At 40.3% G+C, this 114,736-nt stretch overlaps 1 protein-coding gene and 1 non-coding gene across 12 annotated transcripts; both read right to left on the bottom strand.

Moving 5' to 3' along the window:
- Positions 1 to 27,836: 27,836 nt before the first annotated feature.
- On the bottom strand, positions 27,837 to 93,349 carry N4bp2 (NEDD4 binding protein 2). 11 transcript variants are annotated; one of them, XM_048363935.1, is made up of 20 exons: positions 92,976 to 93,349; positions 86,293 to 86,344; positions 83,416 to 83,518; positions 75,941 to 76,292; positions 69,480 to 70,629; positions 68,510 to 68,634; positions 66,921 to 67,009; positions 63,141 to 63,217; positions 57,508 to 57,663; positions 51,927 to 54,286; positions 51,034 to 51,119; positions 50,463 to 50,508; positions 48,913 to 49,103; positions 45,730 to 45,848; positions 42,726 to 42,864; positions 40,038 to 40,226; positions 38,567 to 38,735; positions 33,495 to 33,618; positions 31,592 to 31,664; positions 27,837 to 28,631 (listed from the first exon to the last, which is right to left on the bottom strand). In XM_048363935.1, exons 4-19 carry the CDS (start codon positions 76,167 to 76,169, stop codon positions 31,619 to 31,621), a joined length of 5,295 nt encoding a protein of 1,764 aa, XP_048219892.1. In that variant the 5' UTR covers positions 76,170 to 76,292; positions 83,416 to 83,518; positions 86,293 to 86,344; positions 92,976 to 93,349; the 3' UTR covers positions 27,837 to 28,631; positions 31,592 to 31,618. The 11 variants fall into 11 exon arrangements, with proteins under 11 accessions (XP_048219892.1, XP_048219894.1, XP_048219895.1 ...); XM_048363937.1 differs by lacking the exons at positions 27,837 to 28,631; positions 86,293 to 86,344 and adding an exon at positions 78,345 to 78,424 and having other exon boundaries at positions 92,976 to 93,110; XM_048363938.1 differs by lacking the exons at positions 27,837 to 28,631; positions 83,416 to 83,518; positions 86,293 to 86,344 and adding an exon at positions 78,345 to 78,424 and having other exon boundaries at positions 92,976 to 93,078.
- On the bottom strand, positions 82,812 to 83,014 carry LOC125365082. Its single transcript, XR_007213635.1, has one exon. It is a non-coding gene; the product is annotated as a small nucleolar RNA SNORA73 family (small nucleolar RNA).
- Positions 93,350 to 114,736: the final 21,387 nt, after the last annotated feature.

The following is a 114,736-nucleotide window of genomic DNA, read 5'->3' on the forward strand; positions in this document are numbered from 1 at the left end:
TTTTCTAAAACAGATGGTGAAATTGTTGTTTTGTTGTTGTAAGTTCATCGAGCAAGTCTACCTAAGTTCTCTCTATAAACTCTTGTCGTTTCTTGATGGGTAACATGCTTTTGCATAATAACCATTGACTTTAGAGCAGTTATTCTCACAAGAAAGTCAGTGAACCAGAGCCGAACCCAACAAAACCATCCTCCTGTCACTCAGACCAGACAGGGTCACATGTACATGGGCACAACCAGACACACACCCAGCTCTCACATGGACTTCCCAAGTGAGGGATTCCAGAAGTTTCTGCATTAAATCTACTAGAAAGCTTTACCTTTTGATAGAACTCAAGAGCTGGACAAGGTATTCTGGGCTATCAAGCCACTCCATCTTTTTCTGGAACAATAAAGAAGTATTTAGAAGTAAGACAGTAGGGTGTGGGGAGGAGGGGTTCTGGGAAATTAATTCAGTGTCTGAACTAAAAAAAAAAAGAGGTAGTGGGAAGTGCTTGATGACTATTAGAAGAAAACATGTTTATGACAAGTGCAGTCAACGATTGCAAGATTGGGCTTTAAGCTAAACCCACTGTTTTCTTCTTATTATTATTTCATATCGTTGCTGTGCATTTTTCAATCATTGAGAAGAAAAGGAATGAGTTTTCTCAGTTCTCCTAGGTGATTACTTTCTGTTTAAATTGCATTCAAAATTTCAGGATTAATCAGAAACAAGTAGATATGCTCTTTAATCTTTTGCCATATAAAATATGCCACACTAAAAAACCAAATATTTACATTGGCGTCCATATTAAAATACTAATTTTTAAATGCTTATTAAAAAAACAGTTTTACAATGTTGAGCAGAACTTGCTCTATGGTATTTATTATTTCAAATGTAGAATTTTTTTGGTCTGGTAATTCCTGACTTTAAATTAATATTGTAGATTTAAAAGACTAGAATAGCTTTTAAAATATTTTGAAAGGATGATATTAACATTACTATGCTTTGACTTGAAATGTTTGTCTTTTAGATTCAATTTATTTTATTTTATGTATTTATGTCTGTGTTGATTTAGGTGCCAGTACTGGAGTTTGAACTCACAACCTGGGTGTTGTCCCTGAACTTTTTTTGCTCAAAGCTAGCACTCTACCATTTGAGCAAGTTTCACTTTCAGCTTTCTTTGTTGTTGTTATTTTGGTAGTTAATTGGTGATAAGTATCTCATGGACTTTGCTGCCTTTGAACTACAATCTTCAGATCTCTGAGTACCTAGTACAACAGCATAAGCCACCAGCTTCCAGATGTAAATTCAATTTAAAAAGTACTTTTATGTTAGCTGGGCACCAGTGGCTCACATCAGTAATCCTAGCTACTCCGAAGGCTGAGATCTGAGGATCACGGTTCAAAGCCAGCCAAGGCAGCAAAGTCAGAGACTCTTTATCTCCAAAAAAAAGTAGAAGTATGGATGTGGCTCAAGTGGTAGAACACTATCCTTGAGCAAAAGCAACACAAGGCTAGCACCCAGGCCCTGAGTTCAAGACCCAGTACACACACACACACACACACACACACACACACACACAAATTACTTTTATGTAACATTGATTAGAATGTTATAAATATGTATAAAAGTATAGGAAGGAAAGTCCTCTCTGTATAACTAATGCAAGTTAATAAAAATGCTTAACATTACTTTTATAATGAACAATTATTACTTTTATAAGTATTTCCCTATTTGATCACCATGAGGAAAAACATTGTTATCCCTGTCTTCATTTCATAAGTAAGAAAGCAGAAACTCAGAGGGCTTAAGCAAATCCCATGAAGCCGCACAGCCAGTGAGAAAGTCTGCATCAATTTGTTCCTACATCATGTTCGTTCCCCCTCAAAAAAATTGATTTTTCCAAATTAATTCTCTCTAGCACAAGATATAGACATTGAATAGAGAAAAGTAATACAAAACAGTAGAGAAAAATCTGCTTTTTTAGAAGAGTCACAGACTTAGTGGTCTAAAGGCAAAATTATAAAACTAAACATGCTGAAGAGTAAACCCCAAATTTTTATGTCAAAAATTTTTATTTCAACCTATATGTCTGAAACTCTAAGAATGATTATACCAACTAGTAATAGGAGACGGCCTGTATATGTGAAACTATAGAGGGCTTTTTTTTTCGTATCTTCCTTACCTCATCAATTTTTTTTGTAAGATACACATATTTGATTGGCAGAAAAGTAAACATTATAACATGCTTTTAATTAAGTGCTATTGACATGTAGTTTTCTGTGATTCTCTAATGTATTTGGTTTCACTTCAGTTTTTTGGTTAGCTGGGAATTTTTTATTTAAAAAAAAAAGGCAGATGTGGTTTCAATGTTTAAAAAAAAAAGTAATGTGTAATCATCACAGTGCTATTTGGAGAATCTCTCTCTCCATTTGGGCTGACATAACATACAGGAAGGTTTTGAGATTTTTTTTTTCACCCAAAAAATCCATTTCTGTGGTTTTCACAGTCTCTGCAATAAGTCAATGTTTTATATAGATGACTACTACCTGCCTATACTCATGTCCTTCCTTCTTTCTAGAAGAACTTTCACTTTGAGATGGACACAGTGTCCTCTCCTAGGGGTGTCATGTCGTCCAGTCACTGGGAATAGAAAAGAAACTTCCACGTCTTGGCTTCCCAGCTCCCCTTGCAGCTATGAGTGACCACACAGCCCTGTTCCAGTCAGTGTAGCATTGGAGGGGGATCAGGGAGAGTAGACCCAGAAATCCTGCTTTCTCTTCATGTTTTGCATGCTATGCACAAGTGCAATGCTCTGAGAGCCACAGCTGCCACCTTAAGAGGCAAGAAAGCTACAGAGAGACAGTGGCAAAGGTTCAACCACCTTGTAAGTTGGCTATATTAGCCAAGTCATCATTATTTTCCTAATATTTAAAACAGAGTGTCTACTAATGCTGTAATAACAAAAACCTGAAGGCTGGACACTGTCACTCATACTTATAACCCCAGCTACTCAGGAATTGGAGATCAGGAGGATTGTGGTTGGAGGCCAATCTGGGCAAAAGGCTTCTGAGATATCATCTAAATCAACAAGCCAGGAAAATTGGTGCATGGGTGTGATCCCAGCTTTATAGAAGGCCATAGGGAGGAAGATTTCAGTCAGGGAAGCCTGGGGTGAGGGGAGAATGGAGAGGATGAGACCTTATCTGAAAAATAACAAAAGCACAAACAATCATGGGATGGGGCATGGTTCAAGTGGTAGAGTCCTTGCTTAGAAAGCCTAAGAGCCTGAATTTAAATCCTAGGACAGGGTGAGGGAGGTGGGGGTGAGGGAGGTGGGGGTGGGGAGTCAAGCCAAGCATTGGTGGCTCGTGCCTATAATCCTAGCTATTCAGGAAGCTGAGATCTAAGGATCATAGTTCAAAGCCAAGACAGCAGAAAAAGTCCATGAGACTCTTATCTCCAATTTACTACCAAAAAAAAGCTGGACAAGAAACTGTGCTCAAGTGGTAGAGTGGTAGCCTTGAGAAAAATTAACAACAACAACAACAAAACTTAGAGACAGCACCCAGGTCTTGAGTTCAAGCCCCAGGACTGCAACAACAACAAAAGCCAAAACAACCTGAAGCTAAAGCTGTCAACATAAAGGATCTTAGCTACTACCCAACCTATGTAGTCAATAGGGTAGAATGATATATAGAAACAGTTTGTAAATTATTTTACTGGGACATTATTCAGACATTTAAAATATATTTAGGGAAAGTAAGGGGAGGCACAGAAATGGAGGAACAAAGGGGGAACAAATGCAGCAGTGGTACTCATTAGACATGAGGGTGAAAATGAGCTATACAACCTATGGGTTGGGGTGGGAGAGAAAAACTGGGAGAAAGCAAGGCTTCGAAGGGGTGACATGGTTCCAAAAGAAATGTACTCATTACCTGACTTATGTAACTGTAACCCCTCTGTACATAACCTTTACAATAACAATAAAAAATAAAAATTAAATAAAATGTATCTGGGAAGATCATATAGCCATACGCTCATGATGTAAGTTCATAGGAACAACAAGTCAAGAGACAGCATCATGGCTCTGACTTCAAGCCCCAGCCTGAATTAAACCAACCATTACCCCTTGTGTGCTATTCAAAAAGCTGCAAGAAGTTGGGAAAGTTGTTTGTTGTTGTTGTTGTTGTTTTACCACAAAAGAAACGATGCATGTTTGAGAAGATAAGTATGTGGAATGCAATGTATGCTTGTATGGAAACATTACATCATCCTCCATGATTGTGTAGACATTGTATATCTTATATCTCCATTGAAAATACCTGTTCACAAGATAGAAAGCATGGCTTGTCTGTGGCAGAGATTGTGGGTTTCCCACAGAACTTCGTTTTCTTTTTGGCCAGTCCTGGGCTTTGGACTCAGGGCCTGAGCACTGTCCCTGGCTTGTTTTTGCTCAAGGCTAGCACTCTGCCAATTGAGCCACAGCGCCACTTCTGGCCATTTTCTGTATATGTGGTGCTGGGGAATTGAACCTAGGACCCTCCTGTATACGAGGCGAGCACTCTTGCCACTAGGCCATATCCCCAGCCCACAGAACTTCGTTTTTAACCAAGTTCATGGTAGCTTTGGCTTCCTTTCACCTGGATGCAGTTCTGGCTAGATATAAGCTACAACCAGCAATTCCCAGGAATGTCTCTAATGAGGACAGGCGCTCCCTTTCTCTGAGCAGCTGACTCAGATGATGAAGGCTTTGAGCTGCACTTGGAGGAACAAAGAAGAAGAAAACTAAGTCCCTGGATACACATGTTGCCGCCATCTTAGCCCTGGCGCACCTACCTCTGAGTCTTGGTTCTCAGTCACATGGAAGAGAAGAGAGAAGTCAACTTTCTTCTTGCACACACAGTTGTGTGTGACAGTTGTGTCCCACACACAACTTAACCCAATTCTACTTCATACAAGATGGTTGAGTAGCAAAAATGATTTGTTTGGGTTTCTTTTTTCAATTTATATTCCAAATCTCAGTTCCGTTTTTATTCTATTTTTCTTTAAGTACTTGCACAAAGGTATTGACATTTGACAAAGCAGTTTGTGATCATTTTTCATATTCTCACCCATCTCTCAAAAAAAAAAGTTTTAAGAAGTTACTAGCTGAAGAAATGACTTGAAAGAAAGGCTTGAGCTAATTGCAAAGGGTAAAAAGAACATAAAAGAAGGCAACAACGAAGGCTAGGGGCATCATCCAAAACTAGTGGAAGAGTGGGAAATGAAAGCAAAGATTTGGCCAAGTAATTTTTTTTTTTGGCCAGTCCTGGGCCTTAGACTCAGGGCCTGAGCACTGTCCCTGGCTTCCTTTTGCTCAAGGCTAGCACTCTGCCACTTGAGCCACAGCGCCACTTCTGGCCGTTTTCTGTATATGTGTTGCTGGGGAATCAAACCCAGGGCCTCATGTATACGAGGCAAGCTCTCTTGCCACTAGGCCATATCCCCAGCCCTGGCCAAGTAATTTTAAGAATAAAAATGGCTACTATGAGCCAGGCACTGGTGGCTCACCCCTGTAATCCTACCTACTCAGGAGGCTGAGATCTGAGGATCACAATTCATATAAACCTAAGAGATTCTTACCTCCAACTAACTAGTCCAAAGCCGGAAATGAAGGCTCGGGTGGCAGAATGCCATTGCTCACACGTAGGAGTCCAGAAATGGACTGTAGCAGGAGAACAGAGGCTCCTCAGAGGAGAATAGGGCTCCCATGTGCAAGGAGAGGCCTGTACTGAGGATAGCACCCAGGCCCTGGGTTCAATACCAGGACTTTTTTTTTTTAAGACAAAAAAAGAAAATAAATAAGGTTAAATAAGGCTAGCTGTAGGGTTGGGAGTATGGCCCAAATGGTACAACACTTGTCCAGTATGTGTGAGGATCTAAGTTCAATTCCTGGTACATCTATATTTCATTTATATACACAGAAGAATGGACAAGTCAATAACCAAAGTATTTGTTGTTGTATTTTATTTTATTTTATTATTTTTTTTGGCCAGTCCTGGGGCTTGGACTCAGGGCCTGAGCACTGTCCCTGGCTTCTTCCCGCTCAAGGCTAGCACTCTGCTACTTGAGCCACAGCGCCACTTCTGGCCATTTTCTGTATATGTGGTGCTGGGGAATCGAACCCAGGGCCTCATGTATATGAAGCAGGCACTCTTGCCACTAGGCCATATCCCCAGCCCCTTGTTGTTGTATTTTAGTGTTTTCCTCACAAGCAGTATTACTTGTATAGTCAGAAATAAGTCAAGAAAAATTTATGGTTAGGTCTCAATTCTGTACCTTCCATTTCTTGTACTCCTTTCTAGAAAAGGAAAGGAAGAAATGTGAAAAGGAAAAGGAGGTGAGAAGGGAGAATGAGAGAGAAGGTGGATTTTCCAGAAATGCACCTGGGCTGGGTCCCAGGAGGGACAGTATGCAAATTGTTTACGGTCCTGCCCCAGGCTCTGCTGCAGACCACATGGTGAGAGCAGAGCTAACCAGTCTACTCTCACTGCTACATAGCTGGAAACAGCAGCTTGTTTTCAGACTCTAGCCATAGCTTTGAACATCCTGGGTGTCCTCTCCTTGCCTAGAGCACAGTTTACTACCTTTTCTCTCAGATGCTCTGAGCCATGAACCTTTCCAGCCGTCTCCTCCTAGCTATATCTCACGTGTAGTAATTATCATAAAGCAATCATGAAACAGCAATGGCATCCTCTTGGGGTTTTTTTGCTTTTGTGTAAAATGCTGAAGGCAAGGCTTGTGTTCACACAACACCTACCATGGCAGAGATCTCACTAAGAATTCTCATACAGACCTGTTAGCATTGCAGGTGTTTTCCAGAAAGTTCCTGGGGTCAGGGTAGTCAATTGACTATTGCAACTTGAAGTTTCCATTTTGCTCACACTTGGGGTTCCAGAGTTGGTTGTGGTGGGAGAACAAAGGTCCCCTAAACCAGCCCCTTGGAGGAGACCAGGAGCCTGGTGTGCAAGGGGTGTCCTCTACTGGTGATGAGCTTGGAATGAAGATCTTCCTTCACTATGGTAGAGGGTAGGGATAGGGAGTAAATTGTCAACATCAAGGTATGTACCTGAATCCAGTGTCAGCGATCACTGCCGGATTAGGGTGATTTTTTTTTTAATTGGTAGATTCCATATAAACATTTGCTTATTCCATCAACAAATGTTAATACTAGTTGAGCTTGGCACATGCCCAATATCAGGAAATTAAGATATATGATCACTCAGGAAGGTTGCAGTGAAATGGCTTCTCACAGATAGAAACTCACATTGCTGAATGGCATTGGTCCAACCTCACCGTGTTTGATTGCTGGGACCGCTGGGACCAAGTGCCAAGGCTTGGTGACTTACATCAGTCTTTTTGGCTGAAATCCAAAATCACATTGCCAGCAGAGTTCCAAACTTCAAGGGCTGGGAGAGAAGAATGTGTCTGGGACTCTCTGTTAGGCTGTGTGGCCATCTCCCAAGGCCTCATCATATCATCTTCCCTCTGTCCATTTTTCTTTTCTTTTTTTTGTCAGTCATGAGGCTCAAATTCAGGCCCTGTGCACTGTCACTGAGCTTTTGTGACCAAAGCTAATGCTCTACCACTTGAGCCACAGTTCTACTTCCAGTTTTTTGGTGGTTAATTAGAGATAAGAGTCTCATGGACTTTCTTGTCCAGGCCAGCTTTGAACCAGCATCTCAGATCTCAGCCTCCTGAGTAGCTAGAATTACAGGTGTCAGCCATTGGCATCTGGCTCTGTCCATTTTTCTCCTTTTTATAGAGACACTAGTCACACTGGACTAGGGCTCAATAGCCTTCAATAAAGACCTTACTTCTAACTCAGATCCCATTCTGAATTTAGCATAGCATTCTGGATTTAACTTAGGACCTAACATCCATTCACACCTTAGGGGCCAATCCAAAGCCCAGTGTCATTGGCTAACATTAAACCATTTCCTGGCCATGTTGTGTGGATTACTCTCAACATAGTTCCTATGGGCAAAGGCAGGAGGGTCAAGGCCAACAGCAGCAGAGGAGACACAGATGGCACTCTTGTCCTTCAAACGGGCTTGATAGTCTCACAGTGCTCACTCCTGTTTTCCACAAGAATAATCCATGAAAATGCTGAGCTCAATGATGGAGCCATTTGTCACAGACTGATTAAAAAGGATACCCAGTCCTTTAAACAACCCAACCACATGTCCACTCTAATGGCTCACCTAAACTCCCCAGAAGTAAAAAAATCATTCACCAGGACACAAAATCAAATACGCCAGTCTGCTTTCTCTAAAATATCAGAACAGAATTCTCAAGTTGCCAAGTAGGAAATCTCCCTAATCATTATCTCAAGAACATACTTTAGGTCTCAATTTCAAGCCCACAACTAGGAAGCTGAAGTAGAAAAGATTTCATTAACCAAAATACATTTGCACGGTCTTCAATGGCTCCTGACACATGAACTCAATCTTTCAAGTTATTGTATAACATAATATCACTATTAAATAATAAATGATCTCATTTGGTAGCATCTGAACCAGAAAGATACAGCTGAACAAACAGTCAACAGGTTCCAATTAGAGCACAAAATCAGAAGATATCGATGAGTGAATGCTTTGTCCTTCCTAGAATCTACCTCGTTTTTTTACTGGTTTCATTTTCTGTTGTAATCCTTTAAAATCTGGTGCCCTTTAAGAGCACTTAAATGAGGGTGGCCAGTGTATATAGTTAGTAGGCAAAACACACTCAGAAAAAAATAGAGGGGAGTGATGAGGGCAGGTTATTGTCAAGAATCCAATAATCCAGTTGCTAAAAAGAATACCAAAATAAAGCTAATAAAGCTACCTTGAATACTTCTTAAAGGCATTGATAAATACTCTGAACCTGATCCCCACCCCCACACACAAAATGAACCAAACTAAGAAACCATAAAGCATTACCAGCACTTAGGGAAAGTGTTCATGAGCTAATTTCTGACCTCTTATGGTCAAGCTGTAATACGGTCCTCAAATACATCACAATTCTTAATTATTGCTGCCACTAGGAGAACCTCAATTTTTTTTTTGCCAGTCCTGGGGCTTGAACTCAGGGCCTGAGCACTGTCCCTGAGCTTCTTTTTTCTCAAGGCTAGCACTCTGCCATTATGTGGTGCTGAGGAATCAAACCCAGGGCTTCATGTATAGGAGGCAAGCACTCTACCATTAGGCCATATTCCGAGCCTCGAGAACCTCAATCTATGGAGTATTACACGGAAAATAATCATCCACAATCCCAGAGATACTTATTCTCTTTGGCCCTCCAGAGTTCCATAGATGTTATAAGTCCTTTAACTTCTGTGTCCAAATTTCTCTTTTTTACAGGGACACTGGTCATGCTGGATTAGGGTTCAAATAAATGGCCCTCAATAAAAAAAAAAAAAGCCTTACCTTGAGGTTTGTCCACTCAAGCCTCGTGCAATTAAGTCTGACTCAAGAACCCCAAAGTAGTAAGCCTTCAGTTACTGTTCAGACTCTCTTTTGCTAATCTCTGTAGAATGTTAGTGATAAGGAGAACACCCCAAAGCAGCAAGCAAGTTGTGCATAATTGGCCCCATAGAAGTGCAACTGTGCAACTTAATCACACATAACTGATAGACTATATTAGTACATCAAGAAGAATGGAGCCGGGCTGGGGATATGGCCTAGTGGCAAGAGTGCCTGCCTCGGATACACGAGGCCCTAGGTTCGATTCCCCAGCACCACATATACAGAAAACGGCCAGAAGCGGCGCTGTGGCTCAAGTGGCAGAGTGCTAGCCTTGAGCGGGAAGAAGCCAGGGACAGTGCTCAGGCCCTGAGTCCAAGGCCCAGGACTGGCAAAAAAAAAAAAAAAAGAAAAGAATGGAGCCAGTGGCTCACACCTAATCCTAGCTACTCAGATGTCTGACATCAGAAGATCTGGGTTTGAAGCTAACCCCAACAGAAAAGTCTGTGAGACTCTTATCTTCAGTTAACCACCCACAAGCCAGATGTGGAGTTGTGGCTCAAGTGGTACCAGCCTTGAATGAAAAAGCTAAAGGACAGCACCCAGCCCTGAGTTGAAGTCCAAGTGCCCTGAGCTCAATTCCAAGTCCAGCACAAAAGAAAGAGGAAGAGGAGAAGAAGTGAGAGGAGGTAACATTTATATCTCAGAAAGTAATCATTCACTGTTGTTTACTTACAACCTGGAAACAATTGTACTGCGATCATCTGAACCCTATCCTGAGTAACTAGGTTTACAAGAATGAGCCACCAGCACCCAGCGATTACTTGTTGGGTTTTTTGTTTGTTGTCAGTCATGGGACTTGAACTCTGGGCCTGGGCGCAGTACCTGAGCTCTTCTGCTCAAGGCCAGTGCTCTACCACTTGAGCCACAGCACTACTTCCTGGTTCCTGTGGTCAACTGGAGATAAGAATCTCACAGACTTTCTTGCTTGGGCTGGCTTGAAACCTCAATCCTCACATCTCAGCCTCCTGAGTAGCCAAGATTACAAATGTGAGCCACCAGAGCCTAGCTGTTTGTTTTTTGTTTTTGTTTTTTTTTGTTGTTGTTGTTTTGTTTTGTTTTGTATGGCTTTCTATCTGTTTATATAATCACAACTATTTGGAGAGACAAAATAAATACCGTTTTCAGATTTTTTGTTTTGCTTGCTTAACAATATATCATGAATTGTCCTCTAAGTTAACTGATAGGAATCTGTAGCACATTGTCTTATCCAAAAGAAATTGCACAATGTGCTGCTCCCCATGCTTTTCTAGAACCTGTCACACTCCCATAAAAATGTGCAGTTTTTTCTCTCCTTCTTGAACTGTCCTGACAAATAGAAAATGGCAGAAGCAATGTTGTGTGGCTAGGTTAACAAAGAGAATGCTCTCCTCTTGTTATGCCCAAGTCAGGAGATGACCACCAAGAAAACCACCGAGAACCAGATGTTCCGAAATGTAAAAGCAAGGCTTTATTCAGGCGAGCTGCAGCTCGGGCCTCGTCCTACACTCCAACACAGCAGAGGTTAGGAGGAAGGCCCCGAGCTGAACTTTCACAGGGCTTATAAAGGCAAAAAACCACAAAGTTACAGCAATCAGGTGTTCAAGCAAGATTAGGATACGGGTACAAATCTGATTGGCTCAGGGCTAGAGACATTCTGGGGCGGTTAGAGTTAAGCATTCCCAGGCAGTTAGAGTTAAGCAGGGAGTTTCCTGACCGGCTGGGCCCTAATAAGCTTGTTCTGCTAGCCGGGATAATTGGTGGCCTGGGTTACTCATAGTTTAAACAGTCAACAAAATGGCTACTGCCTCAAAAATGGGGTTTACTTCAACTCTACACTCTCAGACACTACATTGAGGGGATCCCAGCTACATTGGGACCCATTAGTAGAAGTTCTAATAGATGGCTTAGGGTTAGATCTTGAATCACAGCTAAACTGCCATATATGTGAATGAAGGGGCCTTCAGGTGGTTCCAGAACCTACCATGGAGTCCTGCTCAGTTGTTGTTGTTGTTGTTTTTAATCATCTAATGAGACTTCAGACAATGAAGAAGAGACAAACCACCTCCATTGTCTGATAGTTTCTGTTGTCCTTGACCATATTCCTAATACTCCAGAGCCCATGAGTGTAATAAAATTTTGTTTTATGCCACTAAGTAATGGGGACATAGATAGCTGGAACAGGATTAGCTCATGCTTTCTAATGGCTGCATAATATTTCACAGTATGGCTGTAATATGGAGGTCAGATCTGGCCATCACCATCACTGGCTGTAGAGGGGTGTCAGATTAACTCCGTCTCAGATTAGTTAAAGAGAGCAGAAGCGGACTCCCTCTTCACTAAGATCTCCTACACCCTATCCAGGGACGTTCCCCTTCACTGTGATAAGATTGTGTAAACTGCTTGACCACCTGAGTAGTGGAACGTTCAAGGTTAAACCTGTGCCCTCCCATGAGTAGGCAAATCCGCCTACATCATGTGAGCCTTGCCAAGTCTAACTAAAATGATAGGTTGGTTCAAACAGTTGCTATGAAGCAGATTGTAACCTCAATGGCCACCTGCATGTGGCAGGCTTGATCATGTGGTGTTTGCCTTTATAACCCGACCCCAGAGCGTGGCCCGGGGCGCGTGGTCCCAGCTCCCGAGTCTGGGCTGTGGCCCTGGCCAGCCAGCCTCCTTTGTATGGTTGCGGTCCCAGCTCCCAAGTCTGGGCCGTGACCCAGGCCGGTCAGTATACTTTTTGCTTCCCCAATGAATCCATCTTTTGTTTTGTTTGTTTTTGTTGCCAGTCCTGGGGTGTGGACTCAGGGCCTGAGCACTGTCCTGACTTCCTTTTGCTCAAGGCTAGCACTCTACCTCTTGAGCCACAGCGCCGCTTCTGGCTTTTTTCTATATATGTGGTGCTGAGGAATCGAACCCAGGGCTTCATGTATACGAGGCGAGCACTTTACCACTAGGCCATATTCCCAGCCCTATGAATCCATCTTTTTACTTGAGTCTCTGAGTGGTGGACTCTTGGAGGGATGGGGGATTTCCACCCCCCTCCCCGCCTTGGATCCCATTACATTGTGGTCCCCTCCCATGGGGGGATCCCATTACAATGGCAACAATACAGCCTAGCATTCATTTGGCTTCCAGTTCCTCCCACTACACACCTTACTGCATACACAAAATATATCCCGATGAGACTTTTGTTTTATTTCCATGGGAATTAGGTAGAATTTCTAAGTTAAATGTATATTTTAGGGCGTGTTTTTTTTGTTTTTGTTTTTGTTTTTTACAAATTATTGTTTAGAACCTTCTTGTTCTTTCGGATAGGAGAAGATGGATGATCTATTCTTTCTGACTCTCTTTCACTGTAACTGGTATGAAGGTGATCTGATGTCTGGGCAGTTTTTAGTTCCCTTTGTGAGTAACTTTCTGCCTCTAAATCTACAAGATGTTTCTCTTTAACACCAAGACTCAAGATTTGGAGATTCTGTCAGGACTGGTTGAGATGTGGCCTTTCATCAATCCTGCACTTAATGATTGCTTTGACCTGCAAATGGAAGACTGTTCAGCTAAACCAGGCTTCACATGGAAAACCCTGTTATTCATGTTAGAATTAATTAGCATACCAATTCAAGATGATTAAAGGTCGTTGAGTACCTTTCCTGAAAATGTGGATCATCACAGATGCTAGTTCAATGACCTGACATTTGGCACTTGAAAGCAATCTGAAGTACAATAAAACAAAACACATATAATTTACCCTGATCAGATCATTACACAGTGGTGCATTTTTTAAATATCACACTGTACTCCATAAACATGTACTATTTACTATGTGCCAATTTAAAAATCACAATGTATACATTAAATAATTCACTGTAGTATCAACTGTGGTATTTTTCAGTGTGTGTGTGTGTGTGTGTGTGTGTGTGTGTGTGTGTGGTATATACTTTGGAAAAGGAATACACAATTGGAGAAAAACTGCTCAATGAAAATAAAATATATTTTATATTTAATACTCCCCAAGGTCTTCCCCAAGATACCCTGATGTTCCATTTTTTATAAAAGCTTTCAGAAATTCAAGCTAGGCACTGGTGGCTCATGTGTGTAACCCTAGTTATTCAGGAGGCTGAGAGCTGAGGATCATAGTTCAAAGCCAGCCCAGGGCAGGAAAGTCGGTAAGACTCATCTCCAACTAATCACCAGGAAACTGGAAGTGGCAATGTGGCTCAAAAAGTGGTAGATTCCACAGCAAAGAGAAACTAAAGGAATATGTGAACAAAAAACCTTCACTACAGAGAATTCTAAGAGGAGAACGTCACCCAACAGAAAACAGACAGGACCTCTAGACAGAAACTACAATAGCCAAAACCCAGAAGGAAAAATAGCCCAATAAACACAAGAAAGAAAGGAAAGAAGCAAAACACAGCTTAACAGGAAAATGAAAGGGAACAAACCACACCAATCCATAGTAACTATAAATATCAATGGACTGAACTCTCCGAGAAAAAGGAAAAGATTGGCAGAGTGGATTCACAAACAAATCATATCTATCTGTTGTCTTCAAGAGACCCATCTTACAGCAAAGGACAAAAACAGCCTCCGAATGAAAGGACAGAGCATGAAAGGACAGATCTTCCAAGCAAACACACCTACCAAAATGGCAGGGGTAGCCATCCTGATTTCAGACAAGCTAGACTTCTCATTAAAATCAGTTCAAAAAGAAAAAGAAGGACACTACATATTAATACAGGGAAGAACCCAGGAAGAAGACATCACCATGATAAATTTATACTCACCGAACAAAAGAGGCCCTAAATATGTCAAACAAATTCTTTCAGAACTACAGAACAAGATAGACCCAAGTACGATCATAGTGGGAGATTTTAATACTTCACTCTCTCCAAGAGACAGATCCAACACACAGAGGATTAGGAAGGCAGCCAAAGACCTAAGTAATACCATATCCCACATGGATCTGATAGATCTGTACAGAGTATTTCACCCTACAGAAACTCAACACACGTTCTTCTCAGTAGCCCATGGAACCTACTCCAAAATAGATCATATCATAGGCCACACAAAGAGCCTCAGTCAATACAAGAGTATCGGCATTATCCCATGTATTCTATTTGATCACAGTGGAATCAAGCTAGCCCTCAATAACAAGGGATACTACAGAAACTACACAAATACTTGGAGGGTAAACTCCTCACTGCTATCTAAGATTTGGGTCACAGAGCAAATTAAGGATGAAGTTAATGAGCTCATAAACCACAATGACAATGAAAATGCATCACAAAGAAACCTATGGGATACAGCAAAGGCAATGCTGAGGGGCAAAATCATTGCCCTCAGTGCACACATTAAAAAAAATGGAATCAGGGCTGGGGATATGGCCTAGTGCTTGCCTCGTATACATGAGGCCCTGGATTTGATTCCTCAGCACCACATATACAGAAAATGGCCAGAAGTGGCGCTGTGGCTCAAGTGGCAGAGTGCTAGCCTTGAGCAAAAAAGAAGCCAGGGACAGTGCTCAGGCCCTGAGTTCACGGCTTAGGACTGGCCAAAAAAAAAAAAAAAATGGAATCAGATCAGGTGACTAACCTCACGATGCAGTTAGACTAGGAGGAGAGAGATCACAAAGATTAAAGAAGAGATAAATCTGATTGAGAATAAAAATACCATTCAACAAATAAATAAAACTAAAAGCTGGTTCTTTGAGAAAATAAATAAAATTGACAGACCCCTTGCAAGACTTAGAGAAAAAAAAAAAAGAAGGGAAGAGATTCATATCCGTAAGATCAGGGACTCCACTGGAAAAATTACAACAAATACACAGTATATTCAAACAATTATAAGAAACTATTTCCAGAACCTTTACTCACTAAACAACGAAAATTTTACAGAGATGGATCAATTCTTAGAGAAGTATAAACTGAATCAAGAAGAAATAAATCAATTAAATAAACCAATAACCTACAGCGAGATACAGGATGTAATCAAGAGCTTTCCAACAAAGAAAAGCCCAGGCCCGATGGATTCACCAATGAATTCTATAAAACCTTCAGTGAGGAGCTAATACCAATACTCCTCAAACTCTTCCGCAAAATAGAAACAGAGGGAGAAATCCCAAACTCATTCTATGGAGCTAATATCATACTCATCCCCAAACCAGGCAAAGACCCAACAAAAAAAGAGAATTACAGACCAATATCACTAATGAACACAGATGCAAAGTTCCTCAACAAAATATTAGCCAACAGGATCCAGAAACTGATCAAAGGGCTGGGAATATGGCCTAGTGGCAAGAGTGCTTGTCTAGCATGCATGAAGCCCTGGGTGCGATTCCTCAGCACCACATATACAGAAACTGGTCAGAAGTGGCGCTGTGGCTCAAGTGGTAGAGTGCTAGCCTTGAGCAAAATGAAGCCAGGGACAGTGCTCAGGCCCTGAATTCAAGACTGGCAAAAAAAAAAAAAAAAACTGATCAAAAAAATTATACATCACAATCAAGTAGGCTTCATCCCCCACATGCAAGGCTGATTCAACATCTGCAAATCAATAAACATAATTCTCCACATTAACAGAGTGAAGACCAAGAACCATATCATCATCTCAGCCGATGCCCAAAAAGCCTTTGACAAAATACAACACCCATACATGTTAAAAAGCCCTGGAAAGAATAGAAATAGAGGGAACATTCTTTAAAACAATAAAAGCGGGCTGGGGATATAGCCTAGTGGCAAGAGTGCCTGCCTCGGATACACGAGGCCCTAGGTTCGATTCCCCAGCACCACATATACAGAAAACGGCCAGAAGCGGCGCTGTGGCTCAAGTGGCAGAGTGCTAGCCTTGAGCGGGAAGAAGCCAGGGACAGTGCTCAGGCCCTGAGTCCAAGGCCCAGGACTGGCCAAAAAAAAAAAAATTTAAATTAAAAATTAAAACAATAAAAGCCATATATAACAGACCAACTGCTAATGTCATATTAAATGGGGAGAAACTAAAACCATTTCCCCTAAAATCAGGAACAAGACAAGGATGCCCACTCTCCCCACTTCTATTTAATATAGTGCTGGAATCCCTAGTCATAGCAATAAGGCAAGAAGAAGAGGACATCAAAGGGATCCACATTGGTAAAGAAGAAATCAAACTATCCCTATTCGCAGATGACATGATCTTATATCTGAAGGACCCCAAAAACTCAGTCCCCAAACTCCTGGAACTAATAAACCATTTTTTCAAAGTAGCAGGATACAAAATCAAACCACAAAAATCAGCAGCTTTTCTGTATACCAGCAATATACAAGCAGAAAAGGAAATTATGGAAATTATACCATTTGCAATAGCTAAAAAAGAATAAATTACCTAGGGATTAAACTAACTAAAGATGTGAATGACCTATTTAATGAGAACTATAAAAATCTAAAAAGAGAAATCAAAGAGGAAACCAGGAGATGGAAAGACCTCCCATGCTCATGGGTAGGCAGAATCAATATAGTGAAAATGGCCATACTGCCCAAAATGTTACACAAATTCAACGCAATCCCCATCAAAATCCCAGCTACATTCTTCACTGAAATAGAGAAAACAACCCATAAATTCTTATGGAACAGCAAAAGACCTAGAATAACCAAAGTAATTCTAGGCAAAAGAAGCAGCACAGGAGGAAGCACAATACCAGACTTCAAGCTCTATTACAGAGCCATCATAACAAAAACAGCCTGGTACTGGCATAAAAACAGACCTGAATACCAATGGAATAGAAATGAATCCACATACTTACAGTCAGCTGATATTGGACAAAGGAACTAAAGACATACAATGGAATAAACATAGCCTATTCAACTACTGGTGCTGGGAAAACTGGGCAGCCATATATAGAAAACTCCAAGTAGACCCTAGCCTATCACCATGCACTAAGATCAACTAAAAATGGATTAAGGACCTCAAAATCAGACCTGAAACTACTGAAGGACAGAGTAGGAGAGACACTAGAACTTATAGGCACAGGTAGGAACTTCCTGAACAGAGACCCAGGAGCACAATAGATAGGGGAGAGACTTGACAAATGGAACTACTACAAAATAAAAAATTTCTGCACAGCTCAAAACATAGCCACTGAACTAGAACGACAGCCAACCATATGGGAAAGGATTTTCACCAGCACGGCAACAGACAAAGGCCTAATACCCATCATCTACAGAGAACTCAAACAACTAACCCCCTCCAAACTCAGTAAACCAATTATTAAATGGGCAAAGGAGCTAAAGAGAGACTTCACAGGAGAAGAAATAAAAATGGCAAAGAAACATATGAGGAAATGTTCAACATCCCTGGCAGTAAAGGAAATGCAAATAAAAACAACCCTGAGATACCACCTCACTCCAGTTAGAATGGCCTGTACTCTGAACTCAGGCAACAACAAATGCTGGAGGGGGTGCGGGGAAAGAGGAACCCTTCTCCATTGTTGGTGGGAGTGCAAATTAGTACAACCACTTTGGAGAACAGTATGGAGGTTTCTCAAAAAGCTCAATATAGACCTACCCTATGACCCAGCCATACCACTCCTAGGCATCTATCCTGAACAACAGGTCCCAAGATATCAAAAAGACATCTGCACTTCCCTGTTTATCGCTGCACAATTCACAATAGCCAAAATATGGAAACAACCCAGGTGCCCCACTAAAGATGAATGGATACAAAAAATGTGGTACCTGTACACAATGGAATACTACACAGCAATTAGAAATGATAAAATATTGGTATTCACAGGGAAATGGTCAGAGCTTGAACAAATAATGTTGAGCGAGACAAGCCTAGAACACAGAGAACAAAGGGGCATGGTCTCCTTGATATATGACTGTTGGAGGTGAGGGAAACAGTAGAGAACAGGTCTGCAAAATAACAAACTTTTTTTCAAATGGTATTTCCACATGTTTGGGTCAGCGACTTTACATTATGTATCTAAAACCAAACAACTACTAAACAAACATAAAAAGGTCTAGGATAGACCTATCAGTGAATCACAACAGTTCAACAGCTATGTACACATGATTATATAAGATGAGGATAAGCAAAAACAACTCCAAGAGAAGGACACAGGAGGATTCTATTGTCGTTAAGTTTAATGTTCTAGGTGAATTTTCTTTGGCGTACCCTACATGGTTACTGTATATGATTTTGGTACACTGTTGTATATATGCCTACCTGAATTAGGGAAGGGAAAAAAATGAGGGTGTAACAGATATGACAAGAAATGTACTCACTACCTTTGTAACTGTACAACACCTTGTCAACAAAATTTAACTTAAAAAAATTAAAGAAGAGGTATGTGGGGGGGGGGAGGGTAGAATGCTAGCCTTTAGCTTAGGGACAGTGCCCAGGCCCTGAGTTCAAGCACCGCAACCAAAAAAAAAAAATCTTCCAGAACTTCTTCATGTGTAACAGCAACAAAAATTAGTAGAGGAGGAATATGCATAGCTTCCTTCCTCCTACTATTAACAAAGATTCATTTGTACCCAGATCATTTTCTGCCCTCTATTTCCCTTTCATTGGCTTATTATGTAAATTGGATAAATGGGAAGTTTGGAGTTGAAAGTAAAACCAAAAGTTCGATATGGGAGATTTGTATCTGAATGGCCCAAAGCTATTCTCTACTCAGTGGATCAATGGAAAGCAATAGGGAAAGTAATTAATGAGGCTATGTACTGGCATACATGTCAGAGTTGGGTGAAGGGGGCAAGGCAACAACTATGGAGAATAAGGCCTTGAGGCATCTACAAGATATGAGAAGGGGAGACAGGAAAAAATACATGGGCAAGGAAGACTTTTAAGAAGTGTTCTGGAGCTGGGAATGTGGCTTAGTGGTAGAGTGCTTGCCTACCATGCATAAAGCCCTGGGTTCGATTGCTCAGTACCACATAAACAGAAAAGGCCAGAAGTGGCATTCTGGCCCAAGTGGTAGAGTACTAGCCTTGATCAAAAGATGCTCAGGGACAGTGCCCAGGCCCTGAATTCAAGCCCAGGACTGGCATAAAAAAAAAAGAAAGAAGTGTTCTTACAAGTTATGTCTATGCAATTTGTGTTATATAAAACACAAGGCAAAGCCAAGCACCAGTAAATCACACTTGAAGACCCTAGCTACTCAGGAGACTGAGATCTGAGAATTGTGGTTCAAAGCCAGCCCAGACAGCAAAGTCTGTGAGACTCATATCTCTACAAGGCACAAAGCACCTTGAAGAATATGAATAAATATTAAAGCTAGTTCACTGTCTTCTGAACTAGACACTGCATGATGCTGAGTCACCAACAACCCAGAATTGATTCTACTCACTTCTGGGGCATGTTTATCCTTGGTGTACATACAGAAATACAGCACTTTGGAAGAGATGTCCTGTAGATTAAATGGTATAGCTACATAGAACATTGTGGGGAAGCTTTTGCACCTGCTTCTTTATCCTTTAAAAATAAATATTTGAACCTGGCTGCCAATGACTTATGCCAGTAATCCTAGCTACTCAGGAGGGTGAGATCTGAAGATCACAGTTCAAATCCAGGCCAGGTAGGAATGTCTATGAGACTCTTATCTCCAATCAATTACCAAATAATCTGAAGTGGAGCTGTGTCTCAAGTAGTAGCACTAACCTTGAACACAAAAGTTCAGGAACAGCATCAAAGCTCTGAGTTCAAGCCCCAGGACCATCACCCTCCCCCCAAAAAACACAAAAAACACTGAGCATTGAGGCCAACTATTATTGGTTCACACACATAAAACCCCATCTGTTTGAAGACTGAGATCAGAAAGATTTCGTTCAAAACTAATTTAGACAAAGGGGTAAGAAGATTCCATCCTAACCAACAGGCAAGCCTGGTGGTCCACACCAGGAGTAAAAATAGGAGGATTAAGGTCTAAACCAGCCTAGACAAAAACTCAAGTCCCACCTTCACAACTCATCACTGTTTCCCTAGTCTATCAGTGCACCCATGGATTCCACTTACTCCTTATCCACCCTGTATTCCACTCAACCATTTCAACCTTATGCATTGCCCAAATTCTCCCTCCCTCCCCTTGCCATACTTGTAGTCAGTCACCAACACTGATTAAATCCACTGAGGTCTCTACTTCTTCTGACTTCCAAAACTGCTGGAGAAATGTCACTTGATTCAGCAAAGGCATGCAGACCTCCATCTAAAAGCTGGCTCTGCTACTTATCAGCTGGGGAAAATAATGGTCTCTCAGAACATGTTTCCTATTCTGGAAAATATAATTTTAAAAAAACTTAACCAAAAGCAGCTTACTATCTTGCAATGAAAAAGAAAATAAAAAGTTGCTAAAGATCACTTTGGAGTTGCTTCTAGAATTCAATGATATCATGGAAAATTCTTTGCTATCTGTTCTTAACCATCCATCGTAGGATTTCAGCTCAGATCTTCCTGAACATGACTGCAATTCCAGGCATCAGAAATCCTCACAAAGTACAGCTGGAGATGAGTGCTTTTCACTATGTGCCTCTCTATAATAATGAGGAAAACTTTCCCCAGAGCCATCTTATTAGAATTCTCTTATGCATAGTTCTACATCCATCCTTTAACCAATCAATGGCTATGAGAAATGGGATTGCATGGTTAGCTTGGTGACCAATCATAATTCACCCTGTAACTTTGAACCTTGAGATGGGTCCATTCCTACACATACTGTCACCAGCTGGTGACCTGAATCAACCCCAGATGGGGAAGTGATCTCCCAGATGATTGTGATGTCATAGTGTCACACACTTAAGCAAATTATCTCAGAGGAACAGCCCCTACAAAGACTTTACCCTGGGGCTGGGGATATGGCCTACTGGCAAGAGTGCCTGCCTCATATACATGAGGCCCTGGGTTCGATTCCCCAGCACCACATAAACAGAAAATGGCCGGAAGTGGTGCTGTGGCTCAAGTGGCAGAGTGCTAGCCTTGAGCAAAAAGAAGCCAGGGACAGTGCTCAGGCCCTGAGTCCAAGGCCCAGGACTGGCCAAAAAAAAAAAAAAAAAAAAAAAAAAAAGACTTTACCCTTTCCTATTCAAGGTAACTTACCTTGACTTCTACCCCAACTGTGGTTTGTAGGTCTCAATCATAAGACATCTACCCTTTTAAGATGATGTGTAGTAGTAATGGGGGAAACTGAGTCACAAGTTAAGCTGCTTGACTATACTCAGACTAATTCTTGAAAAGGAGTTGTGAATATACACACAGGAAGTTGGTTTTTTTTATTAAACCATTGGATAATTTGAAGTGACAGTGCTTCTATATAGAAAACTTGAGGTGTTTTGTCCCGTCCCCTGCCCCCCAGCCCCGCTGGTCCTGGGGCTTGAACTCAGGGCCTGGGTGCTGTCTCTGAGTCACTTTGTGCTTGGGCTAGCACTCTACCACTTTGAGTCACAGATCCACTTCCAGCTTTCTGTTAGTTAATTGGAAATGAGAGTCTCACAGCCTTTCCTGCCTAGGCTGGATTCAAACCACGATCCTCAGACCTTCAGATCTCAGCCTCGAGTCACTAGGATTACAGGTGTGAGCCACCAGCGCCCAGCTTGGAGGAGTTCCTGTTATCAACTAAAGAGTGTTTGTTCATTACAATGAATTTCTTTTTCCAAAAACAGAAAAGCTTTTCAATGTAGTTCTGTGTTTATGTATTCCAATTCTGGTTTCAACCCACTAATTACTGAACAGTGACCATAAAATGGTTTCCTTTCCCGACCCCCAAAGATGCCTGTTAGGCAGGTGTATCTCCACATACCCCAGTTGGCAGGCAAGACTTGTGACAAATGTCAACCTGCTAACCCATAATCCTTTCTTTTTAAATAGAGATTTGCTAGCCAAGCACCAGTGGGCTCATGCTTGTAATCCTAGTGACTCAGGAGGCTGAGAACAAGGACAGAGCCCAGGCCCAGAGTTCAAGCCCCAAGAACAGCACATATAACAACACTAGGGAAGGGAAAGCAAAATGAGGGAGAATGTAACAAATAAAACAAGAAATATACTCACTACCTTATTATGGAACTGTACCCCCTCTGTACATCACCTTGTCAACAAAATTTTTAGAACAACAACAGTAATAGAGGTTTACTATATTGTTCAGACTGGTCTACAACTCCTTGACTCGAGTAATCTTCCCATCTTAACCTCCCAAGTAACTGGGAGTAAAAGGGCCATAACATCACATCCAGCCAATTTATTTCTAGCACATCGGTGTAATGAACATAGACATTTACCACTCATTCTCCAGCTCTTGTTCTCACAAGACTTTCTGTACTGCATTCCCCACATCCCTCTTGAAGACAACTCTCCAGGAAGTGTCCAGCTCTGGGAAGCAGAAAGTAAGCGGAAGGCCTCCTAACTGCTGCTACAGCTCCTTCCAACGGCCGGCAGTCGATGAAAGGGGACCTGCAATGCTTCCTTCCCTAGGCATCTTGAGAAAGTTGTGCTCATGGTACCATAGTGGCCTCCTAGTTTCTCCCTCTAAGTTATGGCAGGAGCAGCTACTCTGCAAGTTAATTCTGGTGCTCTAGATCTGGTTTTCAGAATCTAGAGTTGGGTCTCTGGCTCTTCCACCTACTTTATCAATCTCAATTTGGCACTTTCTCCTCACACATACTAAGCAGTGTTCCACCATCCTACCACATCCCCAGCACATTTTCCTTATTTTATTTTGGCAGCACTGAGATTTGAACTCGGGGCTTTGTGCTTGCTGGGTACAGTGGGGAGTCACACATTCAGCCCTTTTCTGCACTGGTTATTTTTGGAATCAGGTGTTGCTTTTTGCCTTAGCACATGCTTAGACTAGATCCCACCTTTTTATGGAACAAATGACAGCGGCAAGTATATGCCACTGTGTCCGGTAACTGTGTCAAGAAGGTCTCATGAACTTCAGTGTCCAGGCTGGCCCTAAATAGCAATCCTTCTTTCTCAGTTTTCCAAGTAGCTAGGATTACCTACAATAGATGAGTGGATCCCCAAAATGTAGTGCCTGCACACAATGGAATTTCACACAACCATTAAAAAGAATATATTGTGTCATGGCAGGGAAATGGCTAGACCTAGAACAAATCATGTTAAGATAAGCCAAGCTCAGAAAGGCCAACGACACGTTTTCTCTCATATGTAGAAGCTAGATCCAAAATAAACTGGACATGGTAAATTATACAGCACTAGGCATTCCCACACAGTGAAGCCATAGGAGGATACTCTTAGGAGAGGAACACAAGGGCACAATGCTCTTAGGATGCTCTCCTCATATAAAATATTTATCAAAATGAACTCATTGGTTCTCCTTCTTTTGAAGTAAATGCCCATCAGGTCATTTTCACCAAGTAATTTTTTAAAATTAAAATATAACCACACACCACTGCTATAAACAAGTTCTTTAATCTATTCATCCAGTTCATATTCACATTGTCAGTTGCCTTTTATTGTCATATAGCTTTATGTGTTCTGCAGAAGTGGTACCCAAACACAATCCACAAATGCAAGTGCTTGACATTTCTGAAGTCTTCGTGTATAAAGTTCTCCCTTCATCTGTGTAGTCTTATTTTCTTTGCAAATTGGTTTTGTAGAAATCTTGTTCTTGCCCAGTCGGCATTCCAATGATGGTGACAATCTGTCCTTCAGTTTTCTGCATTTCCTATAAACTGGCTGCTGGATCTAAGGCATGATCACACTTAATCCTCCAAGGTGAAAGGATGTTGTCTCGCCTCTGCCAAGAACCTAAGTGGCATAACTACGCTGGGAACTGGACTCATAACTTGAAAGTTTGCTGGTTTTGTTCTCTACGCTGGGTGCTGTGAGGACTGTTACTATGTGAATGCCAGGCCTGGTTTAAATTTCTGCTCCAAGCTAGGCAGCATTCCCAGCAGCGTTCTCGGACTGGAAGGAGGGTCAAAATTTGATTTACCCTACTCCCCACACGGTGCAGCTCCTTAGGATGTTTAGGTGATGGGGTGCCCCTTTAATTCATCTCCAAGTCTTCTATCCCACCCCTGGCTCCATGAGTCAGGGATCACATTTCTTTTAAAAAATTTTTGTTATTACAAAGGCGATGTACAGAGAGGGTTTACAGCTACATAGGTGCATTTCTAAGCACTTCTGCTTACACTCTTGCTGACTGCCCCTAACTTACAAACTAGACAATGTTTTGAGGGAGTTAATATTTTCACACAGAATTTTTAGTCTTCCAGCTCTCCAGGGTGGGTCGCTCTGAGTATGCAATTATGAAACATGCATACATGCACATATATTATATAGGGCAGGCTAATGTAGCGATATCAGAAACATGTTTTGATTTATAAATTTCCTTCTAAAGCACCCATTGTCAGGACACGTCATTTAGTTTCTTTCCTAAGTAAGGCTAGAACAAGACTGCGATCCTCCCTACAGCTCTTCCCACGCTGTGGGCATGACTTGTCCCAAATGTCTTAGATACCATTAATGCTGTTTATCTTTAGAAGGCACCCAAAATTTCACAAGTGACAGCAACATTCTAGAACCTCATTTCTACAGAACTTCATTTCTAATTTTGTTATGCATTGTTATAACAAAACACACCCTACACACTTAAAGTCAAAATTGAAAATCAAAGGCTATTTATTATTATAATTTATTTATTTATTTATTGGCCAGTCCTGGGCCTTGGACTCAGGGCCTGCGCACTGTCCCTGGCTTCCTTTTGCTCAAGGCTAGCACTCTGCCACTTGAGCCACAGCGCCACTTCTGGCCGTTTTCTGTATATGTGGTGCTGGGGAATTGAACCCAGGGCCTCATGTATACAAGGCAAGCGCTCTTGCCACTAGGCCATATCCCCAGCCCCTCAAAGGCTATTTAATACATATTTTCATCATTTTATTTACCTGATGCTTTCCATGTGCAGGAAAGGGAGCCTACTCTGCACTATTTTGAGATTCATAATAAGTGACCACTTCATTACCCCATTCCTTCACCTCGTCCACCCCCTGCAGCTACTCCTGTATATGGCCAGAAAGAACCTCATGAGAGGGCCACATCCTCTGTCACTCCTCTGCCCCCAAAAGTAGTCACTCCTTACAATAGGAATTGGTTTATATTTTCAAACTTAAATGCAAGGATTTCTTAGTTATTAAAACCAAATAATCTGTGAACAAATTGAAGAAGTTGAGACCACTATGAGGAGTATCCAGAACTATAAAAGATATTTAGTATGTGCACAAAGTTCAAGTGTTGAATCTCTTTCCCAGAGAGAGACATTGTGTCGGGCATTGGGGGCTCAGGCCTGTAATCCTAGCTACTGAGGAAGCTGAGATCTGAGGATCACAGCTCGAAGCCAACACAGGCAGGAAAGTCTGTAAGATTCCTGTCTCCAACTAACCACCAAAAAAGCCAGAAACAGAGGTGTGGCTCAAATGGGAGAGAAGTAGCCTTGAGCACAAAAGATCAGGGACAGCACCCAGGCCCTGAGTTTAAGCCCCAGTGCCAGCACACACACACACCTACACACACAAAGACATTTTAAGTATTTCAAACAGGAGAGCAACATACAGACTCACCACTTCTAACTCATACAACTGTTTTCCTTTCTATTAGTAGTACTATATGGATATTGTTAACAACCATGGAAGGAATTCATCAAGAATTAATTTTCACAGCACAATAAAAAAATGACATGGCAGGAACTAATACCCATTCTCTTCCCTCCAAAAGAACACCCAAAACTTGGCTGAGCAGAGCACAATCTGAAACCATCTGAGCCTCCCTTGCAGCTAGATGTAATTGTATGACTAAATTCTGGCTAACAGGCTGTAAATAGAAGTGTCCTATGCAGCTTAAGACTGCTGACACCAGCTCTTTTGCTCCTTTTTTCTTTGTCCTTCCTTCCACAGAATAAATACCCTAGCCCACAAAAATGAGGACCACACTATGGTAAAACAGAGTAGTAAACTAAAATGGACTCTAGATCCACAAAAACTTTATAAAAAAGAGCACTCGTATCAGTCCTTGACTCTTTCTATCTGAGATTTAGTTAATATTGAAAGAGAAATAAGGGCTGGGAATATGGCCTAGTGGTAGAGTGCTTGACTCGTATGTATGAAGCCTTAGGTTTGAATCCTCAGCACCACATATATAGAAAAAAAGCCAGAAGTGGCACTGTGGCTCAAGTGGTAGAGTGCTAACCTTGAGCAAAAAAAAAGCCAGGGACAGTGCTCAGGCCCCAAGTTCAAGCCCCAGGACTGGCAGGTAGAGAGAGGTGGGGGGAAAGAGAGAGAGAGAGAGGACAGAGAGAGAGAGAGAGAGACAGAAAGAGAGAAATAAACCTTTCTCTTGTCATTAGTATTTGGGTTTTATCTTTGGATAAAGGAAGTAGTCAGTTTTATAAATGGCAGATTTTCATAGACATACATTATGTAGCCACATCTCTCAGGAGGGGCTATCACTCCTTAAGGAAGTATTCTCTCTCTCATGAAAGGGGCAGTTTCTCTGGAAGTAGGAGTCAGAGAACCTAGGTCAGAACTATGGTTCTGTCACTTACTCAGAAACCAATGAACCCTGTGTCTTTATCCATTAAATAGGGACAGCACCATCTATGAAATAGGATTCTCTTGAGATTTAAAAGTTAACACATGTGTGAAAGTGTTCCAGAGTATAAATTGTTACACATGTAATAGTGAGACTAATTATAAATTACTTCTGGATAGAAATTGTCTCATAATGAATCCTGGGTAGTAGGTAGTCAATAAATATTTCTTGAATAAATACTTTCAGTCCTTGGTAATTGAGTAAATAAAACTTTTTTCAACAGAATTAAATTGAAGGTCCTTGAAGTTATTCAACATACTGTTTGTGTCCCTAATAATACAACTCTTTATTTTGATGTCAGTCAAAAGATAGAGGAATGTGAAGAGAGGAGCCTTAACTAATCCACTGATCTGGTTCGCTGAGGACCACTATCTGTGAAAGTACCAATCAACCAGAAAAGCCAGGTAGTATAGCTTTGAAGCCCTGCACTCAGGAGGCTGAGACAGTAGGATCAACTTCAAGGCCTGCCTAGACTACATAGTGAGATCCTGTCTCACAAAATCAAAGTAAAACAAAAAAACACAAATAGAGTAGAATAAACGCTGTGGTACAGAAATGAAAAGTTTTGTTTTTGTTTTTAGAAATGAAAAGTTTTATGACCCCTTTCCCTTGAAATTACAAAGTTATAAGCAAAAATATTATTTAATATTTAAGCCACAAAACTTACATCAAACGAAGGACTTCCTCACACTGGACTGTGGCTAAAGTAGTTTATTAAATTAAGTATGTAATTTGCAAATGGTCTCATAAGAAAAGTGAAAAGCAAACTTATAAACTGTTTTAATAAAAAGTACAGAGTTAACAGCAAAATTACAATTTCTTTATAGTACAAATAAAACATTTTGTTTCTGATACACTGTGAAAATGTTACAATATATTCTCCAACTAACAGCTGCAATGTTGTACTTGAATGAAAAGTCTCATGGTTAATTCTATAGTTTATTAACAACACATTCATCATTTGGACCATAAAAGTCAATTACTGAACTTTAAGGAACATAATAAACTTTGTTGTGGGACAACATGAAGTTCTAAATGGCTCTTCAACACATAGGTATGTTCTACTAGCCTTGTCTCTCCAATTCAAGAGGCATTAAGTAATACTGTAAACTTCAATTACATTTAAAAAAGAAGCACCATTAACAAATATTCTACAGAAACTTATTTTACTTTTAAACCACACTGGTTTGGGCCACACAAACATTTAAATCTGTTTTCTTTACATGTAAATAAAAATAAGCAATATTTAACCACTAGACAGAAACATTATCAAACTTCACCTCATTGCGCAATGGGAAAGCACTTAGAGAAAGCACTTGGAAAAAAACAGCACACATTATTTTTGTTTGTATACATTTTCTTAATTGAGAGCAGTTAAAACATTGTCAGAGCAATTTCCTGAGTTTCAAAAGTTTCCAATTTCCAGCTCAGAAATAACTAATTTTGTCATTATACATGTCTTCTTTCTAAGCATACAAAACACTTGAACTTTAAAAGAAAAAGACTAAAACAAAAGACAGGAAACCATCCAAAGAATTGTGAGCTTTTCTTCTAAAAAAAAATGTTATAACACACTAAACACGTTAGATATGAGTCACAATTTTATTCTATGTACTATATTTAAAGGCCATAGAATTGCAAACAGCATAGAAGTACTAATAAACACAAGAAACTTCCAACAGGACAAGAACGCAGAGATCTGTGAACAGCTGATAAATGTCAGAGGGCTGGCTTCCATTTTGCACAGGCACAGGAGGCGGGCTGACTGGAAACACACTGGGTGTGCATGGTCCACCGCACAGCCTGCTGCTTCCCACACTCATTCTTTCCCTTTGGTGGATGCTAAGTGGGTATAACTGTTACTAAAATATTCTCAACTACACACACTGTTGTATTTTAAATATGTTTTAAAATACTAATCAACTGAGTCATAGATTTGAATAAGCAGGCCAATACATAAGAACTCGGACAATCTCCAAACTATCTTTTATCTTTGACATACAAGATATAGAAATCAACAAAATGGAAAGTTTTGATAATCCCTACACTATCTTTACCTCTGACATAAAGGATTTAGAAATAGACAAGTGGGGGAAGGGATTATGAATTTTCCTTTCTCAATTATATGTTGCTTAAACACACTAGATAGGACAGGAGACAGTTTAAAGAAATATATATATATATATGCTCAAACTTCACTTGTATATTTTTAAATAATAATTAAGAAATATTAAGCTAAGTATGGTGGCCTGTCAGGAGGCTGAGGTACAAGGACTGTAGTTCAAGGTCAGCCTGGCCTATAAAATGAGAATGTATCATTAAAAAACAAAACAATAACAAAAACTTCCTTATTTATAAAACTAAGGCATAAAATTAATGTTGAAACAGTATAAAACTGACCTTCTTTCATTTGATTTGATCACAGAACACCACACTACTTCTTTTGACTGTTTCCAAATTAGTCATAATTAGGGCTGGGGATATAGCCTAGTGGCAAGAGTGCCTGCCTCGGATACACGAGGCCCTAGGTTCGATTCCCCAGCACCACATATACAGAAAACGGCCAGACGCGGCGCTGTGGCTCAAGTGGCGGAGTGCTAGCCTTGAGCGGGAAGAAGCCAGGGACAGTGCTCAGGCCCTGAGTCCAAGGCCCAGGACTGGCCAAAAAAAAAAATAAAATAAAATATAAAAAAAAAACCAAATTAGTCATAATTAAAATAATGAAATAAGATGGGCACTGGTGGCTCACACCTGTAATCAAGAGGCTAAGACCTGAGGATTGAGGTTAGAAGCCAGTCTACACAGCTAAGTCCATAAAACTCTTATCTCTAATTCAACACCAAAAAGGCTGCAAGTGGACCTGTAGCTCAAGTGGTAGAGCCCTAGCCTTGTGCAAAAAAAACTCAAGGACAGTGCCCAGATCCTGAGTTCAAGCTCCAGGACTGGCACAAAAAAAAAAAAAAAAAAAAAGAAAATAGAAAAAAGAACTAAATATACCTAAAGGTGATTTTTTAAAACCCGATGAGAAAATATATAATAAAAAATGAGCATGCATCTGCATACCCTGCAATACTAAATTCTAGGGCTTAGTGTTCTCATCTCTTAATTCATACTAATCTATACATAACAATAGTTTTATGTCATTAACAATTATAACTTTGTTGTAAGTTATTGAAAAAATGCTTTATTTTTAATGTATGTAACACTTCTAAGCATTAAAGTGTTTATACTGGTATTTTAAAACAAATTATTACAAACAATGTGGACATTAATTCAGCATGTCACTAATCATTTCTAAATAATAAAACATTTTTGTGGAAATAAAATTCACTAATAAAGCTCTCCTTTTAAAAGCATGCATCCATAGTACATAAAAGCCTGGTTTTGAGTTTATTTTCATTAAAATGTTTACTCTTTTGGGAAACTAGACAATATTTCAGGATTCTTTCAATACCGTTCAGTCCTATCATTCCTGATCCAAATAATTTTTGTTTTTTAAAAAACTCACTATTTGTTTATATATGGTGAAAATATTCTATATATTCAAAGCAAAATTTAACCATTCTGAGAAAATTATACTTCATTCCATTAAACTTATGTAAAGGTAATTATCATGCTAACCAAACATCAGAAGTTAATGAAGCTTTTCTTTCAGAATGTTGGCTCTTTTTCAATGATGATTCATTTTATGATTATACTGAAAATGTTTTCTGATTTTTGTTTTAATAGGATGTTGACTTAATCCAGCTTAGAAATTATGTGTGTAAAATGTAAAATTTAGCGCTGTCTGATATGCCACTTATAAGACAGTTTTTTAGAAAAAGTTCTATCAGGAAGCAACATGCAGCAGAGAACGAGGCAGTTCTCCTTTTCTGAAAACATTTCTACCTATGGAAGAAGTAAGACTGCAAGATAATCTCAGACCCAACTTTCCTCACAAAAAATACACACAGAGACCAGAACAGAGCTAAGAGACCACGATCACACACAAAGCAGAAGGAAGTGCATCAGAATGTCTTCCTTTCTCCAAAATATGACAAAGTAAACAGTGTATGCTTGGCCTGGAAAGTTTAAAAAGTATTCAAGTGTTTTTGTTAAATCCCTTTCTTCCTTACTACTACTGCTTTTTTAATGTCAGCCTTGGAAGGTGTGGACCAGGCATGTGACCCTAAAACATCGCAAACCATGTTAGCCCTCACAGAAACCTTTACTAGTATTAAATGTGGAACAATTAATACAAATTTAGTATTTTCTCTATGAATAAGAACAAGCGTACTTCATATTTTAAAACTGTAGCTGATAATTTTCTTAGACATTTTGTGATCAATAAAAATTCTCTTTATTTAGTGTCTAACAAGTAACATTTGGCAATTGATTCAGTAAAAAATTAAACTTCTCTTGAATTTTGAAAAACATTTCTGTTTTATAACTGGACATTATCCTTAGTAAGACACACGTTTAGAGCAGAATTGACTCAATTACTGCAAATAAGACTACTATAACCTACAAACCTTCATACTTCTAAGTCAAGAACGTTTTTACTTTAGCATGACTTTCAAGCACCCTGGTTTTATTTCAGAGAACCTGCAGAAATGAGAGAAGAGATATTTTAAAGATAAAATTTCCAAGCGATATAAGAAATACATCTTGTAATCAATTCAAATTGTCTATACTTAAAATGACATTTACCATCAATGTTCCTTTGTTAATATCCAAGACCAATATCTGTTTATGCTCCTTTTAATCTATTGTCAATATGCATATAGTTTAAGACTCAGTGTTACTCCTAAGTCATTAATTGACACAAGTTATAATTTTAAAAAACCTCTCAACTCTAAATTTGACCTTTCTAAGAATGTACTGTACAGATAAGTTTGACTGCATTACATTTCTGTGCATCAAGAAAACACCAAGGGGGCTGGGGATATGGCCTAGTGGCAAGAGTACCTGCCTCATATACATGAGGCCCTGGGTTCGATTCCCCAGCACCACATATACAGAAAATGGCCAGAAGTGGCGCTGTGGCTCAAGTGGCAGAGTGCTAGCCTTGAGCAAAAAGAAGTCAGGGACAGTGCTCAGGCCCTGAGTCCAAGGCCCAGGACTGGCCAAAAAAAAAAAAAGAAAACACCAAGGGGGGCTGGGGATATGGCCTAGTGGCAAGAGTGCTTGCCTCGTATACATGAGGCCCTGGGTTCGATTCCTCAGCACCACATACACAGAAAATGGCCAGAAGTGGCGCTGTGGCTCAAGTGGCAGAGTGCTAGCCTTGAGCAAAAAAGAAGCCAGGGACAGTGCTCAGGCCCCTGAGTTCACGGCCTAGGACTGGCCAAAAAAAAAGAAAAGAAAAGAAAACACCAAGGGGCTGGAAATATGGCCTAGTGGCAAGAGTGCTTGTCTTGTATATATGAAGCCCTGGGTTCGATTCCCCAGCACCACAGATATAGAAAGCGGCCAGAAGTGGCACTGTGACTGAAGTGGCACAGTGCTAGCCTTGAGCAAAAAGGGACAGTGCTCAGGCCCTGAGTCCAAGATCCAGGACTGGCAAAAAAAAAAAAAAAAAAAAACAAGAAGAAACCTTCAATACAGTGATAAATTCATGTGGCCATGCAAGGCATGCAAATCCCTCAGTGTAAAAATTTAAATAACATTAGTCACTAAAATAGATCACCAATCTCATCATAATAAAGTTTTCATCTATTCCTTTTGCAAGAATAACTCTGAAACTCTCCCCTTCATGCTCAGAATTAATGCTAACTACTGTTTTCTTTAATGTAATCATGAAACATTTCCTTACATGGCATAAACCCAACATGTTATGCTAACTGAAATTTGAAGGCTTAAGCATTCATATCTTCAGGGACTCTATCTAGTGAACCTTTAACCCCAGAATTTTCCTTGTCACTTTCTATTATTAAATAATGATCACAATGGAAAAGGACATTATTGTATGTCTGTCAGCAGACATTGTTAATGGTATTTAACTTATAAAGACATATAAAACTCACCTAACTGGAGCACTTCTGCTCAAGTTTAAATAATAATCTAAATTACATCTGCACTTAAGCAGAAGTCTCAATTCCATCAAGACCTCATTAATACATTTTTCTTTCAAAACTAGCAAATATTTAACTATCAAATATGTAATGTACTTTCTTAATTGCATATTTAATTTTGTTAGAATTTTAAAGTTATGAAACCATTTTATTAATTATTAACAATGTACATTTTCTTTCCTATCTCACTAGGAAACAAATCTAGCAAAACAAGTTATATTTTAAGCATTAATCTGTGACTGAAATCAGATGGTTCAATTTAGTCAACTAAAATAGTTAACAAATCGTTTTAATCCTACTGTTACTGTTTACTTAATTGTATCAAATGGCAACTGACATTAGACACCAGAAACATACTCACCTAAAACTATGGCTTGTGAGGTATTTAATGACAGCTGGTTTGATGCGAGCAACTCCTCCCTGGCTGTGGTTTCCTCTCCCCGTGATCACAGAAAGGTAGGGCTTACCACCGTTCTGCTTAAATTCTGTCCACAACAGGAATTGGAACAACTAAAGTCATTTCTTACATTCTCAACAGAAAACAGACCTTAAGTGCATTGTACTTATAAACTGATTTGTTGAATTGAAACCCCTTTGTATAAGTACTTGATAACAATTTTTTAAACACCTTAACTACTCACACACACACACATTAAATAGTTTTCATGGTGACTCAGGGATCAGTTACCTATTTCTTATTATTGGCTATGTAGTGGCTACACAGTGGGCCAGGTGTGGTATGCATGCCTGTCATCCTAGCTATGAGGGAGGTAGAGGCTGGAGGATCTCAGCAGAGGCTAGCTCTGGACAAAAAGCACAAGACTGTCTCCTGGAAAAGAACTCAAAGTAAAAGGCTCAATCAAGTGTGATTTCAGTGTCAAGAGTGTCTGCCCCACCAAGCACAAGGACTAATGATACAAAACAACAACAAAAAAATAGCCCTCTAGTAATTAATCTATTCATCTAAAGTCAGATAGAACTAGGTAGTGGCTCACACCTGTAATCCCAGAGCTAGGGGGACTAAGCTACAAGTATTGGAAATTTGAGACAGTAATGGTCTTATATAAGACCCTGTCTGAACAAACAAACAGACTTAACTGGGCCTTCTCTTGTGAGAAGGGAGATTTCATGCACCATAAGGCATTTTCTATAAAATGATCATTACAATAACAATTTTTTTCCTTTTTTTTTTTTTTTTTTTGGCGGACCTGGGCCTTGAAATCAAGGTTTGGGCTCTGTCCCTGAGCCTCTTTAAGCTCAAGGCCAGAGCTCTATCACATGAGCCACAGCGCCACTTCAGGCTTTTTCGGTTTATGGGGTACTGAGGAATCCAACCCAGGGATTCATGCATGCTAGGCAAGTGCTCTACTGCTGAGTCACATTCCCAGCCCTACAATAACAATCTTATTCATACCTAACAATTACTATACACACAGTCACTACTTCAAATGACTTGTATTTGTTAACTACAAATCTTCATAATACCCCTATTAATTAAATACCCAGAAGCTTGCTAGCTTTAGTCTGAAACACAGCTCTGCTACTCAATGGCTGTGTAACTATGGACGAATTTCTTAGCCTGAGAGATTGCAGCTCCTGCTTTGGATAGGACATTGGAAAAGCAAGTACATACATCTAGAAGTTAAGAAGAGCAGCAAGAGAGTAACAACAAGAAAAAAAACTGCCAAAAATAAAAAGCTGTTCTAATGAATTTAACATTTATTCCTCATTCATTAACAAGTGTGTGCTAATGTTATTTGATGATATTAGAGTTTGAACTGAGAGCCTCACACTTGCTCAGCTGGAGTTCTAGTTAATAAGCTGTGCCTCTAGCTTTGCTTTATTTGCTAGTTATTTTGGAGGTGGACTCTAGAGAACTTTTCTTTCTAGGCTGGCTTTGAACCACAAACCTCTGGAACTCACCTAAAATAACAGGTGTCACCTACCTGAAGGAACATCAACAACAACAATTAAAAAAAAAAAAAACCAGCAAGTTCAAGGCCAGTCTGGGCTATATAACAGGACTCTCTCAAAACAAACATACAAGCCAGGCACTAGTGGCACATGCCTGTCATCCTAGCTACTCAGGGGGCTGAGATCTGAGGATCATGGTTCAAAGCCAGCCTGGGAAGGAAAGTCCATGAGACTCTTATTCCCAATTAACCACCAGAAAACTAGAAGTGGTGCTGTGGCTCAAGTGGTAGAGCGCTAGCTTTCAGCTGAAAAGGTCAGAGACAATGCCCAGGGCCAGAATTCAAGCCCCATGACTGACCAAAAACAAATAAGCAAAAAACAACAACAAAAAACCCACAAACCAAAATCCCTTAAATCTATGACTCAAGTACAATGCCATTCACCCCCATCACTCCTTCACTGTGTCTTCTTTCCACCCCGAGTCTAGAACACCATTTACTCCACCTTCTAAGAGTTTGATTAGCTGTTCTGAGACTTGTTGAATAGATTTGTGTGTATGCTCACGATTATAGGCTATTCCTGCTGTTTATCATCATTGAAGGAACTGATTAAGCACATTCCAGACTCTTTATTATTTCAACTACAATGTTTAGTGTCTATCTCAAAAAGCTCTTTAAAAACCACATTATCATACCACCTTATTATGCAACTAACACTAGATCCTTAATATCATTAGTTTGTAAAAATGTCCCCAATTATCTAACAAAAAGAAAAGGTTTACACAGAAGTTTGTTTGAATCAAGGTTTTAAAAAAATCATTGTGTTGAGCTGATGAATTTCTTAGGTAGCTTTTAATTTATAAGTTTTTAATTTGTTGTTTGTTTATGTGGTACTGAGGAATCAAACCGAGGGCTTCATGCATAAGAGGCAAGCCATATTCCTAACTTAAGTTTTTAATTTGAAAGTCCCTCTGGAAAAGAACATCTGAATATTTCTTTGTAATTTATTAGAAAAAACAAGGTCATTTATCCTAGACTTTCAGTCTGGCTTTTGTCAGATATATCCCTATGGTGTGGCTTAACGTGTTCTTCGGTCCCCTGTGAACGTCCATTGTATAACAGTCAGGCCTACAGGCTTGGAAGTAATAACACTTCGTAGGTAGTAGTATGGATTTCAATTAAAAGGAACATAAAGGAAAAATGGGTCTAGTCTTCTATTCATTCCCAATTTTGACGATTTGCTTTATATTATGACTAGAAACTTCAGTACAGAGCCGCAGTTTCCCCTAAAAACATTCCTATTCAACAATACTACCACCTGGTGGTAACTGGCAACAACTACAGGCTACCATGGGGGGCAGCACATACAAGATAGGCTTTGGCTTCCAGAAAACATTAGCACCTTGGATCTGAATGTTATCTTAGGCAGGTTATTTAAAGAGTTTAAGATAAAATTCCCACAGCATAATGCTCCACATTTTAAAAATGTACAGTTCAGTGGGTTTTAGCATATTTACAATGTTATTCAACCAATAATACTAATTCCATAACACACACTCATGTCAAAAAGAAATTCTAAGCTGGTGCTGGTGGCTCACACCTGTAATCCTTGCTATTCAGAAGCCTGAGTTCTAAGGATCAAAGTTCAAAGCCAGCTGAGGAAGAAATGTCTCTGAGACTATTATCTCCAATTAACCAGCAAGAAGCCAGCAATGGAGGTCTGGCTAAAGTTACAGAGTACCAGTCTTGAAAGAAAAAGCCAAGCAAGAGCACAAGGTCTTGAGTTCAAGTCCCACTACCAGCACAAAGAAAAAGAAAGAAGAAAGGAGAAAGAATAAGGAAGAAGAAGAAAACAATCGAATTATATTGTTTTCAAGAAAACATGTAACTGGAGATCTTTATTGTTAAGTAACATAAGCCAAGCTCAAAAAGTCAAACATTATGTTTTCACTCCTATGTGGAGTCTAGACCTAAAAGATGATAACTTAATACCAATAAAGGGAGGGGTAAAAGAGGGCACTAGATGAGTGAAGAGTATCAAAGTAGTCACATATCTATTTATGAAGATAACATAATGAAACCCACCAAATACTGTTGGAAAAGGTAGAGAAAGAAAAGGGGAAATATAACAGGGAGTATGAATCTGCTCCAAGTATATGTATGCAAGTATACAATAATCACAACAAAACATGTATGACTCATGTATGCTAAGAAAAAAAAAGAAAGGGAAAGAAGGAAAAAAGGTTTAGGGAGAAATACAAAAGAAATGCAACAAGAAACAGAGATGATAAAATGTCATTACTAATTATTTGAAGCTCCTGGCACGTATTTATTATTCTGGAGCCTGTTCAATTTTTTTTTTTTTTGGCCAGTCCTGGGCCTTGGACTCAGGGCCTGAGACTGTCCCTGGCTTCTCTTTGCTCAAGGCTAGCACTCTGCCACTTGAGCCACAGCGCCACTTCTGGCCATTTTCTGTATATGTGGTGCTGGGGAATCGAACCTAGGGCCTCATGTATACGAGGCAAGCACTCTTGCCACTAGGCCATATCCCCAGCCCCCTGTTCAACATTGTAGAATGTTTCATAATAGATTATTTTCAGCCTTATATATCAATTCTACTTAATTGTAAGTGATATTTACTAAATTGATAAACCTATATAAAGTATAATATAAAACAGTCAAAGATCTACAGAAATCAACCAAACCAATGAAGCTATCAGTGACAGCTCAGCCACGAGGTAAACAGCAGGAGACTGGCATCTCACAATAAAACGCAAAGGAAGACAAAGTCAAGTCAAATATTTACTAAGACTGAAAGGAGAGGATTTCTAGTGTTAAGAATTTGAGGTAACTAAAAAGAATTGAACTTCCCTAGGAAGTACTATCATGTGATGATGAAAAGAAATAAGATGCCAACCCAATGAGACACAGTGTATGTGAAATGCATGACTTCCTCAGAAGCCCTGGGAAGAGGCAGAATATATAAGGCAGATGGGGGCCTTTCCTATTGACCCACAAAGACAAGACAGAAATAAAGAGAAAAAAGGAACACTGCCACACTAAGGACGCTTAGAAATCCAACCTTTTGTGTCAATTTTCAAAAACTCTATCACCTTGCTTGTGCATTTTATTAAACATCTATTGAGCAAAGAAACATTCAGCTGGGCATGGTGTTACATGTCTGTAATCCCAGCACTTTGGAGGCTGAGGCAAGAGGATTGGGAATTCAAAGTTAACCTTGGCTATATCACAAGACTACCTCAAAAAAAAAAAAAAAGCAGAGATATATAATACTCACAAAAAGTCCAATTTATAACCCTCAGAAGATTCTCAGATTACACAGTACCTTCTCCTTAATACAGCAAAGGAAGACAAACAAAGCAAAGAAGAAAACATTAGTGGTGGTATGAAGAATGACTACTGTAAATGTCTACAGATGGCACCGATAGCCTCAGACCCTCCTGATTTTGCAAGCATAACAACGCTGCAAATAGAAAGCACGTCACCAGCACAGTCCTACCTTCAGTCTTCCGCTGTAAAACTGTCGTCAAGTGTTCTATGGCTTCATCCACATGCAGCCCATGGAGGTCTAAAACATTTTGTGGCAGCAGCGAGGCATTGACTTTCTCAAAGATCTCCACAGCAGCAAGGTGATTAGCTTCTCTCATCTTCTGCTCATGAAGACTACCCTTTAACCATAAACAAAGCACCAGGGACACTTTTCACACTTGCTCTTAGATGATCCACACACGAATCGTACCCTCAACGCAAAAGGAAGAACATTATATCTAAAATCTGAATGCAGTAAGGCAAAAGATAAGAATGCACCAACACTGAGATGAGTTTTGGTGAATAGTGTAGTTCTGAAAGTACTGAGCCACTGTTCCACATTAGTTTCTGAACCAAAAATCATAAAAGGAAACTAAACTGAACACTACCTATGTCAAGAAAGAAGCCACTGGCTTATGGCTGGATGAACAAGGTGGACCCTTTCAGCATCTCCCAGTGACTTCCTCGGCCACCGAAGGGCTTTAAAGGCCACACTAGTGGGAGACATTTGTCTGATGAAGCTCAACAAAGTAAGCCATGTGGAACCACCAACATAAACAGTAAATCAAGGAAGTTTCTTACCTTCTCATGAAAAATGAGCACAAGTAGCAATTTTGTTTCCCTGAAAAATATCAAGGTTATTTTTGTTGTCCAACTATAAAATCAATCAAGTAGCTGGGTACGGCATCTCATGTCTACAATCTTAGCTACACAGAAGGCTGAGAGATCTGAGGATCATGGTTCAAAGCCAGCCCAGGAAGGAAAGCCTATAGGACTCTTATCTCCAATTAGCCATCAAAAGGCTGAAAGTGGAGCTGTGGTTCAATAGAGCACTAGTCTTAAGCACAAAAGCCCAGGGACAGTGTGTAGGCCTGAGTTTGAGCCCCAGTACCAACACAAAAGAAAAAAAGATATTACTAAATTTTCAAGCGTGACAAAAAATAATGCAACATCTATAATTCCACAGTAAGACAACCATTTTGCTTTTCTTTTTCCAGAAAACTTGTATAAGTGCTACTGAATGACAGAATGTATTTTTATATATCTAAATGTCTTCTTTATTCTTTTATTGTTATTACAAAGGTGATGTACAGACGGGTTGCCGTTACATAAGTCAGGTAATGAGTACATTTCTTTTTGGACAATGTCACCCCTTCCCTTGCTCTCTCCCAGTTTTTCCCTCCCATCCACACCCACAAATTATGTAGTTCATTTTCCACATAGTGTCCAGTGAGACAGAACGTAATTTTAAAAGAAAATGTGGACTGCAAGAAAAACTAGCAATCCATGCAAAGCATCAATGCAAAACAGCAGGCACTAAGCACTCAAAGGCGATGGAATCCCCACAATAGTCAATTACTGCATAGGGCCAGTGGCACTGCTTCAGGATGAGTGGGAGATCATGGCCTACGGACAAGTCAGACAAAGGGTTCTGCACTTACCTGCTGGGCATAGAAGGTAGCAACATTTTTCTTCCCCATGCGGTAAGCTTCCTTGGCCTTGCTGTAGCATTCTGTCCTCTTCTGCTGGTGTAGGAAGGCCTCAGCCCGGTAGTCATCATACTCCGGGTACTCAAAGTCCTGGAAAGATGGCTCGCCCGGGGTATCTTCAGTCTCCTTTGACTTCTTTCCCTGTAAAATGTTATACAATAAGTAATACCCACAGAAAGTTTGAAAACTTACATGCCTGATCTGCAGAAAGTGCTTATAAAAATTGAGCTCTCACATGTTTCATCTTTTGTTTTCCTCAAAATAGAGCCTGTCAAGCTACAAGCCAAGCAATAATGAACTATATTCACCTCATTGTGTCATTAATTTTCATGTGTCTTTAACTATGCTAACCTGAGAAGATATTAAGGTATTCACTAAAATTACCCAAATGGAATTAGGTTACAAAATCAAGCAAAAGGATAGACTATAAAATAGTCAAGACTAAGACTCTAACCCCAGCTACTTGGATGTGGTGATCAGGAAGATCATGGTTTGAAACCAATGTATTAATAAAACAGAATTTTAAACATTCATTCCTTGAAAATAAACAAACCAGAGGCAGCACCACTGGCTCACGCCTGTAATCCTAACTACTCGGGAGGCTAAGATCTGAGGATCATGGTTTGAAGCCAGCCAGAGCAGGAAAGTTTGTGAGACTTATCTCCAATAAACTACTTTTAAAAGCTGGAAGTGGCATTGTGGCTGAAGTGGTAAAGCAGTAGTACTGATCACAAAGAGGTTCAGGGACAGCACCCAGGCCATGAGTTCAAGTCCTAGGACCAACGAAACAAAGGAAGGGGAGGGAAGGGGAGGGGAGAAAGAAGGGAGGGAGGGAGGGAGGGAGGGGAGAAGAGGGAGGGAGGGAGGGAGGGAGGGAGGGAGGGAGGGAGGGAGGGAATGAATAGACAAACCAAAATGTTACTGGCACCATGATTTACATGGTAAATTTACCTAGTTTCTTAGTGTCCTAGGATAGCAGAAAAAATTCTGCTCACAAATCCTTAATGAGTTTTATCAAATCTTTGTGACATATGCCCATATTTTGTAAAAGCAGGACTAAGAATAATCTCCAAAATAACTTTAAAGTTTATGTTTTGGCCAAGGATGGCGTAATTTAGAGATGCTTCTTCTTGGATTACATTTGCCAATCACCTCCCACTGTGAGCAAGCACATCTAGTCCCCAGAACCTCCCCCGCTCCAGGATGAATCCCAGGCACAGCATGTGATCAGGACAGAGAAGAAGTCATCTTGCTTCCCTGTTGGGCCTCAGATCATCATGTAGACTCCTTGCAACCCACAATATATTGTCCATTCAATACCATGTTTCCAGATAACTAAAAGCTCAGTATCATCACTTGGCTCCTGCTCCAAGCACAGCACTAGTCAGTCACCTGTCAAACTATCCAAATCCTCTACAGAAACTAAGTGATGGTGAAAAATACAAAGGGAAAGGGCCAGGATGGTAGTATATGGCTAGGCTATAATCACAGCACTAGGGAGGGTGAGAACCAAGGATGTAAGAGTTCAAGGGCAGCCTGAGCTACAGAAAAACCCTGTCTAAAAAACAAAGAGAGAGAAAAAAGAAAGGAAGAGAGGGAGGGAAAACATATTTTATTCCTAAGTAGTCTTACAAAAGAAGAATAGTCAGGAACCAGTGGTTCACACCTATAATCTGAGGTAGTCAGGAGGCTGAGATCTGAGAATCATAGTTCAAAGCCAGCCCATGCAGAGAATCTTTGAGACTATTTCTAATCAAACAGCAAAAAGCCAGAACTGGAGGCATGGCTTAAGGGGTAAAGCTACCAGACATGAGTAAAAAGGCAGAGTGAGAGGCCCAGAATTCAAGTGTCATTCAAGTACTCGCATAAAAAGTAACTAATTAACCAATTTATTAAAATAAAAAATTTTGTAAAAGCCTAATGCTGATAAAATACACTCAATTATATTTCTATGCACAGCTACAGTAAACAATGCAAAATTAAAATTAAGAAAATAATTTCAATGTAAAATGCTGCAATCACTTTGGAAAATAATTTGACACTTTCTCAAAATATTCTCAAAATATTTCTACCTATATATTTAGACTTCAAGACCATATGGGGAAAAAACACATAGCAGGATCAGGGCTGGGAATATGGCCTAGTGGTAAAGTGCTCGCCTCTTATACATGAAGCCCTGGGTTCGATTCCTCAGCACTACATATATAGAAAAAGCCAGAAGTGGCACAAGTGGTAGAGTGCTAGCCTTGAGCAAAAAGAAGCCAGGGACAGTGCTCAGGCCCTGAGTTCAAGCCCCATGACTGGCATAAAAGCAAAACAAGCAACAATAAATAAATAAACAAACATATAGCAATATAAATAAATAAATCACATTACTATTCAATTAGCCTTCATACTTAGTATATTACACTGCAGAGTCTACACAGAAGTTGCAGAAATTGAATATTTGTCATGTATGCTGACATTAAAATCATAATCAGCTATAAAACCATTACTTGGAGTGCAAAAGATAATCTAAACCAAACATAATAATGGTCATTCAATTTCCAACCTAATCAAAGCAATCATTAAATTACATTCCTTGAACTACTTGTATTTTTATTTACAATTTATTGAAGCAGGAAAACAACTAACTCCTACCTTTTTCTCTTTCGACTTCTGTGCAGGGTGAGAAGTAGCATTCTCATTTTGGTGACCAAACTCTTGAGCTACCACTGTTTTCACAGGGTCTCCTTCAAGAACACAGTTTAGAAACTGCACTGTGTGTTCTAATGAATAGCTGCACAAAGTTGAAGTACAAATACAATGTCAATAAGTGAAAACAAAAGATATATAGAGACATTAGCAAAAGTAATCATCAAACAGAATTTAGAAAACTAGCTTACTTTAAGTCTTCCACTTGATATTAAATGCTCATTGTGTATCTCACGGATTCAAGAATGTTCTGAGTGTAAATAATAACAGGCTTTCCAAAACTAATTTTGTTAAGTAAATACAGAGCTGGGAGTTGTGGTGCATGCCCCAAACCCCAGCACTTGGGAGACTAAAGCAGTACCAGCCTGTACTACAAAGTGAGACTCATCTCAAAAGAAGGAAGGAAGGATGGATGGCAGAGAGAAGGGAATGGGAAAAGACTAATCAATGGGTATTAAGTTAGTTAGATATGAGGAAGAAAGCTATCCCATATAAGTGCCCATGTATGGGGGCCTGTGCCTGTAATCTCAGTACTCAGAAGGCTGAGGCAGTGAGGCAAGAGGATAACAGACAGGTATCAAACCAGTCTGGGCTTAGTGAGACCTGGTTTAAAAACAAGCAAAAGTATACATTATTCAAAGAAAAGCATGTCTAATACATCAAACACACTATTCAGCTGGGCAGGGTGGTACAGACTTTGACAGCCTGAGACAAGAGGATCTCAAGTTCTAGGCCAGCCTGGTCTACACAGCAACTTCCAGGCCAGCAAAGGCTAGAAAGCAAGTCCATATGTCAAAAAAAAAGCAATATTTAAAACAATATGGTGGCAAATCAGGACCCCCCACAAAAGTTATTTTTATATTAGTGAATTAATCTTGATAATCACTTAGAAAAATAATGAAGGGAAACCTATAACTTCACTTTAAGTCTCTACTTCATGTACACATATCAAAAAATGCTAGATCTATTTGCAATTTGTACTTATGAAAGAAAGTAGGTGCTGGTGGCTCATGCCTATAATACTAGCTACTCAGGAGGTTGAGATTTGAGGGTCCTGGTTTGAAACCAAGCCGGGTAGGAAAGGCCCTGAGACTCTTATCACCAGTTAACCACAAAAAAGCCAGAAGTGTAACTATTGCTCAAGTGTTAGTGTTAGCCCTGAGCACAAAAATTCAGAGACCACTAGTGCCCAGCTCCTGAGTTCAAGCCCCAGGACCTGCACAGAAAGGAAAGAAGGAAAGAAGGAAAGAAGAAAGGAAGGAAGGAAGGAAGGAAGGAAGGAAGGAAGGAAGGATGGGAGGGAGGAAGGGAGGGAGAAAGAAAAAGAAGAGAGGAGAAAGAAGAGGAAGAAAGAGGAGGAGGAAGAGGAAGAAGGAGGAGGAGGAAGGAAGAAAAAGGAGGAAGAGGAGGGAAGAGGAGGAGAAGGAGGAGGTTATAATATTGGGATAATACAAAATAAGACTAAAACTAAAGACATAAAACTCAAAAGCAATGAGGACAAGATTGTTTAATAAAACACATGAAAAACACATTAAAATATGTATGAAAATGAAGCAGTGGTGCTCACTGGATACTATGTTGAAAATGAACTGTACAACTTGTGGATGGGATGAGAGGGAAAACTGGGACAGAGAGAGGGAAGGGGTGACAATGACCAAAAAGAAATGTACTCTGCTCGACTTATGTAACTATAACCCCTCTGTACAACATCTTTATAACAATTAAGCAATCAAATATATGTATGTGTGAAGCCGGGTACTGGTCGCTCACGCCTGTAATACTAGTAAACTACTCAGGAGGCTGAGATCTGAATATCATGTTCAAAGCTAGCCCAGGCAGGAAAGTCCAGGAGACTCTTATCTCCAATTGACCATCAGAACTGGAAGTGACATTCAAAGTGGTAGAGCACTAGCCCTGAGCAAAAAAAAGAGCTCAAGGACAGTGCCTAGGACCAGAGTTCAAGCCCACAACTGACCAAAAATAAATAAATAAATAAATAGATAGATAGATAGATAAAATTTTATATATATATATATATATATATATATATATATATATGGATTGAGGGATGGTGTGGCTCCTATGGCACAAGTGACATAGCACCTGACTAGCAAGTGCAAATTAAATCCCCAATACCACCACCAAAAAAAAGAAAGAAAAAAAAAAAGCAATCAATGTGAATATACCAAGTAAGAGATCAGCATCATAGCAGGAAAATAACTGCAATTTATCTTAACAAAGACACAAAGACTACTATGCATGATATCCAAAGATCCCTCAAATCTAGGAAGAGAGAGAACCAAAAGAAAAATTGGTAAAAATGAACAAATGATAGGGGAAACAAAATTAAAGCTTAACATTTATCAGAAAAACAAAAAATTTAAATAAAATAGTTTTCTCATCAGACTGGTAAAAAAATTAATTTCTAATATCCAGGGAGGTTACACTCTCCATGCATATACTAGAAAGAGATTTATTAAAGGAAATCTTGCACTATTAAAGTTTTCATATATAAACCAGCTATTGAGCTTTTAGTGATGGTCCTAGATCGTATTCATCCATGTACCAAGCATGTTCACGTTATTATGACTGCCAATCTTTCTAACAGTTTTAAAGTCCACAAAAAGAGGAGAGTTTAAATAAATCATGGTACTTTCCTACTATTTTAGAAAAAAAATAAGACCAGATCACTATATATAGATAGGCAAAGAAACTACAAAATCAGTACATAAAAAGCAACTTTTTAAATAAAACACATACATGAAAATCAAGCACACATATACACATTGGCACATATATGAAACATTAAAAAGAATTATGAGTTGTCAGAAACTGCTCACTTTCTGTATTATGTATATCACATTATGTTTATCAGAAAAATATCTTGGCATGTCCCACCAGCTATATCAGAATAGAAACTACAGTCAATCCTTCCACTTCCAGCACTCACTTGTGATCCTTGAAAATGTCCACTAGGAAATTTTGGTTAATGGCTGGAAATATTTTAAAGAGCTGCTTCTCCTTTAGCTTAGTGGCACAATCCTTTTCAAACATAAGTGTCTCCCTTTTCTACAACAAAAACATAAAAAGCACCTTTAACATGAAACATAAAACAATGCTGAACAAAAGCTGGTTATTTTGTTGCAAAAAGACTAACATTTTATAAGACATTACAGATTCTTCACTAGTTAAAAGGCTGAAGTTAGTAGTATAAGTATTTGTGTACTACTTATATCCATGTTTTGCCAAGTATACAGAGCTGCTCATAAATGTACACCTATGCACAATCACACATATACACACGTGCGTGTGTGTATATAAACATATACACACATACCTACATACAACTAATACATCTGATCACAATATGTAAAAAGAACAGAAGATAAATATCTATAGATCGTCTGCATACTGCATAAGAACACTGTGGTTAACGAGAGGCACACATAAAATGCACCGTACATGTGTAGCAGGCTGTACTATCTAGGATTATCAAAGTACTGTGTCATCCTCACACAACAAAATTGCCTAACAAGGCATTTGTTAGAACACTACTCATGCCACAAAATCCTGTACATTTGCCAAAAGTGGACCACAAATTTAGTTCTGAGTCCCTCAGTGAACAAAGCAAAGGAGAAACAAAGGTTTTCAGTGTCCATAAAATAAAAACAAACCAGTGGCTCAGGAAAAGTACTGAGATCTGAGAGAAACGTCTCCCACGGCCCTCATGAAATAGCCACTCTATGCTGCTACAAACATCATCAAAAACACATTCTCAACAGGCAGAACCCACAATGTAAAAAGAAGGTGCAAATTCAGGTGGATAGGAAATCTTAGAATGCATCGTTTTTTAAGTTGTTTTAAATTTTCTTAATTGTACAAAGAAGTTTTAATTCAATGTGTCAATTATTTTATGAGTTTCTTCACAGATAAATTTAGTCTAAAATAACTGTCAGAATTCTTCTTTTTCACAATCGTTCTTGAAAACCTCCACACCAGTTAGGAATGGTGACGCAAATTTGTAATCCTAGAACTTAGCAGGCTAAACAGTCATGTGCCAGGGCTCACACATGTAACCATAGATACTCAGAAGGCTGAGATCTGAGGGTCGAAGCCATCCCAGACAGGAAATCTGTGACATTCTTATCTCCAGTAAACCAGCAAAAAACTGAAAGTAGAGCTGTGGCTCAAGTGGTAGAGCACTAGCCTTGAACAAGAAAAGCTCAGGGAGAGCGCCTAGGCTCTGAGTTCAAGGCTCAGGACCAGCATGACCTTATAATTTTGCAATTAATTATACTACTCACGCACTATATGTAAGTTTGTTTCATATTATTTGCTTAAAAAGATATACAAGGTGTATTTTTCCATTGAGTACAAAGACTGAAGAGAAAACATCAAGTAATTTTCTTTCCAGCACCCTGAGGAATCTGAGGGTGGCAGGCACAGTTGTGCCAGATGGCATGCAGTACTGGTAGGAAGCTCTCCCCAGAGCTGTGGGGTCTGGGCTCCCAGCAAAAGCACAGCCTCCCCAGTCTGCCTTACACAAGGTCCCTGAGGCTGCACTTCAGAGCCCAGATCACGTAGCTAGACAACATGGCCTATAGAAGTATGGTGAGGTGTTGCACTCAAGCTCACTGGTGGAGATCATATCCACTGTACCATTTTCTGAACCAATCTGAGCTCTAGTGATAAGAGAACACAAAGAAATGTTGCTGGAGTCCATAAAACATGACTTTGGTTCTTCCCACAAGCTTAAGGAGAATATAAACCTGTGTCTGTTAGAATCCAAGGCTTAGGTTAGGGTTAGCTTGGCCTCAATAAGAAGCAAAAGATGGCTGCCACGGGGCTGGGGATATGGCCTAGTGGCAAGAGTGCCTGCCTCGGATACACGAGGCCCTAGGTTCGATTCCCCAGCACCACATATACAGAAAACGGCCAGAACCAGCGCTGTGGCTCAAGCGGCAGAGTGCTAGCCTTGAGCAGGAAGAAGCCAGGGACAGTGCTCAGGCCCTGAGTCCAAGGCCCAGGACTGGCAAAAAAAAAAAAAAAAAAAAAAAAAACAAAAGATGGCTGCCATGCCTGGCATGGGTGGCTCACGCCTGTAATCCTAGCTACTCAGGAGGCTGAGGTTTGAGGATTATAGTTCCAAGCCCAAGCATGAGCCATGGGAACCTAGTCTGTTTTGATTTAATTTGATTCCTTTAATTCTGTCAGAATTTAAAAGAAAACAAGAAAAAAAAGGTTTACAAAGAAATGGAAAATAAATCAAATTCACTTATGGCTTAAAATAATTATATGTTGAAATAAGAAACAAAAGTAAGCCAGGCTCATGCCTATAACCCTAGCTACTCAGGAGGCTACGATCTGAGGATCGTGGTTTAAAGCCAACTGGGGCAGGAAGTCCATGAGACTCTTTTCTCCAACTAACCACCAGAAAACCAGAAGTGGCACAGTGGTTCAAAGTGGTAGAGCAATAGCCTTGAGCAAAAAAGAACTCAGGACCAGTATCCAGGCCCTGAATTCAAGCCCGATGACGAATAAAAAATAAAAAAGAAAGAAAAGTAAATAAAGCTCAAAGTAAGGTTTCTATTTGAACTTTAATTGGAAAGTTAAAAAAGGAAGACTATGGGCTGGGATGTAGCTCAGTGGCAAAGCGCTTGCCTAGCAAGTGCAACGTCCTGGGTTCAATCCCCAGTACCAAACAAGAAAAGACAAAAAATTAAAAAAGAAAAGAAAGACTATTTCCTTTTAAATTCAAATTCTTAAATTTCTGAAATTTTCTCCAAAAATTGCTTCAGAGATGGGTATATACTTATAACAAAATAGATACTTAGCAGTAACTTATGTACGAAATTATAGTTAAATAAAGATCCTTTCATTTTTTTCTAGAAGTAAAAAATTAAAGGTAAATGTAAAAAGTAAAGAATTTTGCAGATTAATTGCAAAATGAAACCTAGAAGCAAAATCCCCAGCTTCAGATATTAAAAACATTTTTCAGTGTTGACATTAACTTCAACCAGTTTAAATCTGAAGTCCAGACTAGAAAACAAAGAAGTAATAAAAATCACCAAGTAAACAACACACAATCAGCTAGAGTCAGAGACAAGAGTTTAATTATCTTAGTAACTCATACCAAATCATGCTTTTCTTGTAAAGCGATTTCTTCTGACATTATTTCTCGGAGTGAGACTTTTTTAGTTTGAGTATTCCAATGATCCAGTAAGGGTAGCGTTTCAGGGACTGCTAAAGTTTTCAGTAATTTTTTTCCAGTTCTCTGAGATGATTTTTGTTCAGGACTTTCAGTATGTCCAACCACAGCAGGATCTACAAGAGCAATATAAACATTGTCACATCATCATTAATTAATGTACAAATTAAACATTATTCACTGTTACATCTACTGTACAGAGGTAAAAGAAATACAACTTTTTAACTTCCATTTGCAAATGCAACTCTGAAATTTCAATACACTTACATAACTGTACACAAGAAATGATGTATAGGGGCTGGGGATATGGCCTAGTGGCAAAGAGTGCTTGCCTTGTATACATGAAGCCCTGGGTTCAATTCCCCAGCACCACATATACAGAAAATGGCCAGAAGTGGCGCTGTGGCTCAAGTGGCAGAGTGCTAGCCTTGAGCAAAAAGAAGCCAGGGACAGTGCTCAGGCCCTGAGTCCAAGGCCCAGGACTGGCAAAAAAAAAAAAAAAAAAGAAATGATGTATAAATATAGCCAGTATTTCAAATAAGCAATGATATAGATATAAGTATAAATCAACTGAAAGCTTCCTATTTTTTATATCAAATAGATATAAAAATGGCATCATGTATTTAGGGCTGGGGATATAGCCTAGTGGCAAGGGTGCCTGCCTCGGATACATGAGGCCCTAGGTTCGATTCCCCAGCACCACATATACAGAAAACGGCCAGAAGCGGCGCTGTGGCTCAAGTGGCAGAGTGCTAGCCTTGAGCAGGAAGAAGCCAGGGACAGTGCTCAGGCCCTGAGTCCAAGGCCCAGGACTGGCCAAAAAAAAAAAAAAATGGCATCATGTATTTAGGACACTGGTAGACAGAGAAGTTATAGCCAGTGGAAACAAGCCATTAGTACCCTTCTGCTCTCCTTTGTCTGCTCTGTCTGGCTATTCCAAAGACTAACGAGGCCAGTATTTTAGTAAATCTATTACTCACTGGAGGCACACAAATACTGAGTAAGTGACATTTAAAATAAGGAATTAAGCCAGTGGCTTACCCTTGTAATCCTGTAGTCCATAAACCTATGGCTTACACCTGTAATCAGGAAGCCTCAATCTGAGGATTGAGCTTCAAAGTCAGTCAGGGAAGACAAACCCAAAAGAATATTATCACCAATTAACCAGCAAAACCTGGAAGTGGAGGTGTGGTTCAAGCAGTATCAGCCTTGAGTGGAAAGCCTAGCAAGAGTGCAAGGCCCTGAGTTCAAGCCCCAGTACACACACACGTACACACACGTGTACACACACACACACACACACACACACACCCTAAAGGTGTGGTTCCAGTGGAAAGTTTCAATCATGAATTAAAAAAAGCTGAGCAAGAACATAAGGCCTGAACAAACACACACACACACACACACACACACACACGGACACACTAAGTTCTGACATCAAGACATTATGTTACTAGTAAAAAGATATGCTTTACCTTGCACAAACTTGCCACAAGATACCTCCTCTTGTCTTTGTCGCTCCTAAACAAATATGTAAAGCAGGAGATGGCAAAGGAGGGGATGACGGTAAACAGGTTACAAGGATGCACTGTTTTACTGTACATTATTGTTTCTTTTTGTATAAATATAAGCTAGTCTTACTAAATCTAAGTAAAACAGTAAAATTAGATAAATGAAGTTATAAAGCAGTGCTACATTTATATTTGTGTATTTTTCTACTTATAGAGCTCTTGTGCTGGATTTTTTTAAATTTATTTGAAATTTAATCAGTATTACAGTCTTTTGGAGAATAAAAAACTTACTACTTTTTCCTTAAAAATCAAATATATCATCACATTGAGATTCATGACTAATTATATAACTTGAACTATCTAGAACTATCTCAAATACTGAAAAGAGAAAAACAACTGATAATCTGTGAGAATTGGTAAATGAGCATTCACTCTCAAGTCAAAACTCAGAACTCTTTCATAATGACCTGGTGGATTTTACTACAAATAAAGGTGACAAAGCAAAGGGGCTCTTCATATAAAGAAGCCTACCAACCATTACAGATTCTTTCCATTTCTCATGAATCACTTTAGCCAGATTGAGATCTATATGAACCACACAATCCTCAACTGTTAGAGACCCTTGTGAAGGGGAGAAAAAGAAAAGAAAAGATAATCATTACTCATTATACTTTTACAGAAAATATAGTCAACTAGCATACATATAAAAGTAGTCTGTGTTATTAATTACTAGCTTACATTTCTAATTACTAAACCTCTTGGACTATTTCTGTATTATATTCCATTGTTATCATACTTCTTGGTATAATATACAAAATTTCATAATAAATCTATTGAAGTTATTCATTACCCTTAGTCTCAATACATTTCATAGATTCATTTTCATTGATTAAGATTTTTCAGAAAGCATATTCTGAAAAGTTAATTCTTCCCTTACATATATCTGCCTGACATGTATCAGAGGACTAAAAGATTATATGTGCAAGTAAAAATGAGGCAAATAAAAAAATCAGTATATACAAGATGGATACAAGTCTCTATATAAAATATTTCTTCAAATTACTTTTAAAATCCTCTGCCAGGTACTGGTGGCTCACGCCTGTGATCCTAGCTAATCAGGAGGTTGAGATCTGAGGACCACGGCTCAAAGCCCAGGCAAGAAAGTCCATGAGAGTCTTATCTCCAATTAACCACCCCAAAAAAACTAGAAGTGAATCTGTGGTTCAACTGGTAGAGCACAAAAGTCAGGCCAGATCCTGAGTTCAAGCCCAAGGACAGGCACAAAAAAAAAATCCTCTAAAAATATTTTTTGTGAAATCCCCCAACACTATTACGTTTCAATTAATGTATGAAATGTTATTGAAACAGAAACCTCTGTGTTCTATTCAACCAAAAAACAAACATATAGGTAATTTACTTTTTCCTTACCTGAATCAATACCAACTGGGCCAAATAGTTCATTGAGTTGAAAAGCCAGTTCAGGGGGTAAAGCCAATTCCAAACAGTCAATGGTCAAAGATTTGGCTGTCACTGGCATGGGATTCAATATGTCACTTTTGTTTTCGTCACTAACTCCAGCTGTCATAGTTCCTGCCACTAAAACTTTCTCCATTTCCTGCTCATCTTCATTCAAAACTTCCTCTGTGCTTGCAAATTTGACACAATCTTTTGGAAGATTTTCATTTTTCTTCATTTCCAAAGAGTCAGTAACATAAACTTCATCATTTAATTCAAGATCAGTTGTACCTGTTATAGAGTTTACGATATCTGCCAAGTTTAAAGAATACATACTGTCTCCAGACCCCGTGGCCACTGTATTATTCTGGATTTCATTCATATCTTTAGGGGCAGTGGACTTTGGAGTGGCTGGAAGAGACTGCTTAAAGCTATATAAACCTGGAAGTCCTGCCTGACTATTAGGAAGCACCCCATTACTTCTCTTCCTATCTACAGCATTAGGAAATATGCTTGCTAGGAAGCCAGAGTTCTCAGGAGTTATAGCTCCTGCTGGCTCTGAGTTTCCATTTTCTGCATCACAGGTGGTCTGGGGGTTAGGTTTAGGGATACCAATTACTGGACTAAACTCTGGCACAGAAGAATTAGAGTCTTCTAAAGTTCCTCTTTGGCTAATAATCTCCTTCAAATTCAAACCCAGAGAAAAAGGCCCAACTTGTGATTCTTCATATGATTTTTGGAAATTCTCAGATTCGGTATCCTCACATAATTTCGTTTCAGAATCCAACAAAAGGCTGGTGGCCCAAATAATATCTTTATTACACCTCTCATACAAGTCTTTCAGGGCTTCTAATGAAACAGAGCCAAATAGTTTACAAAGAATATTCAGATTTTCAGATTCATCAGCACTGGTAAGCTCACTTTCTTCAACGAATGTACTTTTATCATACATTACCCTATAGGGAATTGCTTCTTGAACATTTGATTTTGTGTTAATATTGAAAGTTTTTGGTTTAAAGCCATCTAATCTTCCTGCTAATACTCGGACCGAATCTGAAACACTGACTTTATTCTTCTCTATTTTCCACAAGAGAGCAAAATCATGTGGTTCAGTCTGAGTAGACACGCCTACTTCTATTCCAGGGACTCTTTTAGGCATTGCCCCTAGAAATTCAGCTGAAGTCTGTGGTCCTACTGCTCTAGGAATAGTTGCTGCGGCACTGGTAAAAGTAAGAGGCAGTGTGTGCTGCCCCTGGATCTTTTTACTTAGACAAGATTGATTGTCATGGGCCACTTCACTGGGTAGCATTTCAGAACTTTGTAGAGCAGGACTACCCAATGTTTTCAGTTCTTCAGGGCTTGTTTCCCAACAAGCCTCACGTGTTCTGTATAAGGATATTTCATTCATATTGTCATTAGTTCCAAATTCTAGGATAGGTTCACTTAAACCAGCCTTTGATATTCTTGATCTGGGCTCTCTTTGAGCTAAAGAAACAGATGAAGGCCAGTCGCTCACAATACCAAATGAGTTGTTTTCAGTATTTGTGTAAGAATCATATTGACAGCTATTGAGAAATTCTGAGGGATCATCACACTGGGACTTCCTGCTGTCCTCTACAATTTCCTGTGGAGATCCTTGTTGGATATGATCTGCATTCATACACACATTGGTATCTAATACTCTGTGTGACTGAGGGCGATTATACTTTTTGTCAGTCTGTATAGATGAGGCTTTTTCAGTTTTCCGATTCCTTTTTGTCCTCTGACCAATTGTCTTATCAATAGGCCAGTCACCAACAAAATTTGATAGCTCATGTTTTGGAAGCTTTTCCGAAGCTGGTTTGTTTTTTTGTTTCCCATTGGGTTTTTTCTTTACTGTTGTTCTTTCTTCTAATATCTCACTAGGTGAAGGTTTTTCATTTTGAACAGGTACAGTATTTGCAAAATCAGTGTCTTCTTGACTATTTTCCCCACAGCAAATACTCAGTGATACTCTATCTAGAGGACTATGTGCATCAGTTTTAGCTTTTTCAGATTTCAGTTCTACTTGTTCTTCTTCACTTTTGTCTGTTGCTTGAATTTTGCTTTCAGAGTTAGGAAAATACATATGTGAGGCTTCCTGGATGAAAGCAGTCTGAGTGATATGATTCATACCACTTATTTCTTTTCTGCCTTTGTTTACATCTGCATTAGGGAGATATGTAATATTCTCAGGTAACACATTTTCTTTGGCCACTTCAAGATTATCCTCTACAGTTAATTCTAAGTGTTTCAAAGATGAGGATAAAACATTTTCTTCTTTTTCAGAGGTAACATCTTCATTGTCTCTTGGGCTGTAAGATGTTTTTAAAAGTTATAAGGAAGTCTTTTATTATTTTCATTAATATTATGTTTAAAGAAGCAGCACTCAACTGCAAGATAGCAATTGTTCTAATTTTTTTTCTTTTTTTTTCCTGTTTTTTGTCAGTCATGGGGCTTGAACTCTGGGCCTGGGCACTATCCCTGAGCTCCTCAGCTCAAGGCTAGCGCTCTACTATTTGGGCCACAGTGCCACTTCTAGCTTTCTGGTGGTTAATTGGAAATAACGAATCTCACAGACTTTCCTGCCTGGGCTGGCTTTGAACCGTGGTCCTCAAATCTCAGCCTCCTGAGTAGCTAGGATTACAAGCATGAGCTACCAGTGCCTAGCTTGTTCTAAAACTTTCTAAATAACAATAAAATTATAAAAGGCAGAACCAGTATAATAGATTACATACCTGTAATCTAGGAGAGAGGTTTGTGAATTCCAAGCTAGTTTAGGCTACATAGCAAGTTTGAGGCTAGACTGGGCTTCATAAAGAAATCTTATTTAAAATAAAAACCACTTTTTGATCATAAAAGCTGGGCTGGAAATATAGCTCAGTGGCCAAGCACAGTGGTAGAGCATTTGTCTAGCATGTGTAAGATCCTGAATTCAATCCCCAATAATACTGGGGGGAAAAAAAAAGAAAGGACAGAAACTAATCTCCATCTTTCCCTAAGAAACTATAAACATCCCATTGTCGTAATTCAACACCTAGCATGATGTTTGGCATACACAAAGCAAACTGTTTTTGAACAGTAACCAGGAGATTTTTCAGTTAAGGTGCTCATTCATTATGCATTAAATATTAAAGTTGAAGACTCTGCCTTCCTGGTTTCTTTAATATTTACTGAAATTAAGACTAGGTCTTGAGCTGGGGATATGGCCTAGTGGCAAGAGTGCTTGCCTCTAATACATGAAGCCCTGGGCTCAATTCCCCAGCACCACATATACAGAAAACTGCCAGAAGTGGCGCTGTGGCTCAAGTGGCAGAGTGCTAGCCTTGAGCAAAAAGAAGCCAGGGACAGTGCTCAGGCCCTGAGTCCAAGGCCCAGGACTGGCAAAAAAAAAAAAAAAAAAAAAAAAAAAGACTAGGTCTTTCTTGTATCTGTCATTTCTTACAGAGGGGCTTCAATTATAGTCACAAAAATCCTACTGAATCCAATTGAATTGGCATGCTTTAGAAAAATTAGAGAACGAAAGAGAGGATCTCCTTTAATATGTTATTTGAAGAAATGGTTTTAAACCACCTTGGGTGTTACTTTCAAATTCAGAGCACTTTAGCCTAGCAGTTTTTCCTTATTCAGATTGTCAGTTTATCTTCCTTTCCTTCTTTATTCCAGGAACTGTCAAAGTCCCAAGTCCCATGAAACCTTGCTTGCTTTTTTTTTTGTCAGTTGTGGGGCTTAAACTCAGGGCCCGGGCACTGTCCCTGAGCGTCTTTGTGCTCAAGGTTAGTACTCTGCAACTTGAGCCACAATGCTATGCTTTTTTTTGTTTGTTTTGTTTTTGCCAGCCCTGGGGCTTGGACTCAGGGCCTGAGCACTGTCCCTGGCTTCTTTTTGCTTAAGGCTGGCACTCTGCCACTTGGGCCACAGCACCACTTCTGGCCATTTTCTATATATGTGGTGCTGGGGATTCGAACCCAGGGCTTCACGTATGGGAGGCAAGCACTCTTGCCACTAGGCCATATTCCCAGCCCCACTAGCTATGGTTTTTAAGTGGTAAATTGGAGATAAAAGTCTCACAGGGACTTTTCTGCTCAGACTGGCTTCGAACTGTGATCCTTAGATCTCAGCCTCCTGAGCATCTAGGATTATAGGTATGAGCTACTGGCACCCAGCTCCCATGAAATCTTTCTAAACAACACACACCTAGCATTAAGCTTCCAATGTGCCCACGTTATTCTAGATCCTTTGAAGTGTTAATTTATATTCTTTGTAAGATCCTTATACGCAGTGTGTTATTACTGCCATTCTGGTATGAGAAACTGAATTATACAGAGATTCTGGAATTATCAAAGATTATAAACTCTGTGATTTGAATTCAGAAAACATAAATGTGAGCCAGATACAAGTGGCTCACACCTGTATTCCTAACTACACAGGAGGCTGAGATCTGAGGTCACAGTTCAAAGCCAGGCCAGGCAGGAAAGTCTGTGGGGCTCTTTTAACCACAGAAAAAAGCCAGAAGTAACACACACTGTGGCTCAAAGTAAAAGCAATAGAGTTGAGGAACAGAAGCTCAGGTACAGCGCACACACCCTGAGTTGAAGCCCCAGGATCAACACCAAACAAAAACAAAATAAAAGAGGAAGAAGAAAAAGAGGAGGAGGAAGGGGAGGAAAACAAAAATATGCCTTGAGTCCATGGTCTTAACCACTTTTCAACTCTGCCTTTCCAAAAGGCATTTGTGAATTTTCACACCCTACACCCAACTCCATTACATAGCCTCCCTATGCCTTGCCATACTACTAAACAGGCAATCCAGAACTCTATACAAAGGTACTTCTTTACACACTTCTTCAATGTTGTGTGTTCTAACTACTTATAGATCAGTACTGCTGGGGGCTGGGAATATGGCCTAGTGGCAAGAGTGCTCGCCTCCCATACATGAAGCCCTGAGTTTGATTCCCCAGCACCACATATACAGAAAATGGCCAGAAGTGGTGCTGTGGCCCAAGTGGCAGAGTGCTAGCCTTGAGCAAAGAGAAGCCAGGGACAGTGCTCAGGCCCGGAGTCCAAGCCCCAGGACTGGCAAAAAAAAAAAAAAAAAAATCAGTACTGCTGTGTTTAGGTAAGGCTCTTCATTAACTCATGCCTCCAAGTCCTAGTCCCCTAGATGGCACAACTGGGAAGTGGCAGAACTTCTGAGGAATTTTGTGACAGGAAGCTGCCAAGTAGTTTCTGGACTGCATACTTCCAAAGGGCTCTCGATTTATTTTACTCAGTAAAAGTATACTGTGGGGGCTAGGAATATGGCCTAGAGGTAGACTGCTTGCCAAGTATACATGAAGCCCTGGGTTCAGTTCCTCAGCACCACATACACAGAAAAAGCCAGAAGTGGCGCTGTGGCTCAAGTGGTAGAGTGTTAGCTTTGAGCAAAAAGAAGCTATGGACAGAACTCAGGCCCTGAGTCCAAGCCCCAGGATTGGAAAAAGAAAAAATAACGTGTTTCAAATTAAATTTGTATAAATAAGACACTTTAACCAACCTGGCGCTTCCATCTTCACAAGCATATGCACACAATTCAATCCGTTCAGTCTTCTCTGGAACTGAAGAACTCATGATTATGGGCACTGAAACAAAGCGCTGATAGTGTTCCAACATTCTTGTGATTTTTTCTTTGCTTACTCCATGAATATTACGCCTGAAAATTCCAGGGAAGAAGAGCACATAAGAAATACTGATAATTAAGTTTCAAAAAAAGAATAGAAAAATAGTACACTTCTTTTCATATTTTTCAGTGCTGGGGACTGAACTCAGGGCTTTGCGCATGCAAGGCAAGCACTCCAGCACTGAGCATTTTATCCCCAACCCCCTTAATCATACATTTTTGTGAATGTGTGTGCTAATAGTGGAACATAAACTCTGACCTTTTACTTTTTCACTCAAGGTTGGTGCTCTACCACTTGAGCCACTGCTCCACTTCTAGCTTTTTTGGTGGTTAACTGGAGCTAAGAGTCTCACAGACTTTGCTGCCCAGGATAGCTTTAAACCACAATCCTTACATCTCAGGCCCCTGAGTAGCCAGGATTATAGGCATGAGCCACCAGCACGTGGCTGCGATTTCTAATATAATATATACCATAATAGGAGCCAAACATGAAGGCACACATCAATAATCCCAGGACCCAGGAGGCTGAGGCAGTAGCATGGCAAGTTCAAAGCTAGCCTGAGCTACAGTGTGAGACTCTGTCCAAAACTCTGTGCCCCAAAATGAATACAAAAATGGGTTTACTAAGATATGATATTACATATATATATATGTGTATGTACATATACATATATAACATGTTTCGAATATATAATTTTATGGTTTTTCATTTTAGTCATGATTTCTTTTTTCTTTTCTATTTTGTTGGTCATGGGGCTTGAACTCAGGACCTAGGCACTGTCCCTGAGCTCTTCTGCTCAAGGCTAGTGCTCTACCACTTTGAGCAACAGCTCCACTTTTGGTTATTGAATGGTTAATTGGAGATGAGTCTCACAGGGACTTTTCTGCCTGGGCTGGCTTCAAACCACAATCCTGAGATCGCAGCCTCCTGAGTAGCTAAGGTTAAAGGCGTGAGCCATGGGCGCCCAGCTAGCTATGATTTCTTAATTTACTATTTCTTTAATCATCCCATATAATCCTTATCAACTTGGGAAAAGGCAGGTTCCAACAACTTTGAGAAGATGTTCTCAAGCACTGTTTAAAAAAAAAAATCCCCTAGGAACATGACTCTCATTTCAAGACATTAATTTAGCTAGTAATAAACATCCCACTACAAAGGGTTCTATTTAAACTACTATGACAGACTAGATGTCTCAAAGTGCCTTCTTGTTAAAATAAAGCTAGATCCCAAGTAAATTTTAAAAAGGATTTCATTACATTGTAAGTGCAAACTAACAACAAAAAAGAACAAATTCCTAGCATATGATGTCTGTGGACATGCAAATAGGAAGTTTATTATTTGTGCTTTCATTCATGATGGCTTATTTGTGTGATTTATTAATGGGCTTATATTTAGCTAAAACATTACACATGGGTATCCTCAGGCCTTAAATTAAGGGTGTTTTCATTTATACAGCATCTGGATTTACATCTGTTAGCAGGTCAGCTAGGGATGCTTAATCCATCCACACCTCTGTCTTAATAAAATAACTCAGTTGCAACTTTTTAACTTCAGGTGGATTCAAGACTTTGTGTCTGAATCCCAGAACTAATATTAGTGTTTGCCTCTTGGGTGAATCTGGCTTTCATATTTACCTTTCCTCGATCTCGTCTGGTTTCTGATCACAGAAGGAGCAGAGATGGAAAATATGAAAAAAGAGGTTAAGAAACATAGACACGGACGCCAGAACAAAAAAAGTCTGTATATACCTAATCCAAGTCCCAGGAAGAGAAGAGAGTGGGACAAAAGCAAATTAATGTAAAATGCTGAGTTTTCCAGAACTGATGAAAGACACTAACCCCCGATTTCAGTAGCCAAACAAATCCTAAACAAGATATTTTTAGTAAGAAATCTATAATTAGAAACACCGTACTAAAATTGTTATTCAAAGACAAAGAGATGATACTTTAAAACAGCCTGGAAGTTTTCTTTTTTTAATTTAAGCTAACCATTTACAAAGAAACTAATGATTTGATTCACAGCTGACTTAACAGTAATGGAATTGAAGCAATAATTGTTATCTTTAATAACTGAAAATAACTTGTCAATCTAGATTATATCCAGCAAAAGTACCTTAAAAGAATGAGGGCAATAAAAAGATTTTTCAAAGCCAGGTGCTGGTGACTCACACCTGTAATCCTAGCTACTTAGGAGGCTGAGATCTGAAGATGGTGGTTCAAAGTCAGCCCATGCAGAAAAGCGCTGGTGAGACTCTTATCTCCAATAAACTCAAAGAAAAAAAAAAGCCAGAAGTGGCATTGTGGCTTAAGTGGTAGAGCGCTAGTCTTAAGTACAAAGAGGCTCAAGGACAGCACCCAGGCCCTGAGTTCAAGCCCCAGGACTGGCAAAAAAATCTTTTTTCAAACTAAAATTTAAAAATAAAGAATTTAATGAACAGACTAAGAATCACTGTAAAAAAATGGTTTTTGAGGTAAACAAACAGACAAGTAGAAATTCTCAGGATAAAGTCTATGATGTAAGGAAAATAGAAGCACAAAGCAATGATTACATGAGTAAAAACCAACACTTCTTCAGATACTGGAGTAATAACTATGTAAGTTGAAAGGGAAGTATAAGTACCATAGTTAAAATGTTTTTAGTCTAAGGAAGAAGGCTAAAAAAATAGTTTAAATTTACAAGGTAAAAAGTATAATGTAGCCACTAAGAATAAACATGATGTATTTAATTCACAAATCTGAATAGAAGGAAAAATTGAACAAGAAAATTTAGATTTGACAAAACAAGTTCCAAGATCAGGCGTAGCAGTAGAAAAGAAAAAATCAAGCTACATACTTTTCTGTGCTAAAAGAACCACCACAGTAAAGGTGAAATAAATAGAACAGTAAGAAAGATGAAAAATTACACAAATAATGAAATGACCAAGATAGAATAGAATTTTCCAAACCAGCCATACTGGTTGCAAGAGATATAGCTAAACATAAGAGTGCTGAAAGGATGAAAATAAAAGTATGGGAAAAGAAATAACATTCAAATACTAACAAAAGGAAATGGATATGGTTCTATTACTATCAAACAAATTAGATTGCACAGCAAAAACTAATGCTAAAGATAAAAAGAAATCATTATGAAAGGACAAAAGGCTCAATTAGTGATATCAAAATCCTTCTACAGAACTGGCGATGTCGCTCAAGAGTAGTGCTTAAGTAGCATGTGCCAGGCTCTAGTTTTAATCCTAGTGCCTATAAACTTCAACAATTACCCTCAGAATATATAAATGAGTATAGGCAGAATAAGGAGAAACTGACAGCATAATAAGGTTATTTAAATATACAACTCACTTATCCCTCTTCCAAATATTAATGCATCAAGACCAGAAAAATAAAAAGAGCTGTAGATGTTGAGCAACAGAATTAGTAAGAATGATTAATGGATATATTACCCCCCTAAAACTATACATTCTTATCAAGCAAACATGGAATAATTATTAAGATAGAACATTAACCAGGCCATAAAGATTTTTAAAATACAAGAAAATTTGTATCAACACAATCTAACCTACTATTCAGTTAAAAGTCTATTTTTTTAAAAGACCTTTCTGCTCAGAAATTTTAAATCATAGCTGTAAATAACCCAAGCAGAAGAATGAATTTAACCATAATGCAATTTAAAAAATAAAAGCCAGGTGCCATGGGATCTGAGGACTATGGTTCAAAGTCAGCCCAGGCAGAAAAGTTCATGAGACTTTTATCTCCAAAATTTAACCACCAAAGAGCCAGGACTGGGGCGGTAGTTCAAGTGGTAGAGTGTTAGCCTTGAGCACAAAAGCTCAGGGACAGCACCAGGCCCTGAGTTCAAGCCCCAAGACCAGCAATAAATAAATAACAGCCAAGAGAAAGCATTCTATATCAAAATTTGGAGATCAGAAAAAGTAGTGGTCAGAAAAATGGATAGCATCAAGTACACATATTAAAAGATGACCCAAACAGAATAAGCAATGCAAATAGATGTCATTAAAGGCTAAGAATATAGAAAAGAGAAGTAGAAGTGAATTAAACATATTACAACTTACAATACAGACAGATCAACTAAACCAAGAGTTACTCAAAAAGGCTTATTCAAAAGAAATCTCATTTCCAGTAAGAATAAACAAGAAAGGGACATAAATCCAAATGAACTTTGTTACAATTAAAACACTAGATGCAGTCAGTTTTTATCAAATACTCAGAAATCTAAATAAGAAAGAAAAAATAGGCTGGGCACTGTAGCTCACACCTGTAGTACTAGCTACTCAGGAGGCTGAGATCTTAGGATTGTGGTTCAAAGCCAGCCCAGCAGGAAAGTCTATGAGACTGTTATCTTCTGTTAATCACAGAAAAAGCAAGAAGTGGAGCTGTGGCTCAGGAGGTAGAGTGCTAACCTTGAGCAAAAGGAGCTCAAGGACAGTGCCTAGGCCCAGAGGTAAAGCCCCAGGGCCAGCAAAAAAGAAAAAATACTTCCCCATTAATTTTATGAATCTAAAACTATGAGACCAATGTCATGCATGCAAGTCTATCTAGTAACTCTATTATTCTGATGCAAAATTCCTCAAGGAAATATTAAAAAAACAGTATTTATCAAAAAGATAACAAAAAGTAGAGACATTCCACAGCATGGATGAGCCTTGAAACATTATTCTATTTTAGGTGAAAGTTGCCAGACATAAAAGGCCAAATACTATATGCAATGTCCAGAATAGGAAACTCAATTGAGAGAGAAAACAGATTAGTAGTTAGCTGTAATTAGGAGGACTTGGGAGTAAGTAACTACTAGCAGATATATTTTGAGGAAATGGATATGTCCTGGAATTACATAGTAGCCCTGGTCACTGTAACTCTACTAGTCAGGCAGTCCTAATATACTTAGTATTAAAATTAGTTAAAATTCATAAGATGAAACTAGCTTGATCAAAATTAAGTTACCTCTATCTTCTAAGGAAATGCAGAGGGCAAAGAAAAACACATTGCATTTCTATGCTGAGTAACTCTTTTATTTAAGTCAAGCAATCAAATAAAGAAAAAAGTATCTAATCTTGAGAAGTGGAAGGGTGAAATATCTACATACTTGCTGCCTTTTCTATCTCTACCTTTACTACCTTCCAGTATTCTAAGTCACTGGACAGTTACAGGTCCTCCCAGCACTATAACCAAATCCAACAGTCTATATTCTATTTTCAGACATGGACATATTATTAAAAGAAACTTAAAAAAAAAACTATACCACTTGACCATATAAAACAATAGGAATGTTTTTTACTCAATTTTAGAAACATTAAGCTCCCAACTTCACAAAACTGGCAGGAAGCATAAATATCATATAAAATTTAAGTGATAAGGCTGAATTCTAACTACCTTTATTTCATTCATCATTTACATAGGTAAAAATAATCTAGATGGACTTCCCGTCATTGTCATGAAGCAAACAAAAAAAGAAAGCACAATGAAAAAACATGTTAAACAAGCTTGGGTTTTACCTTGCAAGTTCCTTTGGCTTGAACTTCCACCATGTGTCTGGTTCCCGGAAAAGGACCTTATATTTATGCTTCTGAGACTAAATATGAAAAAGACATTAAAACAAACATTATGAATAGTTACTTTGTGTTACTTCTAAACTCATAGCATTAAAAATGAAAGAACCAAGCCATACCTCATACTTATAATCCTAGCTATTCAGGAGGCTGAGATCTGAGGATTAGGTTCAAAGCCAACCCAGGTGATTCTTATCTACAACTAACTAGCAAAAAGAGTAGCGTGGCTCAAATGGTAAAGCACCACCCTTGCGCAGAGACAGTGCCCACACTCTGAGTTTAAGCCCCAGGACCAGCACCAAAAACAAAACAAAAAACCTCAAAAATGACTCACAGATTCTTTCATGGATGTATTAAACTGATAAACACATACAATCTCTTTGATCCAGCAATTTAGTTCCAGAAATTTAATGCTGAAAATACTAATGGAAGAACAAAAAAGGACAGATAAATCCTCATATACACCTCAAATATACATAAGCCTGCTAAGATATACAGTTTGTTACTACTTGCAATAGCAAAAGAATACAAATAAACAAAAAAGTAAAACAGATTCTGATAGAAGGTGAGGATACCAGAGGGAGGGAAGAAGGCTAAGAAAGAGAATGAATGAGGAGAAATACATATGAAGGGTAAATATTCATTCACATGTGTGAAAGTGGAACAATGAAACCTGTTAGAATTTTTCAAAAGCTAGATGCCAGTGGCTCACACCTATAATCCTAGCTACTCAGGAGGCTGAGATCTGAGGATCAAGGTTCAAAGCCAGCCCAGGCAAGAATGTCTGTGAGACTCATCTCCAATTAACCACCATAAAACCAGAAATGGCGCTGTGGCTTAAAGTGGCAGAGCATTACCCTTGAGCTAAAGAGCTCAGGGACAGCACCCAGGCCTTGAGTTCAAGCTCCATGACTGACAAAAACAAAAAAAAAATGATTTCAAAAACAAGAGTAGATCAAAAATATATGGCATACATGTATAGAAATAACATGAAAGTTATTTATTTTCTTAGATTCAGGAGATAATTTCTTTAGCAATATATTTTTTTAAAGTAAAGAAGTAAGTTTTGGCATTTGTCACTAAAAATATTTGACTGCTACCTATTAAGCGTCAGCTTTCTACTTTTTGTAAATAACATGAAGAAATAGATTACATCTTCTTTATTCTACTTCCTGACATCTCTTACTATCTTGCTTCCTAAAAAAGGGGGAAGTGATCTCCCTTTTCTATAGGAATTGCTGTATCTACATTTTTATCCTGCAACCTAGATCCCCAGCAGTGCTAGCCAAGTGTTCCACCACTGAATCACACCCGGCCTATACCTACTTTCTCATGCATAAGAAATTAGTTTGGCACTCTGATATGCAAGTCCTTTTTATTTAGGAAGAACCAAGCAAGCAAGCAATACTGGAAAGTTTGACATTTTCAATTATCATGTAAAAAACAAGAAAGAGAAACATGCTCAATGACCAAACAACATGCTCAATGACTACTGGGAAACTTCTAAAGGCAAATAACCAACTTCAAAATGATACAAGGGCCCAGTGCTGGCAGCTCACGCCTATAATCCTAGCTACTCACTAGAGGCTGAGTTCTGAGGATCACGGTTCTAAGTCAGCCTGGACAGGGAAAGTCCATGAGATTCTTTATCTCCAATTAACCACCAGAAAACCAGAAGTGAAGCTGTGACTCAAAGTGGTAGAGTGCTAGCTTTGGGCAAAACAGCTCAAGGTCAAGACAGTGCCCAGGCCCTAAATTCAAGCACCATGACCGACAAAAAAAAAAAAAAAAAGATACAAGGACAGAAGGTACCAAAAAAGGGCCACTTTGTGTGTTCAAGACATACAAAAGGTATCAACAATCACTATAGAAGCATAAATTGCATCTCTATGTTTTAGGCATGTGTTAATGATGGAGGAATAGGGCTAGGAATATGGCCTAGTGGTAGAGCGCTCGCCTCATATGCATGAAGCCCTGGGTTCGATTCCCCAGCACCACATATATAGAAAATGGCCAGAAGTGGCACTGTGGTTCAAGTGGCAGAGTGCTAGCCTTGAGCAAAAAAAAGAAGCCAGGGACAGTGCTCAGGCCCTGAGCCCAAGGCCCAGGATTGGCAAAAAAAAAAAAAAAAAAAAAAAATTAATGATGGAGGAATAATTTTAAAATACTCAGCTAAAAGAATTTCATGGGCTGGGGATATGGCCTAGTGGCAAGAGTGCTTGCCTCATATACATGAGGCCTGGGTTCAATTCCCCAGCACCACATATATAGAAAACAGCCAGAAGTGGCGCTGTGGCTCAAGTGGCAGAGTGCTAGCCTTGAGCAAAAAGAAGCCAGGGACAGTGCTCAGGCCCTGAGTCCAAGCTCCAGGACTGGCAAAAAAAAAAAGAATTTCATTAATCAACTTATATGTATTACGTAAACATATATACATTGTATAAGTCATTCCATAATTATATAAATTATTTTATGTCAAATATAATGCTATACATTTAAGAGTCACTGATAAAACAACAGTCCCACTAGAAATCATTTGTATAGCCTGGGAACTAAGAATAGTTTCTGCACATCTTTAAAAAAGGTAGGAGACCTGATCCATTAACTACTGATAAAAATAGAGTGCTTCATTCTATGAGAATTAAGCCAGGATTCCATGGGAGGAAAAGAACACCTAACTCTGCTTTTAATAAACAAATGATGGGGGGCTGGGGATATAGCCTAGTGGCAAGAGTGCCTGCCTCGGATACACGAGGCCCTAGGTTCGATTCCCCAGCAACACATATACAGAAAACGGCCAGAAGCGGCGCTGTGGCTCAAGTGGCGGAGTGCTAGCCTTGAGCGGGAAGAAGCCAGGGACAGTGCTCAGGCCCTGAGTCCAAGCCCCAGGACTGGCCAAAAAAAATAAATAAATAAAAATAAACAAATGATGGCTAACTTCTTATATCAAAGGTAATAGCATTTTTGCTGGACCAAAAAAAAAATACCCCAAAGAGGAAAAAAATAGTGACAATAATCCAGGCAAAGGAAAAAGGGATAAGTTATTAAGAGGAAATAAATATGAGGAATTGAAGATAGTTTAGTTTATGAATTCTAAATTTCTCAGCACAGCAAAAATAAGAACTTTTTTTTTGGGGGGGGGGGCAGGCTTGGGACTCAGGGCCTGAGCACTGTCCCTGGCTTCTTTTTGCTCAAGGCTAACACTCTACCACTTGATCCTTAGTGCCGCTTCCGGCTTTTTCTGTTTATGTGGTGCTGAAGAATCAAACCCAGGGCCTCATGCATGCTAGGCAAGCACTCTACTGCTAAGCCACATTCCCAGCCCCAATTAAGAACTTATAAATATGAAAAATAACGTAGGCCACCAAATTTCAGTTCTACCATGTAAAAGCAATCTTATTTGGTAGAATCAAATGCATGCACACACACACACACACACACACACACACACACACACACATACCTTTTCTTGAAAGATAGCAAAAGGCAAAGGCAATCTCAGAATTTAACATTTGAATCTCAGAATTTAAAAATGACTAAATTCAGCTTTATGGAAAAATTCAGGATCATACAAATGATCCTATTTTTCTCATTTCAATCTAAATAGAAAACACACAGAGACAGACCAAGACTCAGAGATTCTCAAATGCTTAAGGTTCACACATCATCAACAGCCCCCAACAACTCCAATTCCACTATTAGAAATTTAAGACAACCCTTGATACAAACCAGAGCAACATATGGCTTCATTTCCCATGCCTGAAGGTTTGTATTATCTATTATTATTGGAGATACTTTCTTCTCAAATGCTTCTTTTGCTATAAATTAAAAAAAGAAAATAGGCCATTTTTAATAATAAGGATTTTCTTGATAATATCTTAATAACACTAAGTGCTATCTTGTTTTTGTAATTTGACATGAGATAGTTTTACTCCCTATGTGAAATATCACTTTCTTTGTGTGTGTTCCAGTTCTGGGACTTGAACTCAGGGCCCATGGCTTGAGCAGGGCCTAGGTACTATTTCTGAGCTTTTTCAAGGCTAGCACTCTACCACTTGAGCCACAGCTCTTTTACTGGCTTTTTGATGGTTAATTTTTGGAAATAATAACCTCATAGACTTTCCTGCCCAAGATTGCTTCAAACTGTGACCCTCAGATCTCAGCCTCCTGAGTAACTAGGATTAAAGGCATGTGCCATCAGTGCCTGGTGAAAATAACCACTTCTGAAGAAATGACTATTTAAAGTACAGTTAAATGTTGAATAGTAAATACTAAATAAATACCAAAGTTATTATAATAATCTGAAAAAAAATGTGTCATTCTAGAAGCAACACAGTGTTCTATATTAAGTTCTGGAGCAGTGAGGTACTTTAGTAGAAAAATGAAAATCCATATAAATTTGGAATTTCATTAACAGTAATGTACCAATGCTAATTTCTTATTTTTGACAAAGATTCCATCGTTATAAGAGGTTAACATCAGAAAGAAATAGGTAAAATATACACAGAAGGTCTGTACTATCTTTGTAACATTTCTCTACCTAAAAACATTCCAAAATATAGTTTAGAAACAATAAAAAACAAACATAAACATACACAATATATAATAATTTAAAGTAAAAATCAAGCCTGGCACCGTTGTCTTGTGCTTATAATCCTACTTACTCAGGAGGCTGAGATCTGAGGATCCAGATTTGAAACCACAACAGGAAAGTCTATGAGACTCCTATCCCCAATTAATCAGAAAAACAAAAAACAAAAAAAAAACTAGAAGTAGAGCTGGGAGGCTAAAGTGTTAGAGTACCAATCTTAAAAAAGCTAAGGGAAAGCACATCAGTCCCAGTACTGGCAAAAACTGATTAAAATTTTTGGCAGTGTGGGCCTGAATTGAGGGCCTCGGCGCTGTCCTTGATTATTTGCTCAAGGCAATGATCTAGCACTTTGAGCCACAGCATCACTTAGTTTTCTGGAGGCTAATTGGAGATAAACAGTCTCATGGACTTTTACTATCCAAGCTGGTTTCAAACTGTGATCCTCAGATTTCAGCCTCCTTAGAAGCTAGGATTATAGGCATGAACCACCAGATCCTAGCTAAGAAGGCATTTTAATTTTCTAACTGCCTTATGAAAAAAACGACCTCACTTATCTCTTATTATATAACAGTAGAATTAATGTTAGACATTATAGTTATTTCATATGTATGATATAATCCTAGAACTAGAGAAACCACAAATCCATGAAGTTCTATCTCTCTCAAAATATAAATAAGTAAAATTTATTTCTATACTACTGTTCCCCGAATCTAATATTTATTCTTACCACGATTCTGGTTCCATTCATGTGCCTCTCCTAGGTATTTTATATCAAACTGGTACTGTCCATTTATATAAAAATAATCATCAGTACTAAGAATGACTCCACTTGGATTATCTTCTTGCAAAGTCCTGTGAGTGATAAAGGGAATTATATTTATTAAAACTCATAAGGAGGCAGACAGAGATCAAGAGAATTGCCCAAGCAACCAGTTAGTAATGCCACATTTCAAGCAACAAACTGGTATCCCAGTAGTGGGAGATACAGGTAAGAGTCTCATGGTCCTAGTACCAGGCAAAAATACAGACCCTGTCTAATAAAATAACTAAAAGCGAAAAAAAAAGGAGGATGGGATGTGAATCAAGTGAAGAAAAAGAAAACTCTGGTTCTCCCTCCCCCTTCCCCTCCCCACCTCTAGTCTACAAAAAGCTATTTCTGTTCATTTCATAGCTCACTACCTTGAAACTATCTTTAATTTCTTCTGTCTCTCAAAGATATTTTGAGGAAAGATAGCAATAAAAAACTTTTGGGGAAATAAGGTATCAGTGAGCTGTGGCTCAAGTGATAGAATGCCAGTTACAACGTCTGCAAAAATTTAGCAAAACATTTTTTTTGTATATATCAATATAAAACGTTGGGCTAACTACACATCTCTGTAAGGCAACGGTGCCAGGCTTGATTTTTACTTTAAATTATTATATATTGTGTATGTTTATGTTTGTTTTTTATTGTTTCTAAACTATATTTTGGAATGTTTTTAGGTAGAGAAATGTTACAAAGATAGTACAGACCTTCTGTGTATATTTTACCTATTTCTTTCTGATGTTAACCTCTTATAACGATGGAATCTTTGTCAAAAATAAGAAATTAGCATTGGTACATTACTGTTAATGAAATTCCAAATTTATATGGACAGACACATACCCGTTATTCAAATTCATGCATTACACATTTTAAGAACTCAAAAACCTCATACCTTGCCAGAAAAGATTTTCCTGATCCCGGAAGCCCTCTGAGAAGAACAAGAATCAGTCCAACGTAAGATGTTGTCTTCTTTCTTACAACCTGAGAAACTGGAGTCTCTTGGACCTGATAAGCACTTGTTCCCTCTGGGTTTCTCCAGACCTTAGTTGGGGAAGCATGAGGAATAACAGAGGGTGGAAAGGTGTAGTTGACAGGTCTCCAGTGTGCAGCTGTGGTCACAACAGGAGCTACAAAGCCATGCTTTCCTTGAAAGAGGTCAAAAGCAGGAATCATTGGATTCCACATTGGTGGAGGTGGAGGAGGAGGAAGCAATAAAGGGAGAGGAGTAAGAACTGGACAGTAATTCACATCTTTCCCCTTTGGTGGAAGTTCAGGATGTTTGTGAGGCTTGAAATTGAACCCTTCAGATGGTACAAAAACATCAGAGACAGAAGTAGACTTCTGATCCCCACTAGTACCTGGTAAATCAAGCCCTGGGTTCTGCACAGGAAGGGTTGAAGGAGTCTGAGGCTCATTGACTTCCAGATCTACAGAGGGTTTAGAGAGCTGCTCATCAACACATTCAGATTCTAAACCCTCTTTCTGTCTTTGATTGAAATTGCTACACCCCACAGTAAAGTCATTTGCTGGTTTTAAAGAACTACTGAGAAGAGAATCTTCTGGGTTACCTTTCAATGAATATGTGTTATCCCTTATAAAACTTTCAGACTCATTCAAAACTGAATGTGAAGTTAATGAACTTGAACTTGATGTAGAAGTAGAATTCTCAAATTTTTCACTATTTGAATCTTTATTTTGTGTAGATGGAGTCATATTACTTGAATCTGAACTTATAAATTTACTTGGGTCATTGGAACTATGGATATCTTGCAAAGGCAAAAATGAGTATGCTTGGTCATCAGAAGAATTTAATTTCTCAAAAGCATTTTGTATTAAGGAATCCAAGTCTTCAGTCAGCTGCATGTCCAAAAATGAATCCATCTTTGAATCCTCGCTCTCTTCTTCAGGAGGGTGCTTCTCCATTGTTCCAGTGCCAGCCGTGCTTGGCTGCGTCTCAGGAACAGCCAAGCTTTGTGAAGATGATTCTTCCTTCTTGGTGTCAGTGGCAGATAACTCTAACAGACAATCCATGGCATTTTCAACTGCACAACAAGAATAATAACAACAACAAAAAATATACAACATATTGAAAAAAAGCCAGCTTCAACTTTGATAAAACCCAGGAAAAAAAAATTATACTTTGCATTGAACAGAACACAGAGAAACTAATACATATTCAAGTTGTCTCCCAGAAATAAATACTTCGCTAATATACCAAAATCTGTATTAGTGAAAAATTTCAATGATAAAGACATGCAACCTTGTTCTTTCAGACAATCAATAACAAAGCATCATCAAGTGAATATTATTGGACCAATTTACTGGATAAATGTATAAATATCTGTAATTGTAGGTATTAGGGTTATATATAATGGTCCTAAATAAAGCCAGCTGATTTATTCAGCAATGACTTACCTAATCCATGTCCTTTTGAGGATTACATATTTAAGTATGTATTATCTTCATAAGTATAATACATATATTTTCCATGCTATGAATTTCACATAATTCAAAAATAGTTATGACCATATACTATATATCACATGAATTGGAATAAAAATGTATAAGACAGTCTTTACTATGCTCAGAGGCTTTTGCATTTGAATGGAGTTTTAAAACAACAGAAGATAATTACATCATGATATAAAGTACACTTTTGATAATGTCCTAATATCTACTATAGTAGTGGACAGGACAGTAAGGAAATATTCCACACAGAGTGATATGTGAACTGGCTCTTGAAGATTAAAAACAAGGCAGGAGAAAAGGAAAAGCCAAGTTTGAAAACACAAACCTGTTTAGAGTATTAAAAAAGCAGGTGTCAGAGAGTAGGCTCACAGTGCTATGCATGGTGAGGAAGAGAAGAAGATAAACCTGAGCAGGAGACTGGGTGAAATGGAGCAGGGTCCCTCCCATGTCATACTAAGAAGTAGTAATTATATTTTCTAAGGGAACTTGAAGAGAAACTTGCACCAGTCATCACATACGGGCTAGAAGCTTTATACAAAAATGAGTGATACATCATCCTAGTAAATTAGATGAAGAACATGAAGCTCAAAAAGCACAGTAACTTGACCCAAGTCATACAGATACTAAGTGACACAGCTATGACTAGGGATCCAATTCCAGTGCTGAGCTCTTCCAGTTATCATGAACACAGGAAGCTATTGGAATTTTTACACATTTCGAGCTAAGGATGTAGCTCAGTGGTAGAGTGTCTGTTTTTGCATGGGTGAGGCCCTCAGTTTGATCCCCAGCACAGCATGGTAAGGGGATTTTAAGTATTTGAAATGTTTGCATTTTGTCTTAAGAGATAAATCTGGAAATAGCACAGCACAGGAAGTATCAGCTCTGATGAAGAGTCAGAACACCAATATTTAAGTCCCTACTTGCTGGCTATGACACTTCAAACAAGTTAGTTACCAGCCCTAAGCCTAGGTTTTTCTCATTTGTAATATGGGGATAATAAAAGTACCTACCTCATAAGTTGTTGTGGGGATTAAATGAGATAATCCATGAAAAAATGCTGTGCACAAGGACTGGCACCTAGTAAGCACCCAATTAATGTTCCCTTAAGAAGAAAAACAAAGAGGGATTGGAGGGGCAAGCCTGGCAGAGAGACCAGAGATCTTAGCAATAATACAAAGGCAAGAAGCCCTAAAAACAGACAAAAAGGGAAGAAAAGAAAGCACAAATATAAGGTATTTCTATGAAAATAAAAATTGATATAATAGAAAAATTGGAAAAGATAATCTGAAAATTAAACATGGATATAATGAAAAACAGTATAAAGTAGAACTGAAAAAAAAAGATAAAAATAAACAGGTAGTTATCATACCAACAACAAAAAGTTCCTTAAGCAGACTGGTGGGAAAAAATTACAACTATAACATGAAAACAAACAAAAAAGAAACAGAACAAACACTTTACAGAAAAATATACAAATGAAAAGTAATTTATAAAAATGTTCAACAGTCTTCTTTAAAAAATACAAACTAAGAAAAAGTACAATTTTATTTTAATCTTAATTCTATACAATGCTGAAAAGGCTGTGATGAGTTAGACAATGCTGGTGGTACTACAAATTAGCATACCTCATTGGTAGGTAACCTAGTGGTATATTTCCAAGAGTTAGGAACTACCCTTCCCCTGTGAATGCAGAAAATAAAACTGTAGGAACAAGAATTGAAAGAGCCAAAAAACAGGCTCATGCCTGTTTCATATTAGCTACTCAGAGGCTGAGATCTAAGAATCACAGCTCAAAGCCAGCCTGGGCAGCAAAGTCTGACACTTTTTATCTCCAATTAACCAGTAAGAAATTAGAAATGAAGTTATGGCTCAAGTGGTAGCTAAGAGACAGCAGCCAAGTCCTGTTCAACCCCCAGTACTAACACACACACACACACACACACACACACACACACACACACACACACAAAGAAAGGAGGGGAGGGGAGGAAGGGGAGGGAGGGAGGAAAGGAGGGAGGGAGGGAGGGAGGGAGAGGAGGGAGGGAGGGAGGGAGGGAGGGAGGGAAAGAGAAAGAGAAGGCTAATTTAACAAATGTTCTTTGCCATATTCATTTCATTAAAAAATAACTTAAGATATAAATAAGTAAACCAGGATGCAACTACTCAATGGAATTAAACAACTACTAAAATACAGATTGTAGCAACACTAAAAAATGTTTAATTATATTAAACTTAAAAAGTAAACTGAGGGCTGGGGATATAGCCTAGTGGCAAGAGTGCCTGCCTCAGATACACGAGGCCCTAGGTTCGATTCCCCAGCACCACATATACAGAAAACGGCCAGAAGCGGCGCTGTGGCTCAAGTGGCAGAGTGCTAGCCTTGAGCGGGAAGAAGCCAGTGACAGTGCTCGGGCCCTGAGTCCAAGGCCCAGGACTGGCCAAAAAAAAAAAAAAAAAAAAAAGTAAACTGAGTATGCTTTACCTGAGCTGTGAAATGGTAACCCTTTGTACAACGCCTTAATAATAATATTATAGCTTTTAAAGTAAACTTAATTATATTAACTTTAAAAAGCAAAATATAAAATGTCACTCGTGGGCTGGGGATATAGCCTAGTGGCAAGAGTGCCTGCCTCGGATACACGAGGCCCTAGGTTCGATTCCCCAGCACCACATATACAGAAAAAACGGCCAGAAGCGGCGCTGTGGCTCAAGTGGCAGAGTGCTAGCCTTGAGCAAAAAGAAGCCAGGGACAGTGCTCAGGCCCTGAGTCCAAGGCCCAGGACTGGCCAAAAAAAAAAAAAAATGTCACTCGTAATACCAAGTGTTTATAAAAGAAGTCTACAGAAAATCCTGGAAAACAGAAATAATTTCTTTGTTAGGATAATACAGTTTACTTCTAATTCACTAATTAACATAGGTAGAGCTATGTTAATATATGTATAATAAACAAGCTTTACAGACACCAAAGTTAGAAAACATAGAAGTCATTTACAAAAATCTCCAGACTAATATTTCACCTCACTACACGACATAAAGTACACTGCTGAGACCTGGGTTTCTGCATGTACATCATAACAGAATAAATGAAATATGCTCACACCACAGCTACAAAGTAACCATGTATTACCAAACCCTTCCAATCTAGAAGGGTTATGTCTTATACTTATCATAGTCAATAATAATAATGAGCATCAACATTTAATTTGCTCACTCAATTTATGCAATGACTTCCTTCAGTTGGCAAATATACTGCTAAACAAAGCACTGTAAATTCTTAATAGCCCATCCTACTAAATACAGAAACGAAGAAAGACAAAAACCCTCAATCCTCACCAAGAAAAAAGTCCTTGCCAATAAGATACATACTATCATTTTTTCATTAATGCCGATAAAATACATACTATCATTTTTTTCATTAACAAATTAGAAAACAGACTCAAAAAGGACAGTAGTGGTAGGCTGGGAATGTGGCTTAGTGGTAGAGTGCTTGCCTAGCATGCCCTTGAGTTCGATTCCTCAGCACCACATAAACAGAAAAGGCCAGAAGTGGTACTGTGGCTCAAGTGGTAGAGTGCTAGCCTTGAGCAAAAGAAGCTCAGGGGGGCTGGGGATATGGCCTAGTGGCAAGAGTGCTTGCCTCGTATACATGAGGCCCTGGGTTCAATTCCTCAGCACCACATATATACAGAAAACGACCAGAAGTGGCGCTGTGGCTCAAGTGGCAGAGTGCTAGCCTTGAGCAAAAAGAAGCCAGGGACAGTGCTCAGGCCCTGAGTCCAAGCCCCAGGACTGGCCCAAAAAAAAAGAAGCTCAGGGACAGTGCCCAGGCCCAGTTCAAGCCCCAGGACTGGCAAAAATAAAAAGGATAGTGGCAGAAACAACTCAGGTTTCTTAGCTCCAGTTCCAATGTTTTGAAACCACACCATTCACTAGGCTCCTGTTTTGTTTTATTTTATTGTTTGTGTTTTCACTCTCTGTAATCTACACTGGCTTCAATTGCCTATCTTCCTGCCTCAGCCTTTGAGTGCTACAATTACCAACACCACACTCAACCTGTATCTGATCTCCATAATTCATTATAAATATATATATATATCAACTCCTACTATAAGCCATTTGTTATTTCAGAAATCATTAATACAGCAGTAAAACAAAATAAGTCTTTAATGTCTGTCTCCATAGAGCTTACATTCTAAGACATTGGTTCTCAATCAGGTAAGATTTTATGTTGTAAGAGACAAATAACAATATATAGAAACTTTTGGTTCAGACCAGGGATGCTATTTAATCATCCTATAATGCATAGCAGAGACATTCACAGCAAAGAATTACCTGGCTCCAAATGCCAATCTAGTCTACAGAAACGAAGGAAAAAAAGAAACAAACAAATTAGAGAATATAATGTCTTTACACGCATCTTGTATCTAGATGCTGTACTTTTGTGTGCCAGTTCTGGGGCTTGAACTCAGGGCCTAGGCACTGTCCCTGAGCTTTTGTGCTCAAAGCTAGGGCTCTACCACTTGAGCCACAGCTCCACTTCCAGTTTTCTGAGTGGTTTATTGGAGGTAAGAGTCTCATGGACTTTTCTGCCCAGGCTGGCTTTGAACCATGATCCTCAGATCTCTGCCTCCTGAGTAGCTAGGATTACAAGCATGAATCACTGACACTGACCTGTTGTACATTTAAGAGCAGAAATGAAAATGTTTTACTCATCTTCAAATCCTCATAATGCCAAACATAGTACCTCATCTATAGCAAGTACTAAATTAAATGATGAAAAGAGAAATTAAGAAAGTCATATGCCTCTGTTACCGTTGATCATAGCACAACACATGAAGTCTTCTTATAAGATGCAAAGGTTGTTCAAACTAAACTTTTTCTCACCTTTGAAATCACATTCAGAAAGCATCAAATATACTACATCAGGGTCCAATTCAGAAAACATCTCTGAGATACTGGTGAAGAGTTCTTCCTGAGCACTTTTTGTCTCACACATGGAAGGAAGAGTAGTGGTTGGCTTCTCATGACTAGCAACACTGGATACGACAACTTCCTTAGAGCTTGCAGTCTTCCGCAAGGGATGGCCCCCAAGATTTTTCCTTTTCCTTGGCATTATGACTTCCAAAACTAAAATGTTTCCCTTTGTTAAAAAAAAATTTAAGACTTTTTTTGTATTGAAATCATAATTCAAAGAAAATAGTATTAAAAATCTTGCAAAATCCAGCAGTAATAGCACCTAAAATAGAAAGCAAGTAAAAACACTCAGACTACATAATTATGTTTCCATTTCTAAAACTGGGATGGCACTATTATTTAACTCTAAGAAATTATCATAGCCTTTTAGACAGCAAAGACAAAAATAGCCAATTTCTCTCTCCAAAACATTCCAGTTTTGCTAGGGTTAAACATGCTATTATAAAAAAAATATATAATAACATAACGAAATTCAGAACAGTGTGTTACCATCCCCTAATCTTCCTTCCCTCTTCATGTCATTCCAAGCACACTGCTTCAATGTCATTATTTCACTTTTGAAAAATATAAAATGACACGTACATATACAAACTAGAATATCTAATACCTACATTCAAATTTCTAACAGGCATCATAAAGTTAACATGTCTAAGACTGACCTCCTGATGACCGCTACTCTCTTCCCAGTTCTTCCCAACACAATAAATATAACTCTTTCCTTCTAATTGCTCAGGTCAAAAGTCCTGGACTCATCTAATCCAGCTATTAGGTTAATTGTGCCAGTGCAATCCCCAAAATGTATTCAGAATGTGAGTATTCCTTACCATCTCCACCACTACCACCCCATATTACCCTAGATTTAGCTATTACAACTTCTTGTCAGTTTATTTAAGCAAAGTGACTCAACTAATCCATAGGTAGATGATACCACTTCTCCACTAAACTATCCATTAACTTCTCACTCACTCAGGATCAAAGCAGGAGTCCTAAAAATGACCTATACTCCAGACCCCTGTTACCTCCATATTGCCATACCCTAATCTTCCTTCCCTTCTCATGCCATTCCAAGCACATTTAGCCTACTTTGTCTTCTCCAAACATACCAGCTAGTTCCCATCTGGGAACCTTTACATCCTGGTTCTCTCTACTGAACTCCTTCTCTACCAGGTATTTACAGAAACCTTCTTATTACCTTCTCATTATTACTCAAATATTACCCATATTAGGAAGTCAGTCCAGTAAAACCTCACACCCATTTTTCCCTACTTGAATTTTCTCCATCAATTTTATCTTCTACCATGGTTTAGATTTTCTTTTTTTTTTTTTCTTTTTTTTGGGGGGGGCCAGTCCTGGGGCTTGGACTCAGGGCCTGAGCACTGTCCCTAGCTTCTTTTTGCTCAAGGCTAGTACTCTGCCACTTGAGCCACAGCGCCACTTCTGGCCGTTTTCTGTATATGTGGTGCTGGGGAATTGAACCCAGGGCCTCATGTATACAAGGCAAGCACTCTTGCCACTAGGCCATATCCCCAGTCCCGGTTTAGATTTTCTTTTTCAATTGCCAGTCCTGGGCATGAACTCAGGGCCTGTGCACTGTCCCTGAGTTTTTCTGCTCAAGGCTACCACTCTACCACTTAAGCCAGGGCTCTACTTGCAGCTTTTTGGTGCTTCATTAGAGTTAAGAGTTTCACAGACTTTCCAGCCCTGCTAGCTTCAAACCTTCATCCTTGGATCTCAGCTTCTTTAGCAGCTAGGACTACATGTGTGAGCCACTCCATGATCTATGTTTTATTTCACTATATTTACTATCCATAATCCAAAAATGTATAAGCTACACAAAGGCTGCAACTCATACAGTCTGCTTGGTTCGTTCTGTTTGGATGGGTCTAACAAACATTTCAAACTAAACATATTCAAATTTAAATGTCTGATATTTTTGCCAAAATCTGCGCTAACCACTTGGCATGAATACCATTAAAGGTAATTTCCTATCTAGTCTTTCTGTCCCCTACAGTCTATTTTCAGCATAATCAGCCAGCATAATCTTTAACTGAATCAGGGTCTATGCTAAACTCTCAAGTGATTCTCTAGACTTAGCTAAAGTTCTTAAAATGCCCTACCTCCCTGCTAGCCCTTGATACACTCTTCTCCCAGGATATTTACACTGCTAACTTCCTCACTCCTTCAAAACTCTGGTCAAATGACAAATGCAAAGAATTCTTCCCTGATTATCCAGTCAAAAGTCAAATACTCCACTCCCTATTCAGTCCCCATTTCTTGCTAGCTAGGCACTACCCATATTGCCTTCTATATTTACCTTTTAGTTAAATTTGTGTCATAGCTCTCTCCACTTTCCAGAACTGCACTGTCAATTTGGTAGCCACCAGCCACAAGTGCCTATTTAAATTTAAATTAAACAAAATATTTTGATATATTGTTTCATATGTAAGTAGAGAATTCAGAGCAAGAAAATACTAGAGACAAAAAGGACATTACATAATAATAAAGGATCAATCTACTTAGAACACATACCAAGCCTAATGTCTATGTGCCAAACAAAAGAGCTACAAAACAGGTGATTTAAAAAAAAACAAACTGATTGGTCTGAGTGGAAAAAAATCCACCATAGTTATAAATATCAGTATCACTTGTCAATAACTTAAACAAATAAACAGAAAATCCCAAGGATACAAAACTTAACACCACCAATGATTAAGGACCTAATTAACACATATGGAACACTGCACTCAACAACAGCAGAATACACATTATTTTAAAATGCCCACAGAACAACTACCAAGATAAACCAAAATCAGAACCAATACCATTAGTTCGTGCCTATAATCCTAGCTAATCAAGAGGCTGTGATCTGAGGATCTCAGTTCAAAACCAGACCAGGTAGGAAAGTCCATGAGACTCTTTTTTTTTTTTTTTTTTTCACAGTTCTGGGCCTTGGACTCAGGGCCTGAGCACTGTCCCTGGCTTCTTCCCACTCAAGGCTAGCACTCTGCCACCTGAGCCACAGCGCCCCTTCTGGCCATTTTCCATATATGTGGTGTTGGGGAATCGAACCGAGAGCTTCATGTGTAGGAGGTAAGCGCTCTTGCCACTAGGCCATATTCCCAGCCTTCCATGAGACTCTTATCTCCAACTAACCACCAAAAAGCAAGAAGTGGAGCTATGGCTTAAGTGATAGAGTGCTATCTGTCCTTGAGCAAAAAATCTCAGGGACAGCACCAAGGTCCTGAGTTCAAGCCCTAGGACCAGAAAAATTAAAATTAAAATAACCTGTTACTTAACAAACCTTAAAAAACCTTAAAAAAATAAGAGCATACAAATTATACTCTCTAACCACACAGAAACAAACTAGAAGTCAGTAACAGGTAACAGGAAAAATGTCTAAATGTTTAGCACATAAACAATGTACTTCTAAATAATACATAGATCAAAAGCAACTTTCAGTCAGGAGCTGGTGGTTCACATCTATAACTTTAGCTGAATTTGAGCTGAAATTGAGCCAGGACCTAGTGGCTCATACCTACAATCCTAGCTGAGATGAGGATTGCAGTTCAAAGCCAGCCCAGGCAGGAGAAAGTCCATGAGACTCTTATCTCCAATTAACTACTAGAAAAGCAGAAGTAATGCTGGGCCTCTACGTGGTAGAGCTCTAGCCTTGAATGAAAAATGAGGATCTATGATTAAAGCAGACTGGGAAGACAAAACTCACCATATCACCATACTGTTATCTCCAATTAAACAACAAAAAAACAGAAATTAAGGCATGATTCAAGTGGGAGAGCACTAATTCTGAGCATAAAAGAGGACCAAGAGCAGGAGGCCTTGATTTCAGTATGGACACACTAAAAAGGCCACAATAAAAAAGCCCAGTAAAAAAGAAATCTCAAGAAAAAAAATTAAGAATATACTGAATGATATAAAAATAAATCATCAAAATCGACAGAATAAGAACTGGAGGTGTGGGTCTGGGAATATGGCCTAGTGGTAAAGTATTTGCCTCGTATAAATGAAGCCCTGGGTTCAATTCCTCAGCACCAGATACATAGAAAAAAGCCAGAAGTGGTGCTGTGGCTCAAGAGGTAGAGTGCTAGCCTTGAGCAAAAAGAAGCCAGGGACAGTGCTTACACCCTGAGTTCACGCCCCAGGACTGGCAAAAACAACAACAAAAAGAACTGGAGGTGTGGCTCAAATGGTATAATAAAAGTCATCAACAAGAAGCCAAATGAGGTCCTAAGTTCAAGCCCCAACACTAGCATAAATAAAAAAAAAAAAGTTAAATGGGGCTGGGGATATGGCCTAGTGGCAAAAGTGCCTACCTCATATACATGAGGCCCTGGGTTCGATTCCCCAGCACCACATATACAGAAAATGGCCAGAAGTGGCGCTGTGGCTCAAGTGGCAGAGTGCTAGCCTTGAGCAAAAAGAAGCCAGGGACAGTGCTCAGGCCCTGAGTCCAAGCCCTGGGACTGGCCAAAAAAAAGAAAGTTAAATGAAGATGAAAAGTCAAAACAAATTACAACCAGGCACTGGTGTCTCAAGTCTGTAATCCTAGCTACACAGAAGCTAAGATCTGAGTGAGGATCACCATTCAAAGACAGCCTAGGCAGGAAAGTCTGTTAAGAGTCTTATCTCCCATCAACAACCAAAAATGCCAGAAGTAGAGCTATAGCTCTAGTGGTAGAATGCCAAGCCTTGAACAAAAAAGCCAAGGGACAGGATCCAGACTCTGAGTTCAAGTACCAGCACTAAATGAATAAACAATTTACTTCTAATAGCAATGACATGGACATAGAAATTTAAAAGCCAATCTCATTGATAATTACTGAGGGTTTATATTAATTATAAATCTAACAGAACAAGTATAAGACTTGCATACTGAAAACTAAAACGAAACTACAAAATGGGGCTGGGGATATGGCCTAGTGGCAAGAGAGCTTGCCTCGTATACATGAGGCCCTGGGTTCGATTCCCCAGCACCACATATACAGAAAACGGCCAGGAGTGGTGCTGTGGCTCAAGTGGCAGAGTGCTAGCCTTGAGCAAAAAGAAGCCAGGGACAGTGCTCAGGCCCTGAGTCCAAGGCCCAGGACTGGCCAAAAAAAAAAAGAAAGAAACTACAAAACAACTACACAAGAAACCAAAGACTGGAGCTAGGAATATGCTTTAGTGGTAGAGTAAGTGCTTGCCTACCATGCATGAAGCCCAGGGGTTTGATTCCTCAGTACAACAAACACAGAAAAAAGCTTGAAGTGGCACTGTGGCTCAAGTGGTAGAGTGCTAGCCTTGAGCAAAAAGAAGCTCAGGAACAGTGCCCAAGCCCTGAGTTCAAGCCCCAGTACTGGCAAAAATAAAATAAAGTAAAATAAATAAAACCTATTATTATTTACAGATATTGAATGCAAACACAATTCCAAGAGAATCTATAAATTACTGAATGAATCAGATAGTTTAGCAAAGTTGATGGCTTTCTTTATACAACTATAATAAAATTAAGTGTAACGGTCAGCTCTCAGGTCCTTATCTTTGTACATCCATCACAGCAGTGTTTTAACAGTCCATAAATCCTCTCCTCCTGAGAACTTTGTTTCTTGAGGACATTGCTATCCTGCAAGATTTATCTTCCAACAATGGAGTGCTCCAGAGCTGAGTATTAGGAGATTTTCTTGTTTCTGTCTCATCTACTCCTTTGGTGACACCATCCAAGTTCATGGCTTCAAATACAATCAGCATGCTAACAAGTTACTATCTCTTATTAGCACCTCTTCCCTTGTCCTGGACATTGAACCACATTGAAGTCTATCCTCCAATAGGCTTATGTATTGAAGGCTTGGTCCCCAGCGAGATAAATCATTGAGAGGTGGTTGATCATGAGGGCTCTGATCCAAGGGTAAATTTATTATTTGGAGGTGTGGAGACTAAGAAGTGGGGCCTGGTTGGAGGAAGTAGTTCACTAGGGGCATGACTTTGAATGTCTTATCTTGGCTTAAATTCATACTAGGGCTAAAGCCATGGTTAAAGCAGCAAATCACCTGTCTAGCAAGCACAAAGCCCCTGAGTTTAAACACCAGTACTGCCAAAAGGAAAGAAAGAAGAGAATGAAAAAAGAAGAGCTGATACTAATGTCTAAACATATTAAAAGAACAAAATTTTAAAAGCCTCTTTCCATAAAAATATACAGGAAATCTACAGGACCTAAACATAGCATAATCCTAGAAAACATTAGGAAATATCCTTCTCAGAAACAAATGCTACCAAGAATAAAATTCATCCTACTGTAGAGTAAGTTAGCTAAAAGATGATTTCAAGTGTACTGTATAAGGATAAGGCAAATTCTAAGCTTCATGAAGGTGTCTAAAGTGTGTCACTAAAAAAGACAGTCTTTATAGAAAATATAATCAATTATCTTAATGAATGCCATAAGAACTAATGAAATTAATAACTGACAATACCCTAAATATTTGTGGAAAAGAGAATGGCGATATTACAGGGGGAAAAAATCACTTTGAAATAGTATGCAGCAATTTAAAAAAAATAAAGTGATGTAGACTCTGAGACTGAGCTCTAAGACAAGTTGTCAAAGATACAAGGCAATTGCTGATCAATATGCAGCTTTTGTCCAAAGAATGGCAGGTGTATTTCTGTATAATCTTTCAGTATATACTACAATCCTTCCGTACTTACTGCAATATTCATCTTATTTAATTATTTTACATGCTTCCTTTTTTTTTTTGTTTTGTTTTGTTAACCTACGTTTTCTCTATTCTCTAGCTATTTTCCTACATGGTTTGTCATCTGTCAGTCACTGTCAAAGAAGACTCTTGATAAGCTGCAGGAGTATGCAGGTATACCCAAAGTCCATCTTCATGTCCAACATTATAGAAAGGGACAGTGCCTTATGGTGAAGAGCCCAATGTCCCTAACCACTTGGACAAAGCCTGTAGAGAAAGACCTCTCAGGTGTCCACACTGGAACTGACTCTGAACTTATCTACACACATTATTCTCAGCTAACCATGCTCCTTGAAACCATGGATCATGACACATATTCCAATGTAGCACTTACTATCATTCGATGTGTAAAATTGGTACACAAGTACTATTTGCAGATGGCTAACAAGAAGTAAAATACAAAAGAGCAAGAGATGAAATTTTAGGGATGGAGAAACTAAAGCACTAATTAAATGGAAAAGCCAGGCCCACACTACAGATCTCAACAGGTTTTAGAGGACCACCAGCTTTTCTACAAATTCTACTAACAAAGCCCATGATTATTTTTGTCTAGTTAGAGAATTTCCTTACTCAAATATGCAAGTGAAGCTTTAAAAACCTATATGTAAAATATTCATTACCTCTGATTGTAATAATACTTACTAGGTATCTGGCATTGATGCTATCAATGTGATTATTAATAAGATCACGGTTGATATCTGCAAACTCTATAGCTCTTCCTATTATCCAACATAATGTCTTCTTACTATAAAATAAAATGTTATGTATTAAAGGCAAGCTTGTAACAAGCTATAATCTTAAATAAAATCAAAATGCAAAATAGCTAGCTACTAAATGGTAAGGGAAAAATAGAATTCAAAACTAATAGCCATTTTGTACCCCATAATTAAATAGCCAATCAGGATCATGAATGACAGAGAGTACTTGCCTAGCATGCACAGACCCTGGGTTCAATCCCAGCACAGAAAAAGAAAATAAAGAAAAAGCCAGGAGATTGAGGAGGCAGGGATGCTGGAATCTGAGGATCATGGTTCAAAGCCTGCCTGGGCAGGAAAATCCATAAGACTCTATTTCCAATTCCAGAGCCACCAAAAAGCCAGAAGTGAAACTGTGGCTCAAACTGCTAGCCTTGTGCTAGCCTTGAGCACAAAAGGTCAGGGACAGTGCCCAGGCCCTGACTTCAAGATCCCCATTCCACCCAAAAAAGGAAAGAAAAAAAGGGGGAGGGGGGGAGAAGTCACTTTCTCTGTAGAATAGATGCTTATCAGGCATTCTCAGTGGACTAGATGCTTATCAGGAACCTCTTCCCTAAAACTGAGCCCCTGGGCCTCTCTTCTCCTTTAGCTCCTTCTAAAAAACTAGCTCTACAACAAACTAAATCATAAAGGAATGCTTAAAACATTAGGTGAGGGGCTGGGAATATGGCCTAGTGGTCTAGTGCTTGCCTTATATACATGAGCCTTGGGTTTGATTCCTCAGCACCATACATAGAAAATGCCAGAAGTGGCATGTGGCTCAAGTGGTAGATGTTAGGTTTTTAAAGTAGGAAGCCGGTAAAGGAGAACGCCACGCGGTATTCAGGCAGGAGAGAAAGTTTGTTACCGAACTGCTGGCCTGTGGCCAAGATGATCCATGACCGAGAGGGGGAGGGGGGGGGGAGGGGGAGGGGGGAGGGGAGGGGGAGGGGGGAGGGAGAGGGAGAGGGGAGAGAGAGGGGAGAGGGAGAGGGAGAGGGAGAGGGAGAGGGAGGGGAGAGGGGAGAGGGGAGAGGGAGAGGGAGAGGGAGAGGGAGAGGGAGACGGGGAGAGGGAGAGAGAGAGAGAGAGATCCCCACCCAGCCCTGCCTTATATCTAGGGAAGGGGGAAGGGGTGTGGCCAGGTGGATTAGGATGTGACCTCAGGGAAAGGGGAGGTACCTGCCTCCAGGTCTGCAGGTTACCCAGGTAACTGGGTGGAGACTTAATGAGGTGGGGGCATCTACATCGAGCCCTCAGGGAGAGGACCTAACAGTAGAGTTTTTGCCTTGAGCAAAAAGAAGCCAGAGACAGTGCTCAAGCCCTGAGTTCAAGCCCCAGGACTGGCAAAAAAAAAAAAAATTAGGTGAAAGGTTGACAAAAATAGACCTAAACACCTTCCCATCTTTGCTGTATGCAGAAAGAAAATCATAACTCTATAATGTAATGTTCATCAAGTTATCACCACCTGATGTCAAAAATACAATGTCAAAAATAATCTAATAGTAGAGCTAGATATTGCTTGCCTTCTAACATAAAATAACATGAAGTACACAGTCCTACCAAATGAAGTATTTTCCCAAAATGTTTAACCTAAGTCTACTAACACCTTTAGATTTAACTCTGTTCTTCATAGAAAATATAGGGAACAGTGGAAGTAGTCACAAAGCAGTCACGTTGTACCAGTAGGAAATAACCTTTAATATAAATACAACAGTCTTAACAGTGAGCAAGAAGGAGTGGTAACTTACAGGAAGGGTGCCAGTGGCACATACCTGTAATTCTAGCTACTGAGGAAGCTGAGATCTGAGGGCATCTTCAAAGCCAGCCCAGGCAGGAAAGGCTATGAGATTCTTTTTTTTTTTTTTTTTTTTTTGGCCAGTCCTAGGCCTTGAACTCAGGGCCTGAGCACTGTCCCTGGCTTCTTTTTGCTCAAGGCTAGCACTCTGCCACTTGAGCCACAGCGCCACTTCTGGCCATATATGTGGTGCTGGGGAATCGAACCCAGGGCCTCATGTATACAAGGCAAGCACTCTTGCCACTAGGCCATATCCCCAGCCCAGCTATGAGATTCTTATCTCCAAATAACTACCAAAAATGGGAGTGTGGTTCAAGTGGTAGGTCAAGCACAAAAACTGAGGGACAGCTCTCAGACCCTTAGTTCAAGCCCCAGGACTGCCACACATACAAAAAAAAATAAAAAAGATGCCCAAGTACTACATTGTTAACCTGTCTATACTATTCACTTAGTTAAAATGGACATTATGTTAGTGCTTCCCCTACTTCTCTATTACACCTGTATTATGTTTCCCTCTTGAGATAGATAACATCACATTTCTATGACATACCTCTACCCCTACCAAAGTCATACCTCTTGGCTTAAAACTTTCCTTCTGGATGTTTGACTTAAACTCTGCTGCACCAGACACATACCTTTGGGCTGGGAATATGGTCTAGTGGTAAAGTGCTTGCCTCCTATACATGAAGCCCTGAGTTCGATTCCTCAGCACCACATATACAGAAAAAGCTGCAAGAGGCACTGTGGCTCAAGTGGTAGGGTGCTACCCTTGAGCAAAAAGAAGCAAGGGACAGTGCTCAGGCCCTGAGTTCAAGTCCCAGGCCTGGAAAAAAACAAAGACAAAATCAGACACATACCTTTATCTTAGCACCTATGTACTTATTTGTTAGGCTACTAATCTATAAACATATCACAGATACGGGCATTATTTAGCAACAAGAATGCTAACACAACCAAAGCCCAATTAAGTTCTTTAAAATTTAGTACCTGGGATATTCAGGTCCATAATACAGAACATTTCTTTCCCACAAATAAGTACCTACAAAAATAAATTCATAATCAGAAGAATGGTTAAGAATTACAATGGACATTGTTTTTATCTACCTAGAACTCCTTTCCCTTGCTAATCCCATTGGGGTCCATTTGCTGCTAAGAGAGGCCCAGCCATATGAGGGACATCATATGACCTAGACTGAACTAAGAACAGTAACAGGTCCCTGAAGCTGAAGAAATGGGATAAACATATGACCAAATGTCTGTACTGCTTTGTACATGGTTCTCTAAGTAGACATGCCTGTGTTTCCAGGGACCAGGAAGCCAAAATGCACAGGTTGGAAGTATAAAAGGACCTACATAGGGGTAAGTTTCCACCCTTGCTCCTCATGGCATTTCGATGGTACGATTTCCATTATACTGTCATATGCACCAATAACTTGTCCTCTCATAAGCCATTTCTGATGCTTATACTCTAAAAAGTTTGAATAGAGGAATAGAGGAGAAATCGATTTCAAAGGGTGCTTTTTAATTCAGGCTAGACAAAAATACAGTATGTTTTCCTATCACGTATTGGATACAATGTCTCTTTTCTTTCTCTACCAAGTAAATTATTACCAAGTAAATTTCTCCATCCCAATGTACTACTTAATCCCCTCTTTAATATGCTCTGTGCAAATCACATCTCTTTTATCTTTTTAAAGATACTCAATTTACCCATTTTCTTTGTTACACTCTAACCAAGTACATGGTGAGGTGAGGAATAAACAATGACAGTGAGGAGAGAACACAGAGTGCTAGGGGAACAAACAGGGGAACAAACCTACACCACCACCTGAGGCACAAGTACAGTTAACAAACACCAGGTAAGAGAGAAATAAAGAAGCATTAGAGACAGACAAACCTACTATACTCAGGCCTGAATATAATGAACTTAGAATCTTTTTCCCCCCCCACACTGTGGCTCAAGTGGTAGTGCTAGCCTTGAACAAAAAGAAGCCAGGGACAGTGTTCAAGCCCTAGGACTAGTAAGAAATAAAAAAAAGAAGAATCTTTTTTCCCCCAGCCCTGGGGCTTGAACTCACGGCCTGAGCACTGCCCCTGGCTTTTTGCTCAAGGCTAGCACTCCACCTCTTGATCCACAGTGCCACTTCCAGCCTTTTCTGTTTATGTGGTGCTAAGGAATCGAACCCAGGGCTTTGTGCATGCTAGGTAACAACTCTACCACTAAGCCACATTCCAAGCCCTGAACTGAGAAACTTAAAGAAATCTAATAGGAAATGAATAGGACTAGCACACTGAAGGCAAAGGGAAGGTCAGGAAAATAAAGAAGTAAATTGGACGCCAAAGTATGGGGATCCTAAAAATCTAAGTAAGCTATTTTTATTGTGAAGGCAATGAAATGGCATTAAAAAAGGAAATAAATAAGCAGATGAGTTACTTGCTCAATTACGTCAGAGAAACTGAAAGGCAAGACTGAAAGCAGGAGTGTTGGTAGTTGGGAGGCTACTGCAGCAAAGTAGGTGAGAGAGGAAGCTGATCCTGAAGTGGAATGGAAACAGTGGGAATCTGGAAACACATCCAAGAGAGTATGAGACAACGCAGTGGGATTTAGTGATCTATCAGAATGTAGAAGGAAAAGGTGACTATAAGGAATAGCTCATGTTTCTGCCAAATTATTATTAGCAGTGTGTATCTGTCACTGAATTCATATCACACAGGTACTACCTAATTTACTTTCCCTAGACACGAGATTTAAAAGAGAGACAGAGACAGAGAGAGCTTGTTTTACTTTTTGAATTTGGGGACGGGAAGGTTGACAATGTCTATGGCTGATGATACACTGTTTGAGGTATCTGAAAGAACATTCTAAAGCGCACGTCATGAGATATGTGAGTCCAGTTACCAGAAAAGAGCTTTGGGTTGAAGACTACAGAATTATCAGCATATACACAGCAACAGCAGGAAATATCTTTCAAAGTGTCTGTTATTCATGCCAAAATGTATTTATTCTCCACATTCCTGAAGAGTGTAGAAAATAGTGCTAGGCAAAATAAAAAGTAAGTAAGATTCAGTACCAGCCTTCAAGAAGCTCCTACTTAGCACGGCTATATCTATAATACTAGCTACTCCAAAGGCTGAGATCTGAAGATTGGGGTTCAAAGCAAGCCAAGGCAGACAAATCCTCAAGACTGTTATCTATAAGTAATTAGCAAAAAGTGGGAAGTGGATGGATGGCTCAAAGAGTAGAATACCAGCCCTGAATGAAAAGGTCCAGCAAAAGAGCAAAGCCCTGAATTCAAGCCCCAACACCATCACCAAAAAATAAAGTGTCTACTTAATGGAAGTAGCTCAACAAAGTATTAGGAGTATAAGGAAGTGTAATAAAAAAATAATAATAATTAGTGATAAAATGATTTAATAGTAATTTATAGAACTGAGATGGCTTCACATCTTATATAAACACTTATAAAGAGTTAAAGGCTCAGGGCTGGGAATATGGCCTAGTGGCAAGAGTGCTTGCCTCGTATACATGAAGCCCTGGGTTCAATTCCCAAGTACCACATATATAGAAAATGGCCAGAAGTGGCGCTGTGGCTCAAGTGGCAGAGTGCTAGCCTTGAGCAAAGAGAAGCCAGGAACAGTCTCAGGCCCTGAGTCCAAGGCCCAGGACTGGCAAAAAAAAAAAAAAAAAAAAAGAGTTAAAGGCTCAGCAACTGCAGTTCATACCTGTAATCCTAGCTACTCAGGAAGCAGAAATTGAATCGTGGTTCCAGGATAGCATTAGCAAAAAAGTTCCAGACATCTTTACAATTGGATGGCATAAGCCTGTTGTCCCAACTACAGTGTGAAGTGAAAATAGGAAGAGTGGTCCACACTGCTAGGATAAAAAAGGAGACTCTACCTCAAAAATAATCAGAGCAAAAAGGACTAGGAATAGCTCAGAGTTAGGATTACCAGCTTTTGCCAACATGATTGAAACCCTGATCTAGAATCAGAATATGGTATGGATATATTAGAGAAGTACTATAATTTTGCTAGGAACAGTGACAGAAAGTAAAATGGTAGATTCACTCAGTAGATGGTAGATAATTGTTCATTTATTTATTTGGTTGGTTGTTTTCACAGTCGTGGGGCTTGAACTCTTGGCCTGGGTGCTGTCCCTCAGCTCTTCAGCTCAAGGCTAGCACCCTACCATTTGAGCCACAGCTCCACTTCCAGCTTTCTGGTGGTTAATTGGAAAGAAGTCTTTTGGACTTTCCTGCCCTGGCTGGCTTTGAACCACAATCCTCAGATCTGAGCCTCCTTAGTAGATAGATTACATGTATGAGCCACCAGCACCTGGTAAAATGGATTTCTGAAAAATGTACATTTTGCTATATACAAAGATTTAGTTTGAGGATTTTTAAAAATAAGGTATTAAAAGAAAGATTTTGGATTATAAATATTTTAGGTTTGGGCTAGGCGCTGGTGGCTCACATCTATAATCCTAGCTATTCAGGAGACTGAGAATTCTAAGATAGCCAGATCAGAAAGGCCCATGAGACTCTTACCTCCAATTAACCAGCCAATAGGTGAAAGCAGAGGTATGGCTCAGGTGGTAAAGCACTGGCCCTGAGCAAAAAAGCTAAGCAAAAGTGAAGGTACTAGTTTAAGCCCCAGTACCAGAAAAGGAAAAAAAAAAAAAAAAAAAAAAAGATACTTAGGTTTGACCTAATTCTGGCTCTTCTACCTTTGTTGGATGACTTTCAATAACCTTTTCACACTCCTGAGTCTCTATCATCTGTAAGACAATACTGAAAATAATGCAAAATGTAAAGCCAAGTAATTAATACAATGACATATTTAAAGTGCTTAAAACAGTGCCTGGAATATAGATAACAGATGAGATGGATAGATGGATGTATATATAACTAGGCTATTTTCTTCACCAATAAAGATGAAGTTTGGACTTGTAAAACCATTTGGTGTAAACCAACTGAACAATTCATGAGGGGAGAGGGAAAGGGGGAGGGGGAGGGGGGAATGAGGGAGGAGGTAACAAACAGTACAAGAAATGTACCCAAGGCCTAACATATGAAACTGTAACCTCTCTGTACATCACTTTGACAATAAATAAGAAAAAAAAAAAAGAATGAAGTTTGGGGCTGGGAATATGGCCTAGTGGCAAGAGTGCTTGCCTCGTATACATGAAGCCCTGGGTTCGATTCCTCAGCACCACATATATACAAAAAGGCCAGAAGTGGCGCTGTGGCTCAAGTGGCAGAGTGCTAGCCTTGAGCAAAAAGAAGCCAGGGACAGTGCTTAGGCCCTGAGTTCAAGCCCCAGGACTGGCAAAAAAAAAAAAAAGATGAAGGTTGGCTTACTATAGCCTAGCATAGGTGTCCAAAAACATTTGCTTTCTTCTTTAATGCCTAACAAACTACTTTTTAAGGCATTTAAGATACTTGATGATATATACATTGCATGAAAGAGAAAATTAAGATTCTTCCTGAGCTTATTTTGCATTAAAATTCTGAAAAGCAAAAAAAAAAAGCTATTTTCTAAAACTTGCATTAACTAATTGTTCCCTTTTCATATCAAAATATACACAATCAAATAATCGTGAAAGGTTGTGGGGGTTTTTTGTATTTTTGTTACTCATGGGGCTTGAACTCTGTGCCTGGGTGCTGTCCCTGAGCTCTTCAGCTCAACACTAGCTCTCTACCACTTGAGCCATAGTGCTACTTGAAATGTTCTGGTGGTTAACTGGAGGTAAGAGTCTCACAGACTTTCCTGCCCAGGCTGGCTTTGAACCATGATCCTCGTTTCTCAGCCTCCTAAGTACCTAGCATTACAGGTGTGAGCCACCAGCATCAGGGTGTGAAAAATTTTTAAATTAAAATATTAGCATTTTAAGTGTACTATATACACACTACTTATCCACCCTTCATTGTGTTCTGTGCCTACTTTCATGCAAGGAAAAACTAGCCTTTACCATAATTGAAACTATTTTTTCTATGAAATTCAGTGTCCCTGTACCCTCCCTTTGAAGCAATTAAAGTCAACAGGTGCACAAACTGATACCGGTAAGTAGTTTACTGATTTCCAAGGCGGGAAGGGTGTTTTTCTTTTCTAAAAGCCTCTAAGTGGGTCTTTTTTCATGAACTGTCACATCCCATCAGAGGAGCAGCCATTTTTGGCCTATTCTCCCCACCACCGAAGCCCCCCCCCCCCCCATCCTGGCATAATACTTAAACAATAAAAGCACTGGCATAAAAACTACACATGGATTCCATTTCTGTCCTTCAGGAAGGAACCATATAGAAGAAGAAAAAATAAAGCCACACTATCAAAACACAAAAGCGCATGTTTACATTTCTTAAAACATATAACAATTCTTTTGGGGTAAACTAATGGGTGACGGTGAAAAATTAATTACAAAGGAGCTGGTTGAGGGAAGGCACTGGAAATATTTAAAAAAAAAAAACGGGATGACGAAAGGCTGACATTTCAAAGGATAACATATTTTAAAAAAAAAGAAAAGAAAAGAAAAAAAGAAGTAGCAGCGAGGCAGCTGCCAACCAGTCATTGTTTTCCAGGGGGCCAGGTTCATCTCCGGGGTTTTTTTTCCCTCGGAGCTCAACCAAACCCCACCTCTCCACAGTTAACCAGTCTCCAGGCAAGCCGCGCTTCCTGATTGGCTCAGAGATGTCGAGTAGAAAAACCAGCCAATCTCGCCTTCGAGTGAGCACTGTGCTAAGGAGGCATTACAACCACTGCACGGCGAGAATGTGTACAAACCTGGCCGGGCCAAAAATACCAGCGGATCCTAGTTCTAGGGACGGCGGCGCTGAAAGGCAGACCCTTTAAAAATAATCGTCATAAAACAGCCTAGCTTCTGATCTGGCATCGGTGCATTTTCCTTTAGGCTCTCTTAAAAGGGGGCAGGGAGGGAGAAAAAAAAAAACTGTTGAACTAAATAAAAGAGCATGAGGGATAAGCTGTGTCCCAATATGACTCACGGTGTCGAGGCCACATTTCCAAACCCGGAGCTCAGAGCGAGACTCAAAGTTTCGGCTGGGGGTGGGGAGCGGCCGGGGGGGGGGGGGGAGAAGGGTGGGGGGCGACCAAAGGCGCACCGACATTAGACCAGAAGGGCGCCCACACACACACCCGCCGGGTCCAAAATCGGGACGTGGGGCGTTGAGTGGCGGCGCGCTTGGGCAGGAAGAAGTGAGTAAATAAACAGCTCTGCTAGGACTACGTGCTCCAGAGGGTGGCCTCGAGTTCCAGGGCTCCGCCTGGGAAACGCCAGAACGGCCCGCGGGGCGCAAGGTCAAGTCCCAGCGGGCTCCGATGTCAGGGGAGGGCGAGGAGGAGGGTGTGTCGGGGCCTGGAGGCTCGAGCGGCACAGGAGGCCGGGCAGCAGCCGCGGCGCCCGCCTTCGCCCAGCCTCGGGCGGCGCGCCAGGACCCGCCTCTCGACGACGCCTCACTTCCCTTCGGTTGGGCGGCCGGGCCTGCGCCGCGCCTGCCTCGACGTCCCGGAGCTTCTCGATCGCAGCGCCCACCCCCAACCCCCGCCGCTGCCACAGGCCCTACGGGGCGGGACAACGCGCCCCGGCTTCGGGCCCCTTTCCCTCCCAGGCCTTCACCCCAGAACCCACCTCCTGCCTCCCAACCCGCCGCCCTTACCTGCTTCAGGAGCGGGCGGAGGGCGTCGAAGCCGGAGCCGCGTCGTCGAGTGAACGACACTGGTCTGCAGCCCTTTCCCGCCGCCGCCACTGCGCTCTCCGGCGCGGCGCAGCGCGGGGCTGGCGGGGCCGAGCGGCAGCCGCGGCGGGGGGGAGACGCGCGGCGAGCGCGCCGGGCGGGGAGACACTGCCGCTCTCCGTCCGGCCGGGGAAGAGCAGCCGCGGAGGAGCCCAGCCGCGAGAGGGCGAGTGGGTGGGCGGCCGGCCGCGTGGGGAGGGGTCTCGCGGAGTCGGCAATGGCTGCCACGTCGCCAGGTGGATCGCCGCCCCCGCCTCCCACACGCCGCAGGCTCCGCGCCGCGACCTCTGGTTTGTCCCGGGCCTCACCGGGGCCGCGTCGTCCCGCCCCGTGGGGCCGGCCTGGGCGCCCCAAGCCCGCGGGCGCTCCCACCTCTGCAGCCGCCCCTCGGAGCGCGAGGCCCGGCCTGGCCGGTTCAGCAGGCCTCGCTTTCCTGCCTTCCTTGAGGGCTCCCCGAAAGCCTGTGTGGTTTTTCCTCCCCCAGGTCCCCAGCCCTCGTGGTCAGGGGGCCTCAGGGAGGAGCCAGCCCCTTTCAGGGTGTCAGGTTCTCGGGGACCTCCGGGGGGCCCACAGAACCAGGGGCTTGGTGAGCCCTGGCTCTAGCGCGGGAGGCGGGCCCCAGGGTCCCGCCAGCTGCCGTGGGGCCCTGCGCTGCCCCAGCCCCGGCGGCCGGACACAAAGGGCCCGAGGCCCCCGCCGCAGCTACACCCTCGGACGGCGGCTGCTTGGTCCCATCCCGCGCCGCCTGCGAGCCCAGAAACGCGGGCCGGGCGCAGCCCCTCCCCGGCTGGGTGGCGGAGCACCAGCCACGGCCACAACCCCTGAGCCATCGCGAGCGCCTTCGCCGGGCCCCCAAGCGGGGCCCCGCACCACCCGCTGAGCTCGCGGCCTCCCCGCTTTTATTTATTTATTTTTCCTGTGTTAGGACCTGACCCAGCTGTGAGCTTTCGGGGTACGAATTGTTCGCCCCAGGCATTCTGATTGGCGACGCTGGTGGGAGAGACTGTTTTTAATCTTCCTCTCTCTGCAATTACTTGGAATTCCTCCCGGACAAAGCACTCCTTGGCATTCCCAGAGTCAGTTTGTTTACTGTATTTTGTGGTTATGGCGATTGCTTTAAACCGAATGTGAATCGGGGGAAAGTGCATGTTTGTCTTGTTTTTCTTTATTTAGGTCCGGTTGGTGACCCTTCTAGTGGTTTTCCTAGAAACTAGTGATATTTAAGCAGAGATCTCACAGTGGCGAATTTTCTAATGAAAGCACCCACGGGGAAAAATTAAAAGTCAAATTTTCCCTTTAAAAAAAAAATCTTTGTAGAGACACCTTGAGTTTCAATGGTATGAATTTACTATACAAACCTTTCTAAATGATCTTATTAAATATCAAAAACAAAGAAAGTGTAATAACCCAGAATCTTAAGATATAAATAGTTGTTGCTGAGAACCTAACATTAACTCTGCCTCCAAACACCCATTAAAGAGACTAATAACTGTAATATATGCCACTTTTGAAATGAAAGAACCCTAGTAATTATAAACTTCAAACAAGGCCAGCAAATTAATATTAATTTTGTTCATAAGAAATACATTCAACCTTGCATTTAAATTCTTAATTTTCCTTTAGCATCTGTTAAGTCTGAATATGTGTAAGTCTCATCAGTTAGAAATTGTATACTTAACATTGAAGAAAACGTTTCAAAGCACAAAGCTGAATGTTTTGAAATTTTTGCTATGTCAATAAAAACATCAATACTATCAAGTTTTCTTAGAAACTCAAATGAAGAACAAAGCAGTCTTTACTCCACATTGACATTGCAGGAATTCTTTATGAATAAAGAGTTCCTCCTTCCTTATTGGTTCAATTCTAAGCCAATAGGAAAAGTACAACACATCTTTGAAAGGGTGTGGCAGCATGAGGTTAATGCATGGAATCAAATGTGTTGTTTAGCGTGCTCTTTCTCATTCAAGATCATGTGTCATGTAATTTCAGAGAAATGTATCTTTGAATCACTGTGATGTGAGTGGTACTCCTGCTCACACTCTGCCCTCTCTGTGTAATCTTCTATTTAGTAATGTTACAATGTGTTATAAAATGATGTGACAATATTCCCTAAAATACTAGGTGCTTATGAAAAATGGCACAATGACTACTACTTATTACTTTAAATATGATGAGCCTGGTGTTTTAGTTGAAAGAGCAAACTTTAAATGAAGGTTTTATTTGGGGAAGTGTCTTTAGTTTAGTTTTGTTTTTTTTCTTTGTCAGTCATGGGACTTGAACTCTGGGCCTGGGTGCTGTTTAGCTCAAGGCTAGCTCTCTGCCACTCTGAGGCAAAGCACCACTTCCCACTGAGTGGTTAATTGGAGATGCTCTCACTTTTCTGCCTGGGTCTGCCTTTGAACTGTGATTCTCAAATCTCAGCCTCCTAAGTAGCTAGGATTACAGGCATAAGCCACTAGCACCTGGCTTGTCTTCAGTTTTTTTAAGTACAATTGCCAAGACATAAATAGACATTTTCCACCCCAGGGCCTATTGCTCTTGCTTGACTTTTTTGTTCAAGGCTGGTACTATACCACTTGTGCCACACCTCCACTTCCATAAACGTTTTATATTTGTCTACAGCTAGCTACCTTTAGTCTACTTAATAGTTAACTTCTAGGCAGGTACCCTACCACTCAAAATACATCTCTATCCCTTAGCAGCTAAGTACTAAACATGCTTGTTTATGTCTACAACATAAATAACATCCTTTCTACCAGTAGCAACCTGTGCCACCCATATATGTGTAATTATATATGGATATACAACCCTTACTAGATCATCACTTTCTTGAAGATAGGGTCCCCCCCCCCAGCATTGTATTCCTCACTGTCAAGCTCAGAGCCTTGTACAAAATAAATAATCCAAAGATGTTTGTATAATGAAAGGACTAGTGAGCATTACTCCATGACTCAACACATGGCAATTCACAAGAAAAGATGTCTCTGGATTTTTTTTCTTCCTTTATATAAAAGCTGATAAATCGTTATCATTCCCAGTTAAAATAAGAATTGTTTTTTAGAACTTCACTAAAAGAAAATAGGACCAGCATATGCTGGAACTCCTATGCTTTTTCTTTTGTCTAATGAGGGGTGTGGGTCGGTAGTGCAACACCTGCCTACCATGTGAGAGATCCCAGAATTACAAAGCAACAATTAAATCTAGTGGAAACTAGATAGTAGATAACTTTGCTCATGCCTGAAATCCTAGCTATTCTGGAGGCTGAGATCTGAGGCTGAGAGTTGGAAGCCTGCAGGGGAAGGAAAGCCTGTGAACCTTTTTTTTTTTTTTTTTGTCTGTGAGACTCTTATCTCTTAATTAACCGCAACAAGCCAGAAGTGGACCTGTGGCTCATGGTATAGCACCAGCCTTGAGCAAAAGAAGCTCAGAGACAGAACTCAAGCCCTGAGTTCAAGCCTCAGGACTAGCACCAAAAATAAAAATAAAGTCCATAGGCTTCAGTGAAGTTAACTTCCCCATCCCTACTCCCCAGTCCTGGGGGCTTGAACTCAGCCTGAGCACTGTATCTAAGCTTTTTGCTCAAGGCTAGCACTCTACCACTAGAGACACAGAGCCACTTTCAGCTTTTTCTGAGTAATTTATTGGAGATAAAAGTCTCATAGACTTTTCTGCGCAGACTAGCTTTGAACCACAATCCTCAGATCTCAGCTTCCTGAGTCACTAGGATTATAGGGGTGAGCCATCAGCAACCAGCTTGAAGTTAACTTTATATAGGATTGCTTTACTAATCTGAGCACTGGGGGAAGCAGGAAGTCGAGCTGTGGTTCAAGTAGTAGAATGATTTAGCCTTGAGCCAAAAAGCTCAGAGACTGAGCCCAGGCCCAGAATTCCAGCCCCAGGACCCACAAAAAAGATTGCTTTACTACCTTCAACAAATACACAAACCTGTGGCCTTATGAAGATTATTTAATTAAACTGTCATCATCTAAGTTTTCTCCTTTCCCGTGCAATATGTAGCCAGGTGCTGGTAGCTAACTCCTGAACCCTAGCTACAGTGGAAGCTGAGATCCCGAGAATCATGGTTCAAAGCCAGCCCAGGCCAGAAAGTCTGTGAGAATGTTATTTCCAATTAACCACCAAAATACCAAAAGTAGCACTGTGGCTCAAAGTGCTAGAGCCCTACCCTTGACTGAAAAAGTTCAGGGACAGGACCCAGGCTCTGGGTTCAAGCCACACAACAACAACAAAAAAAGCAGTATCTACTTACTGATTAACATAATACATGTTAAGGCAAGAGCCTAATAGTTATTATTACTTACTTATTTGTAGATTTGGTTGTGAAGAAAAAGTAATTCTCAGCTGAGCATGGCAGCTCACACCTAGAGCACTAGCCTTGAGCAAAAACTCAGGGACAATGCTCAGGCTGAGTTCAAGTCCCTAGGACTGGGAGAAAAATATCCTAGTGTTATGCCAAGTCACAAAACGACCACCAAGAAGGCCACCGAGACTCAGACATTCCAAAATGCAAAAGCAAGGCAAGACTTTATTCAAGCGGGGGCCGTGGCCCGGGCCTTGTCCTACCCACCGACACAGCAGAGGTTAGGAGGGAGCCTCGAGCTGCAATTACACAGGGCTTATAAAGGCAAAAAACAAAATTACAACAATCAAGTGTTCAAGCAAGATTAGGACACAGGTACGAATCTGATTGGCTCAGGGCTAGAGGCATTCTGGGGGCGGTTAGAGTTAAGCATTCCCAGTGGTTAGAGTTCTCGACTGGCTGGGCCCTAATAAGCTTGCCCTGGGTTTGCTCAGACAACAAAATGGGGGCTGCCTGAAAATTGGGTTTACTTTTAACTCTTCATTCCCCCCTTCTGATAGGTAACTCGAGAACCAATCATGGTTCTCCTTGCTTATTAGTTTGATTCTGACTGTGAATCGGTAGGGATAGATTGGTATTGTGCCCGCAATACCATAAATTGTCGATGGCGCTTTACTCAGTTGGTAGGAGTGTGGCTCAGGAGGAGGTCCAGTCTCATAAAGGGCCTTTAGCTTGAGCCAGATCACTTGGTGGACTTGCTATAGGGCTCTGAGGGGGCGATAAAAGCTCATAACAAATGCGATTACAAGTTAGGAATAACATTTAGATGACATCACACAAGTCCCTTAGCCCTGCAGATACAGGTACACATAAACATAGTTTTACACAAAAGCCCCAATTCTGACCCTATTTATATTATAGCCAATTTGATTACATACAACTTTACTCATATGCTCTAATTTTAAGACATACTGATACCATTTGTTACATACTCACTTTATAGGGATTGTCTTTCTCACCTTTAACATGTCACAACCTTTTCATCTAAAGGGAACATTTTTGTTTTCTCTCTCTAAAGTCTTTCCTTATACAGTTTTATAATCTGTGTCTTATAAAATTTAACGTATCCCCACTCACACCATCTTCTACTTCCTCTAAAGTCTTTCCTTATACAGTTTTATAATCTGTGTCTTATAAAATTTAACATATCCCCACTCACACCATCTTCTACTTCCTCACACCATCAGTGACTTACTGGAACATTCTGTGACAATTTACTTTTTTTTTTTTTTTTGCCAGTCCTGGGGCTTGGACTCAGGGCCTGAGCACTGTCCCTGGCTTCTTTTTGCTCAAGGCTAGCACTCTGCCACTTGAGCCACAGCGCCACCTCTGGACGTTTTCTGTATATGTGGTGCTGGGGAATTGAACCCAGGGCCTCATGTATACGAGGCAAGCGCTCTTGCCACTAGGCCATATCCCCAGCCCGACAACTTACTTTTTAAATCCCTTTCTTATCCAGAGGAAACCATTTCTCTATCCCTTTTTCCAAGGCTTTCTATACTAACTTTCCTCTTTACATTTCCTGGGTCTTCTTTGCTGCTAGAGTTTTAAACTGTCTACATTTTCCGGCTTATCTCAACTACATCAAGGCAATTTACTGTGACTCCACCCACAGGCTGTTGGGGAAGACAAAGAGGGGGCAACGGTCAGTCCAATGGGACTGCTGCTCCTAAGAAGCCAGACCAGAGCCAACTATCATAAGCCAACTATTCTATATCTACATTCTATATTCTATATCTATATTCTATATCATGAGCCAACTATTCTAAAGTGGATTTCTCCAGTTTCCAGTTCCTCCAAGTGCCTAAGGTTGGCCAGTGGCATCTGCAAGATCCACCACCAGGAGGGCTCCATGAAGATGCCCCCAGCCAGTTTAAATCTCTGTCCAGTTACCTTGGTACCTGGCACACCTGATGGCAGTTACCTCCCTCTCTTCTCTGAGGTCACACCCTAATCCATCTGGACACATTTTAATACTCTTGGACATACCTCCACCCCAGGCATTGCCTGGAAGTGACTCTCCAGCCTGTCATACATGCTTTGAATTTAGCAGCAGGCCAGTCTGCTTGAAAATTTCTTACAATATCCAATTTTCTTAATAGAGCTAGTTAGCAGATCCAAAGCACTTTCCAGCAGAAACCAGCTGCATATGATAAGAGTCTCATCTGAAGATGTAGATTCTTCTAGATGACTGTTGACTCTCCTTGATCCTCACTCAAATGCAATGGGCAGGGGCCATGGTGGTGTCAAGGCAGCAGTGGCTCCCAGTGGTTCCAGTAGAATGTCACACCTTCTGGGTTACCTGCAACTTTCTCCATAGACTGGTTAGAGAAGCTTAACCTAAGTTAACCTAAAGCCTAGCTTTAGTCAAATTTCCTAGTATTTTCCTGATTCCTTCTTAAGCACACTAGCTTTTTCAGGCTGGCACATCACTGAAAGTCAAGACAGCTTTAGGCAATCAGTGGCCCTTGGGTCATTTTGCCAGGGCAATAAGTTTAAATCAGATATTTCCATTAAGGCTAGGATTTTTTTTTTTAAACCAACATAGGCGGCTTGGCCTGTATTCATTTTTCACAGGTGCAGTCTATACTGTTAGCGCTTTTTTCCATGCCTCTAGTTTATCCTGCCTCATCTTCCCAAAATCAACTCTGGTCCCTTGGTCCTAAAATGGGGAGCTGATGGGCAAAGATCATCCATCTTCTATAACTTCTTCATGCTGACTCAGGGACGTTGACCTTACCTAGCCAGGAACCTATAACCTTAGTCTACTTTACCAAGGTGCTGCATGATCAGATGTCCATTAGGAGCTTTACTCCAAACTGGAAATTACATTCAACATTTTAACTTTCAGCTATACAGACATCTTTTTGGGCTATCGCAGTGTAGCCTTTTAACATTCTAGTTTGTAAAAGCTTTTTCCTGACTGGCTGGGGAACTGATCTCTGCTGACCTAAAAAAAATGCCTATATTACCTTTGCAGGCCCAAGGACACAGTCTCAGGTCTACAAGCTTTCTTTCCTGAACAGATGTATCAGCTTAAAATTCTCACTGCCAGTCAGGGCTTTGAGTAGATGCGGGGGTTGGGATTTTAAACTATCCTCTCATTTGACACTTACCCTTACTACCCACTATCACAGATGACTGGCAAGTTCCTGCCCAGTAGACAGACATGGGTATTAGAAAGGCATGCTTACGAACTATTCTTCTAGGACTTCCCGGCTTTGATTAACTTTTGAAAGGCCAAACAGGAGTGACTTTAGGATCTGACACCATCTCTGCCATCCAAGCAATGGCTTACTGCCTCTGGATGCTCCATCACTTTTGTCCCAGGAGGAGTGACTTTTCACTGGACTTGGACTCAGGGCCTGAGTGCTGTCCCTCAGCTCTCCAGCTCAAGACTAGCACCCTACCACTTTGAGCTCCACACAACTCCGTTCCCAGCACTCTGCTGGCTGATTAGAGACAAGTCTCTCACAGGGACCTTTCTCTGCCCGGGCTGGCTTCGAACCGCAGATTTCAGATCAATGAGTCTTACAAGAGGCCACTTTACTCCAATTAAAAGCAACAAGGTGGTCCACACAGAAGTAGTTGGTTTTGGTTTTTTTGTGTTTTGTTTGTTTGTTTGTTTTTGCCAGTCCTGGGCTTGGACTCAGGGCCTGAACACAGTCCTTGGCTTCTTTTTGCTCAAGGCTAGCACCCTGCCACTTGAGCCACAGTGCCACTTCTAGCCATTTTCTGTATATGTGGTGCTGGGGAATTGAACCCAGGGCTTCATGTATAGGAGGCAAGCATTCTTGTCACTAGGCCATATCCCTAGCCCTCACACAGAAGTAGTTTTTAAGCAGGCTCTTACCTGGAACTTAAGGGCCAGTATTAGATCTTGACAAACTTGTAGGAATCACCTGTGCTTCTCTGTGGGCCTGCTGGAAATTGTTACAAAAAACCTACAAAGAAACTGGAATGGCAATTAAACATGTAGCCATAATTCTCCTTTTCTCACTTTACAATAATCATTTAGGACAATTTTACTTCCAAATTTCTTATAAATGTATTCTTGATTTCCAAAGCCTTTTTACTAGGGCTTCGTGTATACGAGTCAAGCACTCTTGCCAATAGGCCATATTCCCAGCCCCAGACTGGATATCTTTATCCAATTAGCCTCTTCCTGAAAAAGATTCTGAATTGGGACTCAAGCTATAATCATAATACAAATGAGAAGCTGGAAATATAGTTTAGTGGTAGAATGCTTCCCTAGCATGCATGAAACCCTGTGTTTAATTCCTCAGTGCCACATAAACAGAAAAAACCAGAAGTGGCATTATGGATCAAGTGGTAGAGTGCTAGCCTTGAGCAAAAAGAAGCCAGGGACAGTGCTCAGGCCCTGAGTTCAAGCCTCAGGACTGACCAAATAATAATAATAATAAGTGAAAGACTAACAATGCAATAGAGAAAAAGTGGACAGAGGCATGAAACCTTTCAGGCCTAACTGGTGCTAATTTAAAACAAGAGGAAAAAATGGACAGAGTGATTACAGAAAAATGGCAATTATTCTTAAGCAAATTTTAAACTTACAAATGTGGCAAGGTTGCGTTTGTTGTTGTTGTTCCCAGCATTTCTTGTCATAATGAAACACTGGAGAAAACCTAAATGTCCAGCAATAAGAAACAAGTATGGGGCCTGGGGATGCTTGCCTAGCATGCATGAAACCCTGGGTTCAATTCCTCAGGACCACATAAATAGAAAAAGCTGGAAGTGGCACCTTTACTCAAGTGGTAGAGTGCTAGCCTTGACCAAAAGAAGCTTAAGGACAGCACCAAGGCCCTGAGTTCAAGCCCCAGGACTGGCCAAAAAAAGAAAAAAAAAAAAAAGAAACAAGTAGTTATACCAAAACAATAGAACCTATAATACAAAAGAATGATGGCACTCTTTAAGTGCTGATACTGCACGATCTCTATGATATAGTTCTTAAAAGGGGTGTGTGTGTGTGTGTGTGTGTGTGTGTGTGTGTGTGTGTGTGTGTGTGTATTTGAGGCCAGCCTGGGCAGAAAAGTCTGCACTCCATCTCCAATTAACCACAAAAAAGCTGAGCTAGAAAACATGGCTCAAGTGGTAGAGTACTAGCTATAAGCAAGAAAGCAAGTGTGGGGCACTGAGCAAAAGCTTCAGGAGTGGCACATGTGTGTGGGCATGTGCATGTACACACAGAGAATTGGAAAACCAGCAAATATTTATCAGCTGCAGTTCAGTTTCCCCATTTTCTAACCACAACATCCCCGTTGTCCTTAACTGTCTATACACACTGCCTCTCATAATCTCATGTTTTCAAATTAGCCCAAGAGGGTAGGAAGGAGAAACATTCCAGGAAAAAAAAAATTCCACAGCTATTATTTTCTTCCAGTTCTATCCTGTTAGGGAATGTTAAGGAAATAAAAATACGTGACTTTTCTCCATGGCTCAGAATTAGGGAAGGATTAGTCATTAGCAGTTACTTCTTTGTAAAAACAAATCTTATTCTTTATTCTTGGTTGAGAGAGAGAGAACAACAGAAAGTCTGAGAAAATTAGTTTCTCAAGTCATATCCTTTATGACAAATTATCTGGTAGAAATTTTCATTTGGTCATGACCAAATGTATTGTCAAACAAAATGTCATCTTGAATTAAGATAAGAAAGACCTAATGCTAGAGATGGTGACGCATTCCTGGGGGAAACACTAGGGAGTTTGAGGAAGAAGCACAAATTCAAGGCCAGCCTGGTATACATATTGAAACTGTCTAAAAAAAAAAAAAAAAAAAGGAAAGGAAAAGAAAAAAGAAAGCCAGGCACTGATGGCTGACATCTGTAATCTTAGCTACTAAGGAGGCTGAGATCTGAGCTTTGTGTTTTGAAACTAGCCCAGGCAGGAAAGTGTGTGAAACTTCGATCTCCAATTAACCACCAAAAAGCTAGAAGTGAAGCTGTGGCTAAATGGTAGAACACTAACTAGCCTTGAGCAAAAAAGATCAGGGATAGCACCCAGGCCCTGAGTTCAAGCCCCAGGACCAGCATGAAATTAATAAATAAACAAATGGAAATAAAGATTTGGGGACATAATAAAGTTTGTGATGTCAGCATGTCAGTAGTTTCATTCTCTTATCAAACATAAATGAAGATCTTGTCAGTTATGTGGCTAACACAATTGCAGGATGGAAAGCATCTTGCAGCTGTGTGGTCAGAAGGAAAGGAAAACAGATTTTGGTGAATACATAGTAATCTATGCCTGCCTCACTGAGATTATTATTCTCATTTTGAAGGGAAAATGATTCCCAGAGACAGTAACTTCACTGTAGTCGTGATTCAAGTACAGGTCTATTTAATAACATACATCCTTTGGAATCTTTTATTATGAGAGCTTATATATTTTCATTTAAAGAGTGAAAATATATGCAAAAATTCCCCCTCTCATTTACAAAAAATTTAGGACTTTTTTTTCTCCTGGCTATAGCTATCTCTTCAGTCCCCACTCTTTGATTAAGCCCTGTGAGTTGGCACTGAGCGTGCTGACAAAGTCTTCCCTTGAAGGTCCCATCCACTTCCAGTCACCAACCCAGTAACCCTCCTCAGCTACCCTCATACTTTGTCAGCCTGCTTGGTTCTGAGGAAAGAGGCATAGAGCCTTTCTGAGCAAAGAGCCTTTCAAATGCTTCTCTTTTTTCTATGTTCTAGATCTCAGCCTGCCCTCATCTCATTTTCTTGTCCCTTTTTATTTTGAAGTAATTTTCATTAGCATACCTTAGTTGTACAAGGGGGAGATTTCACTGTGACATTTCCACACATGCAAACAATGTATCCCTAGCAACTTTCCCTTTTTATTACTCTCTCCCATCCCACCCACTTCTTAAAACAATTTCAGCAAGTTTCATTGTTCTTTTCTTTTCTTTCCTTCCTTCCTTCCTTCTTTCCTTTTTGTTGTTGTTGTTGTTGTTAAGGTATCAGGATTTGAACTCAGGGCCTGGGTGCTATAGCTTAGAAAAAATAATCGCTCAGAATTCACAAACAACCTTTGCCCAGTTTTTCCTTTTTTGTGTGCAAATCTTGGGACTTGAACCAAGACCTGGGCACTGTTCCTGAGCTTTTGTACTCAAGGCTTAAACCACAGCTCTGCTTCTGGCTTTTTTTTTTTTTTTTTGGTGATTATTTGGAGATAAAAGTCTCATGGGCTTTCTTGCCTGGGTTGGCTTTGAACTGCAATCCTCAGATCCCAGCCTAAATAGCTAGGATTACAGGTATGAACTACCAGGGCTGGATGGTAAAGAAGAATTTCCAAGAGAACACTGAAAAGAATTTAACAAAGATATAAGAGGAAAACCAGAAGTACATGTTGTAATAGAAATCCAAGGAGGGGAATTGAGAGGGATAGGGAGAGAGAGAGAAAATTTCCCTTGAAAGCTGTCATTAGGTCAGAAGTTTGAGTGATTACGTAATAAGAAAATAAAAGGCAATGATCCAGTTTAGTAAGAGAGCAGTTTGTGGAATGAGTTTAGAAGGGTGGGGTGCACACAATGTTACCTCACATGTGAACTGAATAAAGATAACGACGGCAGCACTGTATATGGAAATAATTAGACTGTGCCCCAGATGTCAAAGGGCAAATGCACTGGGATGCAGTCATACAGAGAACTACTTGAAACGAACCCAAATGAATGAACTAAAGTATCAATATAGTATCTATATAGATAATCGTAAAAACAAATTCAACATGGATCATAAATTTTAATGTAATTAACTTTTAGAAGACAGTACAGATATTGTCAGAACCTATACCCTTATGAAGAACTATTATATATAACAACAAATGTGATCTATAAAAGGGAAAGATAATATCTAGGCATGGTGGCACATACTGGTTATCCCAGCACTTGGGAATCTGAGGCAGGAGGATCCTGAATTCAAGTATAGACTGGGCAACTTAGCAAGACATTGTCTCAAAATAATGTAAAAAAGGACTGGAGAAGGGCTGGGAATGTGGCTTAATGGTACAGTGCTTGCCTAGCACACATGAAGCCCTGGGTTCCTCAGCACCACATATATAGAAAAAGCCAGAAGTGGCACTGTGGCTCAAGTGGTAGAGGGCTAGCCTTGAGCAAAAAAGGAAGCCAGGGACAGTGATCAGGCCCTGAGTTCAAGCACCAGGACTGGCAAAAAAAAAAAAAAAGGACTGAGGATGTATCTTTTGGTATAGCACTTGTTTTTAGTATGAATAAAGCCTTGAGTTCAACCCCTAGTACTATAAGATAAAATAAAACAAAGATAAATTTCACTTTTTTGTTTGTTTGTTTACTGTCCTGGGATTTGAACTCTAGGCCTTTCATTTAGTAGGCAAGCATTCTACTGCTTGAGCCATACTCTTAGCCCCTTTTGCTTTTAGGTTATTTTTCTAATAGTTTCTCATTATTGGGGGGGGGGCTGCTTTGGCCTTATACTGAGACCCTATGCCTTTTGAGTAGCTGCGATTATAGGTGTGAGCCACCACATCTAGCTTATTTTTCCATGCTAACTTTTTGCCTGGACTAGCCTTGAATCTTTATCCTTCCATTCTCTGACTTTCAAGTAGCTGAGTATGAGCCCCACATCTGAGAAACAACACATATGTAGACTATATAAAGGACCCTAGATTGAATAATAAAGCAAAGCAAAACATTCAATTAGAAAATGGGTAGACAATATGGATATGACTCAGTAATAAAATGCTAACATGGAAGGTACAATACCCTAAGTTTGATCTTGAAACAGAAAAAAGATAGTGAGGGGGTAAAGATATGCAAAGAGTTTCACCAAAGAGGACATATTGCACAGATGTAAATGGGTATATAAAAAGATGTTCCACTTTATCAGACATTAGTAAAATGCAAATTTAGACCTTGAAGAGATATCATTATACATCTGTTAACACAACTAAGATAAATAGCCAGCATAGTGACATACCAGGTGCTGGGAGAGCATGGAGAAACTGGATTGCTCATATATTACTTTTAGGAATGTACAGCTACACTGAGGGAAAGCTTGACAGTTTCTTTTTAAAGAAAGACTTAGCATATATTGATTGTAAAACCCAAACTTATACTCCCAGACATTAATTCCAGAGGAAGGAATATACTCACACATTAATTGCACACAAATGTTTCTAGTAGCTGTATTTGAAATAGCCCTAACCTGGTAACCCCTAAAATGCTTCCCAATGGTTGAATGATCAAACTGGTACCTCTACACCACAGACTATTCAGTATTAAGAAGGAAGGATGAGGGCTGGGAATGTGGCTTAGTGGTAGAGTGATTGCCTAGCATGCATGTAGCCCTGGATTCAATTCCTCAGTACCACACACACAGAAAAAGCCAGAAGTGATACTATGGCTTAAGTGGCAAAGCGCTAGCCTTGAGCACAAGAAGGCTCAAGAACAGAGCCCAGGCCCTGAGTTCAAGCCCCAGGACTGGCCAAAAAAAAAAAAAAAGGAAGGAAGAACAAGGCATTGGTGGCTCATACCTGTAATCCTAGCTACTCAGGAAGCTGAGATCTAAGGATCACAGTTCAAAGCAGGCCTGGGCAGAAAAGTCTGTGAGACTCTTACCTCCAATTAATGGAGGAGGAGGAGGGGGAGGGGGAGGGGGAGGGGGAGGGGAGGGGGAGGGGGAGGGGAGGGGGAGGGGGAGGGGGAGGAGGAGGAGGGGGAGGGGGAGGAGGAGGAGGAGGAGGAGGAGGAGGAGGAGGAGGAGGAGGAGGGGGAGGAGGAGGAGGAGGAGGAGGAGGAGGAGGAGGAGGAGGAGGAGGAGGAGGAGGAGGAGGAGAAAATAATGTACTGGGCACTAGTGGCTCATGCCTGTAATGCTAATCCATGAGACTCTTAATCTCTAACTATGAGTAGACTAATTAAGAAGCTTTCTAGCAAAGGGTAGTAAACAAAGAATTTACATTGATGGATGGGGAAAGGGAGTTTTTGTTGTTTACATTTGTTTCTTTCTCTAGGAAAGACCCAATAAAGAGAAGTCAAAAATCCCTCAGAGAGAGGGGAACTAGTTCAAACTTAAAATAAGAAATCCTCAGAGGCTGGAAATATGGCCTAGTGGTAAAAGTGCTTGCCTCGTATACATGAAGTCCTGGGTTCGATTCCCCAGCACCACATATATAGAAAAAGCCAGAAGTGGCACTGTGGCTCAAGTGGCAGGGTGCTAGCCTTGAGCAAAAAAGAAGCCAGGGGACAGTGCTCAGGCCCTGAGTCCAAGGCCCAGGACTGGCAAAAAAGAAAAAGAAATCCTCAAATGGTAATAATTGCACAAGCAACTGGAAAGATTAGAGATAAGGGTCAATGAATAGTAAGAAACAGAATAAACAAGTGAACAAACCATGTAGAACAATAGAATCATGACTTACAGCCTGGACAGCCCCAGCCCACAAAAGTCTGAATTTGGTCAATAGCATTTGTTTTTGTTTGTCGGTTTGTTTTGTCATCCCTGTGACTTGACTTGAGCACTACCTCTGAGCTTTTCTGCTCAAGGGTAGCCCTCTACAACTTTGTGCCACAGCTCCACTTCCAGTTTTCTGGTGGTTAATTGGGATAAAAGTCTCACAGAGTGTCTTACTCCATCTGGCTTTGAACTTGGATCTTCAGACTTCAGCCTCCTGAGTAGCTAAGATTACAGATGTGAGCCTCCAGCACCTGTCTCAATAGCATTTTTGTATTCTTTCATTTCAATTTAGGATAAGAGAACACCTAATACATTTCTAACCAAATTGTATAAAATGCCCCACGTTAGCTGGGTATATATAATCCTAGCCATTAATCCCAGTACTTGGAAGGCTAAGGCAGGAGAATGGAGAATTCCAGGCCAGCCTGGCATAGAAACTCTGTCTTAACAGCAGCAACAGCAAAAATATTCCACTTCTGGATCACTTGTTTCCAGCCTCCCCGTGCTCTGATTTCTAATCAGACCATACCTGAAGCCATTTCTCTCCTTTCTTCCCCCACCTCTCTTTCCCGTCTCTTTTCTGCTTGCTTTTGATTTTATGCCAAAAGCAAGTGATGGTGGCTGACTCCCTTACCATAGTAAGTTCTGAGTAAACAGCTTCGGTTTGTTAGTTCTCATTTGATTGAGCTTCATTTATTTCCATAGGTTGGAGAATGGTTGAACTCATAATTTTGAAGATAGGCCTACATAAAATCCTGTAATGTGGAGTGAAGAGGTCTATTTGAAGATGGAGAAGCCCAGAAAAGGACAAATGTTGGATGGTCTGCCTTAGCACATGCTGAAACCCAGAAAACCAGCTGGCTTTAGGAAACACAACTGTAGTCAAAAGTACTAGAGACAGGCATAGTTAGCATGGTGGTCTACATAAAATAAAACATAGTATTGGTGACTTAGGCCTGTAGTCATAATTACACAGGAGATTGAGATCCAGAGAATCAAGATTTGAAGACAGCCTGGAGATAAGAGTCACATCGATTTCATCTCCAATCAAGCAGCAAAAAGCTGCACTGGTAGCCCCGTGCCACTGGCTCACATCTGTAATCCTAGGTACTCAGGAAGCTAAGATCTGAGGGCTGAGGTTCAAAGCCAGCCTGGGTAGGCAAGTCCATGAGACACTTTTTCTTCTTTTTATTTTTATTTTCCCATGAAAGCTCTTAACTCCAATTAACCACCAAAAAGCCAGACATGGAGCAGTGGTTCAAGTGGTAGAGCACTAGTCTTGAGGTATAGCACCTAAGCCCTGAATTCAAGCCCCAATACCAACACACACACACACACACACACACATACACACACACACACACACACACACACACGCATGCAGGGCTGGTGACTCAAGGGATAGAGCACCAGTAGAGCAAGTAAAAGCCCCAGAGTTCAGAGTCTAAAGCAGCAGAAAACTGGAAGGAGTGCAGGAGTGCTGGTTTAATATATTCATTTCCTAAATATATTATTTGAAGAATCTCTTGTGCTTTTTGCCAGACCTGGGCTTGAACTCAGGACCTGAGCATTGTCACTGGCTTCCTTTTGCCAAAGCTAGCACTCTACCACTTGAACCACAGACAGCTCCACTGCCGGCTTTTTCTGTATATGTGGTGCTGAGGAATCAAACCCAGGGCTTCATGCATGCTAGGCAAGCACTCTACCGCTAAGCCATATTCCCAGCCCCTCTTGTGCTTTTTTTCAAGTCGACAGTTCTGTATAAACAAAATAAAGACTACTGACACACCTCAGGAAGGAACCTAATCAAGGTTTTGAGGAAGAAGGGTGGTCAGAAATTTCCTGAGACAGTGATATTCACTGTATCCTGAGGGATGATGGAAAAAGCACAAGCAAATTTCCATTTCTCTATTTTTGCATGGCCTGGATCACACTGGCTTTTTCCTGTGTTTGTTTAAGTATAAAGAAAAGAGGTTGATTGGGGCGTTGGTTCTGGGTAATAGTAGCTATGGCAGTTCTATTGTGAGAAAATACATCAACATTTTAATATTAACCATCTTGACTACAGTTTATCTTTCCTAGACTGAGCACCAGTGGCTCATGCCAGTAATTTCAGACACTACTAAGGAGGCTGAGATCTAAGGATCCCATTTCAGGGTCAACCCAGGCAAATAAGTCTATGAGACTCATATTCCAATTAATTATCAAAAAGCTGGCATTTGAGCTGTGGCTCAAGTGACAGTGTGCCAGCTTTGAGAAAAAGCTAAGGGACAGTACCCAGACATGTGTTCAAACCCCAATATTGGTGCGCACACACACACACACACACACACACTTCAGCTCATAGCTGTTATACCACCACATGAGACACTGCTCCAGCCCTATTTTTTTTTTGCCAGTCCTGGGCCTTGGACTCAGGGCCTGAGCACTGTCCCTGGCTTCTTTTTGCTCAAGGCTAGTACTCTGCCACTTGAGCCACAGCGCCACTTCTGGCCGTTTTCTGTATATGTGGTGCTGGGGAATTGAACCCAGGGCTTCATGTATACGAGGCAAGCACTCTTGCCACTAGGTCATATCCCCAGCCCCTCCAGCCCTATTTTTTGCTGATTTTTTTTTTCATTTTTTCCCCACCCTGGCCACTTCCCTAGTGCCACTTCTGGCTTTTTCTATATATATGGTGCTGAGGAATTGAACCCAGAGTTTCATGTATGCAAGGCAAGCACTCTACCACTAGGCCATATTCCCAGCCCTGCTATCTTTTTGTTTCTGTTGGGTTTTGTTGTTGTTGTTGTTGTTGTTGTTTTGGTGCCAGTGTGGACACTTGAACTCCAAACCTCTCCTTTTCCTGGCTGAGGCTCCACCCCTTGAGCCAGTCTGGCATTTCTTGCCAGTTATTGGAGAAACTTGGACTTGTTGACCTGGGTTGGCTTTGAATCATGATCTTCAGATGTCAGCCTTCTGAGCAGCTGGGATTATAGATGTGAGCTATCGGTGCCTGGATTACTGGTATATATATATATATATATATATATATATATATTTTTTTTTTTTTTTTGCCAGTCCTGGGGCTTGAACTCAGGGCCTGAGCAATGTCCCTGGCTTCTTTTTGCTCAAGGCTAGCATAGCACTTTAACACTTGAGCCACAGCACCACTTCCAGCTTTTTCTAAATATGTGGTGCTGAGGAATCAAACCCAGGGCTTCATGTATACGAGGTAAGCACTCTACCCACTAGGCCATATTCCCTGCCCTTATTATTTTTTACAATAGTGTCTTGTGAACTTTTCTGCCTGGGCTAAACTCAAACTTAGCCTCCTTAGCCGCCTCTATTAGAATCAGGTGTGAGCCATTAACACCTATCCTATTATAAACATTTGATGAGTTCAAATCAGAAAAAGCCATACTTAATCCCTAACTTCCTGGCCAACCTACTAAACAAATACTTTACCAGAAAGTTTAAAACAGTTAAATAACCTCTGTCCTTGCATCTGGCAAGAGAAGAATTCAGGCAAGACTAGAACCTGAGTAAAAGTAATAGGAGCTGGGATTGTGGCTTAGCAGTAGAGTGCTTGCCTAGCATACACAAACTCCCTGGGTTTGATTTCTCAGCACCCACATGTACAGAAAAATCCAGAAGTGGTGCTGTGGCTCAAGAAGTAGAGTGCTACCCTTGAGCAAAAAAAAAAACAAACCCAAACCAGAATCAGTGCTCAGGCCCTGCGTCCAAGCCCTAGGACTGGCAAAAAAAAGGGGGGGGGAGGGAGAGGATAGGAAGATGTATTAGAAGATAAATATGGTAGAGAAAGAGTATACATGGCATAGCTATACGGTAAGGAAGATAGCACTTCAGTTTACCTCCACTGTCTTGTCTGTCTTCCTTATAAAGCTTGGTCTTGGATTAAATAGTGAGAATTGAATGGCTTTCTGATTGGTGGGTCTCCTTTTTTATTTCCTGTAAGGTAGTGATGGCAAAGGTTTACTGTCCCATCCTTATTTCCTTACTCTTTTGCCCTTCTTACTTCCTCATTCTTTTGTAGTCCCTTGCCCCCATTTGTTTGTCAAGCAGGTTTTAGTTTTTCAGCTTACCCTGCCATCTGCAAGTTCTATAGCCCACAATTCACAGATTGGCTGCTTTTCTACTAACCTGTATCACTGTCCTCTTTATTGGCTGGAATGGGGACATGATGGCTGGAAATGAAGCAGTCATCTTGGAATGTGCAGTTAAACAAACCAACAAAAAATAAGTATAAGTAACAATATAAGTACAATTTGTGAAGTAGCAGCCCTGGGTTACCTACCCCAGATGTGGGGGGGGGGGGGGATTGTTCCTGGGGGGAGGGGTTATTTTGGGGGGAGGCATGGCCCTGGGGCTTGAACTCAAGGCCTGAACATTATTACTAAGCTTTTGTGTTCAAAGCTAGTGCTATACCTCTTGATCACCATGTCCCCTTCTGAATTTTTTTTTTTTTTTGGCCAGTCCTGGGCCTTGGACTCATGGCCTGAGCATTGTCCCTGGCTTCTTTTTTGCTCAAGGCTAGCACTCTGCCACTTGAGCCACAGCGCCACTTCTGGCCATTTTCTGTATATGTGGTGCTGGGGAATCAAACCCAGGGCCTCATGCATACGAGGCAAGCTCTCTCGCCACTAGGCCATATCCCCAGCCCGACACTTCTGAATTTTTGATAGTTAATTGGAGATAAGAATCTCACAAATTGGGGCTGGGGATATGGCCTAGTGGCAAGAGTGCCTGCCTCGGATACACGAGGCCCTAGGTTCGATTCCCCAGCACCACATATACAGAAAACGGCCAGAAGTGGCGCTGTGGCTCAAGTGGCAGAGTGCTAGCCTTGAGCAAAAAGAAGCCAGGGACAGTGCTCAGGCCCTGAGTCCAAGCCCCAGGACTGGCCAAAAAAAAAAAGAATCTCACAAATTTTCTTGCCTAGGCTGGCTTTGAACCATAATCCTCAGATATCAGCCTCCTGAGTAGGTAGGATTACAGGTGTGAGCCACTAGTGCCCAGTTCACAGATTTTTTTCACATAAAAGGAAAGTAATTTGTTGTCTTATTGGCCATTGTTTTGTGTTTCCTGTTTTACACAGCTGAAATTAATCTGTTTTTTTTTTTTTTTTTGGCCAGTCCTAGGCCGTGAACTCAGGGCCTAAGCACTGTCCCTGGCTTCTTTTTTGCTCAGGGCTAGCACTCTGCCACTTGAGCCACAGTGCCACTTCTGGCCATTTTCTATATATGTGATGCTGAGGAATCGAACCCAGGGCCTCATGTGTACGAGGCAAGCACTCTTGCCACTAGGCCATATTCCCAGCCCCTGAAATTAATCTTAATTGATGTTATTTACCTTTATTTCTTTCCCTCTAATCTTTGGTGAATTTGTTTCCTTTCTTCCATGATATATGCCAATCACATCTACCTTTCTCTCCCTCTCTCTTCATGTTGCTTTTTTTTTTTCCTCCTAAAATGCTGGGGATGAACCCCAGGACCTTGCACATGATAGACAAGCACTCCACTACTAAGCTAAACCCTCATCTTTCCCTGCTTTTTTGTTCTTTCTCCAATAAACATGATTGGGCAAAACTATATGCCAGATGAGGGAAAATGAACAAAAATGTAAAATTCTTTTTTTTTTTTTTGCCAGTCGTGGGCCTTGGACTCAGGGCCTGAGCACTGTCCCTGGCTTCCTTTTGCTCAAGGCTAGCACTCTGCCACTTGAGCCACAGCACCACTTCTGGCCATTTTCCATATATGTGGTACTGGGGAATTGAACCCAGGGCTTCATGTATACGAGGCAAGCTCTCTTGCCACTAGGCCATATTCCCAGCCCAAAAATGTAAAATTCTTTTTAAAAATGAAGATATTTCTCTTTAGCATTTGTAATCTGGTACAATAGAATGAAAAAAACTACAAAGAGACACATATGTCCAGACACAGTGGTTCACACCTGTAGTTCCAGCTGATAGGAAAGCTGAGTAGGGAAGAATGCAAGTTTGAGAATGGTCTGGGCAATGTAGCAAGATCCTATTTCAAAATACACATACTAGCCAGGTGCTGATGGCTCATGCCTGTGAAAATTCTAGCTACTCAGGAGGCTGAGGGTATGAGATAGTAGTTCAAAAGCTAGGGGGCTGGGAATATGGCCTAGTGGCAACAGTGCTTGCCTCGTATACATGAAGCTCTTGGGTTTGATTCCCCAGCACCACATATATAAGAAACAGCCAGAAGTGGCACTGTGGCTCAAGTGGCAGAGTGCTAGCTTTGAGCAAAAAGAAGCCAGGGACAGTGCTCAGGCCCTGAGTCCAAGCCCCAGGACTGGCCAAAAAAAAAAAAAAAAAAAAGCTAGCCTAGGCAGAAAAGTTCAGGACACTCATATACAATTAACCACCAGACAGCAGGAAGTAGAACTGAAATTTAAGGTGTTAGAACACTAGCTTTGAGCACAAAAGCTTAGAGATAGTTCCCAGTCCCTGGGGTCAAGTGCCATGACACACACACACACACACACACACACACACACACACACAAATGAGATGTGCAAAGGACACGGAGAGTCCATGATCCATTTCTCTTTTCTGTACCTCTTAGCAGTTGCCATACTTAATGACCCACAAGTATTTCCCTGCAACCAACTGTATTATTTATATGCAAGGCCTTATGCACTTGTCCCTGACCTTCCCCCCCCCTCAGGATTAGCACTCTACCACTTGAGCCACAGCTCCACTTCCAGTTTTTTGGTGGTTAATTGGAGATAAGAATCTCATGAACTTTTTTCTGTGTGACCTGGCTTGGAATTCAGCCTCCTGAGTAGCTAGGATTACAGGTGTGAGCCACTACTGGAGGCTGCTTTAATTATCTTTAG

This window comes from Perognathus longimembris, chromosome 16, assembly GCF_023159225.1.
Source record: "Perognathus longimembris pacificus isolate PPM17 chromosome 16, ASM2315922v1, whole genome shotgun sequence".
Classification (NCBI taxonomy): Eukaryota; Metazoa; Chordata; class Mammalia; order Rodentia; family Heteromyidae; genus Perognathus; species Perognathus longimembris.

Coding starts and splice junctions, on each gene's coding strand:
- N4bp2 (XM_048363935.1), bottom strand. CDS start 76,169: ATGCCAAGGAAAAGGAAAAATCTTGGGGGCCATCCCTTGCGGAAGACT. Junction 42,865..45,729: donor GACATTTTCAAGGATCACAA/GTGAGTGCTGGA, acceptor AACTTTGTGCAG/CTATTCATTAGAACACACAG. Junction 33,619..38,566: donor TTTACAGCGGAAGACTGAAG/GTAGGACTGTGC, acceptor TGTTGTGGACAG/AATTTAAGCAGAACGGTGGT.